This window comes from Castor canadensis, chromosome 3, assembly GCF_047511655.1.
Source record: "Castor canadensis chromosome 3, mCasCan1.hap1v2, whole genome shotgun sequence".
In the NCBI taxonomy this organism is placed as follows: domain Eukaryota; kingdom Metazoa; phylum Chordata; class Mammalia; order Rodentia; family Castoridae; genus Castor; species Castor canadensis.
The window spans coordinates 156,293,447-156,437,625 of NC_133388.1; the positions used below are offsets into that span (position 1 = coordinate 156,293,447).

Below are 144,179 nucleotides of genomic sequence, written 5' to 3' on the forward strand. Positions count from 1 at the left end.
TTCACCTGGGCTGCCCTCAAAATAGGATCCTCCCGATCTCCAGTTCCCTAGTAGCTAGGATTGCAGGTGCGAGCTACCACACCCAGCCTCTGGTTAATGTTTTGAGGAGTTGCCCGATTGTTTTTCAATGCGAATATACTATTTTATAATTCTTCCAGAGATGTGTAAGGGTTCCAATTTCTGCACATCCTTGTACTACTTACCTTGTTTGATTACAGCCATCTCAGTGGGTATGAAGTAGTCTCTCTCTCTCTCTTTTTTGGTTTGGTGTCACTTAGGGTTTTTTTTCAGATAGAATCTCGCTGTGTAGCCCAGACTGGCCTGGAACTCTTCAATCCCCCTGCCTCAGCTTCTAGAGTTCTGGCATGAATCACCATGCCTAGCCTCATTGTGATTTTAATTTGCATTTCTGTCATAGCTACTGTTGAGCATCTTTCCATGTGCTTATTGGTCACCCGTATATCTTTTGTGCGTGTGCGTGTGCGTGTGTGTGCCAGAGCCTGGCACGTGGTAGGCAAGCACTGTACCACCGTGCTACAACCCCACTGCCCATTTGTAAAATTCTTTGCCTTTAAGACGGGGTCTTGTGATGTGGCCCACGTGGATTACATAGCAGGTGTAGCTTGCCTGATGCTCCTGCCCCAGCCTCCTAAGTACTGGGATCAGGTGTGTGTGCCACCATGCCTAGTTCTTTGCTCATTTTTGGGAGGTGGGTTGGGGATGGATGGTCTCTCAGACTGTTTGCCCAGGCTGGCCTTGAACTGCAGTCCTCTTGATTTCTGCCTCCCAGGTAGCTAGGATTACATGAGTGAGCCACTGGTGCCCAGCTTATTTGCCCATTTTTTAAAAATTGGGTTCTGTTTTTATTGTTCAGTTATAACAGTTCTTTCTATATTCAGGATATAAGACCTTTATTAGATTATGTGGAAGTATTTCCTGTCATTCAGTGGGTTTTCATTTCTTTGTTAGGGTCCTTTGAAGCACAAATGCTTTTTTTAAAATTAGTGTACATTAATTGTACAAGGGGGTTCATGGTGATGTTTCCGTAGACACATACAATGTATTTTGAAGGAGTTCAGTCCCTCTATTATACTTTAGCCTCCCCCTTTTCAAACAGTATTTAGTGGGTTTCATTATGCAATCTTCATAAATATGTAACCTTCGATTCTGTTCACCCCAAGTACCCTCCCCTTTCCCTCCTCTCCTCCCACTGATTCCCTCCCCAGCCAGTACCCCGTTTACACTCACGTCCCATTATTATTATTATTATCATCAGCATTGTAGGTCTAGATTCCGCATATGAGCAAAAGCACACAATATTTGAATTTTTAAGCTTGGCTTATCTCATTCAACATGATGATCTCCAGTTCCATTCATTTTCCTGCAAGCAGCACAATTTCATTTTTCTTTATGGTTCAATAATGTTCTATTATTTATCTATACACCACATTTTCTTTGTTCACTCATTCATCAGTTGTTGGGCACCTAGGCTGATTCCTTGGTTATTGTCAGTAGTGCTGTGATAAACATGGGTATGCAGGTGTCTCTCTTGTATGCTGATTTATACTCCTTCAAATACATGCCCATGAGTATGCCTTATGCAGGGTCATAAGGTAGGTCTATTTTTTTTTTATGTTTGTGATACTGGGGTTTGAATTCAGGGCCCACACTTGCTTAGCAGGCGCTCTATCACTCTGCCAGCCCTGTTTTGCATTGGGTTTTTGGTTTTTTTTTTTTTTTTTGAGATAAGGCTTCATGAACTGTTTGCCCGGGCTGGCCTCGAACCTCAATCCTCCTGATCTCTACCTCCTGACATGATGTAGTTTTCATTTGCGTTTCCCTTATAGCTAAGAACGTTGAACATAGTTTCATGTATTTATTAGTCATTTATACTTCTGAGAGCTGTCTGTTCAATTCATTTGCCCATTTATTGATTAGATTATTTGTTCTTTGGTGTTTAATTTCTTTTAGCTCTTTGTATATTCTGGATAATTAGTCCTTTATCTGATGAATAACTGTCAAAGATTTTCTCCCTTCTGTGGGTTGTCTCTTCATTCTGGTAATTGTTTCCTTTGTTGTGTAGAAGCTTTTTAATTTTATACAATCAATTTGTCAGTTCTCACTCTGATCTCTTGGGCAATTAGAGTCCTATTCAGAAAATAATTGCCTATGCCTATATCTCCCAGTGTTTTCCTGTAGTAGTTTTGGGTCTTATGTTAAGATCTTTGACCCATTTTGAATTTTTTGTACAGGTTGAGAGAAAGGTGTGTATTCTCAGTATTCTAAATTTGAATATCCAGTTTTCCCAACACCATTTGTTGAGGGGGAGAGGGGGAGATTGTTTGTTTGGCAATACTGGGGTTTGAACTCAGGGCCTCTTGCTTGCTAGGCAGGTGCTTCTACCACTTTAGCCACATCCCCAGCCCTTTCAGCACCATTTGTTGAAGAGGCTGTCTTTTCTCCAATGTATGGTTTTGGCTCCTTTGTCAAAAATCTAATGGCTATAGCTCTGTGGGTTTCTTTGTCTTCTGTTCTATTGGTCTTCATGTCTGTTTCTGTGCCAACACTGGTTTTCTTCCTATGGTTCTGTTAAGATACTTTGAGGTCCAGTGTCATGATAGCTTCAGTATGATTACTTTTGCTATTTGGGGGTCTTTTATGATTCCATATGAATTTTAGAATTGATTTTTCTAATTCTGTGAAGAATGATGTTAGGAGTTGACGGGAATTGCATTGAATTTACAGTTTGCTTTTGGTAGTATAACCACTTTCACAATATTCTACCAATCCATGAACAGGGGAGTCTTTTGGTCTTTTAGTGAAGTACTAATTCTGTTAATTTTGATTGTAGCATTTAATCCATTTGTATTTAATGTTATTGATATAGTTGGATTTACAATTGCTATTTTAGTTTTCCAAAATTCTCATTCTTTTTTGTTTTTCTGTGCCTCCTATAATGCTTTCTTTTGCATTGAGCTTAAAAAGGTTTTACTGAGCCATTACCAATGCTAGCCAGATAAAGAAAAGGCTAGGAGGTCCTGGACCAAGTTCCCAAATGGCTGGCAACTGTAGCAGGGCTAGGTAGCAGTCGGAAGTGGTCTGCTGTAACACAATTTAAGATTTCAATATATATTAAAAATATATATGACAGCTGGGCGCCGGTGGCTGACACCTGTAATCCTAGCTGATCAGGAGGATTACGGTTTGAAGCCAGCCCGGGCAAATAGTTCTCAAGACCCTAACTCAAAAATAACCATACAAAAAGGGCTGGCAGAGTGGCTCAAGGTGAAGGCCCTGAGTTCAAGACAATCTTTTGTTCTTTTCAGATTGTAGCTTTTTACTAATTGCTCTCCCATCTGTCCCCCAACCCTTTGTAAATAAATTTAGGGCATCTTGGAGTTTGTCTTTATCAGCATGCTCAGTTCAGGTCTCTCCTGCATACTTGCCTGGCTGCTCTCTGCTTTTTTTGTGATCTGCCCCTACTGGAGAGTCTATGATCAACCAGCTATGCTTACAGAGCCTGGGATTCTAAGGACAAACACTGAGAAGCAGGTACCAGCACAGATCCACTCAGCATCTCTCCTGTGTGCTAAAGGCTGCTTATTTGATCCTGTTACTCTCTGGTTACAGCCCTCTTCTTTTTTTTTTTTTTCCAGCCTACTATTATATTTTATTTAAATAAAACAGAAGGGAAAATGTGCATTACATATGTGCATATATGAAGTAATTTCCATAAATTGGAAAAGATGCAGACAAAGTTCCATGGGTTAAAAAAAAGGACAGGAATAAATGAGTGTTTTCTGCGGTGTTTTATAAAACCAATATCAAAAACACAGAAAAATTCTGTATGATCACGTCAATTGTATACACATTCTCACCAACAAGGGCAGCTTTATGAAGTTTGCTACACCAAGTTACATAAATGGGATAAAACCCTCATTAAACTAGAAAGAGATTCCAAATGTGGTAAACACAGATGACAAATCACAGTTCAAAAGCAATCTTTAGTTTAGTATCCAAAGCCAGGTATTCTCAATATGCAAAGGAGAGATGACGTACCTTAGACAATGGCTTTCCCTGATTACAGCCCTCTTCTGATGGCAGAAGCACACTGGCCCACACAGGCCAGGCCAGAAATGCCAGAGGGTACATGCCCATGACAACAGCTCTCAATGACACATAAACACTCCATATCTTCTCGCCCCTTCACAGGGTAACAGGTAAATTGTATGCAGTCTCCTGAAGGTTCCCAATAGAATTGAGTCTATGTCCCACAATAGTAACTGGCTTGATAATGTACTTTTTTATTGGCTGCCTTCCTCTTTGTCTCCTTCCTCCACACCCTACCAGTATCTCTGGATTCAAATTGCAAATACAGTAACTGTGCCAATTCTCAGAGCTGACTTTGATGGGAATGCGAACCAAGACAGAACAGAAGTCCAGTGCAGTAGGCTTCTAAGCTACATTCTTCCATTCAGTCAGTTTCAGTAGTAGGCCAGTATTTCCATCTCCATTGACCAAGGCCTGTGTCTATTGCTCAGTTGGCCTTGGATCCAGCAGGGAAAGAGGTGTGCTGCTTATTATCCTCTCCCCACCCAAGCCTCAAGAAGACTCAAAAAGATTTGGGGAATGCTAGAGTGGAAAGGATAATGGGCCTTCCCCTCACCCAGCAGGAGGCAAGGAATGGTTGTTTGGGAGTGTTGACAAGGGAGAAGAGGTCATCTTAACCCTGGTGAACAGATGTAGCATCTTGCCCATCCTGGGCCCTTCCTTGACAGACCAAGTGAAGCTGGGGGATGGACAACCAGAGTGTCTGCCAAAGAAGTTCTCCCAGAGCTGCCTCAGGTACTAAAGGCAGAAATCAAAGTACAGTATACAGTCTTTATTGGGAATCCTGATATCCAGGGAAGCTAGGCCAACCACCAGGGCCCTCAGGAGGCCACTCTGCAGAAGATGGGGGCATCAAGGGCCAGTCACTCTTGTCCAGTTTTCCTAAAGTCAAAGGCATCCTCAGGAGGCAGGAAGCAGCTGTGCCTCTGCAAGTTATGAGTGAACATGGCAGCTGTACCTGCTCAGTGCACTTCAGGAGGCGGGGCTCAGGTTCAGTACAGTTGCCAACAGCTGTTTCATTCTGCTGAAGGCACTCCTCACAGGCCTCAGAAGGCTCGGCTCAGGCCAGGCAGATCTGGCAGATGACTGGGTGGGAGGATGTGCACCCGGCAATGCTCATCTTAACATGGTGACAGTCCTTTCATGACTCAGGCTTGGCTGCCACACATGGGGCCATACTGATTCAGTCTCGGCCACAGTACCAAGAAGCGACCTTCAGGACTACCTGCGTCTTCAGGCCAGCATGGGTGTGGGATCAATCAAGGTGAACCAACCTTTTTCCTTTTTATTTTCTTTTTTCTTTTTAGCAGTGCTGGGATTGAACTCATGACTTCATATATGCTAGGCAAGCACTCTACTATTCAGCTACACCTCCAGGTCCACTTTATGTTTTACAAGGTTTTTTTAAGTAGTTACTTTACATCTTACTAATCAGAATCTACTTCAGATTCATACTAAATCCTAGTAAGATACAGAAACATTAGTCCTAAACAGCTCTATCCCCTCTTTCTCCTTTGGTACTATTATTTTACAAATTGCATCTATATATGTTATAAGGCCAATGATACACTATTATAATTATTTTATATAATTTTATTTACTTTTTTAAGTGGGACTAGGGTTTGAACTCAGGGCTTCATGCTAGCAAAGCAGGTGCTCTACTGTGTGAGCCACACCTCCAGTCCATTTTAGTTTGGTTATTTGGAGATGGGGTGTCAAGAACTATTTGCCTGAACTGGCCTTGAACCAAGATCCTCCTGATCTCAGCTTCCCAAGTAGCTAGGATTATAGGCATGAGCTACTGATGCCTGGCAAGAACCAATTTTGTGTTTGTGGTTTCCAGTGGCAGACTGATAGGTAGGTGTCCTGGTATTTAGGTTGGTTCCCAGCTCACACTGCATGTGCAACCTACCACTCAAGTTCCCCAGCACCCTAACTCTTCTACACCTGCTCAACTAGATGTGACCACTGATCATTTGTTTGGATGTCAGACTGCTGTAAAATTTTGTGAACTTGTACTTTCAATACCAGTATTTGATGCAGACCAGTCATGAACCAGCCCTCGGTTTTTTATTTTGTGTTTTGAGACAGAATCTCAGTATGTAGCCCAGGTTGGCTTCAAACTCATGATCCTCCAGCTCAGACTCCTAAATTCTGGGATTACAGGCATGCACCACCAAGCCTGGCTTTAAAAGTTATTTTTTGGCTGGCAGAGTGGCTGAAGTGGTACAGTAATTGCCTAGCAAGCATGAGGCCCTGAGTCAAGCCCCAGTGCTGCCAAAAAAAAAATATTAAGGATATTTAAAGAAATTGCATTATTTGCTAGAACCTTCTCTGTTCTAATTCTGAAATTGTTGAAATTTTTTTTTTTTAAAAATTGGAAAGTCTTATCAACTTTGGAAACTCAACTGTGGCATGGCTTTTGAAGAGCAGTATATCTGCCTTACACAATTGTGATTTTTTTTTAAAGTAGCATAGGCAAATAGGCAAGTAAGTAGGATTTGTGGTATTTAGGTGCTATATTAATATGACAATATTTTTCTAATGGTTGAGAATATCAGGAATATTTTGAGATCCAATTCTAAAAGCACACCTTAAATTTTTGTCTATTTGTATGAAGAGATGTCTTTCTGCTTTAAAGCCTGGAATGTAAAAGTGTAGTACTTGGAAGTAAAACAAAAGGAGAGGCAAATGAAAGTTCCTGTGACTCTTTTGTCCTCAGATGCCCCGCTGGCAGAATGGAAGTGACAGACTCCCAGCCATGTAAAGGACTGGCTCTTCCCCTGTGAACCCTGGTCAGTTCTCTACCAGGGCTGTGTGCCACAGAAGAGGTTTTACAGGAAAGGCTGGAGGTTGCAAAATAAAGACAGAGAACTTAAGAGACTCAGTTCTGGTTCCGTCATACAATCAGCACATGCCTGCTCCATTTCTTCAGGCAACTCAGGTCTGCATTCAGTTATCCATTCAGCTGGACACTACCCGAGTCTTTGTATGCAAAGACACAAATTTGAGACATGGTCACTGCTTTATAAGAGCTTCAAGTTCATTGCTGTTCATAAAACCAAGAACATAGCTGTTCTAGGTATCATAAGTACCTCAGGAACCGTTTAATAATGCTTTAGATTAGATAAGGGAAAGTTTAAAGCCTGTAGATCTGATTTATAGGGGAGCATCTGCATGCATGTGAAATACAGGTGCTTTATGTTCAACAAAACGATTTACCAAATACTTACTGGGTACTTGCTATGTACTAGGTATACAATACGAGGTAAACCATGCAACCACTGTCCTGCTCACTACTCCCCACAACCTCCACACCATCAGTTTAGACTTTATCATGGAAGTTAGACAGTTGAATAGGTAATTACAAGGAGGTGAGATTGGGGCCATAACAGGATTGCAGAATGCTATGAATGAAACATGTAACAGTGCTGTCTGGTCAAGAAAGCAGAAAAAAGCTGCAGAGAAAGTTAAGCACAAAAAAGTAATGTTTGCTAGCCACAGGATTCAAGTGCTTGCCTTGCAAACCCTTATACTGCTCCCCTCACCCCCCCCCACCCAAAAAAAGTGATAGGTGGCTCATGCCTGTAATCCCAGCTACTCAGGAGGCAGAGGTCAGGAGGATCATGTTTTGAAGCTATCCCGGGCAAATAGTTCACGAGACCCTATCTTGAAAAAAAAAAAAACCCTTCACAAAAAAGGGCTGGTGGAGTGGCTCAAGGTGAGAGCCCTAAGTTCAAACCTCAGTATCACCAAAAAAAAAAAAAGTGCTAGCTATAGATTCACTACCACTTGAAATATCTATTTTTGGAAGTCCCTAAGAAGATGTAACTTTGTTAGATACTACAAAATAGCTTCCACAAGAAATACATTACTTCAAACCAAAAGCTTCATGTCCTATGCTTTCATCCATATTGTGAAGTAGCAAAAAGTGATCCTATGTAGTCTCTATTACTGGTAGATTTGGACACTACTGCAAAAGGCCACAAGATGGCAGTGTAATCCATCAGCATAGAGTCTCCCACCTCCAAAATATTTGTTGAATAAGGTTTCAAATTCTCTGTTCACAATTAAATTATATTTGTCTTTAAAAATATCTCAAAGAAATGGACTGAATGCAAATTTGTTTTTTATATGATGCTCAGGGGTTCTTTATGAAAACACTCATCTCGGCTGGGCGCTGGTGGCTCACACCGTATTCCTAGCTACTCAGGAGGCAGAGATCAGGAGGATTAGGTTTGAAGCCAGCCCAGGTAAATAGTTTCTGAAACCCTATTGCAAAACCCAGTATCACATACACACACAAAAAAAAAAGAAAAAGAAAGAAAGAAAGAAAACAATCATCTTGAGTAATATGTGACAATAAAACTTGTATTTTTTTCAATTATTTTCCTATACTGTGTAGGGTCAGTGAGGTAGGTCAATATTTCAGAGGGGAACAATTTATTACTTATAGAAAGAACAAGAAAGCTGGGAAGATGTAAGAGAAAACATATTATCATCATTATTATTTTTCTTTTGGTAGGACTGGAGTTTGCACTCAGGGCTTCACACTTGCAAAGCAGGAGCTCTACCACTTGAGCCACACCTCCAGTCCATTTTGCTCTGGTTATTTTGGAGATGGGGCTCTCAGACTTTTTGCCCAGGATGGCTTTGAACTGATCCTCCCAATCTCAGCCCCTCAAGTAGCTAGGATTATAGGCGTGAGTTACTGGCACCCAGCTTAACCACAAGCATTTTAAACTCTCATGGACAAGGAGGGGAATATGATTAGGTACTGCTGTTTACTATCAACATAGAAACAGAAACAACTTGAATAAGTGGTAAGCATGTATAGCAGAGGAACCTTGCCAGATGCTCTGGAAATACATAATCATCACTGCAAAAATGTTTCCTAGAATTTCAATTATTCCTAAATTTGGTACCATCTAACTTGTGAAATTTTCCTTGATCTAAAATTAGGCACTTGCTGGGTGTAGTGGTACATACTTGTACTGCCGACTACTTGAGAGGGTGAGGTAGGAGGATCACTTGAGTCCATGAGTTAGAGACTGGCCTGGCAACATAACAAGACCTCATCTCAAACACAAAACAAAACACAACAAAAATTAAAGTTAAGCATGCTAGTCCCTTTCAGGACTCATGTCATCTTTCAGGCTATGGAACTACAAGCTCCCCTTCCTATCTTCTTTTCCCTTCTCATCTTCTCTATGCGGAGATGCTGGCTCCCAGCACCCAAGTGACTTGGGGGCACAGTGAGTGGGTGTTATGTGCCAACAGCTTGCTTGCCCAGAACTGAGAGGGGGATAAGTAAGATTTTCAGTTTTAAGATTAGGGCAGTCTTGGCCATTAGTATGTTTTTTTTTTGTTCCCTTCAAAACTCATGTGTTAGAGCCAGCACCAGTGGCTCATGCCTGCAATCCCAGCTACTCAGGAGGCAGACAGCAGGAGGATCATGTTTTGAGACCAGCCTGGGCAAATAGTTTGGGAAACCCTATCTCAAAAAACCCATCACAAAAAAAGGCTGGTGGAGTGGCCAAGGAATAGGCCCTAAGTTCAAGCTCCAGGACTGCAAAACAAAAACAAAACAAAAAACTTTTTTTCCACAGTTCACATGCAGGAGGCTTGGTCCCCATTTGTTGATATGGGTGGGTGGTAGGAGGAAGGTAATAAAGATGTTAGATAGCTGGGGCATTGACCTCAGAAGGGATTAATGTGGGTCTTAGCTTTCACTATAATAAACCAGCTGATTGGAGTCCTTCTGCTCTACCCAGATAGAAATTATGAGTAGGCGAGAAGCTTCTCCTTTTATTCCAGGCCCTTGGCAGGTATTTGCAGGCAGTGGCAGTGGATGACAGTGGATAGCGGCAGTCAGCCCAGGGCTTTTAGCAGTTAAGGTGACAGCTGCATCTTGGGGTCAGTCCTCTTGACAGCTAGGGCCAGTGCATGTGGTTCCAGGCCTTGGGGTTTGGGCCTAAGGCCCTTGACAGCTGTCCGGGTAGCACAGTGTTCTGAGCCTCAGGGTTAGTGTTATAGCTCTTTTGTGTCCCAGGAAGGGGCCTGAAATCAGAGGGTTCTCTCCATCTGCAGATGTGACCTACCACTGTCAGTTTCACATTGAATACCCCTAACAATATCAGCTTCACTTTCCCTGTCTGCTGCCCCCCTAGGCTGTTCCTGTCAGTTTTGCCCCTGGGGATAAGCTGCAATTGGGGGGAGGAGTCTAGAGGGTGTCTCCCACCTGTTCACAAAGTGAGTTGAGCAGCCTGCTTGTATAGGCAGAAGTTGGGTGGTGGTGGTGGGGTGACAGGGTATCTGCACCAATCACCGTGGTGCCCTCATGTTAATGAAAGATTGTATTGATACCGATCACAGATTTTCTGTTGGGCCACCAGAGGAAGTGCTCCCTCACTGGCCTGGGTGGAAAAGGATGCAGGGTCAGCCAGCGTTCACTGAGATTTATAAAGGTAAAAAGTCCTGTGCAGCTGGGCACCCGTGGCTCTCACTGTCTTGAAAATACCCAACATAAAAAAAAAAAAAAAAGGCTGGTGGAGTGGCTCAAGCAGTAGAGTGCCTGCCTAGCAAGTGTGAAGCTCTGAGTTTGTTTAAACCGCAATACTGCCAAAAAAAAAAGAAAAAAAAAGAAAGTCCTGTGCAAGTTGTTTGCCTTGAGAGTGTCTTTGAGAGCCAGCATTGTACTTCAATGTGTGGCTTCCTCAAGGTGTCCACGGGGTTTTAAAGCAGTTGGTACTGGCAAGAGGGTAGTCTTGGCTGCTTGTCTGATGGTCCCTCACCCAAGGCTGCAAGGACCCTTCGAAGGGTCAATTAAGAACTGTCGATTGAAAAGGACTCAAACTGACCCAGCCCCAGCACACTTAAAGGCAAAATAAACTTCCAGAAGGGTGCCTACAATAAAGATTGTAACTGACATTCACAGTGCTTCATTAGTCTTTTACAGTGCTCTAACAATCCCTAACTCCTGCCCTGGTGTCCCAGGGAGAGAAGGGTCCCTACCATATGTTTCATCACCAGAGCAAGTTGCTATAAAAAGACCAAGCTTTACTGGCCACAGTAAATAAAATCCCAGCTACTGGGGTAGATGGCGATCAGGAGGCTTGGAGGCCAACAGGTCAACCAGGGGAAAAAGTTCATAAGACCCCCATCTCAACCAATAAAAGCTGGGCGTGGTGGTGTGAGCCTGTCATCCAATCTATGCGAGAAGTGTAAATAGGAAGGTTACAGTCTAGGCTGGCTTGGGCATAAACTTGAGATGAGACCCTATCTCAAAAATAACCAAAGTAAATAAAAGGGCTGGAGGCGTGACTCAAGGGGTAGAGTGCCTGCTTGGCAAATGGTAGGTCCTGAGTTCAAATCCTAGTTGTTCTCACTGTATGCAGTCCTTGTCCAGGTAGGGAGGCCTGGACACTGGTGTGCATAACCGCAGGACACATCTGCGGAGAGTAGGGAGGAAATTTCAGAAATGAAAGCACCAAAGACAAACTCCCTGGGTAACAACGAGATCCTGTCGCGTTCACCGTTGTACGAAAACAGTAAGGTTGCGTCATTTTCTTGCTGAGGAATTGCCAGAACCCGCAAAACCCACCTGCAACTTAGCCGTCTCCCACGGCAACCTGAGGAAGGCGTGGTCCAAAGGTTGACCCCGCCCCTTTCTTTCCAATCCGAACACCGATTGGTCCGAAGGCGCGGTGGAGGCGCAGGGTGGGGGAGGGGTGGGAGGCAAATCCGGGCTCTCAGCTGCCGTGGCCTGCGCCGCCATCTTGGGCCGTGTGCGTTTCCGGGACGTTCCTATTGTGGTCATTTCTTTGGCCGGTTCCACAGAACACAGGCCCGGAGGCCCCGCTTCCGAGTGTCAGGTTGGAGGCGGGAAGCGGCCCTGGCGGTAGCGGCGGCGGGGGCAGGATGAGCGCGGAGGCGGCGGACCGGGAGGCGGCCACCTCCAGCCGGCCCTGCACCCCGCCGCAGACCTGCTGGTTTGAGTTCCTGCTGGAGGAGTCGCTGCTGGAGAAGCATCTGCGCAAGCCTTGCCCGGGTGAGCAGAGCGTGCGCCGCGCGCTGCCCGCCCCGCAGCCCCGCAGCCCCGCAGCCCCGGGGCCGTCGCCACCGCCGAGGGTCTTGAGCACCTGCGGGGTCGCGTCGCTGGGGTCGCCTGGGCTGGTGCAGTCCTTCCTGGGCCGTGTGAGTGAAGGGAGGTGGGGAGGAGTCAGCTGTCCTGACGCCGGCCACCGTCGTAGGGTCTCACCACTGTCTCGGTCCTCACCGAGCGACTTGCACATTCCAAACTCGGGCTGCGTGTTAAAGCCTTTGAGAGCAAGAGAGCTGTGCGATTGCGGAGTGGTTGCTGTGCAGCGATGAGGATGCTTAGGCTTGTCCCCCTCACCCCCACCCCCGCTAATCGCCGTGCCGGAGAAGGAGGGAAAAACAAACCCCCACATTTCAGGCATTTGTGGAAAGAGGTAATGACACGGAAAGGCAAGTTCCTGACTTCGCATGTTGCTGAGTTCAAGTTTGAATACGGCTTCTGTCTGTAGCCTACTAGGCTGGCCTTGACTGTAGAGACTGCAGTGTGAGAAGCTAGCTTCCTTAGGTGGGCAGTCGTATCATGTGTGTAAGTCCTTGGAGCTCATTCCGTTTCACACGTTTGTTGAGTGATTTTAGGATGCCAGCCACTGTGATTAATTTTTCACATCTGCTACCTGGAGTAATTACGACTTCATAATGTGAGAGGTAGGTGGTAATCTCTATTTTCTTTGGAGGCAACAGGTGCAATAGGTCTCCCACTAATTCTGAAGGCAGTAGTTCTACAGCCTGCATCTCCCCCTCTAATTGGCGTTGGTTGTTTTCTGAACTGGGAATCTGTATTTGTTTTCCCTACAAGGAGCTCCCTTCGGCACTATTTTTTTACCCCTTCACCCCCAAGAACAGTTTTTCCGATATGACATTCTGTTGTCATTATAACTACACATCTTTTTGTGGCCAGAAAACAATACAGTGCATTCTTCTTGCATGTTCATAGTTAAAACTTACATTTAAAATTTTATTTCCTTTTAAATCCTAGATCCTGCTCCAGTTCAACTTATAGTTCAGTTCTTGGAGCAGGCTTCCAAACCTTCAGTTAATGAACAAAACCAAGTTCAACCTCCACCTGATAACAAGAGAAATCGTATCTTAAAACTTCTTGCTCTTAAGGTTGCTGCACATTTGAAGTGGGACTTAGACATACTAGAAAAGAGGTATAAAGATTTAAATGACGTATCATTTGGAGTACTATTTAGATATCTTTATTTCTATATATGTTTTTATGATATTGGTCCTTAGAATTATTTTTCTGTATGTTCTAAGCAAAATTTGCAAGTATTTTTCAAAATATGTAAGAAAACATTTAAAACTAGCCATGCCTGTAGTCCCAACACTTGGGAGACTGAGGCAGGAGGATCACTTAAGCCCACAAGAGTTAAGAGACCAGCCTGAGTAACAAAGGGAAACCACCTCCCCCACCCTTTCTAACTTTCATTTGAAAGTTAGATGAATTTAAATCACCCTTTAAGGTATAATGTTCATGTTATCCATAACATAATGCATAGAGAAAGGCCACACCTAAACTACTTCAGATGTTTCGATTGACTTAAGTATCTGAAGAAAGTGATTAAAAGTTAATGACAAATGTGTAATACTATGAATGATTTGCTGTTGAATAATTCATTTAATTTTACTAGTCATGAATCAGTCACTGTCTCCCAAACTAATATAAAATAGCTGATTCAAATCAGTGCTTATTTTCTTAAACAGGTACTTTCTGGACTATTGTTAGAAAATGATTTGCTTTAATCCCCTTTGTCTCACAATTTAAAAAAGAAATACTTTGTGGGAAGTGTGGACAAATGCAGAAAATGGGAAGTAATTTGAGAGAGAAGTGCTTTTTTGGTGTTACTGGGGTTTGAACTCTTGTGCTTGGTAGGCAGGCACTCCACTACTTGAGTCACACCCATAGCACTTTTTGCCTTAGTTATTTTTCAAATTCATTTATGCTCAAGCTGCCCTAGACTGTGATCCTTCTAATTCTGTTCCCCCTATAGCTGGATTACAGGGGTGTACCACCATGCCCAGCTTTTTATTGGTTGAATTGGAGATCAGTTGACACAAGCTAGACTGAGAAAGACAAATACCATATGTTCTCTCTCATAAGCAGAACCTAGACCTGAATTTTTTTTTTTTTAAATGTAAAATGGGGGTCATGGTGGCAGTGGTGGTGGAGGGGACCAGTGAAAGAGGGGGAGGGTAAAAGGAGAGGGTGAGTGCTGGCATTGTAGGAATACATCACCATGCCAGGCTCAGTATAGTATATTGTCTACTTTTGTATGTATTTGAATTTTTTTCATGATAAAAAATTAAAAAAGTTTGATAGGTAAACATGAAGATTTGATCCTTTAACAGTAGTTATTTTCAGAGAAGTCTTGGAATTGTTTTTTTTTTTTTGCTGCTTATGCAGCTAACATGCAAACATGTACCTTTTGCAGTCTGTCTGTTCCAGTATTGAATATGCTACTAAATGAGCTGCTTTGCATCAGTAAAGTTCCTCCTGGCACAAAGCATGTAGACATGGATCTGGCCTCTCTACCTCCAACCACTGCTATGGCTGTACTTCTCTACAATCGATGGTAAATTTTGTCATAAGCCCAGAATCTGCTGGGCAACCTCTGTTAATTGCACTGTACTCTGGCTTTAAGGGTTTCCTTTTACTCTAGGGGTGTCTCAGAGGATCTTGGGTACTGTGAATCTGACAGTGGAAAAAAATCATGGATGTGAAAGCTTCAGATAGTTTATAATACAGATCTTCTAAGTAGTATTTGAAAAAAATAATTGAAATGACATTTATTATATATTAATTTTTTTCCTGTCTTTTTCTTTAGGGCAATTAGGACAATTGTTCAAAGTAGTTTTCCTGTCAAACAGGCAAAACCTGGACCCCCTCAGTTAAGTGTGTAAGTTGGCCAATAAGACCCTTATCCTATCATCAGAATTTTAAAAGATTTGCAAGTTTTTAACAACCTGTATTACAGAAGAAGTACAGCAAAAATAGAAAAGAGGTTTGTTTGGAGGACTTAGAGGGGTCGGAGTATCAGGTAAATCTAGAGTAGAAAGCTCTGAAAAGGAAGGGGGAGCACTTTGGGAATTGTGCCATTCATATGAAAGTGTTAAGTTTTTTTTCATTTAAATAAGTTGTTTTGAAAAAGTTGTATTAATCTTGTAAGTGGGGAAGTTTTTTTTAATATTTACAAGTATTAAGAGTACAGAGTTCATTATAAAGTTTGGTCATGTATGGAGTTTTAAACTTAATTCTTAAATTCTTAATTTGGAGTTAGCATAGTTTCTAATTTTCTAACTTGATATAAGTGAGCTTTTATTGTTGGTAAGTTCTTTTTTGTTTGTTTTTGCAAGTTGTGGGGTGTGAACTCAGGGCCTTATACTTGCTAGGCAGGTGCTCTACCACTTGAGTCTCTCTTCCAACCCAGGTGTTACTCTTAAATAGACAGTTTTTAATGCAAAGCAAATGAGAAATTACTGGTAAATTAATGAGCATCATAACAGGCTTTTGTGTGTTTGTATTACTAGGATTTGAACTCAGTGCTTTGCTCTTGCTAGGAAGGTACTGTATTGCTTGAGCCATACCTCCAGTCTTTTTTTTTAAAGCAAGAAAAGAAGCAGCATTAAAAATATTTGTATTTAAGTAAACCTCATTTTCAAGAATGATGCTCTTTAATTTAGAATTTTTTAGTCTTGAGTAACATTTCAGAGACCTTCAATCATTTCTCTTTTAGTATGAATCAAATGCAACAGGAAAAAGAACTAACAGAAAACATTTTGAAAGTGGTATGTATTGGCATCAGTTACACTAACACTTCTGGGACACATTTTCAGCATGTATAGTTGTATCTTCTAATCTGAGATATGTGAGAGTTGTCAAGGTCTAGGTGCATTGACAAAGATTTTAGTATGGAATATAGACAATTCTGTATTCTAAATTGCGTAAGTTCTCAATTCTAACAGTGGAATGCTTTATCACCACTCTTACTGTGGAATGAATCTTCAGGTGATTCATTTGCATCATATTCTTTTTTTTTTTGTGCTACTGGGGACCTTCACCTTGAGTCATTCCACCAGCCTCCAGATCCTCCTAATCTGTCTTCTGAGTAGCTAGGGTTATAGGCATGAGCCATAAATACTACAGTAAACATTTTAAAATTATATTTAAATTTTTTCTAACCAAAAAATTATAGCAGGTTTGTTTCTTCTTCTTCTTTTTTTTTTTTTTTTTTTTTGGTGGTACTGGAGTTAAAACCTGGGGCTTTGATCATGCTAGGCAGGTGCTATACCACTGAGCCACACCCTCAGCCCCGAAACAGTTTTGTACTTAAGCTACTTATATAAAAGTAGAAGTTGGGGATTTCCTGTCATTTAAATATGAACTCTGGGGCTGGAGATGTGTCTCAGGCAGTATAGTGCCTGCCTAGCAAGCACGAAGCCAAGTTCAAACCTTAGTATTGCCAATGCCAAATAAATAAATAAATATCTCTGTACTTATTGAACACTTGCAGTATTCCAGGAATACCATATGAGGTACGGGGACTGGGGGGAAGAGAGAAGATAAGAAACAATTCATATTTATATAAAACAAATCTGTAGTATTTTGAATGTATAAGCAAAAAGCTTATGCCATTTTGTTATCTAGTGCTTATTAAAATGACTTGCACAAAGATTTCTTGAATAACTCTTAAGTAGAACAGTGCAGATCTTTAAACCCTTTCTTATTCTTTCTTTCCCTTCTCTCTCTGTGACAGGGTCTTTCTAGTTAGGTTTGGCTGGCTGTGTTTTTGGGATCCTCCTGCTTCAGCGTAGTGAGTGCTAGGTGTGCACTGCTACACCTGGCTTCTTAAATCATTTTTCTTTATTCTCTATGGAAAAAAGATACCAATCTTTCTTACATTTTGTTTTTTAATTTCACAATAGGAACTTAGTGTATCTTAAAATTTTAAGATAACTTTATTTCAACAAATTTAATTGTATTTTTGCTGTTGAAATTAATTTTTACTAGCTCAGTTTATTAAGGTAGTAAATATACTGTAAATATTTTTTGATTAGTAAAATCAGATGCTATTTTTGTGTTTTAATTTGTTTATTGAATTTTTACAGCTAAAAGAACAAGCTGCTGATTCTATTTTGGTATTAGAGGCAGCCCTGAAATTAAACAAGGATCTTTATGTTCACACGATGAGAACTCTAGATTTATTGGCCATGGAACCAGGCATGGTAAATGGAGAAACTGAGAGTTCTACTGCTGGACTGAAGATCAAAACTGAGGAAATGCAGTGTCAGGTATTTATTTCTATTTAAATGTATAGCAGAAAATTTAAAAATTCTTACATAAGATCATTCTATTAAATTATTTCTGTCTTTGTCTCTTTAATTTAGACTTAAGATACCATTAAAATTTTGTAATTTTAGTTTATAAATTTTAGAATGCTTCACTTCAGATTTTTCTAAAGGAAATAGGAAAATTTTGTGTGATCTATTGTCTTTGAAATAGTTTCCCAATTATAATTAGGAGACAGCAGTTAAATACTAAGTATGCAGTGAGTATATAACTGATTTGCAGTTCACTCATATTATAGAAATCTAATTAGGCCAAAACCAACCTTCTCCTCAAATAAACTAATAATGTGCTAGACTGAAAAATCTAGACCCCTAGATAAAACTATAGAAGGTAAATTTTTTTAAATGACTAGTCAGTTAAGGTAGTTGAATTTGAAAATAATTTTTGGCTACTTTGTACATACATATATATTACTTTGTATATATGTATATATTAGAATCAAGGAACTCTCTAGAATGAAAATCAGCTTTTCAAGAATCTTAAGTTTGTCATCTGCTTTCTCTTAACTTTGGGCTGGAGTTCCTTTGTCATCTTTCAGTTGATGTTTGTCATCAGATATTATAGTATGCGTTCTTGCCTTCTGTTTCCTTACTAGATTGTAAACTCTTTGAAGTCTGTTTTTTAAATATTCTGTACTTAATTTCTAAGCACAGAACCTTGGGATAAAAGAAAATCTTAAATGTTCATTAATTACCTAAAGAGGCCAATAGATTATAATATTAAGCTATTCTTTTACCTTATTTGTTAAGAACTGGCATGGCTTCTTTCATCACTATTTCTCATTCTGGAAAGGGGCAAGAAATAGTTAGGGCAGTATTGGGAGGTTGCCTTTTCAGATTAGCTGATTTCCAGAGTTGAAGGTAATCAGTTTTCAAAATCTGATGAGTTTTCTGTAGGAATAATGAGGTATTGATACTTCGTAACTTTTTAAAATCATTGATGAAACTTGCATATGGGAAGGTTTCTGATACTGTAGTATTTAAAAGTCTTTCAGAGTCTGTTTAAAAGCTATTATCTATAACATTTCTAATTTTCACAATATGGTGGTTGATAAAAATTGTAAAAACACCTAGATGTACTAGGTTACCTTTATCAATATTCTTTTAATTACATTTTAATTACATAATTAATTATATAGGAGTTACAATTCTTGTATTTTGAATGACAAATCAGTGCTAATGCTCATTTCCTGGCCTAATGATGTTTAAGGTATATTCTTTTTTTTTTTTTTTTTTTTTTTTTTTTTTTTTTTTGTGGTACTAGGGCTTGAACTTAGGCCTTTGCCTTAAACCCACTCCACCAGCCCCTTTTTTTTTGTTGTTATTTTATTATTCATATGTGCATACAAGGCTTGGGTCATTTCTCCCCCCTGCCCCCACCCCCTCCCTTACCACCCACTCCGCCCCCTCCCTCTCCCCCCCCCACCGGCAGAAACTATTTTGCCCTTATCTCTAATTTTGTTGAAGAGAGAGTATAAGCAATAATAGGAAGGAACAAGTGTTTTTGCTGGTTGAGATAAGGTTAGCTATACAGGGAGTTGATTCATAATTTCCTGTGCGTGTGTGTTACCTTCTAGATTAATTCTTTTTGATCTAACCTTTTCTCTAGTTCCTGATCCCCTTTTCCTATTGGCCTCAGTTGCTTTTAAGGTATCTGCTTTAGTTTCTCTGCGTTAAGGGCAACAAATGCTAGCTAATTTTTTAGGTGTCTTATCTATCCTCACCCCTCCCTTGTGTGCTCTCGCTTTTATCATATGCTCAAAGTCCAATTCCCTTGTTGTGTTTGCCCTTGATCTAATTTCCCCAGCCCTTTTTTGTGAAGGGTTTTTTTGAGATAGGGTCTTGTGAACTATTTGCCTGGGCTGATTTTGAACCATGATCCTCCTGATTTCTGCCTACTGAGTAGCTAGGGTTACAGGCATGAACCACCAGCTCCTGGCAAGGTATATTCTTCACATTACTAAAATTTACCTAAGAATCAAAAAAATGTTTTAAAGTTTTTTCCATGAATCAAGTATTCGGCAGCTAGCTTCAGTGTCATGTTTTTGTTTTTCTTTTTCTTTTTTTGGTGGTACTGGGGTTTGAACTCAAGGCCTCACACTTGCTAGGCAGACACTACTGCTTGAGCCACTTCACCAGCCCTTTTTTGTGTTGAGTATTTTCAAGATAGGGTGTCAGGCTGGCTTCGAACTGTGATCCTCCTGAGTAGCTACGATTACAGGTGTGAGCCTCCCGACTTCTGCCTTGTTTTTTTTTTTTTTTTTCCAATTTATTGACCACCTCTTAATTGTACAGGGTATTCTTTTTTAATGGCTAGTCAGTTACCATAGTAATACTTGAAAATAAATTTTGGGTATTTTGTACTCTGTCTTTGCCTGGAAAGAGGTATGTATGTGTCTATCATCTGTCTATTATTCCTTTAGCACTTCTTCACTCCAAACGCAAGGAGCTCTCTAGAATGAAAATTCGGCAAACATTTAGTGTGGACTAAATAGTGCAAAGCATTGTTATAGAGGCTGATGAGAATTAATTGTGATTTGTTGAACAGGACAGATTTATATCTATAAAGCACATCAGTGTATGTATCTACACAGCATATCCTTGTATATACAGATGAGGAGTTTAGAAGAATAAGTATCTGTTGGCTAAGGTTGGTTTGATATAAATGGAAATAATGTGTATGGAATAAAACTCTAGTTTTATCTAGATATCTAGTATATCATGTAAATGGTAAATTGAGAAGACTGGTGTGATTAAAATAGGGGGACAGTGGAGAGATTTTTGGAGAGAAATCAGACCAGATTTGAAGATCCCTAAAGATCAAGCTAAGGAGTTTCTGTTTCCTCCTGTTTTGTGGGAATAATTGGAAACTTTTAAGGTAAGTCAGATAAAAACAGACTGACCTGGGGACTTAAAGTGTAGCTCATGTGATTAGCATGTGTGAGCCCTAGATTCTATACGAAACACAAGAAAACCAAAAACAACAACAAACAAAAAAACCCACCAAAACCCACAGCTGGTCTGTCAGCCATGTGTAGCACAAACTTCAGGCAGACTATTACCTTTGGCATCTGGGTTTAAGTCTGGGCTCTGCCACTACTTGGTTCTGTGCTTTTTGTGTTACTCTTTAGAACTTAGTATTCTTAAAATGGTCAGCTTGACTAATCTGAGTCTTCTTTGAGGTCTGCATTCAGTGAATCTAGGCATTAATCAAAGAAAAAGTTCTTAGAAAGATACTCAAATTTTCCAATTAGATAAACAACTGGAAAAATATTGCATTGTATAGTTACTAATTTAAATGTCTCAGTTTACTCTAGCTAGTCTATTATGATAAACATTTGTTCCCCTCCCCCCCTTTTTTTTTTCCCTTAATATATTCTATTTTTTTTTCCTTTTTCTTTTATTATTCATATGTGCATACAAGGCTTGGTTCATTTCTCCCCCCTGCCCCCACCCCCTCCCTTACCACCCACTCCGCCCCCTCCCTCTGCCCCCCCAATACCCAGCAGAAACTATTTTGCCTTTATTTCTAATTTTGTTGTAGAGAGAGTATAAGCAATAATATCCCCTCCCCCTTTTTTTGGGTGGGGATTCCCTAGAATCTTCTATGATAGAACAATTCTTTACCTGTTGAAACTTTTTGGGAGGCAGAGCCTCTTTTCTCAATAGAAACTGAAAGCTCTAAATACTGGCTTTTTATAGCCTTAACCAGGTTGAAGGGGAGATAGACTGAATGAGTAGTTCGTAAGTCAAAGAAGTGGAAGCGATACACAGTCTCTTGTGATGGGTTGCAGCAGCAGTGACACTTAAATCTAGTTTCCAGGTGCACACTTGCAGAATGTAGCTGCTGCTTTCGGTGTCTAGTGCTGGTGGCTGCAAGTAGCATAAGCTCTGAAATCTAGTGTTGAGATTGGCTGCAGTGGTACCTTCACCAGACCAGTTTTGACTCTTGTCCTTGTCTCTTTTGTGTTCTTCACCTGATTCTTTGGCCTTCCCAATGTTTCTGTGTATTACCTGAAATCTGTTCCCTTAATCAGAGTTTTTTGTCATATTGCTCAGTGAAATATATCTTTTAAACCCCTTTTTTCCCCTTTGTTTACTTAACATGATAATAGATAATTTAGAGTTCTGTCAGCTTTTAAGTATATGAAAAGTTATTAAACAAATTTATTCATTCCCATTTCAGGTGTGTTATGACTTGGGTGCTGCATACTTCCAACAAGGCTCCACAAATGCGGCTGTCTATGAAAATGCCAGAGAAAAATTTTTTAGAACCAAAGAACTAATTGCAGAGGTAAATACAGTCATAATAGGTACCTAATAGTTTTTTTGGCTTTAAGTTTTTTTGGAGGGGGGCGTGCACTGTGGTTTGAACTCAGGGCCTTGTGCTTGTTAGGAGTCACTCTTACCACTTGAGCCATTCCACCAGCTAAAGAAATTAAAAATTTCTTTAATTTTTCTGAAGATAAAAAAACAATGTGTTGGGGGCTAGGGATGAAGTTCAGTGGTAGTGTGTACTTAGCATGCACAGGGCACTGGGTTTAATCCCCAGCACTCAAAACAAAAGTGAAGAAAAAGACCAAACAAAAATGTGTTCCTTTCAGTAAAATTAGGAAATTCAAAAAAGTACTAAAACCTGACTTTAAAAAAAATGTATAATATTTATTACCTGGACATAACCTATTTTACCATTTTAGTAGATTTTCTTGCAGTTTATTTTTTGTGTTTATACAGTTAAGTTCTTATCATATATACTATTTTGTATCTTATTTGTATCTTTGAATAGGCATTTTAAACTTATCACATACTTTTTTTTTAATGGTAACATGGGTTAAACTCAGCACATTGCACTTGCTCATTCTATCACTTGAGCCACTCTTCCACTCCTTTTTGAGTTGGTTCTTTTTGAGATAGGGTCTTGGTTTATGGTCAGGTCCAGCCTAGACCACAGTCCTCCTGTTTGTGCTTCTTCCTGTAGCTGGGGATTACAGGGGATGATGAACACACCATGAAGCCTAGCCATTGGTTGAGATGGGGCTTATGAACTTTTTGCCCAGCCTGCCCTTGAGCCTTGATCCTCCTGACCTCTGCCTTCCAGGTAGCTAGGATTACAGACAGACTTGAACCATCATGCCCAGCTTGTGTTACACTCTTTTTATGTGGATGTTCTCTATTTTCTTTGTATTTGGGCATTTAGGTCATTCATTCTTTATTATAAAGTTGCAATATTTATGACTACAGGAATAAATTTCTGTTCAGGTTTTGCGTACTTTCAAGTTAAATTCCTGTAAGTAGAATTATCATGTCAATGGTTACTAATTTTTTTTTTTACTCATTTATTCACATGTGCATACATTGTTTGGGTCATTTCTCCCTGTCCCCGTGCCCCCACCCTCTCCCTGGTTACTAATTTTTTAAAGGCTAATTTATAAAATTAAATTGTTTTCCAGTTACATTTTTCTCAGGGTACTCTGTCCTTATGGTGTTTTTTTGTTTGTTTTTGTTTTTTGATTGTACTGGGTGGGATTTGAGCTCAGGGCTTTTGCATACAGGCACCCTACTGGTTGAGCCACATCTCCAGTCCTGTCAGGGTACTTTGAGGGAATGTTTTAGGACAGATTTTTTTTTTTTTTTGCACTAATACAGAGGTGAAATTAGTGTCTTTTATCTTTCTGTAATTCCTACTAAGAACAAACTATCAAAAAAATGTGTTTATCATTTGTATTTTTATGCTTCAGATGACTAAATTTTTAAGTATTTAACTAAGTTTTTGTATGCCAGTAGCCTGGAAAAATCCCTGCTTTAATCTTTCCTTTTCTTAATAGAGAAAATAGTTAAATGCTCTATAGGTTTAATTTAGTCTATTTTTTTTTTGCAGTGCTGGGGATTGAACCCAGGACCTTGTGCATGCTAGGCAATGCACCTAGTGCACCTAGTGCATACTAGTGGTATACCTAGTTGTAGGTATACCACTGAGCTGTACCTACAACCCTAAGTGTATTCTAGGTTCATTAGGAATCTTAGTTTTACTTTGCCCAAGAACTCATCAGATTTCTAATGGCAGTGCATTTTAAGTATAATAATTTAGCAGGTGCTGGTGGGTCATGCCTGTAACCCTATCTACTCATGGTTTGAAGCCAGTCCAGGCAAATAATTTTATCCTGAAAACCTAACACACCAAAAAACGGCCAGTGGAGTGACTCAAGTGGTAGAGCTCCTGCCTAGCAAGAATGTGGCTCTGAGTTCAAACCCTAGTACTGCCAAAAAAAAAAAAAAAAAAAAATTTGAAACTCTAATTTCAAATTTGTCTCTTTTTCTTTTTTACATTTTACTTGTTTTTTTTTTGTCTTTTCCCTTTTTACATTTTTTAATGTGTTGTGATTTTTTTCTCATTCCAAACAAACCTTCACTTTTGCATCTAATTTTGGTTTTGTGATTGTGTACTTTTTTCTTTTTTTTTCATTTTAATTAATGTATTCATTGTACAGGGGGAATTCATTGTGCTAATTCTGAATAATCTTACATTGTACATTGGTTAGATTGTTCCCATATCACCCCACTCCCCCCCCAACCCTTGCCCGCCCCACTTAAAGCAGTTGAAGGAGGTTTCATCATTCTATTTTATCTATGTATATGTAGCCCATCAACCATATTCCCTCATCTTTACCTCCTTGATTCATCTTTCTCTGACCCATAAGTACCCCCCCCCACTACTTATTTTACAGTTGTGTTTTAATTCCAAGTCAATGTTCAAAGGGGTTTCTCAAAGTATCCCAGCTGTGAATATGCTTACTTTGGTCAGTTTATGAAATTTGTCTTTTTTTTTTTTTTTTTTTTGTGGTAGTGGAGCTTGAACTCAGGGCCTACACCTTGAGCCACTCTACCAGCCCTTTTTTGAGACAGGTTTTTTTCAAGATAGGGTCTCTCAAATTATATGCCCAGGTTGGCTTTGAACCGCGATCTTCCTGATCTCTGCCTCCTGAGTAGTTAGGATTACAGTCAAGAGCCACCAGTGTCTGGCTAAAGTGTAGCCCAGGCTGGCCTCAAATTCGTGATCCTCCTGCTTCATCCTCTTCGTGTCATTGATTACCATTGTGCTCTATTCTTTCTAATTGAGTGAGGATTATGAGTTTTTTTAACCTTTAAATCTCTTCCTAATATATGTAGTTTAAAATGCAAGCTTTGGGCTGGTGGAGTGGCTCAAGTGGTAGTCCACCTGCCCAGTAAGTGTGATGCCTTGAGTTCAACCCCCTATACTGCCATAAAAAAGTAAATAAACAAATAAATAAATATTTAAAAAAATTGGGTAAAATGTGTAAGCTTGTTTTTAATAGTGTACACTCTTCATTAATACCTTATTTTGCCATTCTTTGTTAATGTCTTGTTTGTCATACCTACTTGAAGTAATAATGTCCACTTTTTGTATGTTGGGCTGAAAACTTTAAGGGTTGACAAACGTTTTTTGGAAAGTGCAAGACAATAAATATTTTAGGTTTTCTGTCTCTGTTGGATATTTTTTCATTGTTTTACCACCCTAAAAGTTAGTCTTAGCTCAAGGGACCAAAAAAAAAAAAAAAAAAAAAAAAAACCAGACCATAGACTGCATTTGGCCTATGAGCAATAATTTGCTGTAAGTATTTAACCTTTGTATTTTTTGTGGTTTCTCCAGTTTTGGATTTTTCATTATTATTTTCTTGTACTGTTAAAATACACTAAGGGGGTACTAGACTACTGTTTATATTTCATTAATGGATAATGATATATAACTCTTACTTTACAGATAGGTTCATTATCTCTTCATTGTACCATAGATGAGAAGCGGTTAGCTGGCTATTGTCAAGCATGTGATGTTCTTGTACCTTCTTCTGATAGTACCTCTCTACAGTTGACTCCATATAGTCAAGTCCACATTTGTTTGAGATCTGGCAACTATCAGGTAAGATGTGTGATGGGAAGCCAGAAAAATAGAGTTCAAATCCTGGTACGACCGTTTACCAATTGTGTGTTTAGGGCAAGTCACTTAAACTGTCGGACCTAAAAAATAATGGTAATAATGATCCCATTTCATAAGATCCTTATGAGAATCAAAGATCTGATCAAGGAATTTATAATTAAGCAATACAGATTTTCATTATTGTTGACATTATCCTTTTTCTGTGAAATAGAGTTTGCTCATCTTAGTTGATTGTATAAGAAACTATAAACAGAACTTTTTATAACTTTTTTTTCTTTCTCGAGACTGTCTTACTCTGAAACCCAGGTTGGCCTCAAAATTGCAATCCTTCTGCATCAGCTTTTTAAGTGCTAGGATTACAGGTGTGAGCTACCATATCCAGCTTGAAATTTATCACTTTAGTTGAGCTAAGTTAGTCTTAGCTCAAGGGAGCATTTCAGAAGTTAGGCTTAATCTTTTATTTGCATAGGGTTTTCCTTATGTGAACTACACAGTTTTTGTTTTTTGCTGATCACCCAATAAACAGCTATACTAGATGGGAAGTGTCTGACTTTCCTGAGGAACCCGACACTGTTTATCTTTGCTGGGGGTGAGATGGTGGTAGTTCTATAGTTTTGAAAACACTGTTGTTTCTACTTTTGTAGTAGTGGCTGTTCAGCTTTAACTTTCAGAAATCATTTTCCACATCTCCCTATGCTGTCACCCCATAGTTTTCTCTTCCCTTGCTTGAGAAAGCTGAGAAAAAGTCTAAGTCACAATGTTGTGGGTATTTTCTGTAATTCATCAAATAATTTATTTAATATTTTGTACCACTTAAATTTATTAGAAGTGTCTTTTAGCTTTTTTTTTTCCAGCTGATTTGTTTTCAGTTGTCTTAGGGTTTTTTTGTTGCTGTTTTGTTTTTTTGTCATTGTTGGTACTTGATTTGAACTCAGGGCCTTGTGCTTGACAGGCAGGTGCTCTACCACTTGAGTGAGCCATACCCCAGCCATATCTTAGTATTTTTAAAAATTTGTTTTGTGACCAAACTTCTCTAGTTTTTAAATTTTTTTTTGGTGGGACTGGGGTTTGAACTCAAAGCTTCACACTTATAAAACAGGTGCTCTACTGCTTGAGCCACATCTCCAGTGCATTTTGCTTTTTCTGTTTTGAAGATGGGGGTCTCTTGAACGACTTTCCCAAGCTGGCCTCGAACTAAGATCCTCCCAAGTAGCTAGGATTTCAGTCCTGAGCCCATTGGCATTCAGCTTCAAGTTTGTTTTAAGGATTTTTTAATTTTAATTTTTAAAATAGTATGTAGTCTAGGCTGCCCTGGAACTCATTTCTCCTGCCTCAGTCTCCTTTGAGCATTGAGATTACAGATATGTGCCACCATGCCCAACTAAAATTGCCTCATTGATTACTTCTTGCCTCTAATCCTTGTTTTATAATTTTCCTTTTTTAGAAATGAAGGGTTTCTTATGTTCTTAATCTGATTGTAGAATTTTAGAGAATGTTTGTCCAATGATATTTTTTTTTTGTTTTTGATTTTTTGGCACTGAGGTTTGAACTCGGGACCTATGGCTTGCTAAGACAGCTGCTCTATCACCTGTATGGTGCCCCCGTCCTTCTTTGCTTTAGTTATTTTTCAGGTAGGTTCTCATGTTTTTTGCCCAAGGCTAGCCTCAGTCCATGTACCTCATAGGTGGGATGACAGGCATGCATTACCATACCCAACTCTTTTGGTTGAGATGGGGTCTTGCTAACTTTTTTGCCCAGGCTGGCCTCGAACTGAAAACCTCCTGTTTTCCACTTCCTGAGTTACTGGGATTATAGATGTGAACCATTGTGCCTGGTTTCCCAATTTTTAGCTTGTTTTTTCCATTATAGACTTTTTAAAGTAAAGGAACTGCCGTGGTATTTGAAATGATGCAGTTTTTTAAAAATGTGTGTTGTAGGAGGTAATACAGATATTCACTGAGGATAACTTAACCTTCAGTCTACCTATCCAGTTCCGGCAATCAGTACTAAGAGAGCTCTTTCAGAAAGCTCAACAGGGGTAAGTTGAAAAGTTACTTTTCCATTTTTGAATGAAAGAGGAAGTGCTTTTAGATAATCAGAAATACACATTGGAATCACTTACAAATTTTTGAAATATGGAAAAACTAACAGCCAGTGAGACATTCTAAAGTTGATTCTTCTAGTTTGTTTTCAGAGTACTTGGGGCAAAAGTTGTACACTATTGTCTAAACTGTCCTTCGATAAATTAAAAACCTGTTCTGTGTGATATTTGCTAGTATGCTTGACTGTTCTAAAATCTTAAGAATAAATGACCCAGTCTTATGTTACCATATATATATATATACCTTTCATTCATAATAAAAATGATGTTAATGGATCTATTACTTTTGTGTTTTATAGAAATGAAGCTCTAGATGAAATCTGTTTTAAAGTCTGTGCCTGCAACACAGTTCGTGATATATTGGAAGGTAGAACAATTAGTGTTCAGTTTAATCAACTATTTCTTAGACCCAACAAAGAAAAAATAGACTTTCTTCTTGAGGTAAGACACTTTCTCCCCTTTTGATTTATAATCTTGCTTTAAATCCAAATCCATTGCTGTCTTTTTTCTCCCTTCATCTGACTTATCTTTCTCTGGCTGTGGTTGGTAGACTATGCTGTTCTGCCTCATCTGTCTTTCTTTTTTGGTGGGAGTTGAGGAACAGGGTCTTGCTAATGTGATCCAGACTGGCCTCAAACTCTTGATCCTTCTTCCTCAGCCTCCCAAGTGCTGGGACTATAGGTATACACCATTCAGCTTTGCCTTGTCTTTACTACAGCTCTTTTTAGTTTTTCTCCTCCATGTTTTTTTGTCTAGTTTTTGTGGCACTGAGGTTTGAACTCAAGGCCTCATGTTCACTAGGCAGGTGTTTTTAGCACTTGAGCCACTCTACCAGTCTCTTCCTCCATGTTTCTTCTGTACTCTTCATTGGATTTTCCTTGGTTCTTTCTCCTTGGTCCTTCATTGACCTTTTTTGTTTTGCTCTTCTTAGTGTTTTTTGCTTATGGAACTTTTGTTGGTTCACTCATCTTCTCATGCAATTTTTTATTCTCATCCAAAGCTTCAGTTATCTGTTCAATCACTGTTCACTAGAAACTCCCAAAACATATCTCAAACCTCCTCTTACGTGACATGCAGATTCTGAGTTTCTACTTGATCTTTCTATCTTTTTATTAACAGTCTTGATGTAATTGAGAGATGCACAGATAATACCACTTAGTTCCAAAAATACAGCATTGCTAGCACTCTCAAATCTCCGCTAATGCTCTTTAACAAAACTCTGTCCTCCCCTTTGAGGTCACCACTGCCCTTTTAAGGGTTAATCATTTCCTTGCTTGCCTTTGTAAGCCCTGAGAGCACATTCTTTGTATGTTATCATACACCGTGTGTTTTTCATCTTCTTACACTGAACATTGTGTTTGGGAGATTTATTCAATTTGAGTTTAAGTTTATGTTGGCCTTTTTTTTCCCTCAGTGCCATAAGATGTTAGAACATTTTATGGACCATGTCATTCTTGTGTTGCTTATAGTTTACGGCTGCTAAGCTGTTTGGAGCATACTTGCACATATATGCAGGTACACACTTGTACCAGTTTATCTGTGTTATATATCTAAGGAACATTTGTTTGCACCATTATATATCAAAGTGGTTTGTACCAGCAGCATACATAAATGTTCTCATTGGTCACTGTCTTGTTAACACTTGATACTGTCTGATTTGCCTGTGAGGTGCTTTTCATTTTTTTTTAAATCTTTGGTGGTACTGGGGCTTGTACTCAGAACCTCAAGGCCTCAGACTTTCTGGGCAGGTGCTCTACCACTTTAGCCATGACCCCTAACCCCTTTCTTTGGTTATTTTTGAGAGTCTCCTCTTTATGCCTGGGCTGGTCTGAACTAAGCTCCTCCTATCTGTGCTTTTTGTGTGCCTGTATGACAGGAGTGTACCATCACACCCAGCTATTGATTGAGATGGGGGTCTTGGTAACTTTTTTATTTTTGGTGGCACTTGGGTTTGAACTCAGGGCTTCGTGCAGGCAGGTGCTCTTACCACTTGAGCCACTGGGGCAGCCTCTCGCTAACTTTTTGCCCAGGCTGGCCCCAACTGTGATCTTTCCAATCTTTGCCCCCCTCCCACTCTCAATTAACTAGAAATACAGATGTGAGCCATATCCCCACTGCTCCCCCACAATAGCTAGGATTACAGGCTTGAGATACCACACCGGCTAGGTGTGGTGGTTTAATGATATCTCATTGAAGTTTTAATTTCCATTTCCCTTATTGCCAATATTACTGCTTTTGATTTATTTTGTAGATTTTTTCTTTTGAGGTAGCTGCTCCAAGTGTTAGGGCTCATTTTTCTATCAGGTTGTGTTCACATCCTCTGCTCCCCCAAAGGAGTTTATTTTGGAGAGGCTTTTTTAAAAAATATATTCTCTCTTACCAATTTTAAATATTGCAGGTATCTTCTGAGTTTGACTTCTCTTAATCACACTTAATCTTTTCCTTTCATGGTACTAATTTCTGTGTTTAAGAAAGCTTTTCCGATCTTGAGATAATGTAGATAGTTTCTATTTTGTCTTCTAAAAGTTTCATATCACAGTCTTCCTTTCACATTTGGGTTTTTTAATCCAAAAATCTTTGATGTTTGTGTATCAAGTGACATCAGAGGTCTGATGTCATTTTTCTTTTCTGTATGACTATCCATTTGTCCCAGACCAATTTATTGAGTCGTTTATTTTGCACCAGTTTCTAGGGACACCTCTTATCCTATGTCAAGTGTGGACCTGATTCTGGGCTCTCTGTCTCCCTACCCCATCATGCTGTGTATTGAGCCTCAAGGTTCTGTGTGTGCTAACCATGCGCTCTGCCACCCAACTGCAGCCCCATACACCTGAACTCTCTTGTGTACTTTTCTTTTTGTTGTCCATATCTCAGTATCCTTATGTCTTTCTTATTAACATTAAGAACAAGTTCTCTTACCTTGTTTTTGAATGTTCTGTTGGTTATTCCTTTTTGCACCTCGTGTTTGCTAGGCAGCATTTGAACCATGTTCCTAGCCCTTTTTTCTTTAGTTATTTTTTGGATTAGGTCTGGCATTTACATTTGTACTGTGCTTCTCCCCATTTCTGCCATCTGAGTAGCTGTTACTACAGTCATGCACTACCCCACTCAGCTTATTGGTAATTTTTTTGGTGTGTGTGTGGTACTGGCATTTGAACTCAAGGCTTTGTACTTGCTAGGCAGTCACTCTACCACTTGAACCATGCCCCCAACCCTCTGTTGGTTATTCTTGTCTTTCTCATTTTAATGCAAACATTAGGCTCAGATTGTTAAATTCTATAAATCGGTTGGATTTTTGTTAAGAGTATTACATTAAGTTTAAAAAACCAATTTAGGTTGAATTTATGTCTGCAGTATTGAGTGTTCTAATCCATGAACTGATACAGTTCTTGATTTATTTAGCCATTGTCTAATGTGCTTCAGAATTCTATAATTTTATGAGTTTTAATGTATATTTAAAGGGCTTTTAAAACAATTTTTGAGACAGGGTCTTGCTTAAGAGCCAGGCTGACCTCACGTTCACTATGTAGCCAGGCTGGCCTCACGTTCACTATGTAGCCAGGCTGGCCTCAACATAATGATCGTGTGCTTCAGTACCCTAGGGCTAGGATTATAGGCTGCTGTGCCTTGCTAAGAGTTTTTTATATGGGCTTGAAAATAGTTTATGCATTCATATAAAGGTAAAATTGAACTTTCTAGATTTTGAATACAACAACTTTGCTAATTTCTGAAAGACTTATTAGTAAGTTCCTTTTAACCTTTAAAATTGTATTTTACTTGCTCTTAATGTACTGTGATCTCCAGTGCAGTTCGTGAATGGAATGGGCAGTAGTGAGCCTCCCGATCACATTTCTAGTCCCAGAAGAAAAGCTTGTACTAGTTTACCATGATAGTTACTGTTTTTCTTAAGCTATTCCTTATCTGATTAGGAAAGTTCCTTTGTAGCCTTAATTCACTAAGGGTTCTTTTTTCTAAATTATGAATTATTTTTAAGTTTAATTAAGTGCATTTCCTCTGATGATCACAAAAGGTTTCTCTTTAATTTGTTAATGTAGGGGCACCCTCTTTTGGGAACCCCCCTCCCCAACTCTGGGGGCTCTGCTCTCCCACTTTATACTTTTCTATCTCAGTGAACTGTCGCTATACAAAAAAATTTTTAATGTGGTAAAATATATTAATTGATTTTCTTTTTTCATGGTACTGGGTCTTGAACTCAGGGCCTCACTCTTGGTAGGCTTGTTAGGTAGGTGTTCTACCACTTGAGCCACTCCATCAGCCCTTGATTTTCAAGTTTCAAAGTATCTTTGCATTGCGTGTTTAGAATAAATCTAATTATGTCATGACATTTTTTTTTTTTTGGCGGTACTGGGATATGAACTTGGCCTCACGCTTGCTAGACGGGTGCTGTATCACTTGAGCCATGCCTCCAGCCCTTTTTGTTTAACTTATTTTTCAGATGGGGTCTTGTGCTTTTTGCCTGGTGCTGGCCTTGGACCATGATCCTTCTGTTATGGGATTATAGCCTAGCACCACCAAGCCCAGTTTGTTCCTTGAGATAGGATTTTGCTAGCTTTTTGCCCAGGCTGGCCTTCAACCATGATCTTCCCAGTTTCTACCTTGAGAGTATCTGGGATTACAGCTGGGAGCTACTGTACCTGGCCTAGGAAGGTATTTCTAAGAATTTGTTTACTTCATCTAAATGTCTGCTAGTTTGGGTTTTTAATTAAATAACTTTAAATTGAGATGAAATGCATGCATTTGCTTATCATAAATTGCATATTTCCTGCTGGGTGTTAGTGGCTTGTACCTGTAATCCTAGCTACACTGGAGGAGGATTGCTGTTCAAAGCCAGCAGGGGCAAATAGCTCCCGAGACCCTATCTTGGCAAAAGCCATCACACAAAAAAGGGTTGGTGGAGTGGCTCAAGGTGTAGGTTCTGAGTTCAAACCCCAGTACTGCAAAAAAAAAAAAAATAAAATAAAAGAATTTCCTAAATTGTTCCATGGTACATGCACAATGCATCTCTGTATATGAATAGTCTATTTTGAAAAGCTAAATAAGTATTAAAAGATATCTTATATATGGCTACCAATTTAGTGGATATTTATATATATAATGGACCAGAATTATTAGGCTATAAGTGCATTGTACCTACTTGAAGCTGCTCAGATGTGTCTGGGGACATGGCTCAAGTAATAGAGCAACTGACTGGCAAGTGTAAGGTCCTGAGTTCAAAACGTAGTGCCACCAGAAAAAAGATGCTCAGATGTAATGCATACTAACTCATTAGTCAAAAAGTGGTACTTTTGCATAGTACTTATCAATACTATTCGTTTGTTTATACATTCCCTTCCTGTCTCTTACCAATTGTCTGTTACTTCTCATTTTCCCTAAATCCCTCCAACCTCAGGGAACTATCTATCTATCATCTGTCTATCTATCTTATCTATCATCTATCTGTCTGTCTATCTTTCTATTGATTTGCTGCTTCTGGACACTTCATATAAATTTAATCATACAATAAGTGGTCTTTTGTATCTGACTTCATGTCATGTTATAGCATGTATCAGTACTTTGTTCTTTTTTATGGCTGAATAATATTTCTTTGAATAGACCTACCACAATTTGTGCCCATTTATCAATTTGATGGAATTCTGGCTGTTTCCACTTTTTGGCTATTATGAGTAAATGCTGTTATTGACATTGTCTGTATATATATTTTTTTGTCAGTGCAGAGACTGTTTGACCAAACTTTTTGAGGTTGTGAACTTTTATACTAATGATATTTTACTTTGATTTGCAATAGATGAGAAATCTTAATAAATTTATAATAATATGAAAATATCATTTATAAATAACATGCTCATAACTAATTTCTGTTGTTCTATGTTTGCATTGTCGTCTTTTTAAACCTTGGCTATGTTCTAAGTAATTGGTTCTGTATTCATTAGCTGTTGCTGATCATTTTCAATTCTTTTCTGATGGGCTGCTGATTCCTAGTTTATTACTTCATAAAATTTGAGAGTATGTAAATTCTGAAATAACACAATAGTGTGCTAAACAGATTATTCTTCACTACATATAAATGAATACCTGAAGTTGTTTAAAAATGGTCAGATTCTACTCCTTTTCTTTAATGGATTCTTATTCCTTGTCTCTTGTCTTAAATTACCTTGCTAAATCTGTGATTACATGGTTGAAATGTAAAAGTTCCATTATTTTAAAATCTAAACTTTTCAAGCTGTGATCTACATTTTTTAAATACCTACATTGAAATGGAAATTATTCATATTCCTAGATATGTTCAAGATCAGTAAATTTAGAAAAAGCTTCAGATTCTTTGAAAGGAAACATGGCTGCTTTTCTAAAGTAAGTGCCTTTTGTTTTAAACTTTGAACTTAGTATCTTTTTTTTGTGTATGTGTATATTACTGGGGATCAAACCAAGGGCCTCATGTATGCTAGGCAAACACTAAACTGCTATATCCCAAGCCCCAAAATCTTTTTTTGAGACAGACTTTTATTATGTAGCCCAGGATTTCTCTATGTAGCCCAGGCTGGCTTCGAACTCATGAGCCTCCTGCTTCAGCCTTCTGTGTTCTTAGATTGCAGGTGTATACGACCATGCATGGCTGAAAAGTATCTTTTATTATCTGTCTTTTTGTATTTGTCCTACATATCTTATAATCAGGTAGTAACTTGTATTTAAAAACCAGTTAGGGTTAAATTCAAATTTGTATGGCCATGAAACTTTAGGACTGTGTAGTTACTTTTTGGTATATTCTAGTATTTACATAATAATTTTAAGTCATAACCAAAAGCAGATTTTTAAGTCTACTCCAAATATTGTTATACAATTTTTGAAATGGTAGCTTTTAAAAAATGACTTATTAATAAAAAATGGTTAATAAGATTGTTTTTCCCAAACTAAATTGTATACTTCTTTGTTTTATAATATTTCTTACTGATCTAGGAATGTGTGTCTGGGGTTGGAAGATCTCCAGTATGTTTTCATGATTTCTTCACATGAGCTTTTCATTACATTATTGAAAGATGAAGAACGAAAGCTCCTTGTTGACCAGCTGAGGAAGAGATCACCTAGAGTCAATTTGTGCATTAAGCCTGTGACTTCATTTTATGATATCCCAGGTTAGCTCTCTAGTTTGTCAGCTTTAGTGTTGGCACAATTTGCCCCTCTAAAGTTTACATTGAAATAGGATTCCCTCTGATTTGTTTTAGTTTATACTTATGTCGGTAATTAATGGAAATTTGTCTGCTCGTACTCACAACTAGGGACTGTGGTTAATGAAGGTTTAGGCATAGACACGTAAAAGATTTTAGCTCGGGAAATTGACCAAGATGACACTACTGCTAATGTTCTTGGCTGTTAAAGACAGGAAAGGAGAGGGGAATGGTAACAGATTCTGGAACCAAAAAAAGGAAAGACTTTCACACTTTTCAGCCTATATCACTCTGCTATTACCTAGTGGGTAGCCATTCAGCTTTGGCAACATTCCTGTTTTTATCTTACTTGATGATTTTAGCCCTTATTCATCAATACAAGTACAAAATATGTTCTCTAAGCCTTAAGAATTCAGTTGGGCGGGTGAAAAAAAGGAGATGAAGGTGAGGGAATATGGTTGATGGACTTCATGTACCTATATGAAATAGAACAGTGAGACCTCTTGCAGTTGCTTTAAGAGGGGCCAGAAGGGACTCGAGGGGGAGAGATGGGAGCGATCTAACCAATGTACAATGTAAGCCTATTCAGATTTTACAATGAATTTCCCCTATACAATGAATATATCCTAATAAAAATTTTAAAAAAAGAATTCAGGTGGAGACTGAAGATGTGGCTCAAGTGGTCGTGGTTTGCAAGTGCGAAGCCCTGAGTTTGAAACACACACACACACACACACACACACACACACACACACGTTATTGTAACTGGTCACTAATGGTTTATGCCTATAATCCTAGCTACTTGGCACACACACACGTTATTGTAACTGGTCACTAATGGTTTATGCCTATAATCCTAGCTACTTGGCAGGCAGGAGGATCATGGTTTGAGGCCAGCCCAGGCAAACAGTTTGCAAGATCCCATCTCCAAAATAGCCAGAGCAAAATGGTCTAGAGGTGAGGTTCAATAGTAGAGCACCTTCTTTGAAAGTGCAGAGCCCTAAGTTCAATCCCCAGTCCCACCAGAAAAAAAAAGAATTGTTTTAACAAAGGCAAAATTTATCTGGTTTGACTTTCACTTGTTTTAAACTGGTTGGGTGTCCAGTTATAAAGCAAGAGTAACAAATATAAACTGCCAGAAGTGCACTCTTGTAGACTGAGAACTGAGCTGAAGTTAGTGATTTTTAACAGTCATTTGTGGCATTCTGGGAAGGAGATGATGCCTTTCTCTCCCTCTCCTTTCAGAACAAACATCTTTAATGTTTATTATACAAAATTTACATTTTATGCCTACTTCATTAATACTTCATGTGCAAAAGTAGGAATTTATTTATAGGAGTTAATTCTTCCCATATAGCTACATATTTTCATGAACTGTTAATTCACTTTAACTTTTTGTGTATTTGTATTATCTATTTTTTAAGAGTATTTGCTTACTAAATACAGATACACTACAAGTCATAGTAGGGATTTTTTTTTTTTTTAAGTGGTACTTGGGTTTGAACTCAGGGTCTCACATTTGCTGGGCAGGTGCACTACCACTTGAGCCACTCCACCAGCACCATGGTAGGTTTTCTATATGAGGATAAAGTTAATACATGATTTAATATTATGTTGAATGTAGTTCTCAAAATAACAGCTTAAATCTGACAACTTACAATACATACAAACGTATACAGTCCTCTCAGTTATTCTCATGTTTGCAGTTTTACCTGTATCTTTGAATTCAGTCAGTATTGAAATAGAACTTTCTTTTTTAGCCTCAGCCAGTGTCAACATTGGCCAGTTGGAACATCAACTTATATTGTCAGTGGATCCCCGGAGGATTCGTCAGATTTTAATTGAATTACATGGTATGACTTCTGAGCGCCAGTTTTGGACAGTGTCTAATAAGGTAAGAAGCCCTCTGTTAAGAACAGGTACAAATTACCTTTGTTTTCTAATGTAACTTAATAAAAGAGCTGTTTTCTGGCCCATTTGAGAAGTACCTCTTTTACTAAAATTTTAAGACTTTTTGCAGGACAGTATATTTTTAACATACATTGAGAGGGAAGAGGAAAAGAAAATGTTCAGAAAAAAGGACACTATTAAATTAGTAACACCGAAAAATGAATTTATATTCTATTTTTTATCAAAGCTTCTGCATGCGTTTTAAATATAGCTATAGACGTATTTATAATTATATTATCTATACAATCTTTAGCTAATACTTCCTATGTACTGCATAATTTTTTTAGATGGTGCTGTAGATAGAACCCAGGCCTGCATAGTTCTTTCCTGCTGAAGGTGTAGTAAAAAAGGAGCCAGAAATTCTTTAATTTTCTTTGAGGCCTAGCATATAAGTACAACGAAATGGAAGATTATTCTAACGTTAGTTAGGATCTGTTACTGTTGATGCTGTTTTTTAATGTTAAATTTTAAGAGGAAAAGGTAATAGCATAATAGTTAAAGAAAGGCAATTCTGGGACGGACACCTTCCTGTGAATCTCATCTCCATACTTAGTAGTTGCACAATCTTATACAAGTTACTCTGTGTGCCTCAGTTTTCTTGTTTGTAAAATGGGAATAATGGTTCCTACTTCATGGTACTATTGTGAGGATCATATGAGTTATATAAAGCTCCCTTCCCAGTTCTGTGCTGGGAACCGAACCCACAGTCCTAGGCATACTAGGTGAATGTTCTCCCACAGAGCAACATCTCCAGTGTCTATTTTTTCCTATATGTCATCCTTGAGAAAATCCCAGTCCATTTGTTTATTACTGCTCATTATAGTGGAAATGTTCATTTTGATTAGCATTTTGTCTGTCATTCATTCACCTTTATCTTTAAAAAATAATTATGAATTTTTTTAAAAATATGATTGAAAATTGAGAGATTCGCATTTAGATTTGACTTGCTCTGTGTGTGTGCTTATGTATTTTTATTTCTCCTAGTGGGAAGTACCTTCTGTGTACAGTGGTGTTATCCTGGGAATTAAGGACAATTTAACAAGAGATTTGGTTTATATTCTCATGGCCAAAGGTTTACACTGCAGTACTGTTAAGGTGAGTGAAGATGTGCATAAAATAGCTGAGAACATGCTTTGAGGGATCTGGTAGAGTGATTCAAGTGGTAAGAGCGCCTGCCTAGCAAGTGTGAGGCCCTGAGTTCAAGCTCCAGTGCTACCAAAAAACAAAGACAAAAACAAAAAACTTTGGGGATGTATGTGGCTCAAGCAGTGGAGTACCTGCTTAGAAAGTATGAAGCCCAGGATTCAAATGCCAGTACCACAAAAACAAAAAAAAATTCAAAACCAAAATATGTTTTAATAATTTTAGCAGGATTAGGAGTCAAAACATATTAGCTTTTTCTGATCTTAAAATCATAGTCGTAAACCTAAAATGCCATTTTGGAAAGGTATTTTAATTGTTTTTTTTCCTTTAATAATGATACCAAAATGGTCTTGGATATGTGGTTACTGCTCTGTGTCTAGAAGATGGAGCACCAATAGTCCCAGCTACTTAGGAGACAGGAGTTCAGGACCAGCCTGGACAGCATAGTGAGAATCTTTCTCTTTAAACAAAAATAAATCTGTAAAGAATGAGAAGATATTATTTGTATTCTTTAGGATTCAGTTAGTAAATATGGTGTAGAAAAATTCAAAAGTCCCCCAGGGTTTCTTTTTTTTTGGTGTGTGTGTATGTACATGTATGTATGTATTTTGCAGCTCTGGGATTTTGAACTTAGAGCCTTGCACTCTAGGCAGGTGCTCTACCACTTGAGCTATGCCCTCAGCCCTTTTTGCCTTAGTTATTTTTCATATAGGGTATCATGCTTTTGCTCAGTTCAGCCTGGACCTTAGTTCTTCTATTGATATATCCTGAGTATTTGGGGTTACAGGCTTGAACCACCATCCCCAGAAGTCCCTTAAAATTCCTTTTGTAGTGTATTTTATATAAGGAGAGTTTGTAGTCTGGGAAGTTGAGACATAAGTAAACTTTTAAATCATGTAAGATAATGTAATTTCACAACTGAGAGTACTGTTTTCCTATTCTATGGAAAGATTAAAGGCAGCATTTGTATGGTAGAACTCCTGAGCTAAAACTGAGGCTTAAATCATCTAGGTATACAAGATGATGAAAGCCATTGAAGGCAGAGGATGATACTATGACAAAAAGTTCAAAGATAAGAAAGCTTGAATATAAGAGAACTGGAATCAGTTAGCTATGATTCAAGTGTTGTTTGTTATATGAGGTGAGGCAGGTGATAAGGTAGATGGGGAATCAAGACTCAAATTGTAAAGTCTCCCATGAGCTTTGTTAGAGAGATTGATGTTTCTAGACTAGCATTCTCCTAGCTGAGTCACATAGGTATAAACAGTCCTAAGATATAGACATTGTAGTTTTAAGAGAAGCAGTCCATAACTTCTCAACATCTCTTTGTACTCTTCCTAAAATTGATCTGCCTGGATCCACACCTACAGTACTCATACCATGTTTGTGGTTCTCGTTTCACCCCTGTTTTTGCAATTGTCCTTACCCTGTTACTAAAGAAAATAGAGCTGAAAGGAGGTACACTGTAACTGTATAGTAAAGTTTTGAAACCAAAGGATATACAAAATTTTGTTGTGTTGGAAAATTGTTTGTGATATATAGGTATTTTGCTTTTCCATATAAATTTTAGAATTTGCTTTTCAATGGATATAAGAGAGCCTGGTCTGATTTTGATCCAGATTGCATTAAGTTGGTTTAGGGAGAATTGTTATATTAATTTTTTTGTTGTTGTCGTACTAGGGATCGAACCCAGGGCTTTTGTGCTTGCTATGTATGTGTTCTACCACTTGAGCCACACTACCAGCCCATTTTGCATTTAGCCACATTTTTAAAAGGTATAAATAAGGCAGTGTTGATTTTACTCACATTTTATGTAACTAATTATATTGATTATTCTGTTGAATGTGTTTACTTATTAACTGTCATTTCTATATATAATCAATATAGAAAATTGAGATATTTTGCATTCCTTTTTTTGGTGGGACTGTGATTTGAGTTCAGGACTTCAGACTTGCAAAGCATGCACTCTACCACTTGAGCCCTGCTTCCTGTCCATTTTCCTCTGGTTATTTTAAAAATGGGGTCTCTCAAACTATTTGCCTGGGCTGGCCTCAAACTGTGATCCTCCCGATGTACGCCTTCCAGGTACCTAGGATTACTGGCATGAGCCATGAGCACCTGGCTGCATTCTTCATCTTGTGTGTATGCTGAATCTTCAAAAATCCACTGAGTATTTTATATCCCTCAATTTGTATTGGTCATATTTCACATGCTCAGTGATGGACAGTGCATCACTACATAATTGTAAGCCATTAAAAAGTTTTAATAGGGGCAGGTAGTTGGCAGCTTTTCTCTTTACACAGCTCAGTAGCATACATTGGGCACAGAAACTATTCAATTTTTCATATACATTCTTTCATTTATTCACAAAAAAATTATGTGGAAGGTGATATTTCAGTTTTATATGTGAGAAATCAGAAACTCAAAGGTAATAAATTGCCCAAGACCACACCATTAGTAAATGGCACAGTGTTAGAAGGTATTAAGAGAAGAACATATTATAGAAATATTTAGGAAGTAAAACTTGTCTTCCTAAAGATTGGTAACTGATTTAATCTGGGAGGCAGATGAGAGAAAAAAAAAATCCAGAATGATATTCAGGTTTGTGATTTGGAAAAATCAGAGAACAGATGGTACCCCTAGAATTGAATGTTCAGAAGAACATTTTTGAAGGGCAGATTATGTGCTCATTTTTACAGTGTATAATTTGAGGCTCCAACTGGAAATGTGAGCCTGAAGGTGGGGGAATGGTCTCGACTGGGAGTTAACAATTGTAGTCATCAGAAATCACCCAAGAGCATGGAACCCTATGGAATGCAGCAGTATGTGATTTGATAGATACCAGACCACACAATATGGAAAAGGAAAACAGAATGTCAAGAGAAAGGGCAAACCAGATTCCTGTTGGGAGGCTGAGATCGGGAGAATCATGGTTTGAGGCCAGCCTGGGCAAATAGTTTGCAAGACCCCCATCTCAAGCACAAAGCCTAAACCTCAGACCCACCTAAAAAAGAGAAAAAGAGAAAGGCAGTGCACAGCACTGTGGTATAACCTCTAACTCCAGTAAGATAATTGGAAAGTATGTAATTGTTTGGACAATTAGAAGGTCTTTGGTTTGGTTTGTGAGAGTTACTTCTTTGTCATGATAACAGTAGAAGCCAGGTTGTTGGAATGTATAAGGCTTGTGGAGAGAGAATGAGTGAATAACTAATCTTTGGAAACTTAGAGTGAGATGGGTAGATAAGGACTTAGATCATAGCTGATTTGATTTATTAGCCAATTATGTAGACTACTCAAGTGGTGTGCAAAGATCTTGGAATATTGTCAGGACTGGTGATGCAGCCTGTAATCCCAAGCAGGGAGGCGGAGGCAGGATTGCAAGTTTGAGGCCAGCCTGGGTGAAACCCCATCTCAAAAAAAACAAAAAACCCTAGCAACAACAGAAAAAAGATTGTGGGAGTGAATCTTGTTTATGGATCTGAAGTCTAATTTTAATATCTTAAGTGGAGAAGGGTGCTTATTGTAGAATTTTACACCTGTATAATATAGAAGTGTTCATTATTTTATTAATGTATGTAAAACTTGTTTAGTATTATCACAGGTATTTTTTATTGATTATGGTTTTTTCGCTACAAAAGAATTAAGTATTTATTGGAATAAGTCAACAATATAAAGATAATATAGCTTTACTCTCTGAGATAAGCAGTGTTAGCATTTAACTTAATCACTCTCTGCTCTGTACTCATGAAGGCACACGTTTTTTGATTCTAGGCTGTTCTCTTATTTTCTTTACAGGACTTTCCCCATGCTAAACAGCTGTTTGCTGCTTGTTTGGAGTTGGTAACAGAGTTTTCTCCAAAACTTCGTCAGGTTATGCTGAATGAGATGTTGCTTTTGGATATTCATACACATGAAGCTGGAATGGGGCAATCAGGAGAGAGACCTCCTTCTGACCTGATTAGTAGGGTGCGAGGGTATCTTGAAATGAGGCTTCCTGGTAAGACAAAGCCAAATTCAGTACTCAAGTGATTGTGGTGAAAAAAAATCTTTAAAAAAATTTATTTGACTTTTTTACCATCTATAAAAAAGTTACTTCTGTTACTTCTCTCCTGACATAAAATTTGGATTTGGAGTTGACTTGAGAATACTGGGAAAATGGAGGAGACTGTTTATTTCCTCCGATTTCCATAACAAAGTGCTACAAACTGGGTGGCTTTAAAACCATTGAAATTTGTTTCACAGTTCTGGAGGCTGATTGTCTGAAATAGGGGGTATCAGGGTGCTCCCTCTGAAGAGTCCAGGGAACAATTTTTCCTTGTCTCCTCCTAGCTTCTGGTGGCTCCTGTCAATCTTAGGTATTATTAACTTGTAGCTTCATCACTCCTTTGTCTTTATCAGGCATTCTCTCTTGTTTAGTTCTTTTCTTCTTCTAAGGACACCAGTGATTGGATTTATTCTCTGTCCTAAACCATTATGACCTCATTTCAATTAATAACATTTGCAGAGACCCTGTTTCCAAATAAGGCCACATTTTGACATTCCAGGTGGCCATGAATTGTGAATCTGTTCAACTCACTATAGAAACTATATATTTTTCTTTTTCTTTCTTTCTCCTGTCTCTTTTGTGCTTTTTTTGTTGTTGTTGAGACTGGAGTTTGAACTCAGTGAGTCCCACTTGGAAAGCAAGCACTCCAAAAAAGTACATCTCCAGTCCATTTTGTTCTCATTATGTTGGGAACAGGTTCCCACGAACTGTTTGCCCAGACTGGCCTTGAACCAAGATCCTCCTGATCTTAGCCTCCTAGGTAGCTTGGATTACAGCTGTGAGCCACCAGAACCCAGCTCTTGCTCTTTTTTTTTTTTTTTTTTTTCTCCCCCTAAATACAGTCTTGCTATGTTGCCCAGCCTAGCCTCATCTCTTGGGCTCAAGTGATAGCCCTACCTTAGTCTCCTGATGGGACTTACAGGCATTTACCTCCACGCCTGGCTTATATTGCAATTTAAATGTATTCTGTTAAGACATTCAGAATGTCCTTAGGTGTACAGTTTGAAGGTTTATTTTTTTCACTGTTACCATAAAATGTCCTCAAAGTGATTGCTGCGGGGAGGGGAGTGGGTAGAAATTTACTTGTGTCTATTGTAGGAGCAGAGTCCAGTGGTAAATGTGTTACTATGAAATGGCTGCAGCTGGGCTCTGGTGGCTCACACTTGTAATCCTGGCTACTTGGGAGGTTGAGATTGGGAGAATTTTGGTTTGAGGCCAGCCTGGGCAAAAAGTTTGTGAGACTCCATCTCCAAAATAACCAGAGCAAATGATCTAGAGGTGTGACTCAAGCAGTAGAGTTCAAACCCCATTCCCACCAAAAAAAAAGAAGAAAGAAAATAGGTGCATAGCTGTGTGCTATAGCTCACACATGTAATCTCACCTATTTGGGAAGTAGAGATCGGGCGGATCATACTTTGAAACTAGCCCAGGAAAAAAAGTAAAAAAAGCCAGGTGTGGTGTCGCATAATTTGTAGTGCCAGCTACTCAGGAGGTATAGGTAAGAGGAGCATGATCAGGCCTGTCTAGCAGCCTGAGTTCAAGGCCCTGAGTTCAAACCCCAGTGCTGAAAAACAAATCAAAACCAAAAAAACCGTGAGTATATCATGTAAACTGTCATCTGAATCATATATGTTGTTAAAGCAGTTTATTCATGTATTTGAAATGTATTGATAGGAATTAAGGTATACCATACACATGTAGTACAATAAACAATAAAATTAATTTTTAAAGAAAGATGTTAACAGTATGCCCAATATTAACTACTGCTGGCCTTCTGGGGTCTTAAAAATAATTATTACATTCTAATTTCCAACAGGGATGTGTAATCATAAATCTTTTTTTAGCCCTGTAGGTAGATACCTCTGGACTGTAATGCATCATGCTCTTTGATACCATAATGTCTTTATTAGAATTGATATAATAACACATTGGCACTAAATGCTGATGAGCACATGCTGCTGTGTACATACATACTTTTTAAAGGTGAAGGGCTGGTTTTGCATAGATGATTTTTTAAAATTCCAGCAAATGAGCCAGACTTGATTGTGCATGCGTGTAATCCCAGCACTCTGGAGACTGAGGCAGAGTTCCTCAGGAGGATCAGAAGTCCAAGGCCAAAAGCGAAAAGAATGTTAAAAACTTAACATTTGTTAGTGCTAACTACATGTCAGATACTATTCTAAGAGCTTTATGTATGCAGCTTATTTAGTCTTCATGACAGCTATGACATAGATGCTATTTCATTATCTGCATTTTGTAAATCAACTATCTCAGGTGTAGAGAGGTTAAAGAATTGTCCAAAGTCACAAAGACACAGAAGTGTGATTTCAGTCTGTCACTCCAACTTCTAAGCCTGTGCTTTTACTCTTTGAAATGGGTGGGAATGCCTTTAAATGATTATAGTTTGCACTACTTCTTTTTTTTTTTCCCCCTGGTTTTAGGGATCAAACCCAGGGCATTTCACATGCTAGAAAGTGCTGTACCATTTGAGCTACTGCTCCAGCCCCTGTACTGCATTTTTGACCTAACATCAGAGGTCACATCACTTTTTAATTTTTTTCTTTTCTGTAAGGTGCTCATAACTCTGTAAATAACTTATGTAAACTCTTAGCTTATTGATTGTTCAGCATCTTGTCCCTATAGCTTGTACTATTAATAATGTTTAAACTGGGTGTGGTGGCACAAACCTACAGAGATTACAATCCCAGCACTCGGGAGCTTGAAGCAGGAGGATCGAGAGTTGGAGGCCAGCCTGAGCTACATAGTGAGCTCAAAAACAAAATAAAACAAACAACAAAATAAATGAGTAAATAGAAGAAAAGATTGTATTGTCTCAAATGTTTTTTGGAGGCAGAATAAGAAAATGATTTTTTCTCACAGGTATAGTTCCTATCTTTAACTTTGAGTAAACCTCAGTGATGGACAAAGTTACTTAGTGTTCTGGCTCTGATCCTGTAATAGCTGTGTCAGTGCCAGTCTAAGAGTTGGTGTTGGTAGGCATGGGTAAAGATTGGGGGGGGAGGGCATGTCATTTGCTACCTTCTCTTTTCTCCTTTTTTTATGGAAGATGGTCTTTTAGTGTAAAGTTAATTTTCCACAAGTTAGATGGGTGCTGTCTATGAAACACAGAAAGAGAAGGATTCTTTTATAGGGGTTGAACTGGCTTTATTATCAGGCACAGGAAGAGAGATCCTAACAGTCTTTTGGTTACAGTAGAAACAGTAGCAAGAAACTATCCTAAGACTAGTTATGTCTTCTAGCAGAGAGCCACAACTTTTAATTTTTTTGTAGTTGAGTAGCTTTCTATTCAGACACGTTCCCTTGTTATGCTTATCAGCTTCAGATAAATTGAATATTAGGCATACTTTACCTGTTAATGCATATAACTTTGCACTTTTTGAGCTCAGGGCCTTGTGCTTGCTAGACAGGCCCTCTACCACTTGAGCCATGCCATCAGCCCCAGTGCACTACTTTTAATTGATAACTATTGCCAATGTTTCAAGGGAAATTTAACCTCCAGATTACTCCTTTTAGGTTAAATCAGAGCCCCACTCCCTAACTTCTAATTCTCCTTTAGGTATCTTTTCCTGTAATGAGCCAGTATTACTAGTGGAAAGGGGCCGGCTAGTGAGTAACAGAAGCCTTGGTGCCACGGTCTCTCTTGGGCAAAATAATATGCATGCATTTGGGGTATAAATTTCACTTTCATCTTCATTCTGTCTTTAAGAGATGATGCAAATGACATTTTTATTTTGTTTTGCTGGGTTTCTTTGCATCTTTTTGTCACCTTAAATGGTTTTTTTGGAATAAAGAGAGGTACAAATAGCCAAAGGTACTGTGCAGTCTAAGTATGCTAGAAAAGTTGCTTAAAGGCATCAGTCTCTGTGTAAGGTCTTTGCATTGCTACTTAGGATGCGTTGCGGCTTCTGTTTCCTGAAGGACAATAAAAAACCTGAACCTAATTTATTCCAAAAGAAATAATATTTAAAACAGGCTTAAGTGGTTTTTTCTTACTATTTTTTTATTTAATACATTTTCTGATACAGTAAATATTTTGAATGAGTAAATCACTGATGAGTATTACATTTGAATCAGAAAAAATTAAAAGAATAACTATATTAACAAATTTTAATATAATTTTATCTAGTTTACCTATTTCTTTGTTATAAATAGGCTAATAGTTTATACCATACCATTTTGTACTTGCTTTATTTGTATAGTATTAGCTCATTTGAATTATAAGTTTCTGGAGGACATTTATCAACTCTTAGTCTTCCACAGTAGAGTATTTATCCCTCTGGGATAAGTAGTTTTCCTGATTAACAATGGGAGCTGTGGCCATTTATTGTTGAGAAATGTTAAACTTCCTACGGAAAAACACAAAATACTCATTTTTCTATTTTCCATATGTAGCTATTTTTTTGGTTGAATTGAAATCTGAACAGATGTATTGTTCTCAATTTTCATGTTATGATGTTAAACTCCAACTGTTTCCTTTGCTTTTTAGATATTCCTCTTCGCCAGGTTGTAGCTGAGGAGTGTGTTGCTTTTATGTTAAACTGGAGAGAGAATGAATATCTTACACTGCAAGTTCCTGCATTTCTGCTTCAGAGTAATCCATATGTAAAGGTAATCAATGTTTAATCTAAATAAAGTGATTATTAGAATGGTATTGTTTCACTGCTGTTACAGTACTTTGGGAACTTATCTAATTTGTGTGATACAGTGTTAAGATATGAGAAATGCTTGTTTGCATAGTTTGGGCTTGGGATGTAGCATAGTGGTAGAGCACTTACTTAGCTTATATGAGAAACCCTGGGTTCAATTCCCAATACAAAAAAAAAAAAAAAAAAACCATAGTTTTTGATAATGTAGGGACTTGACTTCATCCCTTCTAATATTTCTTTCTAATACCATATAACTCAAGTTTATGCAAACACAAGTTAGGTGGTTAACGGGTAACATCTGTTACAGTCATAAGGTAGCGAGAGGTTAATTAACTTTTTTTGTTTTGTATGCTAAGATCAAACTTTAGAGCTGGTGGAAACCAGGGAGCACTTTTATTCATTTTTCATTTGAACACTTTAACTTCTGTTAGAACCTATTTACTTCTTTATGTTTGGCATGCTGGACTCTATAATACGTTTGTTAATAAACTAATAACAAGTTTTCTATTATGAATTACACCAGTATTAAATAATACATTCACAGGCTGGTGGAGTGGCTCAAGTGTTAAAATGCCTGCCTAGCAAACGTGAGGCCCTGAGTTCAAACCCCTGAACCACCTAAATAAATACATACATAAATAATACACTCAGTAAATTGGTAGTAAGTTTAGTCTTCTTGATAACATCTATCTCTGCAACTTAGAATAATTTTCTAAGTGTAGAAAACATCAAAACTAAAGACTCATTGGAGGTTTTTAAAATCTTTTATCTGTTAGTATTATATATATTCTCTGAATTAGTAGGCTAATTCTAAGGCTTTTCTCCCTTTCTGGTCTTGTAGTTGAAAAATGAAACGCACACACCTTTTTTGTGCATTTTGTCTTTGAATTTCCTGGTTCTTTTTTTGTCGCTCCTGTTATTTTTTGTTATTCACCTTTATCTGTTCCCAGCTTGTCTTTAAATATGTCGCCCTTTAAATCTGTACTCATTTGGGAGGTCTTGTAAGTTAAAGACTGTACTGCTTTTTTATATTTGTCTTTGGTTATCTGTTTCTTCCCTCATATTTGGTGGGTGCCCTTTTAAAAATGGAGTTCATTTGACTTTAACCGTTTGAAGATTTGATTTCTCTAGTTGTTTTTCTCCTTTTCCTCTTTACAGTGCATAAAATTTGTTATACCTGAATTATCCTTTTCTTTGCAATTTCTGACATTCATATTTATCTCTTTAGCGAACTTTCTGGCATATGAGTTCCCAGTACCTAGGGTATTTACCTGATTATGCTCAACAGACTCTTCTTAGGCCTTAATAGTTTCTAGATGAGAATGCCTTTTTGTTCCGAGGTTGTCATTTCCACTTAGAACTGTAGCTTGCTGCTCAGTGTTGGGACAGTGCAGTAGCTCCTCTGTTTGCTTCTCCGAGCAGTGAATTCTGTGGAACTCTAAACCAGGAGAGATAGCGCACACATTTGAGGGCCTGTGATGTGTAAGGACACAGGAAGTTGTGTGTAGGTTGCTTAATTTTTTATCTCACTACTTCCTGCAGTTTCCTGATCTGGCCCAAAGATGTAAGGATGTGTAGTGATTTTATTTAAGAGTAGTTACTGAGACATCTCATCCAGTCACCTGGTGGTTTGGGTTTTGTGTGCCTCCTTCCATAATTGCCCCTTATTCTCTTGATAATGTCAGAGAAAAAGGAATCAGAAGTCTAGAGTGAGACATTGGGCTGGTGGAGTGGCTCAAGTGGTACAGCACCTGCGTAGCAAGTGTGAGGCCCTTAGTTCAAACCCCAGTACCACTCCCACTTCCAGAAGAAAAAAAGAAGATAGAGTAAGAGATTATACTTTGAAAATAATACAATTTATAGGTTGGGTGCATAGCTCAAGTTACAGAGTGCTTGTTGCAAGACCCTTGGTTCTGTCCCTAGTACCACAACTTACAAAGAAAGAAAGAAGGAAGGAAGGAAGGAGAAGGTGGGAGGGAGAAGAGAAAGAAAAAGAAATACAGTTAGGAGCAGTTTCTAATATATTATGAAATCTACCTATCCATGTATTTTGGGAAAATCTGGGAAGATACTGACCAGTAGAGTAATAGATGATTTGCAATATCATTTTTTCTTCTCTTCTTCTATTCTTCTTTTATTTCCTTTCTTTTCCTTTCTCTTTGTGTTTTTTTTTTTTTTTTTTTTTTTTTGGTTTTGAGGCAGGGTTTCAAAATGTAGCTCAAGTTAGCTTCACACTTATGATGCTACCTCAGCCTCCTAAGTGTTGGGATTGTAGGCATGCACTCCCATGCCTGGCCTTCTGATCTGTTACATAAATATTTTCTTACTTAATGAAATGTATGTTATATCGTCACCAAAAGGAAAGGGAAAGCCTTAAGCTTGTGACTAAAATACAAATTTTTTTTTTTTTTTTTTGGTGGTCGTGGGGTTTGTATTCAAGTTCTCAGGCTTGCTATGCAGGCTTTATCACTTAAGCCACATCTCCAGCCCAAAATAATAATCTTGAAATAACACAGAACTTTTTAGTCTGCCTCTTGGATCAGAATGGGAGGCCTTGGCTGGTACAGTGGCTCAAATGGTAGAGTGCAAGCATGAAACCCCGAGTTCAAACCTAAGTACCACCAAAAACAAACAAAAAAAAGAATGGGAGGCCTTGTAGTAAAATGGAAAGTGCACAGGATTTATAGAAACTTGGGTTATGAAAGTCTAGTGAGGAGGAAGAGGAGTTGTTAGTGTGATAGTAGTGATAGTGTACGATAACCCAAGTTTTTAATATGACCTACAAGGCCTTTTAAGGTTTGAGTGCTACTCCTACAGGTGCATCAGTCCCCTCCCCCAACACCTGTCATGCCATCTCTCTGCTGGCAGCACCACGGTGTTCACTGTAGTTTTCTCATGCTGCTGTGCTTGCACATGCTATCTGTTCTTTTGGCTGGTATGTCTTTTCCCAATTTTGCCTGTTTCCTAAATGAGAAAATCATTTTTTCCTTTTGCTACATTTGTGCTTTTCTACTGGTCCTCATATTGTCATAGTGATGACAGTTGTTGCTGTTGTGTTTATACCATATAATAAATTATTTGTTCACCTGTCTTCCCTATGAAGTGGTGGACTCTTGAAGGCAGTTAATTTTTATATTCTTGTGCTCTGTATGTTGCCTAGTACACGTGTTTAAAGGTTTATGGAATTCAGTTGACTTTTTGAGTCTAAGACTAGTGAAAGTTCTTGTTTTTTTTTTCTTCTTCTTCTTCTTTTGAGACAGGGCCTTGCTTTGTACCCCAGGCTGGCCTTGAACTTGCAGTCTTCCTCCTTACCCTTCCAAGTGTTAGGATTACAGGTTTCTTCTACCACATCTGGCTAGTTCTTACATTTAATTAAATGTACTTAGTAAATGTATTGACCTTCAACTACAAATACAATCCCTGAAAACAATGAGGAACAATGTTGAAGAATACGTTCAGTGGGTATTCAGAATGAAAAGTCATTCTGGACTGTAGGTGCTGGACAGTCATTCACGTAGGCAAGGTGGGGTTTTGGCAATTTTTTACTAGTTTTAGAAAGTATGATATTCTTGCTAATTTTCTTAGGTGTGATTATGGAATTATGTGTGTAGGAAAATGTCCTTATCCTTAGTAGGTATTTTCTGAAGTATTTACTGTGTCTGTAGCTTAATGGTTTAATAAAACAACATACAAAGATGGATACAGAAAGCAATATGGCAGCACCTGCCTAGCAAGTGTGAGGCCCTGAGTTCAAACCCCAGTACCACCAAAAAGAAAAAAAAAAAGAAAGGACTGGAGGAGTGGCTCTAGTGGTAGAGCACTTGCCTAGAAAGCAATATGGCAGAGTACTCACAGTGTGTCAGGTATTTATTGAACTAATTTGATTTTTCTATTGAAAATTTTCATAATAAAAAAGTGTAGGAAAACAGCAATTTTCATCTTTGTCGTAATCATGCCTGTTTCTTAAAAAAGCCACCTTAAGCCAGGCACTGGTGGCTCACACCTGTAATCCTAGCTACTCAGGAAGCAGAAATCAGGAGGATCACATTCAAAGCTAGCCCTGGTAGTTTAAAAGACCCTATCTTGAAAACCCTATCACAAAAAAGGGCTGGTGGAGTGGGTCAAGGTATAGGCCCTGAATTCAAGCCCTAGTACCACCCCCCCACCCAAAAAAATTAAAAAGCCACCTTAAGCAGTGGGAACCCCCTTAGAATACTTTCTAGGTCCAGTTTGGTGGGAAGTGGGGTTTCCTGATAAATTTGAAATTACTGTACCCTCTAAACAAGCCTTGATAAAATTTAATAAGAGCAAGGATAGAGAGGCCCTCTCTTGCTTTGAAATTTCAGAGAAAGAAATTCTAAATTTGATTTAGGTCTGGATTTTTTTTTTTCCCTCTATAATTTGGGCCTACCTTTCCCTGCCTTTTGCTTTCAGCCCTTCTACTCCTTGTCCAGGGGTTCTTCCTGCATCTTGTATTTTTAAGATTGCCTTTAATCATATCAATCATTTTCTATAGACTATCCTTTCTTAATTCTGCCTCATGTTAACAATAGCTTCATCCTCGCTTGCTTCCATGTTTCTTAAAGGTAAGGTTGCTCTGAGGGCTGAGGGTTGTATAGTGTAGTTTAATAGTTGAGGCCCTGGGTTTGCTCCCCAGCACCAGAAAAAAAGAAATGTTGCTCTAAATTTCATTCTTTTGCCCTGCCAACTTTTAATTTTTTACTGTCTTGTTTACTGTAAAAGTGATTATAGACAGCCAGTGCCAGAGACTCACGCCTGTAATCCTAGCTACTCTGGAGGCTAAGATCCAGAGGATTGTGGTTCCAGGCCACCCCAGGCAAAAAGAAAGTTGAGACCCCATTTCAACAGGGAAAACAAAGCTGGGTGTGGTGATGCACATCTGTCATCTGAGTGACAGTGGAAAGTGTAAATAGGAGGGTCATATCTAGGTCAGCCTAGGCAAAAAGGGAGACTGTCTCCAAATAACCAGAGCGAAAAGAGCTGGAGGCATGGTTGAAGCAGCAGAGCACCTGTCTAGCAAGTACAAAACCGTGAGTTCAAATCCTAGTTGCAAAAAAAAAAAGTTTGAAGGCAGTGCATATATGTGCAGTCTGAGGACTGTTTTAATGTTACCTCTAGGTTTTCACAACAATTAACATCACAAACATTTTTTAGTGAGATTATACAATTTATATTGAGCATTTTTTTCCTTAATCATACACCTATTTGCATTCTTTTTTTTTTTTTTTTTTTTTTGAGGCAGTGTCTCAATATGTAGCTCTGGCTGGTTTTGAACTTGGTATCCTGCCTCTGCCTCCCAAGTACTGGAATTGCAGGCATGCATCACCTCACCTGGCTGCATTCTCACTTTTTTTATCTCGTTAGACCCGTTTTTGTTTTCATTAGATTATCATTGTTCAGGAACAATGATGTTTATGTGGTAGAACCAGAGAATTTTCTTTCTCAAACAGATTTCAGATCTGTGACTAGACAATGAGCCCTAAATTCCTCAGAGCTGTATTGAATGCACCATGTAAAATAAATACTTGATATGTATGGGCAGTTATTTGTCTTTCTTCCAGTATGCCCTAATAATAGGACTATGATACATAATTTAACAGATTCTCTCTCATGTATTCTCTGTTTGTTTTTCATGTAATAGCTTGGACAGCTTTTAGCAGCCACATGCAAAGAACTTCCGGGCCCTAAAGAAAGTAGACGAACTGCTAAAGACCTTTGGGAAGTTGTTGTTCAGATCTGTAGTGTGTCCAGTCAGCACAAGCGAGGAAATGATGGCAGAGTTAGTTTAATAAAGCAGAGGGAATCTACATTAGGCATAATGTATCGGTATGTATTGGTACGTTTCTATCAGTGATAGTTTTTGAGCTTTCATTTGTTATTGTTACTACCTGTACTATTTCAACAACATTTACCTTTATTCTGTATATCTGTCAAACCTGTCTGCATGGCCACCTGAGGAAGTAACTGCTGTTTAAGAAGACTGTCAGGGCTGGCAGAGTGGCTCACATGTAAGAGTACCTGCCTAACAAGTGTGAGGCCCTGAGTTCAAGCCCCAGTACCACCAAAAAAAAAAAAAAAAAAAAAAAAAAGGACTGTGTCAACAGTTTAATCAGCATGAATTAAAAAAAATTTAGTAGTGAGGAATTCACATATGATTGAAATGGAAGAAATGACTAGGTTATTATGACAATAGAATATTATACTCCTTTTCATACATGCAGAATTAGAAAGACATCTTTACATATAATTTGCGTTCTTTGTCTATTTTTTAATATCTGACAGTAAATGTATATATTAAAAAATTTTTTTTGTAGGAGTGAACTGCTTTCTTTTATCAAAAAATTACGGGTAAGTTTTATTGATCTAATTACTATTATTGATTTTTGTAGAATGACTAAAAATACTGAGTTTCAAATGCTGATTAGATTATTAAAGTGATCTGCTAATGTGCCTATCTATACTGATCTTTAATGAGGGATGGGATCATCTGAATGGAGAAATTTATTTTGTATTTACCATATTGTAGTAAATATAACAGGTATTTTTAAAATTATAAAGATGTCTCCTTAATACAGCTAGATGTGTAAAGCCAGGCTTTAATTTTTGCTTGACAGGATTAATACCATATTTACATAATGGTTATAGCTTAGGTTTTATCCTTTAAATGTTATTTTAAGGAATAAAAAGTCAACTCTTTGGAGGTGGCTAGAAGTTCTGGTTAGAAAGAGGTCAAGTCCTATGAGGAAGGCAAAGGATGTAGCTCAGCAGTAAAGTATTTGCCTACCATGCTTAATGCCCTAGGTTTGATCCCCAGAATTGCCTAAAAGAAAGTCATATAAGGAGTTGAGCCTGGAGATAGCTCCAGTCATAAGCCAGACATCTGAATTTGGTAATTTCTTTTAGTTTTTATTTTTATTTTTTGGCAGTACTGAGGCTTGAACTCAGGGTCTTGCACTTGCTAGGCAGCACTCTACTAGTTGAGCCACGCCCCTAATCCCAAATATGGTAATTTTTATGTAAATTTTGTGCCATGGGTTTTATATTTTCATGAGATTAAAAATAAAGTTGATTTTTAGTGTGCTGCAAACTAAAACAGATGCTAAATTCCAAAAAGGTAAAGGTATTTTAAAAGAAAATAATTGGTATTTCTGAGATTGACAGGAAAAATATTTAAAATGTATATATATGTATATGTGTATATACACACACTATTTAGAGTCTACTTTCTTTCTCATAGGAACCATTGGTTTTGACTATTATTTTATCACTCTTTGTGAAACTTCACAATGTTCGGGTCAGTATTTTGTAATTTCGTTTAAAAATATTTGAAAGAATTTTCTTTTAAAATCACACTGATTAAAAATAAATAGCCCTGTTTTTCTTTCCTATTTTTTTAAAGGAGGATATTGTAAATGATATCACAGCTGAACACATTTCTATTTGGCCATCTTCCATTCCGAAGTAAGTAGTAGTATAACCTTTATTAAATTAGCTGCTTGGAAATCATCCTGATTGGTGTAGATACCCTTCGATAATTTAAAGAACAAAAATCTTTTAGAATTCTACAAACAACTTGGTGTTTATTATAGTAATTATCTTACTAAAAATGAGTAAGGGCAGGCATGGTAGTACATGCCTGTAATCCTAGCACTTGGGAAGCTGAGGCAGGAGGATTGTGATTTTTGAAGGTATATAGTGAGTTTGAGAGCAACCTGAGCTACATAATGAGACTCAGTCTCAAATTAAAAAAATATATATATATATGGATAAGCCACAGCTCTTAAGTAGGATCTAAGGCATATCACCCCAGATAGAACAGAAGGTCAAGTGGGTCAGATTGTTACTGTGTACAATTGGAAAATCAACTGTACATTTGACAATGGTTTGTTTCATAATTCCTTGTAGGCCTCTTCTAGCACTATGTTTATCATAGTCTCCCAACCCCTTTTACTTGCTGTAAGAAATTTTTTAATTACTTCCCTCTTACTTTTTATCACTTGAGAATCCCAATAAGATGAAGAGGCAATTTTTTTAGGGGAGAGGGAAAAATTTACAAACTATTAACATATTTGTCTTTCTGTGCATACCAACTGGTCATAGAGACAAGTTCATTTGTTTCCTGCCAGAAGTTTCTTTTCCTCCCTGTCCTCCCTTCGAGTCTTCTTTGTGCTGGAATGGCAGGTCCCAGCCTCATTTTATTGCTGTTAGTGGCATCTTTGAGAAAGAAAGTCTATGTAGCCAAACAGACTGTACAGTGAGAGTAAATTATTTACTTGCATCTCAGTTAGAGATTAGAGAGCCAGGTGGATAAGTGACTCTGCCCTCATCTTACTAAGGCTTGTTTCCCAAAGCTGTACCATTTTTTATGGTTCAAGTATGCATGTTCCATAGCATTCTGACTGTAGATTCCAGCATATTGTGCTTCCAGTTTTTATATAAAATTTGATATATTTGCTAGCAGTCCAAGGATTGAACCCAGGGCTTTGCATGCTCTACCACTGAGCTATGCTCCCAACCTCCAGGTTTGCCTTCTTGGTGACATCAGTGATTATATTTGTTGCTTCTTTGTCAACTCTGTAGCTTAAGTTTAGACTATTGCTTGGTTTCTAGTTTGTATTTATAAATGAAACAAAAGAATGATTTATTGTCAAGTCTCTGAACCATACCATACGACCCCTCTTACTAAATGTATAACCTTGGGAAACTTGGCTTTGTATCAGGTTCCTTATCTCTAAAATGAACGTAAGAATAGCATTTACCTCAGAATTGTGAGCATTAAATAAGTTGTTCTCTAAGCTAAATGTTTAGAAGAATGCCTATATATGTAGTACATCGTATTAGGATTAACTATTATCTTTGTGAAGACAATGCTATAATATAAATTGAGCTAGCAAAAAGAAAATGTGATAAAAAGTTTGACCAGAAAGTGTTTTGAGGGTCTTTGTTGATTCTAAGGATAGCATTCCAAGAATAAGTGAGAGGTCTGGTAGAGCACCTGCATAGCAAGTGTGAAGCCTCTAGTTCAAACCCCAGTACCGTCCCTCCATACCCTCAAAAAAAGACTAGGCAGGCATTCTAACACTTGAGCCATGCCCCCAGTCCCTTTTGCTTTAGTTATTTTTCAAATAGTGTATCCCATTTATGCCTTAGTCAGCCTGCACTGAGATCCTCCTATTTATGCTGCCCATGTATCAGGGACGACAGGCTTGTGTCACTACATCCAGTTTTTTTATTGGTTGAGATGGGGTCTTCCTCACTTTTTGCCAGGGCTGGCCTCAAACTGCCATCCTTTGGATCTCCCCTCTAAGTAACTAGGATTACAGGCACAAGCCACCACACCAAGCTGCATGTACAGAATTTGAAGTTAACTTTTAAAATAGAGATTAATGTTAATGATCTTTCCTTTAGTCTCCAATCTGTGGACTTTGAAGCTGTGGCGATCACAGTGAAGGAGTTAGTTCGGTATACACTCAGTATAAATCCAAATAACCATTCCTGGTTAATTATTCAAGCAGACATTTATTTTGGTAAGTGAGATGTTGTTTGCCTTGTGTTATGTTTGTATAGCACTGGTAGAAATGCATATGTTACACTTTTTATTATGGTAATTTGTTAAACTTTGTAAATTTAATTTTTGATAATTACTAATCTTGGTAAATTAAGAGAGTAAACTGAATGTTCATTTTTGCATTTTTTGGTGTAAAACCTTTAGTTTAGATGCTTTTAATTTTCACTACCTTTTTTAAAGTAGTGGATATTTTTCATCTAAGATTTTCGTTAAACATTCTTAATGAGAATGAGATTTCATTTGTAAAATTGCTTAAGAATTCTAAAATTTTTCTAGATACTCTTAGTGATTATTACTCTTTGAAATGGAGTCCTAATCCCCCACATCCACCCATACATCAGTTTTATGTGACAAAATTTTCCAAACTGATAGAAAATTTCTGTGTAGTATCATTTCAGAATCATTGTTTTAGGATTTGATTTTTTTTTTTTAAGGGAAGGTTTAAAACTTAAAGGTAGAAAGAGTAGTATAATGAACTCCCGTGTATCTACCATTCAGGTTAAATGATAATTAGCTCATGATCACTTCTTTTTCCTCTGTATCCTTACCTTCATCATTCCTGTGTCCTTCAGATTATTTTGAAACAAATTGCTGGTTTTCAGTTTTCCTTTTTACCCTAGCCACTAAAAGAATTTATCACCAAAACCTTAATATCTGATTGTAGAATGGCAGAGTAGATATACAAATTCTGAACTACCTCAAAAATTTCCTAGTTTGGTATATTTCTAGTTTGGAAATTTAGGAAATAAATACCTACGTACAGTAAATTTTGTACTACTAAATTTTTTATCTTTTGGTGGTACCGAGGTTTGAACTCAGGTCTTATGCTTTACTACTAAATTTAATGAATCCATTATATCACTTTTGAAATATGACTTTAAAAAATAAAGGCAGTTTTTCTCAGTGTTGTCCTGAGTAAATACATTTTTATCCTTTATCCATGGTTTGAATCTGCTTTTCTTAGCTCATAAAGTAACACCTTCTCTTACAAAAGAGGCCCTGTTTCTTCCAACTCTTATTAATGACAAGTAATTCTAACCTCTGTTTTCTACTTCAGCAACAAATCAGTATTCCGCAGCTCTGCACTATTACCTCCAGGCAGGAGCTGTGTGCTCTGATTTCTTTAATAAGGCTGTGCCCCCGGATGTTTACACAGACCAGGTAAATTGTCTTGTGGACGTGCTTTCTTTCTTCTTGCCTATCTTTTACATTTTCCTAAATGTAAAAGCTCCTTTGGTGGCTCAACTTAGCCATTACCATGTATGTGATGATAAATCCCAAGTTAATGGCTATAGACCAGGTTGCTCTCCATATTTTCAATGCCTATTGCTACTTTGATTTCCTTCAAACATATCAAACTCAACTATGTATAAGTGATTTCAGCATCTGTCTTACTTTATTGATCTTACCATCAGTACCACTCAGCTTTCAAATCATACTGATTATTTCCTAAATTCCCACTGTTTTCCTTAGTTGGGGAGGGTGTGTGGGTGTGTGTGGGGGTGTGTGGGTGTGTGTGGGTGTGTGTGGGTGTATTTAAGGCATGCAATATGTTTTGATACTCATACAAATGATTACTAGTCAATTGCATTACCTTCCATAGTTATTCTTTTTTTGGTGATAAGAATGCCTAAAATCTTCTCTATTAGCAGATTTTTAAAGTATATTATACAGTGTTTTTTATTTTGTGGTGCTAGGGATCAAATCCAGGGCCTCCTGCATGGTAGGCAGACACCTACCATGAGCTATATCCTCAAGGCTATAATACAGTGTTAATAACTATATTCATTATTGCTGAATATTAGGTCTCTAGACTTATTCATTTTCCAAATTACAAATTTGGAATATCAAATTTTGTTTATCTTGTTTTAATACATGTTATTTCCTCTTACGTAGGCCAGTAATTTAACTGAACAAATAAAAATTTTCCGTACTTACAGTAAACAGTTTTTGAAATAAGATTTAAATTTTTACTAGTATTTTTTATTATTTTTGATTCCTGTAACACTTATAGCAAAGTTGGGTTCAAAGTACAGAGTTCTCATATGCCCACTGTTCTCCCTCGTCCCAACAAGTTTTCCTCTGTTAACATCCTTTAACCAGAGTGGTAGATTTATTACAATTGGTATTAACTTGTGTTTGAAATAGTTGTAATTTTGCTTTTGTAGGTGATAAAACGAATGATAAAGTGTTGTTCTTTACTGAATTGCCACACACAGGTTAGTGTACAATAACAATGACTTATTTTCATGTATGTTAGGGTTTATAGCTTTTGTTTCTTATATAAAAATTACTTAAATTTATGGTGTTTAAGAGTTTGCCATATTCTGTAAATTTTTTAGTAGTTTATATAATTTTAACTAAAATGAAAGTATGAATTAGAAAACATTGATCTTTGAAACTCCTAAATGGAAAAGACGCATTCTCAAGTATGTTTTCTTATATTTATGATTAGATATATGCATTAGTCATTAGGGAGATGCAAATCACAACACAATGAGATGCCACTTCATACCCACTATTATGACTGTAAAGGCATCTAGCAATACCTATTGGTGAGGATGTGGAGAAATTGGAAACCCTTGTTGATTTGAATATAAAATGGTACAGCTCTGGAACAGTTTGGCACCTTCTCAAAAAAAGTAAGCAGAAATTACCATATGACCCAGAAGTTCCACTTCTAAGTAAATACTCCAAAGAATTGAAAAGATTTGGTCACAATAAAATTTGGACTTTAATGTTCATAGCAGCAGCATTCACAATAGCCAGAAAAAGAAGAAAAATGCATTTCAATCAAATGACAAATGGTTAAATAAAATGTCATGTATCTATACAGTAAAATAGGATTCAATCATAAAAAGGAATTGAATTATGGATAAACCTTTAAGGAAAGGCAGACAGACACAACAGGCTACAATATTATATGATTCCACTGTTACGAAGTATCAAAGACAAGTAAATCTGTAGAGAAAGTAGATTAATGGTTATCAGGGATTAAGGGGAAAGAGGGAATGGAGAGTTACCACTAATGGGTATGGGGTTACTTCTAGGGTGTAATGAAAATAGTTTTAGGGGTAATGGTTGTACAGTTTTGTGAATATATTAATTTAAGAGGATAAATTTTATAGCATGTGAATTTTATCAATAAAAATATTTCCAAGTTTTTTTTTTTTTTTTTGCAAGTTCTTGGGATCAACCTAGGTCCTCATGAATGCTAGGCAAACTTGTACAGTTATAATTGAGCCATATGCCCAATCCCCTCCTTTTTTTTTTTTTTTAAGAGATGAACATTATAAACAACCTATTGATTGTAGTAGATTCTGTTTAGCAAACTGGTAGCCTCAGTTTTTCCCAAATGAACTTTTATACTTGTCAGCTCTAAAAGTTCTAATTGCATGTTCGCTATATGTTTGGATGTCATGACAGTTTGGCTTGGTGATTTTTCCCTTTAGTTCTGTTACCTGAATTAGCTTTTTTTTCTAGCTTCTTGTTCAAATGAACAGAGCTCTGAAAATTTGTGTTTTTTGTCATTGATGAAGGAAACCTTTACTTGAGTAAAGGTTTTTTAAATTAAAGGAACTCAAATATGAGCTGACCCTTTCAGTGTGATTTGTAAGGCTTCTTAAAGAATCTACTCTGCATTTAAGAATAAGTGATTGCTGTCCAAAAATAGGAGTTATTGTTACACGAAACCATTTTCAAATCTTTTTTTGTAGGTGGCAATTTTATGTCAGTTCCTCAGAGAAATTGACTACAAAACAGCCTTTAAGTCACTGCAGGAACAAAACAGGTATGAGTGATTTTTTTTTTTTTTTTAAATAAAATGAGGTTGAGATTTTTCTGCTTAAGAAAAAAGTAACTGAATTCTATTTTTCAGTCATGATGCTATGGACTCCTACTATGACTACATTTGGGATGTTACCATCTTGGAATACTTGACGTGTATCCTTCCATCCATACATGTGATGTTAGAACAATTCATTTCTACAAATTAAAGAAATATTTCATATTCTATATTTTCTAAATCGAAAATGAAAATGAGCCGGTAGGTGCCAGTGGCTCACGCAGGTAATCCTAGCTACTCAGGGGGCAGAGATCAGGATGATTGTGGTTTGAAGCCAGCTTGGGCAAATAGTGCAAGAGACCCTATCTCAAAAAAAATCCATCACAAAGAAGGACTGGTGGAGTGGCTCAAGGTGTAGGCTTTTGAGTTCAAACCCCAGTACTTTTTTTTTTTTTTTTTAATTTTTATTTTTTTATTATTCATATGTACATACAATGCTTGGGTCATTTCTCCCCCCTGCCCCCACCCCCTCCATACCACCCACTCCGCCCCCTCTCTCTCCGCACCACCCCCTCAATACCCGGCAGAAACTATTTTGCCCTTATTTCTAATTTTGTTGTAGAGAGTATAAGCAATAATAGGAAGGAACAAGGGTTTTTGCTGGTTGAGATAAGGATAGCTATACAGGGAGTTGACTCACATTAATTTCCTGTGCGTGTGTGTTACCTTCTAAGTTAATTCTTTTTGATCTAACTTTTTCTCTAGTTCCTGGTCCCCTTTTCCTATTGGCCTCAGTTGCTTTTAAGGTATCTGTTTTAGTTTCTCTGCGTTAAGGGCAACAAATGCTAGCTAGTTTTTTAGGTGTCTTACCTATCCTCACCCCTCCCTTGTGTGCTCTCGCTTTTATCATGTGCTCAAAGTCCAACCCCCTTGTTGTGTTTGCCCTTGATCTAATGTCCACATATGAGAAAGAACATACGATTTTTGGTCTTTTGGGCCAGGCTAACCTCACTCAGAATGATGTTCTCCAATTCCATCCATTTACCAGCGAATGATAACATTTCGTTCTTCTTCATGGCTGCATAAAATTCCATTGTGTATAGATACCACATTTTCTTGATCCATTCGTCAGTAGTGGGGCATCTTGGCTGTTTGCATAACTTGGCTATTGTGAATAGTGCTGCAGTAAACATGGGTGTGCAGGTGCCTCTGGAGTAACCTGTGTCACAGTCTTAAACCCCAGTACTTTAAAAAAAAAAAAAAAACTACTGAGAAATAGTTGGGATTCTATCATGTTTAATGCTCTCAGATTTAGTTTTCTTAACTGATTCACTTAGATCTTCATCATAAAAGAGGAGAAACGGATAAAAGACAAATTGCGGTAAGTTTCCTATGTCCTTTTTCTTTTCTTTATTCATTTATGCTTATGTGCATACATTGTTTGGGCCATTTCTCTCCCCTGCCCCCCTGCCCCCCTGCCCCCTCGCTCTCTCCATCCTATGTTTTTTTTCAATGATGTACTTAGTTTTCTGAATACTAAACAATTGTTATGATTTGTACCAATGAAAAATGATTTTGTGTGCTCAGTTACTCCCAGAATTTGATTATCAATATACTTTTTTAAGTTCTTTTTTTTTTTTTAATGTTATGAGCTATTCCATTTCAGTTTGATTTTAAAATGGTAGCTTGTTATTTCTCTGCTCCAAATTTTCAAAGGGTTTCTCATCTTATACAAAGTCAAAGTCCTTATAATGGCCATAAGACTACATGTGACTTGATCTCTGATGTAACTATCTGTCTGTACCCTTGCTAACTTCTACATCAGTATCACTGTTATACTTTGAACGTGTTCAGAACATTCACCCTTTAAGCACCTTTGAAACTTTTTTTTTCCGAGTCAACTTCTTGCAGTTTTCTTTTCACTTGTCACCCTCTACCTTTCCTGGCCATTTTGTAATATGATGTATCTTCCCCATTTTCCCAATTACTCTTACTCTTATTCCGCCCTTTTAACTTTTCCTGTGTAACACTTAACAGCATTTGACGTGATATTTTTTACTTACTATGTCCTCGTGAGGGTAAGGATTTGGTTTGCTGGAATGGTGCCTGCCATATAACAGGTGTCCAGTGGTCATTGAGCAGATGGATGATGATGATTATTTTGATGGGACTGGGATTTGAAAGCACATGCTCTGCTGACTGAATCACACCCCCAGTCCATTTTGCTCTGGTTATTTTGGAGATGGGGATCTCTTGAATTATTTGCCAGGCTGGCCTTAAACTGCAGTCTTCTAGATTTCAGCCTTCCAAGTAGCTAGGTATGGGCCACTGGTGCCTGGCTAGATTATTAATTTTAATTTGACTTATATGCCAAAACATTTTAAATTTTATGGTCACTATTTCTTGCCTAACAGCTGCTAAACCAGTATCACTTCAGATGTTTTCTTTGCTTTCATTCATACTAATAAAAGTATATGCTCTTTAAAGTATCATTTAAAGCTTTGCACTTGAACTAAACAGACCAGTAACAACTTTAAAAATAGAAAAATGGTGAAGATCATGAAGTTAGCCCTCTTGATCGGAGGAGGCCAGTCTCTCATTTCCAGTTTACTAGAGCTGGAAGGTAATATTGGGATTTCCTTAGCTTTCCCTTGGTGTTTCCAGGCCAATTCTAATTGTATCATGTTTTAAGCTCCTTATCCTTTGGCGCTCATACCTGCACTTCCTTACTACCTCATCTAATTTCTGGACTAATGCCCTACATGTACCAAAAGCTATATGATGAGCTTACCTATCACCCCTGGGTTGATAGCTCTTGCCAGCTGCAGTTTTATTGTCACTTTTACTCAGTACCAGCCACCTATACCCATAACTATGTGTTTATCAGCCAAAATTGTTCTGCATGTGTTCTTATCTTTGACTTTCTGGCTTCTGTACTCCTCATGATCTGTGAGATCTTCAGGTTTGTGACCCATTTTATTCCCAGTCTGTCAGCTCCTTCCGTCTTCCCTTCCTTTTCCTACTATTCCCAAGTACAGCAAATAGCAGTCTATGTACTCTCAGCAGTACTGATTCAGTCAGTCTTAGATGAGGCTCTGTAATTCAGATTTTAAGCTTCAAGGTAGTTTAATGATAAACCAGGTTTGGAAACCCCAGCTAACCATGGTTGATTGTCACAACTTTTTTGTGGGGAGGGAGGGGTGCAGAGAATGGGCTCATGAACTCAGGGCTTTGCACTTGCAAAGCAAGCACTGTACCACACCTCCAGCCCATTTTGCTCTGGTTGACCTCAAACCTTGGTTCTCCCAACCTCAGCCTTCAAGTAGCTAGGATGACATTTGTGAGCCACTGGCGCCTGGTGTTCTGTGCTTGACCTCGTGGAACTTAGTCTTGGAAATTGTTGCCCTGTGAGTGCCAGTTTCACATTCCCATTTCAGTCTATGCTTTCCACCTTTATATTCATCTTTAAGCCTACTCTTCAGGTCATTAAGAGGTTATACTACTTTTTGGTAAAAGCAAATTTTTATGCTTTTGCTTCTGTCCCCTGAGGGACTTAATTAGTCATCTCTGTTTTTGCAATGTCAACCTCTTCCTTCCAGTCTGTAAACTATTTTATCCTTAATAAAAACTGTCTTGACTGCTTCTACCTTCAGCCACTTCCAGTTTGTCTTTGCCTAGTTTTTTTGAAGGTCTTTAACCCTGTACAGTTTGGCTTTTGTCATTACCACTTACAACTGTCTTTAAAGGTTTACCAGATGCAAAGCCAGTGGATACTTTTCAATTCTTCTATTGTTTACATTTTTTTTTCTTTCTTGAAATTCTTGGGTTTTTTTGTTGGTACTGCAGTTTAAATTAAGGACCTCACACTTGCTATACAGGCGCTTTACCACTTGAGCCACTCTCCCAGCTTCTTCCTGAAATTCTTTATTCCTTTCATTTCCCTGACATCATTTTTGTTTTGTTTTTTTCCCCTGACTTTTCTTCCTTTTCTTTTTTGCTCTTCCTTAAACTTAGTTTTCTAAAGAAGTTAGTCTTTGGGCTATTTTCTGATCACCCTCCATTTTTCCTAGTTTTATTTTCCTTTGCAGTGCTGGAGATCAAACCCAGGGCCTTGCATATGCTGGGCAAGCACTGTACCACTGACCTATACTCTCAGCCCTGTTCTTCCTAGGTAATCTATCTATTCATGGTTTTGACACCACATGAGATATATTAATTATTTCCCCAGATATCTGGCTTTCATTCAAATAAATTGAGATACCTCGTTTGCTTGAAACAGCTTTTTATACCCCAATATCAGTTTTTACCACAAGGATTCTTTCATATTGATAGGCCTTATCCTGCAGTTCCTCCTATTCTAGTCACAACTCCCTTCAAGACATCTTTCAGAATAGTCTAATTTTAAAAGTTCTAATTTTTTTTTTAAATCTAAAAGGTAGATTCTATGTTCTCAGTGAATACTCCATAGCAAAAAATTCCTATGGGTATCTACTAGTTGGAGGTACTTCTTTGTAATCACAAAAAGTTGATCTAGGATATGCTTTTATAGTGCTGAGCAACTATTTTGCACATTAAAAGTGAAGTTTTGCAACATGAATTACGATTTTTTTAACTATTTTGTAGGAGCCTGTTAACTATAGAACATGTCAAATTAGAAGCAAATTACTAATATTACATAAACATTCATGAATTTAAAATCCAAATGGCAATAATTCCATGTGGTTCAACATCAGTCTTTTCCTTAAAAGTGGCTCAAACCAATGTTAAATTTTTTATCAGACCTCTAATAATATCACTTTTCTGTTTTGAGAAGATCAAAGCCATCGGTCAGACAGAATTGAATGCAAGCAATCCAGAAGAAGTGTTACAGCTAGCAGCACAGAGAAGGAAAAAGAAGTTTCTCCAAGCAATGGCAAAACTTTACTTTTAAGTTTTATTTTTTAGACAATGGACTAAAAATAAACAGTATTAAAAGATTAAGTTTATATAATACATATATACACATTTAGTGGCATTTTCTTTTCAGACAAAATACTGAAATATTAGTTTAAAAACAAAAACTATACAGAAAACTTCATACCATAACAATGGCTTAAATTTACAATTTCTTCAAAGGGAGAAGTGATTCACACGTCTGGTAACAAACTAGCAATCTAATATACTACTTCTAATTAAATTTACTTTGAAATTTAAAAAGGCTAATCTAAATATTTATGTAGAAATAGCTAGTCTATATATACAACAAGTTTAAATAAATAGATTTCTAAGAGTCAGTATACATTTAATATTTTTCTGCCTTAAGAAAATAGAAGTTTAGGTCAGGTGTGAAACATTATAACTGACACTGTCCTCACCTCATAATGTAGGAATTTAAAATGGACCTTAACATAACAATTTTGCAAACATAAATAAAGCCTTTAGTCTCACAAAATTTCAAAAGGAAAAAAAACCTTAGGGATATCTTAAAGTAATAAAGTGACTTTCTCATATAAATAGTTCGAAAAGATACTTAAGTTTTTCACCCAAATTGTGATACACAAAAAAGGTTATTATATTACAAAGCAACCTCTATGTCAAAGCCCCAAGTAGGACCAAAGCATCTATCTTGTTTATAATTTCTTTGGTTCTCCCACTGTTTAGATCAGAGTTTACACATCAGGTTCATTGAAGCTTTAATGATTAAAAAAAGTTATGGCAAGGCAAATAAACTAGTTAAAAATAGACTAAATTTCACCATTTGAAAAATTCAAGTTTTTTCATAGCTTGTTACAACAGCTTTAGATAAATTAGTCACCTTATTACAAAATAAATCTTTGTAAACAAGTTTAAATTTATTTTCAAGAACCAAATTGCACTAGTCAAGAATGTAGGAATTTTGAGAATCTAAAAGCTAGATTCAAAGTACTGTATCACTTAATGCACCTTTTAAGGTAGCACTTGTGTAGTCCAAAACTTCAATGATAAAATTCCCAGTTTATCAAGATAAACCTAGTAATACTGGATCCAAACAAATAATAATTACCATGGCAAAAATTGTGGCTGGCTTCTATCTAGTAACCTTGGAAATGAAGTCATCTTTGTAAACAAGTCCTGGTTTTTTTTTTTTTTTAAACAGCTAATATGAGATAAATTTCTTTTTTAGTGCTAATTTTAAGTGGTTTTAAAACCAAAGAATGGCAGTGTCACTTCTAATTGGCAAGGACAATCACAGCACTATTTACCTATAAAACCTTAGTTGTTTAGCTGTATGACAATCTACCCAATACTTGCTCAATTCCAACTTGTTTACTTCATTAACAACTTCAGTGTTTTCCTGGTGGTTTTTCAGTGCTCTTTGGTGGTGTCATAATGCCTCCATTGCATACTGGTGACAACTGTCCTCCTTTTCTGAAGGTGTTCACATAATTTGCTTCCTCCTGTACGTGTGAAGAAATTAGACATCCATTAATAGTTTAAAAAAGGATTAATGTAGTAAAATAATGTCACACTAGACTTCTAGGACCTATTTGGGACTATTCAGACCCAATGTAGGGTTTTTTAAATATCTTTGGAACAGTCAGTAGTCATATTTTAAAGGTTCAAGAATTTAACTGTCTTGTTAATACACTGTATTTTAAACTCTTACCTAGATTGTTGGTACTGATCTTGAGTTTCTTCTCAAACCACAATTTAATTTCAAAGTAATTTTATTCTTTACATTTTGAAATCACTGTGCCCATGACTTCCCCCTATCTTATATAACTGCCTGAAATATAGTATTCCATAGTATCTTCACGATCTCTTTCAGGACTTCATAGATAGCAAGGCAAAACAAAAAAACATACCAGTAGAGCCAAATAATTTGTATGTGTTTGGATATTATGTCTGTCTTCCATAGGTATCTTCTTAAAAGTCTTCAGCTTCACTGGAGTAGTACTTTTTACTACACTGACAAAAGGTACCATCCAGTCTACACATTCTGAGATGTTATCCCATTCCAGACCTAGATTTAAAAAGTTGGAAAAACGTGAAAATTGTATATTAGAAACTCTCCTACATACGCTCGAGACAGTTACTTTAAAGAAAGAAACCAAAACCGGACTGGCAAAGTGGCTCAAGTGGTAATGCATCTCCCTAGCAAGTGTGAGACTCGAGCTCAACTTCCAGTTACCCATCTCCCCCATAAAAATAAATCAAAACCAAGTTTAGTAGGTCATAGCAGGTTACTTTAAAACTTTATAATGATTACCTTAAAGAGTAAAAGGACTTCAGAACTTATTAACCAGTACCTTCAATATATGAAAATTGAAAATGTTAAATCCCCAAAAATTCTTTAAGCAGAACTATAATTATGTTGATTCACTTAAAATGGATTTAAATTCCTGTTGGGCTTATTTTTTGTTTGTGGAGAGACAGTGAGGATTGTAAAGTACTTTTTAACAGAAAGGAAGATAATCATTAAACTAAAATGTTAAATTCATAATTCGCAGGTTATAGTTCATAGACTATAGTCTCATTAGAAGTTGTGAACAGGTAAGAAATCAACAAAACAGAGCCTTACCTGAGGCTTTCTTAACCACTTCAATGGAGGTAAAATGGCATAAGGCAGCAGCAGCCAGTATTCTGTACTGGAACTCTAATGAGCCAATGGCTAGAATACACAGATCTAACAGCTAAAAGGGAAAAGCAAAAGTACACATTATTTAAAAGGATGAGAACTACATGTCCCTACTAAAATCAGTCAAACAACATTTTAGAAGACTTAATGTGGACCATATGCCAAGAATTGATAAAATGCTTAAGGAATCAAAGACGAGCCACCACCCTGAAGGAAGTGAAATCTTGGAAGTATAAGGTAGGTCACAGAATACCAGACAAGGAAAGAATTGCTGCAATGTAGTGTGATATGTCCTAGTGGAGCGCACCTACTAAAGGCTTCTGATGCCCTAAGTGAGCCAGGAAGATTGGGAGGTGGAGAATGTTCTAGGTAGAACATTACTTGGAGCTCAAGTAGTTCAGGACACCAAAGGTGAAAAATAGGAAATAAGGAGTACCTCTCCTTTCAGTTCTTATCCAAAAAAGGTGGTTAGCCAGAGAGAGAGAGAGGTCTACTTTAGGTCATAAAGGGCTTTTAGGGATTATTTTATATGCAGATTGCTAAAAGTACTGAAAGATTTTCAATTCAAAAAGCTACATTTCAAGAAAGATTTTAGAAGGGAAGGGGGATAGAGTAGAAAGACGGAGGAGGTGAATTCAACTATGATAAGATACTGTAAGAACTTTTGTAAATGTCACAATGTATCCCCAGTACAACAATAGTAGTAAAAAAAGGCGAACACTGAAAAAAAAAAAAAAGAACTTTACACTATAGTGGAGCAGACAGCCTAAAATGGAACATTCATAAGCAATGAGATTAGTTAAAAAGTGGTATAATTTAAATACTGTAAGTAACTTAGTGCCAGAGTGATGTAAAAGGGCTAGATTTGAGGTGATACCTGTCCAGTAGTATAAAAATGAAACTGGAGAAGAGTTGCAAGTGAAATTTTACCATAGGTTGAGTGTTCCTTGAGTATCAGAAATGCTTGTGACCAAAAGTGTTTTGTAATACTTGCATATAAATGATGAAACCGCTTAGGCAATAGGACCCAAGTCAAAACACGAAGTTCATTTATATTTCATGTACACCTTCTACATACTCTGAATTTTATGTAGTGTTTAGTGTGTCTGCATTTTGACTGCAACCTATCAGATGAGTCTGAAAATTCTGGTGTGGAATTTCCCCTTGTGGTGTCATGGCTGAAGAAAGTTTAATGTGACTTTCAGTTTTTAAAATCCTCTAACTGGGCATGGTGGTACATGCTTGCAATCCCAGCACACACAAGGTTGAGGCAGAGTTGAGTTTAAGGTCAGCTTGTTCTGTATAGTAAGACTGCCAAAAAAAAAAAAAGAAAAAGAGTCCTATACCAAAATAAGGGATATAAATTCTAATGAAATGTAACTGAAATAGCTACCCTGTGTATGCAGGTATAAAAAGAATAAAAGAATCATACAACATAAAACCTAAAAGCGTGAAAATACTTTTGTCTCATTTTATGTCAAAAAGAGGTATTCAGCTCTACTAAAGACTTCTAAAGAATGAAAATTTAAGAACTTTGTTTTCTGGAGTTATTAGACAACGTAAATACTGGACATAGAATTTTATGTGTCAGAAGTTTTGTTGTAGTCAGTTAAGAATTTGATGTGCTAAGACTACATATATATATGAAACCAGCAATGACATTAATGACATTAGCATATATTCAATAACAGTGTAAATACCTGAGCTATTTGAATGAATGTTTCCTGAGAATACTGAGGTAGAAGAACTTTAGGAGCATCTTTAACAGCATCAACTTGGAGAAAGAGATTTAGCCAGGAGATGATTGTTACAGGGCAAAGTTCCCATTTTAAAGCCTGTTATGAAATTTAAAAATCCCAGTTAATAAACATAAGCACATACACCACATTATACAATCTAAAGTAAATTTCCCTCCCACTTATAACCAATGTTATTTTTTTCTTTTTCACTTTTTTTTTTCCACTACTAGAGTTTGAACTCAGGACCTTGTACTTGCTAGTAGGTGCTCTACCACTTGATCCATACCCCCCACGCACCCCCTCCTTTTGTGGTACTGAGGTTTGAACTCAGGGCCTACACCTTGAGCCCCACTCCACCAACCCTTTTTTTGATGGGTTTTTTGAGATAGGGTCTCTCGAACTATTTGCCCTGGCTGGCAAATAGTTGATCCTGGCTGGCCAGGATCAGCTATGATTACAGACATGAGCCGCTGGCACCAGGCAAAATAGGTTAGTGATAATAACACTTTTTTTTTTTTTTCTTTTGGTGGAACTGGGGTTTGCACTCAGACCTTCATATTTGCAAAGCAGGTGCTTTCTACTGCTTGAGCCATACCTCCAGTCCTCCCACCCCCAGCTCTTTTATGCTTCTAGTTATTTTCAGATGGGGTCTTGTGTTTTTGTCCAGGCCAGCCTTCTACTTAAAGTCTCCTGTGTAGCTGAGATTTCAGGCTTGTACCACCATGCCTGGCTTCTTGGTTGAGATGGAGTCTTGCTAACTTTTTGCCTAGGCTGGCCTTGAACCGTGAACCTCCTGATTGCTGCCTCTCAAGTAGCTGAGAGATTACAGGTGTGAGCTACTGGACCAGGCCAGTGTTACCATTTTGATGCATTAACTTTTTAGAACTGGATGCTAATACTAAAAGCTCAGTTTTTACTATTGTGGTATGTAAGGTTCAGTCATATCTACTAACTGCAACTAGAAATAAGCACATAATTATTATTACCTTTAATATAATGAGTTCCATCCTTAATATATCCTCTTCACTGCAAGCACCATCAGTGACATAAGCAAACTCTTGGAGTTTTGGAGCATAGATTTCCTTTAAATTTGAAGTTTTTATTAAGTATAGTTGAGATTAAAATAATTAAGAGTTGTAATCCCTCTCTCACCTTCAGAAACATTACCAACTGCAAAAAATATTGATGGCATCCATAATGTGTTGTTTACGAAAAGTAGATGATGACTATGTGGAAGAAAAAAATCTTAGGACAGTTGCCTTGTATCATGACACCACCATTAGAAAAACATTAGGCTGGACAGGCCATTATTCTAACCCAGTATCACATTTCTTTCATTTGGTTGGTGGTTCAATTTATAAAAAACCATACTTATGAACCCAAGTGCTATAATAACATATACCTAGACAACACTGGTATATTTTGGCAGTCATGGAACGTTTCACCTACATACAAATCCTAGAGTCTAAAACAGATTTATGCTAGGCTCAGATACTACAGAGGAACTGGTAAGTTTTTTCTTCCATCTGCATGCACCATAATGTTTGAAAATGTACTGAGGAACAAAACCATTCACCTTTCCTAAGGAGGAGATATCATCAGAAATGTAAGTATCCTCTGGGATTAATTTCTCGATTTTAAAAAAAACAAGTTTGGGATAAATACACCTATGGACAAAATTTAAGAACTTACCTCAAGTTTCGAAGCAATGAATAACGAGGTAATTCCAATGAGCTGAAGCATATTTTTATTTATATCCTTTTGTGTCAACATAAATCTATCAAAAAAGTCTTGTGCAAGATAAAATGTTTCCCTGTGAAGTGTGTATACCTCACATACCTAAAAAAAGAATCCAACATTTAAATATTAGCTTCAGAATTTCTCCAAATTAGAAAATCTCTTTGCATACCAGACTTTAGAATACTTTTAAGCCAAATTGCTTTCTTAGAATACCAAAACTGAGAGGGAAAATTAACATGTATTAATAGGGTAAACAAATCTATTGCCATCCTCACTGTTGGCTAATTTTGCAATTTTTCACTTTTTTACCTGTTCAAATTTTACTGCATTGGCGATAAACAAAATCTATCTTATCCATTCTTTCTTTTGAGGGAATTGCTTTAGTATATCACTATTGTTAATAATAATAGTATCTGTCATTTCCTCACTTAAAGGGAAAGCTCTTAATCCTCAGAGTAACACCATAAAATTGGTGCCACTATCCACTTTTTGGAGATGAGGCAATACAGACAGAAATAAACACTGAGGTATGTTAAGGAAATCTCAACTTGGGATTTTTCTCATTTAAACTATTAAGGTAAACCAACAGATTTTCAAATGTTGAATCTTTGCATTTCTAATTAAAATACATTAATATATTAAGACAAGGTATGATGTTAACACTGTTGGATTTATTTATTACATTTTGTAAACATTGGATAGGACAGCCACTGGGGTAGAACATGGACCGGATGTTCAATCCCCAAAAATGGAAATAGGCAAAACAACTATGTTCATGTATCCACACTACTGAAATACCATATTTCTAGTCAGAATAAGGAAGATGACCTTATACAAAGGACAACATGTTGTAGTCTTAAAAACTTTTTGAGGGCTGGATGGAGTGGCTTAAGTGGTAGTGGTAGCATACCTCCCTAGCAAGTCTAGCAATCGTGAAGCCCCAAACTCAAGACCCAGTACTGTAAAAAAAAAAAAAAAGAAAATAACCTTGGAAGGTTAAAATAGTGAAAGGGTAAGAAATTTATAACTTCTGAGATCTAGTCTGTCATGTGCTGCTCCAAAAAGCCTACAATCTTACTCCCTTAAAATTCATTGTCTCTCATCTTGTGTATGTGTGTGTGTGATGCTGGGGATTGAATCCAGGACCTCACATATAGTAGGAAAGCACTCTAAGCTACACCCCAAGCTCCTTATTTTGAGAGAGGGCCTCAGTAAATTGCCCAGGCTGGTCTGGAACTCTCCATCCTCCTCCCTCCAGCCATCATCTTCATCTTAAAGACAGACCTCAGAGAAAATATCCAAGGATTAGAGGAAAGTTAGTTTGTCATCAAACAAGTTTGTTCAACAATTGTTTCTTACCAATAATTTTTTTTGTCTCACTAATAATTTTAGAGACTCTTAGAATTATTATTCAAAGAAAGGGAATGAGCAAAAGTGAGAAAATGCTGGCAGGTATCTATAGAGATTTCAGGATTACCATTATTATTCCTTTAAATTGATGGTATATTCTACTTCCAAAAGAAATAGGAGTACATTATAAAGGGAATCAACACAGGACTTAGAGGGCTTAGGGCTTCCGGGTATCCAGATCCTCATAGTTTAGAGCATAGAAATCAAGATTAGTAATTTGACTTGGTAATACCAAAAAGCACATAAGTGCATGACATCTGAGCATAGCAGTATTCAAAGCCTCGTCAACTGTTAATTCCATTCTTTTTGGGTACCCTTAGCACCTGTAATAGTGTCTAGTACATAGCAATATCCATGTATACACGGGCTTCTGAATTGTGTTTGAGTTGTATCCAGAGGTTCTGTCCTTAGGATTTTATTCTGTTTTGTTTTGGTGCTGGGGTCTGAACAGAGGGCCTCATGCCTGCTAAGCTCTACCATTGAGCTACTGAGCTACACCCTCACTCCTGATTTTACTCTTACAGTCTATCATATTCCATTTTAAGTATCACCAAGTACAGTAAGTACTCCACAAAAGTTAGAAGACACATGGAAAGCATTTACATCTAAATGTTTTTCCATCATGGAAAGATATAAAGGAAATTTATATTGCTGGACCATACCTCTAAAAGCCAGTCTAAAAGTATTGACCTCATCTGTGGCTCCAAGTCAGAATGCAGAACTTCAAAATGTTTGTCATGCACATATCTGCTCTCTTTTTTTAACATGTTTAGCCAGACTTCCTTTGAACATCCCCAGCTATGGAAAGAGGGAAAAACAATTTAAATTGTATGAGCTAGACAATATACAAGCTCTGTTTACATAGCATAAATCCAACTTTCAGTTAGGATTTGAAAGAAACATCTTTTGCCATCAATTAGAAAAAGATTTCTACCTTAATTTTTAGAAACCATCTCTTTTGCATGAGAAAGTAGAAGCCTAAAATAATACATTAACTTAGACGATCATCTAACTTGGTAGAGTTCAAGAATGCTTTCTCATCTCATTTATAATTTATAAATGTTTTGTCAAGAGCAACACTAAAATATTTAAATCATCTACAATGGGGGTAAATGGGATAAGAGTTTAGGGAAGGGGGGGCTGATGAGCTTAAGTATCTGATTCCATTAATTTGCTTATTAAAGTTAAAGATACATTATGACCTAGAAAGCTTGGTAAGGAATAAATAGGGTTGATAAAGCATTTGAAAATGCTGCCATGCTAAAATGCTCTCATCTTAATTTAGATAAACTCCATTTAAAAAGTGATTCAGTTCTGCTAAGTGCAATAGTACTCAGCAAGCAAATGAAATATTGTACAATCAAGGTTTTATATAGCCGTACTATTTGCAAATAGGAGTATGATAAAATGATATATGCTTAATTACTGGTAAAGGGAGTAATTTTTTTTTACAAGTTTTTAATTTTATAATGAAGGCAAAAGATAGTACATAGCACAATTTTGAGTTAAGTCTACAATTTTAATCTTTGATACAAGGTTACTGAAATTTTTCTTACCTCAACTCTGGCAAAGGCGAAGTATTAATAAAAAGATTTTTAAATCTGTAGTTTGTAAACCTGGAGAAGTCACTTGTTTCTATTTCTTTGTGGGGTGTTTCAATGATAATGCAAGGACTGATTCCTCCAGATAATACAGGTGGCCAACAATTCTGTCATTAAAAAAAAGAAAAAAAAAAACAACTATTTGTGCAATTAAAAACCCTTAGCTTTTCTCTGGATCTTTCATAAATGAAAGTATTTCTAAACAATCTCTTAGTTTTAGCTAGCAGCTGACAATCTAGCTAATTTGATATTCATATTCCATTTAAAAAGCCAAACAGTTCATACTGATCTTCATAAATGTTTAAGCTAACAAAATACAATTCTGGTAATACAAGATATTAGGTATTGAAGGAGTGACAAAATCCATCTGTAATATAAAACACCAGTCATTTTAAAGGAAAAAGAAACTGCAGTTCTCTGTTTCTGGACATACTAGCAGGGACACCTTTTGAAATAAAGCTTTTTAAGTTAAGCCTTGAGAATACTTGAAGGCAAAATCTTAAAAATGGAAGTAGAAATAAATAATCCTTATGGGACCCTTTCTCCAACATTGGATTCAAAGGAAACACAGACTCTAAGCGTTTTTTGAACAACACATAGGAAGAAGAGGTAGCAAAGGGCTGGGTGCCAGGCTGTCAGTGATCTCACATCCTATTTATGCCAAAGCAGCTATTAGGACCCTCTACTACAGTCTGAGAGGGAACAAAGAGCAGTATATCGGGCAGATTAGGCGGGCCCTGGTGCACCAGGCAGCAACAAGAGGGAGGGATTTACAAAAAGGAACCAGCTGCTTCAAGGCAAACTTAACACTGCAGCTGTAGTAGGATTCAGACACAGATAAATTTCCTTCCTGCTGACCCTGGGGAATTCAGAGTGTCGGAGGAATCTCTACTGCAAGGCAATGGCACACAATTCTACTCTATTCGCCCTTCCTACATTCGTTTTCCCCAAACCCACCCAGCCCATTTGTGTAATGCATACTTACCCTAATCTCATACTGATGTTTCTTAGTGACCACCTCTTTTCTTTTTTTGACATCCTGTTAAGTAGAAAAGACCATTTTGTAAGCTAAGGTCTCAGCAAGGACCTTCCTTCCTCCCTCTTTATTTTTCCTTAAATCACCTGTGCAGTTTTTCTCTTCTTGGCTTGGATTATCTGGGCTTCTTGAGGGGAGTCAGGCTGTCTGGGCTGGGCATTCTGCTTAGCTTGTAAACGGCTACTGTGAATTTTTAAAAAGGAAGTTTAATTAGTAAATTATGCGTTTCAAAGGCAGCAGCTAATTTTGAAACGCGTCTCCAAGACAACGTTACCTGCGTCTTGACATTCTCTTCTTTTAGGTGTATGAAACCTCTGAATGGGGGAGAAAAAAAAACCCAGAGTCAAGTACATTGTCATCCAAATTCTCCAAGTGCCAATTAGAGCTGATTCAGAGGTTACCGCCAAAGTCCCTCAGAAGGTGGCCTGAGCCATTTTCCCGTGCTATCTTCTTCACTGTAGTATCTCACGGTACTTAATTTTGCAGCTATGCCTGCGGTTCCTCAACAAAGTATACCTGGGAAAGATCTTCAAAAATCTACAAAGTACCCCGGCGCCGCGAACGCGCAAGGAGAGAGGTCGCCCCCAAACGAGTTTTTCTGGTCCTCCACCCTCTCGCCGGTGCACCGGATTGGGACCCGGGCAGCGCCTCCACATCCCCCTCCGCCCCGGACGAGCCGAGGAGAGGGGGTGGCGGCCAAGCGCTGTGGAGAAGCCGGTTCCGCGCCAATTTGGAGAGCGGCAGTGGCGGGGAAGAGGGGGCGGAGGGAACTGAGACTGGTGTCACGTCCTCCAGCCTCCTTTCCCTCTTTTCCAGCGCTGCCGGGCGCTGGCCGCCGCCTGGAGGGGCACTGGGACCCCCACTCCAGATGGGGGTCACAAGGAAGGAAAGGGAGTTAAAGAAAGGAGGTAACTGGGCAAGTCGGGCAATTTTCTTCCCGGTGAGTGGGACCCAGATCCCATCTTCTCTCCCGCGGGAGAGCCCCCAAATAGGAGCGGGACCGAGAAGTTCCTAGAATGAGGAGCCTTTCCCCTGGCCTCTCACCTAGGGGGTGCCCTCCACCTCCCGCCGCTTCCCGGTCTCCTGACAAGGACGGGCACTCGGGGACCCATTCTCCCCTAGTCGCCTAGTCCCCCGCCCTCCCATTTTTCCTCTCTCAAGGCTCCCGCCCGTAGGATGGATCGGCCCAGAAGGGCTTCCTTCCCTCCCGCATACCCTCCATACCAGCAGCTCCTCACCGCCAGACCCGCTACAGCTCGGCTCAGCTGGCGCCGGCGCCAACCCAATATATAGGCCGGGCCAGGACCGCCCCGCACGCATGCGCCACAGGCTGACACCTCCGACAGCACGCTCCCCTCCCCCGCCCGCGCTCCCGCCCTGCCGGCCCGCGCGCCGCGCCCTGCCCTCAGTACGCGCCAGTGCGCACCGGCGCGCCCGCGGGGCCGCAGGGGCCGCTCGCCCAGGCTGGCGTCGCGCCACCCTGACGCTCCACTTCACCTGCCCGGGCGCCGGGAGTCTCTCAGAGGCTCCCGCTCGCTGTCGGCTGCTCATAGCTCAGCTCCCGCATCATCTTCCGCCAGTTCGCTCCTATCTCCTCCCGCTTGTAACTCTGATGTCGGGAGTGTCAGGCTCCGGGTTCATTCCGGCCAGGGGGAGGCGACTCGGGCGAGCATGGAATGGCCAGGAATTGGCCATCCGGTAGTGCACCCTGGCTGTCCCGCCAAGGCCTCGAGACACCTGAGTCTTTCCAGAGAGACGCGGGGACCGGGAGGGCCCGCCCCTCTGGGAGGAGCCAGGCTTTGGCTGACGAACTGGCCAATGGTAGGCGAGGGTGGCAGCACAACGTGGAGCGGCTGCTGAATGTAAACACAGCCTGAGAGCGCGGCGAACCACATGCGTTCCCGCGCGCTGCCCGTCAGGACCCGAAGCCACTCGAGACTCGCCGAGCGGGCTCTGTCATCGGAGCGGTCACATTCGGAAAGGCAGCATTATCCCTCCGGCCGAGGTACGTACCCACCCTGGCTTCCCGCCTTCCCGCTCCTGCCCCGCCACTTCCACCTCGCAGTCCCCGCGCGGGAAACACTCGCGCCCCGCTGCACCCTCCCTTTCTCTCTTCCCAGCCTTCAGTTCCGGGAACCTGAGGGTGAAACACCTCTCCGGAGCGAGCCCAGAGCACTCCCCATCCCCACGAATGCGGTAGCCTTTAGAGAGCCGGGCGGGGAGAACGGTCGCCACCACGTGCAGGCTGGGCGCTGGCGCTCCGCCCCGCCGTCTGCGCGCCCTGCGGAGCCCGCGCGGGCCGCTTGCGCGGGAGTGAGGGCCAGTCCGCGCGCTTCCTTTCCTTGATCCGGCCTTTAAGCTTAGGGATCCCGTAGCTAGCTCTCTGAACCGGCCCGTCCCAGCGCGCCCTTGCACATCTCCAAAGGGGACATGCAGGTGACCCTCTGTAGACTGGGCTTGCGGCGGGAGACGCTGCCAGAACAAAGACCCCGGGGCAGTGGAGCCGTGCGGAGGTCCCCAGCTGCGGGCGGGCGGGCGGACGGACGATTCTCGGCTGGCGGGAGTGAGCGGGTACTAGAGGGCCTGGAACACGGGGCGGGCTGGGCAGGCCCTTCCCAGGATGCACCTGGAGGCGGCCAGAGGGACCGACTCCAGCTCTCCTCCAAATGTGCAGCGCCGCTCCTGTGGGCCAAGAGCCTGGAAAGAACCACCAAGTTCTGACCCACCAGATCCTTTCCCACACTGTCTCTTTCGATTGTTATGACAGTCGGTGAAAGAATTAGTTTTCTTCCAGATTTAAGGATAGGAGTCTTCCCAGGGTAACAAAGAATCAGAAGCGCTCCATATCTTGTCAGTTCCAAGAAACGTGGGACAATTTATAATACTTAACGATGGCTCTTGGTAGGGCCCGAGTTGCCTCCCTTTTGCAGTCACTGAAAACAGTGTCACAGTGTAAAGCTAAGAGATCTAACCTATGATGACAAGAAAGGGGTAGGAGGTTTCCACAACTGTGAGAGGAGCATAAGCAAGACTAGTGGTCTACGTGAGTGAACTTGATCATCAAAACATAGCTAAAACTGGGGGTATCATTAACATTATGGGAATGATCTTTGGGTATTGTAGGCCCAACACCATAAAGTAATTGTAAACAAGGTACTGTTGTTAGAAGTGTATTTTGGTCATACCCTTGACTGTTTTTTTTGATACTGGGATTTGAACTCAGGGCCTACACCGTGAGCCACTCCACCAGCCCCTTTTTGTGATAGGGTTTTTTTCAGACAGGGGCTGAAGAACTATTTGCTCTGCTGGCTTGGAACTGAGATCCTCCTGATCTCTGTCTCCTGAGTAGTAGGATTATGGGTGTCAGCCACTGGAGCCCAGCTACCTTTGACTATTAACGTGAACAGAGTCCGACTGTATTAAAGGAGAGATTAGAGCAATCCCAAGATAGTTTTGTGTGGAAAGGAACAGGGTGAATGGTGCAGTATTACAAGGACCTGGTCAGTGGACAAATGGGTTTGTAAAAAGCATGGGCTTTCCTCTCAGACTAACTAGGTTCCAATCCTGAACTGCTGCAAGTTTCCTGATCTCTTTGAGCATGAGTTTTCTCTAGAAGAGATAGAAGACATTTAAGAGTTGTTTTAAAGATGAAATTTGATAAATACCTAGAGACCTTCTCTCCCCTGTGTATCTGTCACAGGGTAGATAGTAAGTACTAGCTCTTATATACCTCTTTCTTACCAGTAGAAATTAAGAACTAGTTTTGAAGATCCTGAATGAAACAGAAGACTGAATTATAGTTTTTTCCCCAAAAGTTTGTTCATGTAATCATCTCGAAGCGTTCTCTTTCAATATGTCATTTTTGTTTCTTATTTTTACTGTTCATTTTTACCTTCCTCTTTTCCCAGGCACTTGCAGCTTATTTTTGCTTTGTGTTTTAGTGTACTGGGGTTTGAACTCAGGGCCTTGTACTTGCTAGACAAGTGCTTTGCCAATTCCGGTTTTAAATTTGACCTACCCACACATACACATAATAAAAACAAACAAAAAAATAGAATTTTTTTTAAAAGGATGAAATCCCTTTATACTTGTGATGACTTTAGAAATCTTGGGTTTTCTAAAGTATGTTTTCCCTGTTATACATTCCCTTAAACACCATGGCAAATAAACTCTTGACCTCTACCATATTTCATTTATGTAATTATTTTTATTATTTCCACATTCCTTTTCAGGGAAAAAGAAAAAACTAGGCAGATTCTTGGAGGCACAGGTTAAAAAAAAAAGTCAAGCTAGGTTCAGTGATGTGTACCCCAGCTACAAGGAGGCTGAGGTAGGAGGATTGCCAAAAGCCATACTCAGATACCCTGACTGAGAGAGGGAAAGTGGGAGAGGAAAAGGAGGGAGAGAGAAAGAGAAAGAGAGAGAGAGAAGCTGGAGAGGTCTCTCAGTGGTTTGAGTGCCTAGTTGCAAAACAAAATATTTCTTACCCTTTTGCCTTTTCTTTGCTGTGCCTCCTCTGTGTAGACCTCCCATATTCCTCTCTCTGTGCTCTACAGTTACAGTTAAATGTATTTTTATTAAGTCTTGGACCTTGTTTTTAAGCTAATACCCAGCAGTTTGGAGGCATGGGTAGTAGGATCTTGGTAAATGCTAATTTGGTAGATGATGGGTGGGAAGATCGTTCCCAATAAATACCAGAGGTTTTTTTTTTTATATTTGTAAATGTTTTTAGAGCAGTTTTAGACTTAACAGAAAAACTGAACAGATAGAAGAGAGCTTTCATATATTCTCTCAACTCATGCTCAGGTCCCCATATTTCTGACATCTTCTGGTGTCACAAATTTATTACTATAACATTTGTTATTAATGAATCAATTTGTTATTAATTGAAGTCCACACTTTATCAGATTTCCTTAGTTTTTACCCAATGTCTTTTTATCCCTCCACAAGCTCATCCAGGACACAGCACATTGAAATGTCATTTCTCCTTAGGTTCCTCTTGGCTGTGGCAGTGTTCAGACTTTCCTTGTTTTTGACACTCTTGACAGTTTTGAGGAGTGCTGGTAAAGAATTTGATCTTTGTCATTGTTGGACTGGGGCTCTGGGATTGTAGACATAAAATAACCATTTTCATCACCCTGTATTAAGGGTACATATTATCGTGATCTATCACTGTTGATGTTGACTTTGATCATTTGTCTGACGTGATGTTTGTCCAGTTTTGCCATTCATTGTAAAGTTAGTCTTTTTCCTCCCATTCCGTACTCTGCTTTTGGAAGGAGTCAGTATATGTAGCCTATACATATGTGTGTATATGTGTCTGCCTGTGTGTATTAGGGTGGGAAATAGTGCTCCTCTTCCTTTGCTGCAAAGTAACCACATTATCTGCATTTCTTCTGCATTGGAGATTTGTCTCTTCTCTTGTGTTTAACTTACTCAATCATTTACTTTTATCTGTATGCACTTGTGGATATTTACTTTATTCCTAGAATTATAATCTAATACTTTATCTTATTCCTCAAATTGTTCAAAGCTTTGGTCATGGTATTTGGGGGAGGGTGTGAGCTTAGAGTTTGAACTCAAAATTTCACACTTGCAAAGCAGGTGCTCTACTGCTTGAGCCACACTACAGTCCATTTTGCTATGATTTTTTTGACTATGGGGGTCTCACGAACTATTTGCACAGCCTGGCTTTAAACCTTGATCCTCCTAATCTCAGCTCCCTAAGTAGCTAGGATTACAGGCATGAGCCACCGGCATCCAGGTGGCCATGCTATTTTTGATACATTTTTATTGACATGAAGCTGATTTGAACCAAGCAAAACAAATCATGCTTAATGATAATCGGTATTCTTCACATAATAAGAAAGGAATAAAACAGGACTATGGGTATAGCTTATAGTAGAGTGCTTGCCTAAAATGCATGAGGCCCAGGGTTTGATCCCCAGAATCACCAAAAAAGTAAAGTGAGAGAAGAACACTTTCCCATTTAATATAACTTGCTTATCCAAGATGCATCTAAAATAAAAATCTATCCACATTTTAGCAATGGACTATCAATTAAACTGTCCCTTTTATTGCCTTACCAAGGACATTTTTCAGCAAAACTGGCTTTTTCAACTGGAGTGAATGGCAGTGAAGAAAATAATTTTGGAACAGTGTGCCTTAATTTATGCTAAGGCACTAGTGGTTTTAACCACCATTGCTTTTGCATCATCACAGTAAATGCTACAGGTGTCTTAATTTTATTATTAAATAAAATAAATTTTACGAAATAGCTTTGACTTCACAGTGCATCTGAAAGTATCTTTGGGACCCCCCCCAGAGGTCCACAGAACACACTTTGAGAACTGTGGATCTAGCCCAAACTTCCAAGAGTCAGCTTAGTCATTCCTTTCTTCTTTTTTCTGAGCTTTCCCTGATAGGAGTTAACATCTGAGCAAGGTGGTGTGCTAAGCTGTACCCAAGCTTTACACAGTATTACCTGTAATCCTCCCCAGTGCTGTGAGACAGGCGCTATTACTGCCATCGTGTTTTACAGAGGAGAGGAGGCTAAGGCACAAGTGTAGTTTGTCCAAGATTCAAAGTACCCTGAGCTGTATTTCCTCCATTTGTCACCCAGTCCTCTTCTGTTTCTAGGTCATTTCCAAATTAAGCCTGTATTTCCTCTGCCTTTGCTCAAGACTCTGTTCTCTCAGAGCCGTGACCTCTTAACTGGCTCTCCAGGTCTGCCTTTCCCTTCCTTTGCTTTCCATTGCCAGTACTCACTCACTAAAGCACAGATCTGTGAATGCTGCTACCCTGATTTCACCTTCCTTGGGTGACCTCAAGTTAAAGGCCAGACTTAACACATAAGTCTTCTGGCACCTGAGGAAGCAGTTGAGCCACATCTGTCTTCCACACCCCTGCACTTCTCATCTTCTGACCTTTGCACCTGCACCTTCTGTTCTCCCCACCTCCACTGCCTTCCCCAGCTAATTCCCATTTATCCTTCTAAACTCAAGCACACCCCGCTGTAGGATATGTCCCGCCCATGCTGAGCAGCCCAGTCTCCCCAGTGCGTGCTTGCCCCCAAGCTGCCCTTACCAGGCTGCAGGGCTGCCTCTTTCCTTGCTGGCCCCAGCAGACCCCAGATCTCCTTTGTTAGGTAGTAAGGGGGACAGCACAGGTGTGTGCACTGGGGTTGTCTTGCAGGGGACATTCCCTTGCAGGAGCTTTGCAACTGGCCAACTCAACAGAGTCTCGCCTTCTAGAGGCTGAGCTGCTCCCTGGCCTCTTGGGGGAATAGAAATGCCCCTGGCCCTGCAGGCCTAACCTTGGCATAACCTCAGAGGATGGGCCCTTAAGAAGGAAGGCCTGGCTGGGCAACAGCTATAGCACACTTTAGGAACATGGGACTTGACCTCCTCCAACGTCAAGATGCTCCATGTTGAAGAGAGTCAGTGAGCAGGGAGCGTGGGGCAGTGTTGGGATTCCGGAGCTCTGGGTGGAGGCTGACAGTGGCAGTAGGGTGCAGGGTGCTCTAGACTGGGCACTGCTCTTGTTCACCACGGGGGACATGGCAGTTAGCCAGAAACAGTCTCTATCCACAGAGCTTATGTTCCATGGTGTGTGTGTGGGGGGTGTGTGTGGAATAAATGGGTAACATATATATTAAGCACTAAGGAAAAGATAAAGTAAGTGTGGTAGAGGATTGAAGAGGAGGGGCGTGATCCAGGAAGGACTCACAGAGGAGGTGACATTTAATTCATTCCTTACTTCAGTGAACACTAGGACAAAGTAGTAAATTGAACAAAAATTTCTGACCTGTTGGAGCTTAATTCTGGCAGTAGGGAGGTATTTCCATAGAAAATGACAATCACATGTCAGATAGTAACAAGAACCAGAAAGGAAAATAACCACGGGGTGAGGGATGTGACAGGAGGGGCTATCCAATGACTGTTCAGGGAAGGCCTCTCTGTTTGTGACATTTGTGCAGAGAACTGTGGAGTGACAATAAGCCATGCAAATAAGGAGGAAAGCCACCTCTGACCTGCTCCCAGTTCAGCAGCCTTGAGAGAACCTCCAAGCCTTCCTTTTATTTCCTGAATCCAAGGCTGTCATCTGGGCTAAGCTCTCTCACCAGTCCCATTTCCAAACCATACTTGAAATTGAGCCATTTTAAAAAATATTTGTTCTGTTTCATTATTTTGTTTTGTTTTTTTCTTCAGGGTCTCTAACAGTACACTCGTGTGATTTCAGTAGCTTATCTTCTATGACTTGTAAGGATTTTTTAAAAATTTATCTTCTTCACTTTTCTTATTTCTACTCTTCATTATGTCTTTCATAGCAGCTTTCACAGGGTTTTTTGTAATCTGATTCTCATTTCTGAAATTTTTTCCCATTTCTTTTCTAAATTTCCAATTTCCTGGTTATGTCCTGCTGTCTGTCACTTTCTGTTGAGTGACTATCCCTTCCTTCCACTTCTTTGTTTCTGCTTTGTCATTTTCCTGCATAGCTGCCACTGCCTCATTGCATTTTTTTATTCATAATAGAATACCGGTTTAACATTGTCATCTGTGATGGCATTTACGATGCCTTTGATTGGATGTAAAGTTACAACTTTTACCATTTATTTTTTGATGAGTTGGATTTTTCCCAGCCAACAATTAGCAAGAGACTCCTGAGATGGGAGGAGGATGGAGAGGGGATGTTGCTGGCCTCCATCCTCTGCCCCAGGGCCCTCTGCTGTTGTTAGTAGGTGGTGGACACTCCCTTCACATGGCTCCTCTGTAGCCAGGCCTCCTCGGACTTTAGGCTCCTGACCTGACTCTGGTAGGTTCCACAGCTAGCCCAGGGCTTCTCTGCTTCCTTCCCCAGCCACTGATTCCCAGCATCTTTTCCCATCCTGTCACCATTTGATGTGGCACTTCCCTCACCTGCCCTATGTGCTGGTTTCTTTTTCTCTCTGTGTTGCTGTTCCTTCTTGTCCTGCTCACAGCAGTGCCTGCCCAGGCTGAGAACTCTCCTCTTGGGTGGAATGTTCACTGGGGACTGCTGGGATCTGCCACCATGGTTTACAGCTGGTCGGGCGTGACGCTGCACACATGAAATATGTGGACTTTCTCACTTCCTTTTTTCACTCAAGATGGTAGGCATCCCAGAACCTTTGTTCGTGTCTGCCTGTATGCTTTTCAGGAGCAGTGGGAAGATCTGAAAAAAGCCATCATGTGCTCCTTTCAGCTGGTCTAGGGCAACATGCACATCCCATCATTCCTCCTGCTTTCCCTGGCTATAGCATCTACTTCAGGACCTCTTCATGACAGCCCTCATGTTTGGTGACCCAGCACGTATTTCTTCCCTCTTTCTTTTTCTGGGATCAGGATCTAACACCACTGCCCACCCCCTCCGCCAATGAGAGTCAAATGTGGGCTAGAACTGTAATCTCAGTTACTTGGGAAGTGGAGATCAGGAGAAGAATCATGCTTTCAGCCACCCCAGGCAAAAAGTTAACAAGACCCCATCTCAACTAGCAAGTGGGTGTGGTGGTTGATATTTAATTTATAATCTCAGCTATGCAGAAGGCATAAGTAGAAGGATCAGGATACAAGGTAGCCTAGGTAAAAATAACTAAAGCATAAAAGGGATGGGAGCTAAAAAAAACCTCATTACTGACACACACACACACACACACACACACACACACACACACACACACACACACACACAGGTTCACAAACCCAGCTCGTGATGCCCTTTCAGAGGAAGATAATGTCCAAGCAGTTGGCATCCTTCCCGGAGTCTTCCCTCCACTAGAGTTAGCAGATAAGCCTGCCCTGGGGTCACTGTGTCGTCTGGAGGAACACCCCATGTGCAGAGTTAAAGGACATGGCTGGCAGAACGGGAAAGTATCCTTATGTTCTGGGTCCTCTTTGCAGTAGTTCGGACATCACCAGTCGTATACTGGCTGAAGATGCTGACCATACACCAGGCTTTTGCCTACTCTAGTCCACTTACTGTGGCCACTGTGATTGTGTGCCTGGTGCCTAGCACTGTGCCCCACCAGCATTGGGCAGTAAATAAAGATTTGGTTGAAATAACATTCCTCCCTTTCCAGATTCTTCCCAATACTCAAGTCTTGCAACTCCCAAACCCTTCCTGTCTGGAGAGTCCATCACTGCGCCCAGCACACACAACCTCTCACAAAAGCTGTGTCATTCTCGGTCCTAGTCACTACAGCCAGAAGTGATGTGTCCCTCCTTGGAGCCCCCAGATCTCATTTAATCAAATGGCATCTCTCATACTGTCTTGCATGAGAGTTTTCAGTGAGAGTGGAAATGCCAGGGAGAGCGTGGATGGGCATACCACAGGCCCCTTTGTAAAGACGTGCAGTTGTTGAATGCAGCTAATACGGACTTGACCACTACTCAAGTGGAAGCTGGTAGATTGTTGGCTGGAGAAGTCCTTGTGCCTTATGAGACTCAGGACCTGAGAAAAGGGGAGCACTGAATTGCACCTCTGCAGAATATATGTCTGATATTTGGAAATGGAATTAAGCCATAACTGAGCACATCTGAAAAATAGCCATGATTATCCCATATGCCCAGACTCCTCACTACTTGGTAAAAGCTGCTGATTTGTTCAAGGTGAATATTTGGAATAAGAAAAGAGACAAGCTGGGCACCAGAGGCTCACGCCTGTAATCTCAGCTACTTAAGAGGCAAAGATCAGGAAGATCATGGTTCCAACCCAGCTCCAGGCAAATAGTTCTTGAGACCCTATCTGGAAAAAACTCATCACAAAAAGGGCTGGTGGCAGCAGCTCAGCAACTAAGAGATAGCATAGATAAATGGGACTTCATAAAACTAAAAAGCTTCTGCTCAACAAAAGAAATGGTCTCTAAACTGAAGAGACCACCCACAGAGTGGGAGAAAATATTTGCCAGCTACACATCAAAGGACTGATAACCAGCATACATAGGGAACTCAAAAAACTAAATTCTCCCAAAATTAATGAACCAATAAAGAAATGGGCAAGTGAACTAAACAGAACTTTCTCAAAAGAAGAAATTCAAATGGCCAAAAAACACATGAAAAAATGCTCACCATCTCTAGCAGTAAAGGGAATGCAAATTAAAACCACGCTAAGATTCCACCTCACCCCTGTTAGAATAGCCATCATCAGCAACACCACCAACAACAGGTGTTGGTGAGGATGCGGGGAAAAAGGAACCCTCTTACACTGCTGGTGGGAATGTAAACTAGTACAACCACTCTGGAAAAAAATTTGGAGGCTACTTAAAAATCTAAACATTGATCTACCATATGATCCAGCAATACCACTCTTGGGGATATACCCAAAAGAATGTGACACAGGTTACTCCAGAGGCATCTGCACACCCATGTTTATTGCAGCACTGTTCACAATAGCCAAGTTATGGAAACAGCCAAGATGCCCCACTACTGAAGAATGGATTAAGAAAATGTGGTATCTACACACAATGGAATTTTATGCAGCCATGAAGAAGAACGAAATGTTATCATTCGCTGGTAAATGGATGGAATTGGAGAACATCATTCTGAGTGAGGTTAGCCTGGCCCAAAAGACCAAAAATCATATGTTCTCCCTCATATGTGGACATTAGATCAAGGGCAAACACAACAAGGGGATTGGACTTTGATTACATGATAAAGCAGGAGGACACAAGGGAGGTATGAGGATAGGTAAGACACCCAAAAAACTAGCTAGCATTTGTTGCCTTCAACGCAGAGAAACTAAAGCAGATACTTTAAAGCAACTGAGGCCAATAGGAGAAGGGGACCAGGAACTAGAGAAAAGGTTAGTTCATGAAGAATTAACCTAGAAGGTAACACACATGTAGAGGAAATCAATGCATGTCAACTCCCTGTATAGCTATTCTCATCTCAACTAGCGAAAACCCTTGGTCCTTCCTATTGCTTATACTCTCTCTTCAACAAAATTAGAGATAAGGGCAGAATAGTTTCTGCCTGGTAGCGAGGAGTACAGGGGGTGGGGAGCGGGGTAAAGGGGGGGGGCGGAGAAATGACCCAAACATTGTATGCACATATGAATAAAATAAAAATTTTAAAAAAAAAGGGCTGGTGGCATGGCTCAAGGGGTAAGTAAGAGCACCTGCTTAGCCAGTGTGAGACCGTGAGTTCAGATCCCAGTACTGCCAAAAAAGAAAAGAGACAAGTAAGTCAGAGTTCATACTGCCTTCAGTTTTGGTGGAGAAACCAGTATAACCAAGAGAAGAGGCTAGAACTGTTTCAGCTCTCACACTGGCAGCATGCTTTTCTTTGGCTGTGTCTTCCATATATAATTGGTAATCGCTTGGCTGGTCCAACCTTTCTGAGAAGAGTGTAAGTTCCAGAAGGCCAGGAACATGGTCTGTGTTATTCACTGCTGAATCTCCAATACTGAAAACAGTGTCAGTCTCTCCGTGTGGACCATGGTAAGACTCCATACACACTTACTGGATTCTGTGTCTCTGCTATATTGGGCACAGTTTATTTATCTTTCATGTACCTCATGGAAAATATGAGATACTCTGTAAATATATATGGAGTGAATTCTTTAAGTATTTGGTTACCGAAGTTTAAGTTGAGTCAAAAAATGGAAATTAGTGGCTCCAATTGAGTACAAATACTATGCTATATTTATTTTAACACCATTCAAGTTTACAAGCCTTCACAAATATCTCCTTTGGAAGGGCAGTGGCTCAAGTGGTAGAGTACCTGCCTAGTAAGCATGAGGTCCTGAGTTCAAACCCCAGTACTGCAAAATCAAAACAAAACAAAAATCTTATTAGAGCCTTGCAACAACCCTATGAGGTTTATTTTGTCAGTTTCCCAGATGAGGAAAAAGGCTGAGTTTTCAAGAGGCTTGTTTAGGAACTTTTAGGACTTGACTCTGAATGTTGTTATCTTTCTACTTTTTCATGGATACTAATTTATACAACACTCATAGTAAATTATCAACATTTTGTAATTGAAATTATAGAATCCTAGAATTGGCAGTGACCTCACACATCTCACGTTCTCAACTCCTTCCTTGTTTTTCAAAAGAGGAAATAAGGTTTGGAGAGTGGACATGTACCCAAAGGTTAACACTGCAGCCGGCATCTTCTGCCTCTGCCTAGGCTTCACCCCAGGTTTCACTCTCAGCTTGACAGAATGGAGTGAGCTCTACTTCAGTAGAGCCAGCTGCCTCTACTTCATCTGTATCAAAAGCCCCACACCAGCCCCTTTTCTTACAGGAGCTTGGCTGTCATTAAAGGAAACTTGACTTCTGTCTGTCTGTCATTTCTTTTTTCTTCTTGTTACCTTGTAGGTGGGGGACGGAAGCTGTGGAGGAGGCACCAGCCAGGGTTCCCTTCTCCCTTTACCCCTGTAGGAACTGGTCTTAGTAAAGGTCTCTGAGTCTGCTGGTTAATAAAATAATAACCACCTAAGTCTCCATTTCTTTACTGTTTTTAGATTCATTCCTGCCCTTGAACTCTTCCCAACTTGGAGCCCAGTTGTTTTTCTTTTCTTCTCTGATGCTTCCTGGTGTAGACCTCACCCCACCAGCTGAGAATTCAAATCCTGACTTCTGTCATTTAGCAATGACTTTACGAGGTCTGTAGAGAAGAGTGATTCTGCTTTGTGGACTTGCATGCTGCTCTCTGGGTCCAAACCTGACAGGAGGAGCGCAGACCTAAGTTACCAGTAGAAATGTAATAAACCAGTCTTTAATCATCGATTAGGAAAAAAAAAAAAAAAACACCTGTGGAGGTGGAGATTTTGTGCTAGGGAGAGGGTGAGGAAGTGAGCACTCATACACTGCTCTCAGGAAGGAACTGCTGAACCTTCCTGGAATGCAGCCTGCTCTGGAAATTAAAGCACCACAATTACATTCAGTTATATGGCTTTCCTTCTTTTATCCTATGGAAATTGAAGTTCCAGTTTGTAAGGATTCATATTCAAGACATTTACAATAGCTTATTTGTAATAGCAAAAACTTAAAGACAACTGAAATTTTATCAGGAAGTGTTGAATAAAAATGGTTCATCTCATACAATTTTAAGAATGAGTTAGGATTACGTTATAGATTTGAAAAGCTGTCTGTTATAGTCATAAATGATAAAGTTGCTGAGTAATATTAGTGAAATGGTCTGTGGGGGGAAAGGAGGAAATCTTTTCTTATTACCATATTATTGTTGTACTGGGGGTACATTGTGACATTTACAAAAGTCCTTACAATATATCGTAGTTAAATTCATCCCCTCCATCATTCTCCTTTATCCTCTCTCCCCTCATTCCTAGAATAGTTTCAACAGGTCTCATTATTATTTGCACCATATTCACCCTCCCACACCCTTTCTTTGTAACCTCTTCTCTCCCCGAGGAAATCTTTATGTATACATGATTATTTGAGTCTAGAGAAGGAAGTGGCAGGATGCTATCTCTGCTGTTAAAATTTTTTACCTTGGCTGGTGCCAGTGGCTCATGCCTGTAATCCTAGCTGCTCAGAAGGCAAAGATCTGGAGGATCTCTCGTTTTGAAGCCAGCCCTGGCAAATAGTTCTCGAGACCCTATCTCAAAGAAGCGATCACAAAAAAAGGGCGAGTGGAGTGGCTCAAGAGGTAGGCCCTATGTTCAGACCCCAGTACCAGAAAAAAAAAAAAAATTGTTACCTTGAGGGTTGAGTTGGGATGGGGTGGAAACACTTAGCACATACCTATTGTCTGACTCAGTACAAAAGCATATATTGTATTTACTATGTTTTTGTTATTGGTGGTGGTCTTTAAAAATTTTTTCTTTTTTTTTTTTCTGTACTGGGGATTAAACTCGGCATTGAGCTTGGCAAGCACTCTGCCACTTGAGCAGTCCTTTTTGCTTTTAGTTTTCAGATGGGTCTCAGATCTTCCTACCTCCTACAGCATGCCTCACCACACCTGGCTTATTTTTGGTAGAGGGTCTTGCTAACTTTTGCCCAGGCTGACCTCAAACTTCAATCCTCCAATCTTTTCCCCCTAGTAGCTGGGGTTACAGATGTTTAGCACCATGTCTGGCCCTGATGTATATATATATATTGCCAGTACTGGAGTTTGAACTTGGGCCTTGTTCTTGCCAAGCAGACTCTCTACCACTTGAGCCATGTTCCGAGCTCTTTTTGCTTTAAGTGTTTTTGAGTAGAGTTTCACTTTTATGCTCGGACTGGCCTGGATCATGACCCTCCCATTTATGCTTCCAGAATAGCTGAGATGGCAGGCACTTGCCATCACTCCCAGTTTTTATTGATTGAGACAGGGTCTCGTAAACTTTTTGCCCAGGCTGGCCTGGAACTGTGATCCTCCTCATTTCTGCCTCCTGAGTAGCTAGGATTATAGGTGTGTGTCACTGTGCCCAGATGACTTTTGGGGGGGCGGTATTGGGGTTTGAACTCAGGGCTTCATGCTTGCTAGGCAGGTCCTTTATCACTTGTGCCACTCCACCAGCCCTTCTTCTTCTTTTTTTTTTAATAAATTGAAACTTTTTGAGAGAATGACTTTGACATAAACAGATGGTTATAATCAAGTTTCTATCAGTTAATAGCTGTGAGAGGCTTGGCAAATTGCTTACTCTCAGTCCTCATCTGTAAGACAGGAATGATACCTACCTCACAGTGCTGAATTAAAGGGAGGAAAGCATGTAGCACATTCTAACCCTTCTGTGAATATTAAAATATTAACACACAATGTCTTGGCTCTGCTTCTTGTGTGTGCTCTGATGTTCCCATCTTGGCCTTTGCCTACCCAAGGGATGGATTAGTGTCTCTCTGGAAAAAAAATATTAGAAGATGATCCCTTCTCCCCCTCCTCCCCTAGTCCTTTTAGAGACAAAGTAAGAATAACATACAATGGTGCCTTGGCCCTCTGTGGGTTATTTTCCTAGTACCTTCGTTATTAGTAACCCAGCTGAGAAGGAAGAAGGAAGAATGAGGGTATCTGAATAGCCAAAGCAGATGTCTTCATGTTTAGGCTCTCACTGGCAGCATTTCCAGACCTAGCTTGGTAGCAAGGATGCTGCAGCAGGCACTCAGTAGCCAGAATTGACAGCTTAGACTGGGCCCAGGGGTGCAAAGAAGACTAAAACACAAACACAAGAACCCAGGGAACCAGGGCTCACAGTGAGTAACTGCTCTTCAAAGTGATGACTCTGACTTACTAGAGAGAAGTGAATTTATTCTTCATGAAATCTTATAAAAGCCCCTGATAACAGTGTGACATGGTTCAGAAGAAGTATAACCTCCAGGGAGGACAGTCTTTCAGTTTTGCTGCTTAAAAAGTTAAGTTTTGTTAACAGAGTCCCTCAAATGGCAAAGCATCTGCCCAGCAAGCATGAAGTCCTGAGTTCAAACCCCAGTACCGCCAAAAAAAAAAAAGTTTTTTTTTTAAATTAGTGCCAGAATAGAATAGTGATCTTTATGACAAAAGAGAAAGATACAATACCTGCCTGCAGTTAGAAATCTGCTTTAGCCAAGCATGACAGGTATTAGAAATTGTTCCAAAAGGATATTAACCTGGAACATTGGAGTGATTTCCTACAAGTGCATTATTTGCTCTGTGAGTAAAGACCTACAATCTATGATCCAAAATCTTTGAGGCAAGATGAGTTTTAGAATTCAGAGCTTTTCAGATGTTTTGAAAGACGGCACATCTGCATACATACTATATGTTACACAATAGCCCTGGCAGGGTCTAAGGTGACACCATAATCAAAGTTACTAATATTTCTTCATGTAAATATGTGAAACCCTAATTAAAGCAATTAGCATGTAGTTTTTAAAAAAATAATCTGGTAAATGAAATCATGGAATAAATGTAGTTGTAAATACTATCTAGTAGTCTTATTTCTAAGGAAACCATTTTGTATCTTTAAATATTTACAGATTCAAATTTAGATAAATATGCCTGTGCATCCACAAGCCACAAGCCGTGATCACCTCTGGTTGCAAGCATTCTAGAGAGAAGCATCAGCACCTGTCCCCAGCAGAGGCCAGTGTGGACACTTGATGCCAAAGGAGCAGGATTAAGGGCAGTGCCCTAACAGGTGCTCTTGTTAAGCACTTTCCCAATGTCATACAGTTCATTAATTTGGGTTTCCATCTAAGCATTCCTTCTAATTATAGAAGCTGTCATGAACACATGTTCTGTGATAAATGTGTGTAAGGCCAACCATTGACTGATCACACATTTTCTCCCTCTGCTCTGGTGATTTTTTTTCCACTTGTGTTTATAGTTTCCTCTTCACCCTCACTACTAGCCTTGTGATTGTCTGTATTTAAAAACCTTCTGCAGTTTCCTCAGCTAAGATATGCTCAACTGGAGCATTGCTGTCGATGTGGAACATTGCTTTTTCTAGTTTTATTTTTAATTGACTCGTATGGAACTTTTCTTTGCTGTCAGCTTTATTTATACTTTTAGCTGATAAACTTTTGGCACAAGACAGTCTTCTCATTTGTAAATCCTTCAAAAAATCCTTCAAAGTCTTTATCTGTAAATTTGGTTTCAAACATCATGGTAAGCCAAAGACTATGTCATGCATTTTTAGATTTTTTTTTCCCCTTTTAGTGGTATTGGGGTTTGAACTTGGCCTCAAAATTGCTAGGCAGGCACTCTACCACTTGTGCCACTCTGCCAGCTGCCATGCATTTTTTAACAATAAACTTTCAATTTTGAAATAATTGTGTGGGCTTCCAAATAGTTGCAGGGGTAGAAGAGAGTTCCCATGTACCTCACACCCATCTTCCACTAATGTTAAATAACCACATTTGTTAAAACTAACAAATTTCTATTGACTAAGAAGTCTAGACTTTGTTCACATTTTCCAGTTATCCCACTGGTGGTCTTTTTCTGTCTAGTTTACGTCTCCTCATTTTTTCTCCTCTGTTTCCTGGTGTGTGGCAGTTTCTCAGTCTTTCCTTTTTTGTGGAACATCCCTCACTTTGATGCTCTCTTGTGATGCTCAGGGTTTGTCGTTGTTTGCATGTGGTGGTGGGTGTCTGACCCAGGTCCTTGCACATGCCTATCAAGTGCTCCACACTCAGCTACACCCCAGCCCCGTGCCAAGCATTTTAACACCGGTTTATCAACACGTCAAGCCTTAGCAACTGTGCGAATGGCATCCTGAAGACTGAACTTTTCCAGAAAGCCTCTTTCCAAAACCCTTGGAACTGCAGTAAGCAAGCGCCTTAGGCAGTTTTGTTTCATTTTGTTCTTCTTGGAGGGTAAGATCCCACAGTAGCATCACAAGAAGTTCAGGACAGACTGCCCTTCCTGACCACTTGTTGCCCAGGCTGCTATTGATGTCAAGAGTCACTCATCCAGCTACCCGTTTCTCAACTTGAGTAAGTTACATACACCTGCCAAATATCTTGGATGTTTTCTTTCCAGTCTGTCAATTGGAACAGTCCCCTGCTCCTCAGAGCCTGTGGTGTTCACCTGTTAGCATTGCTGAGTTTTTCCAGAATGCAGCTCCAGGAAAAAAACTGTTCTATCAGCATTGTCAGTATGCTCAAGGCTGAGGCTTTTTATCATGTAGGGATTTACCAAATTAATGAACATAGATTTTTGATTCATCTTGCTCAGTAGGAACTTTTCCCAGTTTATTTTCACACGGGGACACTTGTTACACTCTTATAGTCAACTTCTACGAATGTCCACACACCCGTTTAAGGTTCAGTTCTTCACATTCTATTTTATGTTCACGTTTTTGTTAAGTCCACTCAACCAACACCTGCTGAATGTCTTCAATTCTTGTCTTCTGCATTGTTTTCTTTATTTATTAATTCTCGTTTATCATCACTAGAACACTGGACTTCTATTTCTTTATGCCATATGAGATGATGGTTCTGCAACATGATATTTAGTGAAATGCCCCAGACACGCCGGGATCAAGTTCTGTGGACATCTCTCTGTACCACTGTAAATGAGAGGCACTGCCTTTCTTCTTTATCCATAAGGGTAACACAGAATCTTCCCTTCTGTTTGATGTTTTCATGGTTACAAAAACAACAATGAAACAAATAAATGCTATGAATCATATGTTAATGTTTTACCAATCCAATTTTTTATCGAGGTATACAAGAGACACTTTGCTTTGAGAATCTAAAATATGTTAACTTTTTGTCATGTTTACTTCTAAAGTGCAAAAGAATATTAGTGGAAGGCTCTTTATGCTAACAGTCTTCAGGTATTTCTGCAGATCTTGGGGGCAGCAAATGAGTGTTCTTCAGCATGTGGTGTAAAATGCTTTTGGATCAGAAAAATTTCCTTTTGGAAGTTGTTTCTCAGTTTCAAGCCTTTCAAATTTTCTCTGGGTGGATGTTTGTAATTTTTAGAATGAGATATTTCTTGCAGTTGCCTTCCTATTTTAAAGCCATTTTGGGGGGTTGCCATTGCCTATACACATTAGTAGTCAACCACCTGCTAATTACACAAAAATAACTCTTTGTGGTAATTCCTTTGTGTATTTTTACGGTCAACTTTAATTTTTCTTTTTTTATTTAATTTTTTTCTCACACCTTGTCACACCACTGATTGAAGCAAAACAGCACAACATGCTGCATTTCACCCAAAGTGTGTTTTTCACTCTGCCCTTTCTTGATGGCTCAATAGGTCATTAGTCATTTTTATTTTCCAATTGTTGTATTAGAGATAAATAAACTAGGGTAAGAAATGTATATCTGGTGGTATTCCGTAGTGAGGCCCATGTTATTGCCTGGCTTAAAATTCAGGAACTTCTGGACTAGGGCATGGCTGGAATGGTAAAGCATAAGTACAAGGCTCTGAGTTCAAACCTGGTACCACAGCCAACCAAAACCAAACACAAATGGATACAGTCCAGGCTCTCCAGCCACATGAAGCCAGCCTCCAATGATAACACTGATCTGACCACCCAGATGTTCTTTGTGTCCTGTGAGGCCCAAGCTTGGTTTGGATCAGAGATCCCTGGCCTGTGTCCCCTAGTGTTTCCAGGGTTGCAGGTGCAGGGTGGGCCTTGGGATGCCAGGAATGCCACCAGACCAGGATCTGTTGTGATTTCAGAAGCTTCCTGGTTTGTCACAGACTGAGCCTGGTCAGCCCATTAATTACTAATCACTTTTCACCTGTAAAAACTTCTCCACAGGCTGTTTTTAGAATGTGAGATGGCTGTATATCATTTTTGTTGTTAGGACATAATTCTTAGAATACTTGTTAAATGTTGCCTTGATGGGAATAGTTTTATTCCTGTAATTCAGCACAAAAGAGCACCCAGCTAGAGGTGCCCTTTACACACACCAGAACGTTCTGTTTGTATCCCCAGGTTTGCTTAAACTGAGACTCCCCCATCTTTTGCTTCCCCTCCTCCTCCTGCCCTTCTCATCTCTACCCCAACCACACACATCATTTTGTCCTCACAGTGTTTCCAGTCTCCTTCTGCCTCCAACCCATGCCCTATGTTGTATCCTTGGGGAGTGGTTAGTAAATGTTGACAGTGTTCAGTTCTTCACTGCTCTGACAGACACCCAAGAGACACAGTTTAAAGGAGAAAAGGTTTATTCTGGCTCATGGTTTCAGCCAATAGTCAGCTGCCTCCATTGCTTTTAGGCCAGTGGCAAGGCAAAAATGTCATGGCAGAAAGGCCTGAGCAGAGCAGAGCTGCTCACCTTGTGGCAGCCAAGAAGCAGAGAAAGAGAGGGGCCTCAGATAAAATATAGCCCCATAGCCCACAAACCAGACACTGCTGGCTTACACCTGCAGTCCTAGCTACTCAGGAGGCAGAGGAGGAACACAGTTCAAAGCCAGACTGGGCAAATACTTCCCGAGACCCTATCACAGAAATACCCAACACAAAAAAGGGCTTGAGGAGTGGCTCAAGTGGTAGAGCACCTGCCTAGCAAGTGTGAGGCCCTGAATTCAAATCCAAACCGCTTAAAAAAAAAGAGCCAACAAGGACACACCCTTAGTGACTATACCCCACTATCAAATTATCAGTGGATTAGCCCATTGATTAGGCCAGAGCCTTCCTGATCCAATCACCCTTCAGTGATTTTATCCACCAGCTGGGCACCAAACCTTCAACAGATGATGTTTTTTGGGGGGGCCTCTTCATATCCAAACCATAACACTAACCAACTGATAAAATGTATTTCTCTTTTTTAGTCCTTTTAATTTGGACATACAAGTAATTTTAATTTAGTTTAATGCTAAATCTTATTTAGAACATTTAGAACATGGTTTTTTAAAGCCATTTGGGGGCACATTCTCTCTGGGAAGATCATTCAAAAAAAAACCCAAAAGCTGAAATCTTATTCATGTTATAGACTAAGTAAATTCCCTTCTTTTTAAAGGCCTACCCCTTCCAATTCATGTTATGTCTAGCTTATATTGAAAAATAAAATGTTACCCCACTAGACACATCAACATAATTATTTAAATAAAAGACTTTTTTTTTTCTTTTTTGTGATACTGGGGCTTGAACTCTGGGCCCTTGCACTTGCCAGGCAAGTGCTGTACCACTTGAGCCACACTTCCAGCAAAAGCAGATTTAAATAGCTTCTTATTCACTCCTTATTGAATGGTCTCTGCAGTTACTGGTTGTTTATTCTCAAGTGTTAGACACTTTGGAATGTCCTATGATTTGCTCCATCATTTGCAGAGAAACCACACCTTGTTTGAATCCTCTTTTATAAAGGCATTTATCCATTCATGAAAGCAAAACTCTCAGGTGGGTAGACTAAAGAGACTTGAGTCCATACTTGTTCATCCTGGGACAAAGTCCCTGTAAGCCCTTCAGAGGGTGATATCTGCCCCTACCAGGCCACACTGGGCCCCCTGGTGGCACTGAGTGGTACTGTCTTGTCTCCCCTAGGCCAGCGTTCTGCTTCTGCAGAGTCTCGAGGAACATGGGAGTGCTGCCAGTGTCCATCTGGAAGTTAGGGATTCTAGGTGCTTTGTATTAGCTGAATTCATTATGTACAGTGAGCACTGTAAACCTACCAAGATAGGAACAAAGTCTAAAACATTGCAATGAAAGTTAAGAAGTTTACACTCGGACCAAAATAATCTGGACTAAAAGTTTCTGAATTAAAATAGAGCTGATTCAGAAGGATCTGTGAGCATGTCATCTTTTTAAACATATGATTTCCTATAGTATACTCACTTTAGCAAGTCACATCTTATGATAAAATACTGTTCTTAGAAGTTGTGGTCTCCAAATGAAAACTTTAGAAAGGGCTGGTGTGGGTTATAGTTTGCTATCTAGTGATAACACTATATATAGTGATAACTCTGTGTGTGTGCATGCATAGTGAAAACACTATATAAGAAAAGCTATTGGCCAATTGTGGTGGGTCAAGCCTGTAATCCTAGCTACTTCAGAGAAAGAGAGAGAGAGGGAGAGAGAGATCTAGAGGATTGTGGTTCGAAGCCAGCCTGGACAAAAAGTTCACGAGACCCCCCTATCTCAATCAATGGCTGGGTGTGGTGGTGAGTGCCTGTCATCCCAGCAACAAGGGGAAGCATAAATAGAAGGATTGAGGTCCAGGCTGGCCTGAGCATAAAGCTATACCCTATCTCAACCCAACGTAAGTGGGGCGCCAGTGGCTCACACCTGTAATCCTAGTTACTCAGGAGGCAGAGATCAGGAGGATTTTGGTTCAAAGCCAGCTAGGGCAAATAGTTTGTGAAACCCTATCTTGAAAAAACCCATCATAAAAAAACGAAACAAAACAAAAGGACTGTTGGAGTGGCTCAAGGTGTAGGCCCTGAGTTCAAACTCCAGTACTGCAAAACAAAACAACAAAAAACCAACAACCATCACAGAAGAAGGGTGGCTGGTGAAGAGGCTCAAGTGATAGGGTGCCTGCCTAGCAAGCACAAGGTCCTGAATTCAACTCCCAGTAGAGAGAGAGAGAGAGAGAGAGGCCATCTGGATAGAAAGAACTCTGGAAAGGGTCTTGGAACACAGATTGTAAGATCCGAACCAGGTGCCTCACTCTGATCATGTTGCTATACCAAAATATGTTAGGTAATTTATAAATGATAGAAATTTCTCACAGTTCTGGAAGATGTGACATTCAAGCTCAAGGTGCCTAGAGATGTGGTGTCTGATAAAGTCTCTGCTTTCAAGATGGCACCTCTTGCTCTGTCCTCACAAAGTGCAAAAGGATCCAGGCAGCTCTCTGAAGCCTTTTTTATTTATTTTTAGTCTTTTCTTTCTTTTCTTTTTTTGCAGTACTGGGCTTGAACTCAGGGCCTACACCTTGAGCTACTCCATCAGCTCTTTTTGTGATGGGTATTTTCAAGATAGGGTCTCACAAACTATTTGTCCGGACTGGCTTCAAACCAAGATCCTCCTGATCTCTGCCTCCTGAGTAGCTAGGATTACAGGCATGAGCCACTGGCACCCAGCTTATATTTAGACTTTTTGAAATAGGGTCTCATTATGTAGTCCAGATTGGGCTTGAATTTATGATCCTCTAGCCTCAGCCTCCCCAGTGCTGGGATTACAAGCATGTACCACCATGCCTGGTTGAAACCTCTTTTATAAAGGCATTAATCCATTCATGAGGACAAAACCCTCATGACCTAATTATTGTAGCAATTATTGGAGTCCCTGTGTGTTCCTCTCTCAGGATCATAGAAGAATCCCAGAATGTGGTGTAAGGAAACAAGGGAGGACTGGCATTTTAGTCCAGTGTGGCTGCCATTGCTGCTACTGCAACCCAGTGCTGCTGCTGAACACCTGCCCTCAGGCTAGGGTGCTCTAGGATGCCACTCCAGAGCCCAATACACTTGCCACCCTCACCCCCACCTCCCAACCCTGTTTGCCCCTGGAGAGATGCCCACTAGCTACAAAGCCATGTTTTATGCTGACCAGCCCCTGCAAGCATTCCACAGCAGTCCCTCCCCAACCCCTGCATTGAGGTACTAGAGTGAGCCCAAATGAAAGCCTTAGCTGGGCATGGTGTTTCATGCCTATAATCCTACTAGTTGAGAGGCAGAGATCAGAAGGATAATGGTTCAAGGCCAGCCAGGGCAAAAATTTCTCAAGACCTCATCTCAACCAATAAAACCTCGGCAAGGTGGCACACACCTATCATCCCTGCTACATAGGAAGCATTAAGTAGGAGGTTTGCAGTCCACACTGGCCTAGGCATAAATGCAAGGCTCTATTTCAAAAATAACCAAAGCAGAAAGGGCCAGGGTGTGGCTCAAGTGGTAAAGTGTCTGTCTAGCAAGCACGAGGCCGTGAGTTCAAACTCCAGTATGGCTTTCAAACAAAAGCCTTAATTTCCTGGCCCTGCTCAGTCTCAGCTACTCATTGGTCTAATCGCCACACTTTTTTTTGGTGGGGGGGCATGGGTACTGCGGCTTGAACTCAGGGCCTCCACCTTAAGCCACTCCACTAGCCCATTTTTGTGTTGGGTATGTTTGAAATAGGGTCTCATGAACTATTTGCCCAGGCTGGCTTCGAACCACGATCCTCCTGATCTTTGCCTCCTGAGTAGGTAGGATTACAGGTGTGAGCCACTGTGTCCAGCCTAATCTCCACATCTAAAAGCACTCACTTTCTTGCTCTCAACTCCTAGACCACCCAGCTTAATTTTCAATGAGGCTAGAAGGAAAAGCTCCTTCTGTGCTCTACGGGAAGCCAAGGAGCCATGTGAACAGCCATGTCATAGGTTACAGAATCTTCAACCCAAACTAGCTTAAGCAAGAAAGAGAAAATTTAGCTCACATGATAGCCCTGGCTAGGGCTTGATCAAGGTATTGAATTATGTCACTAGAGCAAGTCTTCTCTCTTTCCCTCCTTTACTTCTTGGACATTGGCTCTATCTCTGACAACCTTTCTGCTTGTGGAGCAGATAGTTGCTGCTTTTCTGGGTTCACGTGGTTCTTACTGACATCAAATGTAAATGAGTCTCAGCCTGTCTCCCAGCAGTCCCAGAAGAGCCTCAGTGCATCTCATTAACTTTGACTGGAACACAATCCTATCCTCAACCGGCCTTGTGGCCAGGGGTAACACATAATCTGATTGGCCATGCTCACACGGAGGTGGGCGTTCTTCATACCACCTGAAACTAATGTGGATCAGAAGGGGAGAAGCAAATCCCTAGAAGAAAACTGGGATGCTATTATCAGAAGGGAAATGGTGCAGAAAGGCCACAACACAGTATGTCCCTGCTTCAATCAATGTTTTCTTGTTGGTTTTATTTTTTGGCAGTACTGGGGTTTGAAATTAAGTCCTTACACATAGCTAGGCAGGTACACTACCAGTTAAGTCCCACCACTAGCTTGATGTTTTTCTTAATTCTAAATGTACTCTTACATCCTTTGGTGACATGATGATTGCTGCAGTAAGGGAAGAGTGGCTGGGCTCCAGTGGCTCATGCCTGTAATCTTAGTTACTTGGGAGGCTGAAATCATGAGGATTGTGGTTTGAGGCCATTCGGGGCAAATAGAGACTACAGATCTAAAATAACCAGAGCAAACTGGACTGGAGGTGTGGTTCAAGTGGTAGAGTGCCTGCTTTGTAAGTGCAAACCCCAATCCCACCAAAATAAACAAAAAAAGAGCAGTGCCAGAGGTGCCCACGTAGGGCTTCCTGCATCCTGTGAGCCTCAATTGCCTGTGTGAAATGGAAAGCAGAGGTGAGGCCAGCCTGAGTTAAGGGTGATGAACTCAGAGTAGGTTCCCTTAACCAGTAGTGGCAGCATCACCTGGGAACTTGTTAGAAATACACATTCCCAGGCCCCATCCCAGACTTACTGAACTGGAACCTTGGGAATGGAGCAAGCCTCCAGGTAACTGTGATACACACTGAAGTCTGAGAACCCCCAGGTCAGGACTCTGCTGCTCAAAGCCTGCTCCGTGAACTGCAGCATGGGCCTCGCCTGGAAGTTTGTTAGGACTGCAGAAAGCTCCAGACCTGGGTTAGAATCAGCATGTTCAACAAGACCCCTGCAATCCATATGCTTATTAAAGTTTGATAAGTGCCAGGTTTGGGGTCTTGAAGAGAACAGACCAGGAGAATTGTTTCCATTTGACAACCTGCGCACAAGGACTGCCAAACAGTGGCACTTGGGCTTGTGGCCCCCATGTCTAATGGCCCGATCCCAAGTGTGTGGTCTTTCTCCAGCAGCCCTTAGGCAGCTCAAGCATAGAAGCAAGTCCCACCTTCAGGTCAACTTGAGCTTGGAGGTGAGCAGAGCAGACAGGTCAGAAAGGCTCCTCCTTACATCTGCCCACTCTTCTTAGCTAAGAGATTCAGAGAGAATAAAAATCTGTCCTGTAGCTGGGCACCCATGGTTCACGCCTGTAATCCTAGCTACTTGGGAGGCTGAGATTGGGAGGTTCATGATTTGAGGCTAGCCCAAATAGTTTGCAAGACCCCATCTCCAAAATAACCAGAGCAAAATGTGGTGGAGATGTGGCTCAAGTGCTAGAGTACCTGCTTTGTAAGCTCAAAGCCCTGAGTTCAAACCCCAGTCGCACCAAAAGAAAAAAAAAAATCTGTCTTGTGATAGGTCATAGTCATTCATGTGGGAGTTACTCTTTGGCTTCCTGTTCAAGTGCTCTGAAAGTTTACTTCCCAGTAGCAAGCATTAGTGTCACTGGGGAAGGCCATATTGTCCTAAGTTTTCTGTAAGATTGTGTCTCCATCTTTCCTGGCAGAAGATTGAGAATTTGCCAAGCTAGCTAGCATCAAAAAGGCTAAGAAACACTGCACTGAATTCTGTATTTGTTTAAAATAGATTGGTTGGAGGAAAACTACTGGTTAGGGGAATCATCCTCAAGTTCCTGTTCACTTAAATAGTTAATAATTTTATTATTGTTGTACTGGGGGTTCTTACAAGATACCATAGTTGAATTCTCCCCTTCATCATTCTCCTTTATCCTCCCTCACCCCATGATTACTAATTTTAGATGAAAAAAACCCCAAACCTTAATATATGAATTTTACACAAACTTTTTTTTTTTTTTTTCAGACAAGGTCTCTCTATATAGTACAGGCTGATCTTGAACTGGTGATCCTCCTGCCTCAGAGACTCCTGAGTGCTGGGATTATAGGTGTGCACCACCACACTTTTTAAAAGGAAAGTACAAATTGAACACATCTTTTGTACAAGCAAAACTGTGTAAGCAAAATGAAACAGCAAGCATTGTAAGTTAAATTGTACTTAACTTTCAATACTAATGACCAGAAACATAAAAATAAAAGAATCTGACACTTGAAGTTAAAGGACATTTTATTTACTGACAGATAAAAAACCAGAACTCTAGGCAGTGCAAAATGCACCACTGACCCTAAATTACAAAGAACTGGTGTTAATGTACAATGTTTAAGCAATGCTACACTTATTTTTGGCAAAGTGCTGTATTGTTCACTCTGTATAAAACTGACCATCTATGAACCAATCAGTATAAAAAATTTCTATAAAAACAAAAAATATTAAGAAAGTGGCTCAAGAAAACAAGCTGCCATTTATGCATAGATTGATGTACAGTATATAACCGAACCAAATGTCCCTTTTGAGTTTTCAAGTTGATGAAAATATGTGTCTAGAAACACATTAAGAAGGCACATAGTACAATCGACAATACTCTTCAGTCTCTAGAACCGATGCCCTGCCCTTGAAAGCAAATGTGTTCACAATTTTACTTGAGGAAAAAATAAAGCCACTTCTTAAAATATAACACACACAATTATTGATTAAAATTCAAACCTGTGGAGGAAAACACAACCAAAAAGGAAACAAAACCACTCACACACTTGAAGCCTGAAAATACACACATCTAACCTCTCCAAACACTGGTTTGGTTTTTACACAAGTCCACCTAGAAAACAAACAATACTAAAACTTCAGGCAAACATAGAGCCAAACTGGGCACTTAACAATTATAAATGTCACAAGGAATATTCTCAATGATACACAAAACATTATTCACTTGAGCTGCTTTCCTCTGAGTAGTAACTTCTCCTCCCACATAAAGGACACTGTTGCACATAAGAAAAGATAAACTTATCTGTGTGCCTTCTTCCACCTACACCTTTAATTGGTGTCAAATTTCAAGTGAAATTGGTACGTGGTAAGGCCAAACCCACTGTATCATGTAGGTTTTCTAAATAAAGCGTTTTATATAAAAATTTAAGCACTACAATGAGTAGATAGAGATGCCATTTATAATATATCAGCATGCTGATGGCAGTGAAACCATCTATTATAGGAGCCCAATTTTAAAGAGTTTAACCATTATTTATGGGCCTTGTAAAATAAAAAGCTAATTTCAAGGTAACATTACAAAGATATACTAGTATCTCCCAGTATAAGGAGCAGTCTCGTAACTGATGCTAAAACAAAAACTAATGCTTAGAAACTTTTCCACTAATGTATTTAGGTGTAAATGTCTATCTTCTAGTTGGAGTCCTTCATTTTTCTTTCTTTTTTTTTTTGTTTTTTTGTTTATGTTCAACTCAAAGAAAATGAGGATAATGAAGATACTTTTTCCTGCTCTTTTTTCTTACAGTATATAATGACAATATGTTTACTTGAGGAGGAAGAGAAATAGCAAAGAAATTCCAATTTCAACAAAAACAAAGATTATAAACCAGTGTACTATACAGATTTGAGAAGCAAAAATAATAGGAATTGCTGAATGGCCCTCTCAAATTTTAAGTAAACTATCTTCTGGCTAAAATTAAAGAACTGATAAAACAGAGAAGGTATGTAAACACGAACAATTTGCATGAGAGTTGGAAACATATACAGGAAATTAATATTGAAACAAACAAACAGCTCCCTGCAATGGGAAGTCAGAAGTCCAATCGTGTGCATCTCTGCAAATCCCACCCACCCATTCCGATCCATTGCCAGGAAAGATAAATAATGGATGGCCAGTTTTCAACTCACAGTGCAGAACTAACCCAATCAGCCAAGGAAGAAAAAGTAATAAACATATTTACTCATAATACATTCTGAAATGTTTTATTAGCAAATCAAACTTTGAAGAATGTGGTGTACGGTAAAAGCTCAGAAGCTCACTAGTGAAGCACTGCCAACACACACCACATAGTCTAGACTTGTTCCAAGTCACATTCTATGTTATCAGTTCAGAAATGGTCAGTGCTACTAAATTCAGAGGGGTCTTATTTCTTACTGCTTGAATTTTTAAGTAATATGCACTAAAGAACATTGTAAGACACTAACAGTTACAATAATAAAAACAGCAAGTCAACTCATAAAATGCATTTTGGCCATGTTTCAAAAAATACTTAACAGGTCAACATTGTTCTGCTTTATTATTGGCCTTGTGTCTTATACACAATAGATGCCTAAGAAACATCTAATGACCAAAAAATTTCAACTGAACTATGTATCCATTTTCTTCAACTCTTACATGTGCCGATTTTAGACAGAAACCTTAGATACTGACACAGAAACCACAGTGAGCTATCACAGATGGCATGGTAATCCTAACCCTGAAAAAAAATGTCCCCATGACAACACTTTTTTGTTTTCCAGGAACAAAGCATAAAAAACTAGGCCCAGATAAGCCAAACAAAAAGTCAGTAACTGATAGAGATATAAATGTATTTAAGGTATCAAGAAATCTGAAAAAAAGTAGTAATGAAAAAAAAAAAAGACCTTTGCAGTTTTATATACAAATCTGTTCACACTGCCAAACAAATTCCCATGGCTGAACTTCTAGCTGGTGAGGTACTAGTAACCTGCATGCGGTGTAAGACAAGAGGCCCCATGTTTTCAGAGGCTCACATCCAGAAGACATTTAGCTGGTCTATTTTCAAGTTACAAATGTATGGCCCTAGAACAGACATGGTGTAAAACATACACACCTTCATGAAAACTACCTCATCTCCCAACTCTCGTAAACACAAGTAGTAACAAATAACTTCTCAGTTTGACAAAACTTTACAAACTTGGCCCCTAATTAGAAAACAAATAAATAAAAGGGAGAGTTAATAGGGAAGGGGGATAAGGGAAGAAAAGGGACCTAGATTCTTGTTCTAAGGAGACATCCTGGCACTTTATCACAGCCAGTGAAGATAAACCTAAACCACCATCTAACTCCATTTGACCTCTTTCAACTCTGCCTGCCCTGGCCTAGTCAGGAAGGAGCACAGCTCGTTCCTGAAAGTCTGTCAGGTCTCCCCACATCAAGCTGCTGCAGGGTCACTGAGTAATGTAATCTACTTCACAAAACTACCTGCTGCTTTTCTTTTTGAAAGCATTTTACACACGTGTGCTCATTGAATTAGGGTTGCCGAGGAGACGGAAAAATAAACTGATTATGCAGGCAATGCTACTGTTCTGTCAGTACAATGTGCTTTGAACTAGAAATGTATTCAGTTAATTTCTGAGGAAGTTGGTGAGAGTGTGGATGGCTCAGCAAAACCCCTCACAACTGCTAAAAAAGTAAAGTGACTGACTAGAGGTAAGAAAATAGACTTTCCTCTGTGTAGAGTTAACTGGCCTATGTGAGTCGAACCCTGCGCCCTGGCCTCATTAGCACCAACACTGTGAAGAACAATTGTGGCCGAAAAACTGCCACAGCCTCACCACCACTAGGTTCAGTAGAAAGGCCCTTGGTCGTTCATGCAAGGTTCATTTCTGGATAGCCCCACTTCCAATCAGTATATAGTCCTTCCAACTGTGAGGGAGGTAAATATTACCCCCTGTTGTAGAGGAAATAGAGGCCAAAGTGGTTAAAGATTTTGCCTGAAGTTAAAATGAAAACTGAGGGAAACCAACCTGTCACTTCACTTTGGTGCTATGAAAAGACATCACCAGAAACTTCCTCTCCCTTGCATGTCCCTTGGGAAGACGGGCTCCATGTCAGAGGATTATCTACTGTTATCCCTTTTCTCATGGACAGATAGAAATATTAAGTCACTCAGGTGCCTGGACAAGTACTTTTGAATTTACAGATGATGTGAGGGGGAGTAGGCAGAGATGGCAGGAAAGAATGCAAACAATTTAAAAACTGGACTAATGAGTTACTTATACACATGAAGATTCCAAATGAATTTCACAGGTCTAATTTCTTCCCTCTGCACACAAGACAAGTTCTTTTGTCCATGACACCTGTAATATCTGTACCACATCATGGAGTCATAAAATTACTGAATGTACTATTCACTGAAGCTTAATGTACCTGAATTCCACAATGAACTCATGACTAATCTGGAGAAAACCATACATACAGAAATATATCAAGTTTTCTTTCAAAAGAAAGTCCAGCCATAATTCCATTGTATCCATGGCAACTATCACCTGTTAATGCTCATGTTAGTGTGTAAAATGTACTCGTTATATACAGAAAAGATTATCAAGTACTGGTCAATAAAGTGTATGGCTGACCCTGAGAATAAATTTTTGCTTACTCAAAAGATTGATTAAGTAATACAAAATAAAATGAAACTGAAAGATGCCTATTCTTGTACTTGGGGGGAGAAACATCTTTAAGATGCTGATTAACTCATGTACACCTTAACCAGATTTAAAGACATCCCCAAACACCAAACACTGTAATTGTATTGATATGTTTCCAAAAATATTCTGAAAAAGTCTAGAAAAAAAAAAGAGTAAGTGTTAGGAGAAAGGCATTACATGAAGCACAGCATAGAAATCTGGCTTTAAGACAGTGTCTAAACACTCTCGCCAGTGTGACCAGTCAGCAGTTGGCTGTGAAGGGACAGCATTATCATCGTGCAAACATGCATCTCCACGTACACATGCACGAACCAACAGACACCAACCAGCAAACCTTGAAATTCTTAGTAATTGTACTGCCGTGGGCAGGGCTGGTGAACCACCCAGCCATTGTGCTTCACTTGCCGGGAGTGGCAATCCTTGGTAAGATTTTGGCGACGAAGGCTATTTCTGTTCAGAGACTGTCTTTCGCTGTGTTCTTTTATCCACTGGGAAGGGCGGAAGCTCTTGGGCTGTTGCAGAAAAGTTGCATGAGCAGCAAGGGCTGCAACGTAGCAGTGAAGGTGCTGCCCCACTTCACCTTCAGCTTCCACTCTGAAACAGAGAAGAGTGGGAGGTATTAGACAACTGAAAAAGTTACTCAGCAATTGAGTTTGCCACATTCGTTTGTTCATGGTTGGATAACAGCTTAGTGTCTGATGACAGTCAAATTTATATTCTGTGACCACACTGACTGATAGTGGTGGAAGGGAGAAACAAACGTTTTTCTTTTTTTTTTGAGACAGGGTCATGCTAAATTGCTCAAGCTAGCCTCAAATTGGTGATCCTCTTCCTCCAGCCTCTCATGCTGGGATTACAGGCATGCAGCACCACATTTGGCCAACAAGTCAACTTTTAATAGAAACATGCCATGTAGTCCAGAAACAGTTAAGTAGACTATTTGAGTGAACTTAAGTAAACTTTTCTGGGAGGGGAACTAGTATCTATTGAATATCAGCATATGCCAACTCTTGTGCAAATATTATCTATTTTTATTCTCATCATCATCTTAAAAAGAAAACATTTTAATTCCCAAATTACACTGATCAGAAAATATTATACCAATAGCATCTTCACAGGTACTTTATGTCTACAAGTAAAATGTGCTAGGAAACATTTAAAATCTCTGTATTTCACAGAAATACATATAAGGAAATTCCACTGATTTAACATTTTCTAGGTAAGAAACCACTGCTTATAGAAAGCAATTCATAAGGTTCTTTTGTTGTTGTTCTTTTGTTTGTTTTGTGAGACTGGAGTTTGAACTTAAGGCTTTGTGCTTGCAAAGCAGATGCTCTACACTTAAGCCATACCTCCAGTCCATTTTTGCTCTGGTTACTTTGGAGATGTGATCTCATGAACTATTTGCCTGGGCTGGCCTCTAACCATGATTCTCCCTATCTCAGCCTTCCAAGTAGCTAAGATTACAGGCGTGAGCCACTGGCATCCAGGCTGGCTTCGTAAGTTTTTATTTGTATCACAACAAGCACGTTTTCGAATGGCATTTACACAGTAATGTTTAAAGACCCTCCAGGAACACGTGATCTTAAGATATGGCTACACACAGTATGGTTATTGCATGTTTTCTACATTAAAACTAGTGGAGTAGGATGATCTAAACTATATTAACATAAAACATACAGAGAGTTTTTTTGGCAGGGCTAGAGAGCAGACCCAGTCCTTGTGCGTGATGGGCAAGTGCTCGCCCACTGAGTTACATTCCCAGCCCAAATTTTAAGATTTTAAAGTTATTTTATTTAAGGGCAGTTACATAGTCTACCTGAAATCACTTGAGGAAAACACTATTATCTTTTAAAACACACCCGCATACACACACATACACACTTAAAGTAGAATTAAAACATGTTCTGTTAAGAAACTAATGGAGAACTGGGAGTGTAGGTCAGTGGTAGAAAGCTTGCCTGGCATGCACGAGAGCCCCTGGGTTCAATCCACTAGCGTAAGGAAAGAAAGGAAGGAGGGAGGGAGGAGAGAAGGGAAGGAAGCAAGGGAGGAAAGAAATTTTTTAAAAAGGAAGGAAGGAGGCTAGGAGAAGTTAGCATAAAAAAGTGGTTCTTTAAAGGCGGGCATTTGCGTCCCTAGCCTGCTGCGCAGACTGATAGATAACACAGATCATACAGTCTCAAATTGAATGTACTTACTCTGTGCCCGTGAGTCTTATAAGCAGCTTTTCCTGGCCCTACAAATGTTAAATGGTGAACTATTAAATCACTAGCAAGATTTAAAATGCTGTTTTAGTTTTACTGTTAGGACGTGGGTCAACTTTTCTTTATTAAAACTGATTTACTATGTGTCATTAATGATACACATATCACTTAAGATTGTTAACAGCTCATAACCTTCACAAACAGTACTTATAAATGCTAAAATGCAATAAAACTTAGCACTCTGAAACCCATTGCAATTGTGAAGCATCTTACTTTTTACTTGTGGTAAAAAGTATCCCGAGGAGACAGAATGGAAGCAATGTAACTTTTGAAATACATGTTTTATTGCCTGCTCAGAAAACAGATGTTTACTACGTAGTTATCCTCCTAATTTTGGTAATGCTTGATTCTATGTCTCTCTCTCTCACTCACTCTCTCTCTCTCTCTCTCTGCATATGTGTGTGTGTGTGTGTGTGTGTGTGTGTGTGTGTGTGTTTTACTGGAGATTGAACCCAGGGTCTCATGCAGGCTAGGCAGATGTTCTACGACTGAACTACACTCCCAGTACTCAGCTTCTCCAATCCTGGGATTACAGATGTGCTCTACCACACTCATCCCTATGGGCCTTTCCATTTTCTTTGGTGGTACTGGGGTTTGAACTCAGGGCCTCATGCTTGCTAAGTAGGCACTCTACCACTTGAGCCACTCTGCCAGCCCCCTAAGTGGGCCTTTCTTACAAGACTTTCAAATCCAAAAATAAAGATGTTTAAACAAAACAAATTTAGTTACTATTATAAAACTATAATTACTAGCAAGACTTTCTTATGCACAGAAAGAATTAGTATAAAGTTCAGTGTATTCTTTTGGCAGTTTATTTATGGGAAAGTACCTATTTGTTTAACTCTCCCATAAGTTACATTTATAGTCTATGAATGCAAAAATAAAATATGAGACAACTTTCTCACTGCCTCAAACTGAAAACATGTAACAGCAAGTGCATGCATGGTCCTGGATTGGATGCGTTTGGATAAGCTTGGTTCTCTAAGAAAATCTGAATATGAAGTTGATAAAGTTAAAAAGTCACTGACGTGAAATGGTGGAACAAGTAGGCTATAAAATAGTGCATACTGTGTGATCCCACTGGGTTAAAAGTGTGTATGTGTGGGCACATACAGAGGCAATCTGGAAGGCTATATCCTGAGTGTTAATAGGATTTGTCTTTGGGTCATTTCAGGTTTGAAAATTTTTACGTATTTGCATTTTCTGCAATACATATGTACTGCTCTTGTAACAGTACGTTATTTTACAAAGCTGCCAATGGCACACACATACGCACTTTAAACACTGAGAAGTAAATATAGAAGTACCAGTAAGTTTAAACTATTCTAAATTCTTGAGTGGATTCCTCTGAGGTAAGATCAGAATTAAGAGGGAAGAATTTTTAAGAACTTAAGAATTTAAAGCAAGTATAAAACAAATCAATACCACCTCCAAAATGTACTTCATTTAACATTTTAAATTTTTCTTGGAATGCCTGAAGTGTTGACTCTTGACAAAATTATGGGGCTGAATAAAGTGCCATTTCCCACCAAAGATCTTACCTGGTCTATGCCTGTTTTGGTATAGGCAAAATGAAGTATGTTTAGCCTTGTAAAACGTCATCTATAATACTGAGACTTGAGAGTGCAGCCAACTCTGGTAAAGCTAAATTGAAGAGCTTCCTTGTTTATAGTTGGCAAGCAGGAAACAAGTGCCCTTAGGACAGTGCTAATCATAAGAATATTCTGCAGTGCTCCAAAAAATCCAAATTCACCTGGTATCTTGACCTAAGAGAATAAGTCAGTGCTGATGTTCCCAAAGTGCCTTTTTTGTGGGAGGAAGGATACTGGGGTTTGAACTCAGGGCTTCACACTTGCTAGGCATGCACTCTACCACTTGAGCCACTCCGGCAGCCCTGTTTTTGTATTGGGTTTTTTCGAGATAGGGTCTCATGAACTATTTTCCTGGACTGGCTTCAAACTGTGATCCTCCTGATCTCTGCATCCTGAGTAGCAAGGATTACAGGCGTGAGCCACTGGCACCCAGTCCCAAAGTGCTTTAATATTACAGAAAACATTCCACTGAAGTACATGATGGACTAGCTGGTCTCTGAGCTGATTAAGATGATGGTGGGAGCCGGGCGCCGGTGGCTCATGCCTGTAATCCTAGCTCCCAGGAGGCAGAAATCAGGATCGTGGTTCAAAGTCAGCCTGGGCAAATAGTTCGTGAGACCCTATCTTGAAAAAACCCATCACAAAAAAGACCTGGTGGAATGGCTTGAAGTTTAGGCCCTGAGTGCAAGCCCCAGTACCACAAAAAAAAAAAAAAATGATGTTAGGGCTTTATTTCACTGGTGGGAGCAATCTCAAATATATTCCCTGGATATGTTCTCTTGGTAACAGCCACAGAATGTCTGGAGGTTTAACTTGGAACATCCTAATCTTCACTGACTGAACACTCTCCCTGAACTTGCCAGGTCCTCATCCACCTGCCATTCAAACAGGGCACTTCAACAACCCAGGTTCCTCATACAACAACGAAACATTCTGGTGTGAAACCTTTCCTCTTCAAGGCACAAGACAACTCTTTGAGCAAATGTTTTGATAAAATTGTCCTTTCTGCTTAATATTTCTTAGGTTTTCAAGATTAAGCATGATTTAATGTGAACTATCTAGGGATGTGTGTAAGAAAGTATGAGTTTTAGGTTAAGATATACTATTCTAGTTGAATCTGACACCCTAAATTATTCAGTCTATTACGTGCAAAATTATGTCCTAAGATCTGAGCAGAAATGTCAGTCTTTTATTTCTCTTCAGTAGCAGAATTTTATAAATGAGATAGCTCTCTTACTGTATTACTGGGGTCATACTACAACTAACTTTTCAAAAAAATTTAAAACGAACACTGGGATTTTTTTGTTGTCATATAGATCAGATTGGTCTGGAATTTGCTATGAAGCTCAGGCTTATAATCCTCAAACTTGTAATCCTACTGCGTTAGCCTCCTGAGTGCTGGTACTACAGGCATGTGCCACCCCCCAGCCCTGAACAGTTGTTTTTTTTTTTAATACCATTGATCACTTGTGCACTAATGTACATGCTTTTATAATTTCTAACAAGATTATTTTTCTGTCTTCTAAAGCCTTAGCTGTGAACTATCATAGAAATAAAATACATGCTTAGCAGACTGCTTTGGAGTAAAATACTTGCAACATACCTGGGACTACTTGAATTATGAGCATCATCAGTCCCACTGCTGGCCTCACTAAGACCAGGGCAGGAGTTATGCACAGCATAGACAGACATGCTGGGATGTTCAATGAGAAGGTTTTCCATAGGACTCGTTTCCACCTTGATAGTGGTTAATCCACCTGCTGTAAAACATGGGGGAGGGGTGATAAACCAGCTCTCCTCCATTGGACAGGACTCAAACTGCAGGAAGCAGGAATCACTTGTATCAGCTAAGCACTCCAGAGATGCAGGTAAACAGGAGAAAACTGAAGGGTGCTCTGCAGGTGACTCTTCACTTATGTCGTCTTCTTCCTCTTCATCTTCTTCTGCTGAGAAACCAGTGCAAGTGTCTAGATCGTAGTCCACGTCATAGTTCAGATGCATGTTGAACGTCCCATGGGAGGATAATTTTCACATTGGGCAGCCATAACAGAGCCACCCATCAAATTCACAGCACAGAAAAAGGAGAGATAATACGATTAGCTGATGCTTACATCCCTCTCTTTAGTGCAGAAAAAACCATTTATATTCACTCATGATGACTTTAAAATAATTTCTGTGTGTGTGTGTGTGTTTGTGTGTGTGTAGTGGATTACATTGAGTTTGCAGAAGGGGGTTTGGGACTGTTTCTATTCTGCTGAAAAAACATAATGGACCATATGTTTTAATGCATGTTTAATGTGAGGGTTTCCTATTAAAGTGCCCCTGACTGGATCAGGCTGTATGAGTTGCAAAACTGGAAAGGCTGACGTCAATTTCAGTGACTCGTCATCTGGCACAAAATGATTCCTGAATTTTTTTTTAAGAAAAATTCTTGTGTATTTACTTTTAAGGCTTAAAAGTAAATGTTGTGAAGATTAACTGCTGGGTATACCTTACCTATGAAGTCGACAAGAATCCATTCATCATCTTCCTTCTCACTGAATTCTGGCTCTTGGTTAGAAGTACTGACATCGCCCACAAACATTTTATTCAGCCTCTGGAACATTGTTAAGGCAAGACTGAGACTTTGGCTGGATGTCTTTATAGCTGAGATTTCTAAACCCTGTCTTTAGTTGGCCTGATGGCTCGGACAGGAGATTAAAGTGCACAGGGTGCTTATTCAACTTAGGTGAGAAGCAAGAACAGTCATTATCCCTAAAATAAAACAGAAAAAGAGGGTTATTTCCAATCAGTGTATGTTTTACAAATACACACACACACATGCCCTTATAAAAAAGCCTAAGCCTTAGCCTTCTACAGCTCTTCCCCTCCTGCAGAGTCAAACATGACACATACAACCTTTCTTATTTGCAAAACATCGTAAACTGAGTACTTAAATGCAACCAGTAAATATCTAACAATGTGCCAGGTGTGGTGGCACTCCTTCCAGGAAGCCAAGGCAGGAGGATCAAGAGTTCAAGGCCAGACTGGGCTACACAGCAAGACTGTCTAACAAAACAACAAAAACCTATACTGTGAAATAAAGAGTTAGGTTTTTTTCATGTCTATGGTTTTGTAACATGAATGTGAATGATGTATTTCAAACTGTAATACCCATTTTCTGTAAGTAGAAGAACAAAATTATATATTAACAGTCTTGTTATATGATACTCAGTTGCCCAGTAGTATTGAAATGAACCTGGCAACAGTGTCTGGCTTCCAGAATAATGGTCATCATATGCCAGGCCCTCATCTTCTCTGACTTACTTTCCTTTCTGTTCTATACTTCCTGCATATGACTTTAAGGATACCTAATTACATTAAAAATTTATAAACAGCATATTTTGGTTTTCAAAACAATTCCTTCAGCTGGCATGAAGAAATTTACATTATAGAAAACTGAGCAGGTAGCAACCAGAACTGGAGACACAATTCCTTGTGTAGTGGCTCAGCAGGTGGGTGTTGGATTCACTGTGCCTGCCAGGGCACAAATCCTGGCTCTCCATTTACTTTAAGATTTAGGAAGGTACACAATTTCAACTGGTAAGAGTTCTTACCTTGGGGAGTTCTGGTGAGTTATAAGTGAAGAACTCAGCTTACTTGAGTTCCAGATTAATATACCCATTTTTACCTAATTTTTCTGATAGCATATACAACTGAACACCTATCAAGAACTTTACATTTTTCCCCATGAATGTATTCCTACACATTGCCCTCCATCCCCTTCTCAATAAGTAGCAGCAGCCTGAGCAGTTATTAAGGCAGAAAATCTAGCAATTGCTCTTGACTACTTTTGCTGCCTCCCACTAACCCTCGGCTACCCACTCAGCCCCTCGTCCAAACTACCAGCAAGTCCTGTGGACATGCTGTACATGTAGCTCAAACCCACCTTCTGTCCTCCATCACTCTCATTTCTAGTTTAAGCAACCTGCTGTCTCTTCAGCATTCTGCCAAAACCACCTCCTACAATCAGTCTCCCTTATTAAATGAGATCACACAGGCAACATGGCTTTACTAGGTAACTGGCACAAAATTCTCTGTCCATGGCAAGTGTCATTCTACACATACTCACTAGTACCCATTATGCATCATTTGTAGTGCTGAAAGCTGTAATATTAGGGAGTTCTCAGACCATTCTAGGTACACTCCTGCAGTAAATGGCTGAGAAGATCAGGAATGGGGGGGCGAGGGAAGAAAAGAACACTATGGAAGCACACAGATGTGTGTGAATGTGGTACCTTCCGTTTCAACATCCAGGCAGAATAATCCTAGATATTCAGGAGGCAGAGATCAGCAGGATCTCGGTTCAAAATCAGCCTAGGCAAATAGTTCATGAGACCCTATCCTGAAAATACCAAACACAAAAATGGGGCAGGTGGAGTGGCTCAAGTGGTACAGCACCCACATAGCAAGTGTGAAACTGACTTCAAACCCCATACTGAAAAAAAGAAAAGATCCAGGCAGCCACAAACCAGGTGTGATGATGCATGCCTGTAATTACAGCACATGGGAGGCTGGGGTGTGAGGATTTTGAGTTTGAGGCCAGCCTGGGCTACATAGCAACTTCACGGACATCCCGAGATATGTAGCAAGACAACAGCCACAGCCAGGCACCAGTGGCTCACACCTAAAATCCTAGCTACTCAGGAGGAGTAGCTGATCTCAGGAGGTTTGAGCTGATCTCTGGATCAGGAAGGTTGCTGATGTGGTGAATCTGAGGGAATACGCATGACTGGAGATGTCTAGTAGGCAGTGGAGTATTTGGAATTAAGGAAAGTAGTCTCGGAGGGGTGCAGGCTTGGGAGTTGTCAATACAAAGAGGGTGATAGAAATATCACAAGCATCAATCTCGAATCCCTAGCTTTGGGCTCTTGACATTACACTTTTAAAATAAACAATCTTCAGCCATGAAGATTGAGCTGCATAGCTGTGAGACTCCTGGTTCAATGCCTCACATATAAAATGGGCTGTCACAATTGTTTGGCATACTACTACAAGAGTAAAATATTTCAAATAAATGACAGCAAGACACTTTGTAGTCATAATTCATCATCCTCAGCCATTAATTATTAACAGCAGATAAACAGGAAGTTATCACTTGTATAACCAGTCCTCCTGAACCCTTCTGGAAAGCAGTATGGTCAAATTATGAAGACTGGAGATCTACTAGGAGGACTCAAATTCAGCTGTGTTCCACGAGAGAAATTAAGAAGGAAAGTGGGCTGTGTAGCTTGCCTGATCAATTGTGGTGTGACAGTTGTAGCCCAAAGAATGATCCATCTATCACAAGGTCTGGTGTAAATGAAGGTTTTTGAGGCTATAAACCAGGATGAAAAAATCTTTTTCCCATTTCTCTTAGGTTGTGGAGGCAGATATTGGCCCCCAAATATGATCCTGTGTCTGCTGAGCCAGATGAGAGGAGATCCGCAACTCCCCAGAGCACGAGGCTGGACTCTGGCTCTACATCAGGTAAGCAGGTGGACCCACTAGGAGGGGCACCCCACAGGGGACCCCTTGTTTTTCTTGAATAATGCCTTGTCCCCCACCTGTGATGCTGCCTGAGGGCAAGACACTAGGCCCAGGCTAGGTCAGTGCCAGCTTCTGAGCTCTCCCTCCTGGCTGCAGTTCCCCACCCCACAGTGTGGAGCCTGCAATTGGACAGGCCTCTCCAGAGGAGCACTCTAAGGGAGCATAACTCATGTTCTTCAGAAGTGCCTCCAGGCGCTCTGTGTCCAACCCGGGTGAGCAGCCTGTGCAGAAGCTCTGCCAGGAGATGAGGAACAGCTCATTTTTCACTTCACCTGAGTCACTGATGACATTTACATGACACACCTGTGGGAAGGACACAGAACAGAGTCTGGGGGGGAAGGGTGAAGGATCGCTGGCCTGGGCACAGCAGGAACAGTGCTGGCTCCAGCTCTAACAGGTGGCTGAACTATACAGTTTAGCTCTTCTTGCCTCAGTCTTGCCGTCAGAAAAATGGGCTGATTATGTAGGGCTGCCTCAGGCAGATCCCTACATAATGAAGAGGTGGGGGTGTTTTAACTACGCAAAGGAAAGTTCCTTTAGCCCTGCTTTCTATGTGTCACTAAAACTGTTCAGTGAGGCAGCCACCAGGCAGGCACATTAGGGGAATGAGCATATGAAATGGGACTACTGTCATCAAGACTTTGAAATTTAATTTTAACCCATTTAAATTTAAAAGTTGATAATTGAGTCCAATTTTGGAAAACTTTCAACTGCATCTGTAGCAACTATGGTATGTGAATTTACTTTTTTGACTTCAAACTTTATGGCATCTAAATATAGATCAGAATTTCAGTGAGGCCAAAAATGGTGGAACAGGCCTGTAATCGCAGCTAAATAGGAGGCCTATCTTGGAGGATCACAGGTGAAGGCCAGCATCCGCAAAGTTAGCATGAGACCCAACCTAAAACACAAAGTAAAAGCAAAAGAACTGGAAGGATGGCTCAGTGAGTCAGCGCCTGCTTAGCAACTGTGAGACCAAGTTCAGACTGCAGCACTTCAGGGGACGGCCACATGAAGACGGCTTTACAATGTGTGAGACACGCGTTGGTGTATATGTGAAAGAGCAGACCATCTCGTTAATAATTTTCATATTTATTACATGTTCAAGCCATAAACTTTGGATATATTGAGTTTCTTAAAATATACTAATAAAATTAATTCCTGTTTCTTTTTCCTTTTTTAATGTGGCTACTGGAAAAATTTAACCACACATGTAGCTCACTGTACATATACACACATAACACACACAGAGGTGGGAAGAGACAAAGACAGAGAGAGAAAGAGTGAGCAAGCTATTTTCCCACTGATGAACCAGAGACTATCCCTGCACAGTAACTACTTTTGATGGGGCTGGGTCTACCTGGAGCTAGAAGGCAAAGCCCTTCTCTCCTGCCCCCTCCTCTCCCTTTTTGTGGACCTGGGGTTTGAACTCAAGGTTTGTGCTTGGTAGACAGGCACTCTACCACTTGAGCCACGCCCCCAGCCTGTCACTATTTGACAGTCACAACACTAGGGCAATGGTAAAACTAAAATGAAAGTTCCAGGTGGGCCAGTGGCTCACGTCTATAATCCTAGCTACTCAGGAGGATTGCAATTTTAAGTCAGCCCAGGCAAATAGTCCATGAGGCTCTATCTCAAAAAAACCCATCACAAAAATATGGCTAGTACAGTGGTTCAAGGTGTAGGCCCTGAGTTCAAACTCCAGTACCCCCCCCCACACACACACACACAAAAGTTGCAGAGAAAGCCTCTCAAGTCGAGCAAATTGACAATTGTAGCTCTAGAATTCAACAAAGAAGGAGAGGTTGGCGGGGTCCCGTTGCTGTCCTCTGAGGCAGCCACCAGCTGGAGCTGGAGCTGCCCGCACCTGCCCCTCCAGGTAGGGAGAAGACACACAGTATCTGCAGCCAAGGAAGGGGTGAAGGCAGCTCTCCCAGATACCATTGGCTCACAGCACTTCCACCCTCCATCTTAAAAACAAATTATATATTTTTTCATTATAAAATGAACAAAACCACATCAAAGAAAGGTTAGAAAATAAATAAAGAACAGTTATTATTCATTGCCTTGCTGCAATTATTAGTATATTGGTACATTTTCTACTAGTTCTTTCTTTTACAAATAAAGTTTCTTTTTATCATAGTTGTAGTCTAGTGGATGCCCAATTTTGTATCTTGAGTTGTTACTTAACATCTTCTCATGACTTTTTTTTTTTTTTGCAGTACTGGGGCTTGAACTCAGGACCTTCACCTTGAGTCACTCACTCTACCTGCCCTATTTTTGTGAAGGGTTTTTTGAGATAGGGTCTCACAACTATTTGCCAGAGCTGGCCTCAAACCATGATCCTCCTGATCTCAGCCGCCTGAGTAGCTAGGATTTTAGGCATGAGCTACTGGCGCCCAACTCATGACTGCTTTTCATCTTATAACATGAATAGAAAGGCTTTGTGGGCAGAAAAGTTCACTGAGTTTAATAGTTGTGGGCAAGGGTATTTTAGTTTGAGAAGTTAGAATGCAGTTGCTAGTTAAGATACTATTAGTATAATTTATTTTCTCATTGTTGAGATAGGCAAGAGGGGTGTGGTGTGGTACCTGAAGGCTGGCACTGGAGGTAGCCTGTTCTGCTGGAAGTCTTGGCTTTGCTGCAGCAGTATGTGTAAACTCATATTTAGTAACCTCTTAGAACTCCAGTTTTCTTTAACAAGTTATAATACCTACTTCTCAGTGCAACGTGAGGCATAAAGTGTATGACATCTAGAATAGTGACTGGCTCATAGCAGGCGTTCAGTAAAATTAACAAGCTTATTCCAAGTCAGTTGTGTAACTCTGAGCAGGTCACTTAGCACCTTTAGCTCTGAGCTGCTTTTATCTGTAAAACGTCTACATAATAATTTAGAGCTACAATCTGCTGAATGCTCATCATATGTAACAGGGAGTTGAGGTACTTATTTGTCCTGTGATGAGGAAACAGGCTCAGAAATTAAGCAACTTGCTCAAAAGTGACAGAGCTAACACAGGTGGAGCAAGCATTAGTAAATGTATCCCTGGGATTCCAGTCCCTGGCTTTTCCTGAACAAACTCTCTCAGGCTCCTCCCAGCCTCAACTCTGGTTCTAGGAACTTCAATTGGTTTTGGCTGCCAGTAGGCGGCTCCAAAAAGCAACACTTTAAAAAAAAAAACCCCAAAACAAAAAACACAACTTTGATGAGTGCAGCTGTGGCTCCTTGACCGTTTTGAAAAATCAGGTGACTAAACTACACATGTTCACTGAAAAAGAGACTTAAATTTCTTTCTATCACCCTCAACTAGTTTAGAAAAAGATGGGGACTGAAGTCATTTAAAATCAATTGTGAATGGAAGAAAAACAAAGCCAAGAAAGTTCTTTCTTGTCCCACCTATACAGAGCCTATTCAATCAGCTTACAAGGAAGGTTATTTATTTCCCTATGTCTCACCACTGCCTGAAGACAGTGGACAAAGACAGCAGTAGGTAGTAATTTGTAGCCTGTTAAACCTTGAATTCTGAAAGCAGGGCAATTCTCAAGAGAAATATGAGGGAGGGAAAAGAACAAAAGATAGGATGAGAAAACAAGAGAGACCTTGGGCACAGAAATGAGTAGGTCCTGGTTCCAGCAAAAAAATTATGCTTTTAGAATTATAGTGGCTCAGTTACCAAGCATGTGATTTCAGGATCTTGGGGGCATTTGTTATCACCTTTATTCAGTGACCCTACGGTCATCACTTCCCCCCTTTTTCAAAACTGTTTTGCATTTAGAAAGGCCCAAGACTTTAGGAGTTACAGATGGACAAAGCTCCTTAATCTGGGCTGAACTGGAATTAACGCACTGAGCGGATGTTCTCAGAAAATACAATCAAAACCAAGAAGTGCCTGTAAAATGCACCTGCAACTTTGAAATAGTGAACAAACACCATTTCCTTTTGGTTGGCCGTGTGGCCTTAGATTACTTAATCTCTCTGCACCTACAGTTTCCTTTCTATAAATAGGATGGTTGGGCCTGCTTCCTAGGGCCAGTGGGAGGACCATCGAGGATAATCTACTTAAAGCTTTCATCGTAGCATTTGGCACCTACTACGTGCTCACTAAGTGCCAGTGATCAAATTGGTTAGGACTTAAATTATGACTAGGACGTGAAGCGCTCTTTCCACAGGTGCAAGTCAGTGCTATGTAAGGTCAAGTGGAGTCACAGGACCGGCCGCTAGCAGGCGGACACTAAGGCAGGGGCCGGTCTCAGGGTAACCGAGCGGGTTTCCAGTACCCGCAGGGCTTCCAGGGCTACTGTGCGGGACCCGGTGCTCGGAGCGCACGCAGAGGCGATGAGGAGCGCCGGGCCGGGGGTCCCTGGAGCTATGCGTCCCTCCTGCCGAGCCCCGCGCCCCGACGCGGGTCCCGAGCGGGCAGCCCCATCCATCAGCCATCATCCATCCATCCAACTGTCAAGTGCAGGAGGAGGAGAGGAGAGAAGGGAAGGGAGCGAGGAGGAGGAGGAGAAAGGGCGGGGGGGGGGGTTCCGCTGCGGCCAAGAAAACAGGCCAGGCTCGGGGGAGGAGGCAGAAACCAAACACCCAACCGCCGCCCAGCGCCCGGGCTCGGCCGGGCCGGGGCGCCCGCCTCGGTGCGCACCGCGGCGGCAGGCAGGCAGGCGGGTAGCGAAGCGGCCCCCGCCCCATCCGCACTTACGTGGACCGAGCCGCGGCGGGATGCAAGCCGGGAAGGCGCCGCCGGCGCGGCGGGGACAGGCGGGCGCGGCGCGGGGCTGCTGAGGTAGCTGCGGCGGGCCGGGCTGCGCCTTGCTCGGGGTCCCAGGACGGGGGCGCGGGGCCGGCTCCGGCCCTCCTGTTGCTGCTCCTGGCCGCCGCCGGCCGTCCAGGTCCTTTTGTTGTTGTGCAGCGCTGGGAACAGCTGATCGGCCGCTCCGCCCGCCGTCCGGCCGCCCGCCCCGCCCCGCCCCGCGGCCGCGCCAGGTCCGGCCCCACCAATCCGCGGCGCGGGGGTCCCGGGGCCGCCCTGCGAGAGGATGTCACTAACGCACGTGACCTGGCTCGGGGCCCGGCGACGCTCAGAGTCAGGAACAAGCCCGGGCAACAAAGCTGGGAGCCCGAGCGCGCAGACGGGGCAAGAGGAAGGGAGCGAGAGAAGGGGCGTCGGGCGTAGCGTTGCCCTGTGTGTGGGGGTAAACCAGTAGACACCATGCCAGGGGAAAGCCCACTTCTGGGCCCTCCCGGGCAGGACAATGGATACCAGATACACAGAATGCCTGTGACCCACTCAACCCTCTTTGTAAGACAAGAAACCCCACCTGTGTACCCTGGAATTTGCCCCTGGGATTTGCCTTTTGGCTTGTGCCTATGCTCAGGGCAAAAGCCAGGTAAAAGAAGACATCAGTCTAGGTCTGAAGACAAAAGAGGTCAGGAGCCTCGAGGGCCCTTTGCTCTGGCAGAAAAGAAGAACCCTGTATGAAGAAGAGTTACGAGAGCTCCTGCACCTAAATGCTCATGGGACCCAAGGAGGTTATGAACTCTGTGCTGTTTACATGCCAGGAAATAAAACACTGTGCTTGAAAATGGTTTCCAAATCAAAGCTCAATACACATAGGTGGATTAACTGCCTGGCAAAGGCAAGGGAGTCATGTTGAGGCCTATCCGTTCTCCTGTGGATCCTGTCTGGACTGAGAAAGAATCCTCTGGCCTGGGTGAAATGTATGACAGCTCTCAAGAAGTCTATCACACACATAATAGTACCTGAAAGACTCTCACACTGCCCCTCACAAGGATCCTGCAGTCAGTCCATTTCCAACAATACTAGTTCTAAAGAGTGTAAATTAAAGTTTAGAGACTAGTCTGACACTCAGGATAATGACCAATATATGGTGGGTTTTGACTTTACAAGTTACACGGCTGTAATTTGTGGACTGAATAGTCTCACAGAATTGAAGGGTCCCTTCTGATATTTTCTCTCAAATGTCATCACTGTGTTAGGAGTCCCACCATCTCTTGTTTCTCCTTAACAGTCCTTGCAGAGACCATCTTTTCATTAAGAACCATAGGTTAGTAACAATGATAAGGGTCTACTTTCTGTAAATCAAAAAGACATGCCTTTTTCCAGCTTGATAAGGTTTATTACCATTCAAGGCAGTATGTGAAAGCACACAATACCTTGTTGTGACAGAGAAAACAATGTGAGATATGTTTCCAAAGATGGCCACCACAATATGTTCTTCATCAGGAAGTAGGATCCAATTTTCCTCCCCTTGAATCTGGGATAGCCCTGTGAGTGCTTTGACTAATAGAATGTGGTAGAAATAATGTTGTAGCACTTCCAAGTCTGGACATTAAGAAAACCTGATGGCTTTTGCTTTGACTCTAGGAAAAGCTAGCCACCATGGCAAGAGAGACCATCATGCTGAGAAACCCAAGCTAGCCATGTGGAGAGGCAGAGATGCCTGGTTGACCCCTAGCTATCCACCACATTTCATATAAGACAGCAGATAGGAATGAAAAAACCTTCTAGGAAGTTCCAGCTTTGGCATACACCATGTGAAACAAGTGGAGGCAAGCCATCCCCACAGAGCCCTGCCAAAATGGCAGAATCATGAACCAATGCTTCTTGTTTCAAGGCACAAAATGTTGGAGGATTTTTTTTTTTTTTTTTTTTTGCTTCATGGTGCTATAAACTGAACCCAGGACCTTGTTAAACATTCTACCACTCATCCCAGCCCTTGGAGTAGTTTTTAAATAGCAATTAGGTAACCAAAACACAAAGCTTGAAAAAAAAAAAAAACCAGAAAAGTCCATCACAGATCAGCTATCTCTAAATTTCACAAAGAAGAGTTTTTGTGATTAAAAAATTCATACAAATCTGGCTGTGGGTGTAACTCAGTGGTCGAACATTTGCCTGGCATGCTTGAGACCCTGGGTTCAATCCCCCAGAACCATCTCCACATACATACAAAATTATCTTATCTCAAGAGTCATTTGCTTTCTGTTTAACTCTCTTGCTGATTTATAATGTTAACCACCTGGTACTTGTTTATTCCAGTCATGTACCAAGGGGGTGGGGGAGCTTAAAAGTCTGCCCCTATGAGGAAGGAGTATTTTATTTCTGACATTGTTTGGAACTATTAGGGCATCGTAATAATAAAAAGAAAAGTGACTTTTGGCCAGTTTTATTATTATTATTTAAAATTTTTCTGCAGACAAAAACAAAAGAAAGAAAACCTTCACTATGGCCCACACGTTGGGTAGAGTCCCTTACCCTCCTCTTCTCCCCCCACACCCCCTAGCTCTCTCCTTGGTATATCACTGGTTTATACATATACAGGAAGTGAGAGTTGGGAGTAATGGCATAATGTCATCGCCATAACTGAACCCAAACAACCTTTGAAAGTCACACAACTGCAAACTAGCCTCTGGTCTATTGGCTGACAAAGACCCAGCCAGTTCCCTATCTGGGCAGACCTGGAGAGTCTAACCATCCTTTAATTCACAGGATAATTCTCAGAGTGTTGCTATAGTACCCAGCTCCAGGCTGACCCCCTACTGTGAGGCTGACCTTTTTCCCATCTGTCAGAGTACCCTTGTGTGTTTTCCACAGAGCTCAATAACTCTCTTATCTCCCGAACAAAAGGGATTCAACCTCAAATTTTGTTCGAAGGATCACAGCGCAGGACCATATTTATGCCAACATCCAAATACAATGAAACTGATGCTCTTGCTTATGAAAGCAGACTGTGGCCATCACCCTGCCAGTCGAATCAAGACTGCTAAAGACTGTTGTTCTCTACCTAGTCACAGAGGAGGACTCTATAGGCTGCAACCTCAGAATACAACACAAGTTATCCGGCCTCACTGTGCTGGACACTCCAAAGTAGAGTTCATTGGAGGCAGAATAGACAGCAGGCAATAGAGAAATTAAAAATCATTTAAAAAAAATAACCTCAAAAGGGCCAGAGTCAGGAATTAAGACAGAGCCAGAAAGTAACAGCTGAAAAATCAAAGCATCACACTGTTCTCTGATTACCTTCCCTTCTCCTTTTAGAATTTAAAAGTTGCAAATTTTTTGAGTAGGTAGACAGACAGAAAATAAAAGTGCTTATCTGGCAAACTAGATGCCAATGTTGCACCTATGTCCCTGTGTTTTGTGTGGGCCTAGAATAATGATAAGAACCATTTTAGCCATGTTTCGGGTGACAGACCTACCCTAAACCCATTGTCTCTGCTTGGAAACTTAGCAAAATGATTAGGGGTTGTTAGGTGATGTGACCACATAGCTAGCTAGGAATTCATACATGAAACCTCCCAGACAAGAGCCACCATTTTGAATCTTCTTCACTCCCATCTCCTGTGCGTGAAGATGTTTCTACTTTCCTTTACTATTTCTCTCTACTTTATCCTGTTTTACTAAAATAAATCCTTGCTAAAACTTCCACTTTGAGAAACTCCTTTTTGTGAGACCCATCTACATGCTTCTCATCATGGATTTCAAGTTCCTGTGAACTGCATGGAAATCAGGAAGCTGAAGGACCCCTTGGTCTTTCCCCTTTCCTCCAGTAACAGACAGGTCATTTTCAATTTATTCATCAACAGTAAAGTTGGTTAGGCTTCAACCACATACCCAGAATGTTGCCAAGTGTCTTGGAGAGACAGAAAAATATTCTAGATTACATTTAAGACAATCTTGTGGACTTCCAGTGAAATCCATTCTAAAAGATAGAGGGAAAAATGTCTGTCTGGACCAGAAAGCCTTTTGGACCAGAAGGAAGAAAGAGATTCAGTCAGTAAGGGAGGGGGTGGGGGCAGGGGGGAGAAATGACCCAAGCATTGTATGCACATATGAATAATAAAACAATAAAAAAAAAGTAAAAAAAAGAGATTCAGTGAGCTCCACTTTCTGAAATAAAAGCAGAAAATAAAGCACTAAACTGCCAGTTACCATCTCAGGAATAAGTCAGGAATTATTCCAGGTGCATAAATATAATAGCTTTTCAAGATCCTGCAACCTTTGTGACAGCTGTATCTTGGTTTTTCAGTTTTTGTTTTGTTTTCTGGAGATTGAACCCAGGGCCTCTAACATATGAACCACACTCCCAGCCTCATTAGTTTTGTTTTTGTTTTTGTTTTCTTAAACCCAGTTTCTACTTGGTGAGTAGAATTAAAATATGAATACTTGGCTGGGTGAAGGAGAGAGCAGAAGTATTATAGTTTGAAGCCAGCCCAAGCAAATAGTTCAAAAGACCCTATCTTGAAAATACCCAACACAAAAATGGATTGGTGGTATAGCTCAAATTGTAGAGCCCATGCCTAGCAAGCACGAGAGCCCTGAGTTTGAATCCCAGTACTGCCAGAAAATGTGGTATACTTAGAAGGCTGAGTCAGAATAGTGAGTTCCAGGTCAGCCATGGACCCTGTCAAGGAAGGAAGGAGGGGATGGAGGGAAGAGAAAGGAAGACCTTTAGAAAGATAAAATGGTTCTGTGTGTTTGTCAAGGCACCAGAAGGGAACAGGGAGGTAACCCCACCTTACTCAGAATCCTGTGCTAGGGAGAAAAGCCCTCAAGAGCTGTGGGGTCTGTGATGGATTGTCACTGGTCAATGACAGCCCTCCTAGGCCTATGTTGTAATAAAGGTCTTTTATAACTCCCACTACCAAAACTACCCCTTCACTCTCATTGTTGTTTCTGGGCCTGCAGTTTGTATGGGCTAAAGGCAACTCAAGGTGGGATCTATAACCACAAATTGTTTTGTTAGATGACAGCTTGAGCAGAATGTGCCTTTCTGCCCTTCTCCAAAGGATGACACAGACAATATGATTGTTACTTACATAAGCTCCACACAGCTTCAATAATCTTCCTATTTAAAAAGGAAAACTTTGTTTTTGATTACTCTTTTTTGCTTGGGTTAACTACCTTAAATATCCATTACATTTTGCAAGATTAACTCATGTTCTTAAGTGTCCAAATTGTCCGTGGCTTTGGATTGCCTGTTGTAAACATTTAGATAATCGGAGGGAGTGGTTTTGATTCTTATTCCTTTGTGGCCTCTTCTGCTTCACTCTTCTTTGGTAGGAGTAGTTATTTCTTTCCCTTTGTAGCTCAGATGAATAGTATAGTTCCATAAAGGCTGAATGTCATCTGCTCATTTGTTCAGGCCTCAAAGTGTCTCGCGCGGCATCCATTTGACTTTTACTTAATGAGCACTTACTCTATGCAAGGCACCAGAAATAAAGCAATGAGCAAAAGGCTAAGTCTTGACCCTCAAGAACCTTCCATCTAGCAGAGGTGATATAATAAGCAAGTAAGTATATGATGTGATGAATGCTGTGAAGAAAAACAAAACTGAGTAAGGAGCTAGAGTAGTTGGTGGCCAGGTAGGATGGTCAGACAGACCTCTCTGCATGGCAAGAGCAGAAGGGCATGAGTGAAGAGTAGTCCAGGCAGCAGGAAGAGCAAGTGCAACAACTTGAGGCAAAAGGGTCCTTGATGTGCTTGTGCGTGCACACTGTGCTCTGAGAACTCAGCAGTACCCAGTATCTGATGGACCTGACCAGATCCATTGGTCTACAAACTGAAAAGGACTGACCACAGAACTTAACATTACTTTAGTCTTTTGGGTTTTTGCAACAACTTCTGAAAGGAACACAGATCCCTGAGAAGTAACTCTGTTTTTACCATTATAACATGGAAGGAAATTTTGGAGCCCTGAGAACAGGTCTCACAGAATGGGCTTTAGGTAATCAGTTCTGTTGCATACTGTAAAGGCAGAAACACCTTTTGCTACCTGGTAAGGAAGGAAGGAACAACAGCATGGAGTTTGTGCTTCCCTTCAAAGTGACTCAGGGTCCTCACCAGTTAAAAAAAAAAGTGTGTAGGGGGGGAATAAAGCCACTTCAGAGAGATGATAACAGCAGAAAAGTGCCTGGCACATGTAGGTGTTCAGTAAATGTGCTCCCACCAGTACATAGATCCTTCTTGCTTTAGGGATTTTATTTTTAATCACCATGTGGAAATTAGGTTTTTCTTCTTTAATTTTTAACAATCTTAAGCTTAAAGACTTTAATAGTTTCTGAGAACCTGAATCCAAAAAAAAAAAAAAAATCCGAACAGAGTGAAAACAAAATATCCTCATCTTCTTTCATGAGTCTGTAAGCAGGACTCAAAGAGGTGGTCTAGACCCATGCTCGAATTTGCACCTATCTAACCTGCATTTTGTGTTATCTGAATTTTTAAAACCATAGTTTGGAAAATAAGTCCCTTCTAGCACACAATGAAACACCTGAGTTACTTTATCTGACAAAACACAAGTGCAATGGAAACCAATTATTCCTGGAAAGTGAACTTCTGGGATCCTGGAAAGTGAACTTCTGGGAGCCACGCCATATGTTACTCAGAATATAATTCAAAGTGAGAAGCAGCTAAATGTAATGGGTTAAGAGCACTAGTTTTGGGGCTGTAGACTTGCCTCAAGTGGCAGGGTGTTTGCCTAGCCATCACAAGTCCCTGAGTTCAAACTCCAGTACAGCCAAACAAAACCCAAAACAACAACAACAAAAACAGCACTAGTTCTGTTATCAGGCCTTAGTGCAAGCTGTATGACCTTGAGTTTGACCTCTCTTAGCCTCAGTTTACTGATTTACAAAACAGGGATGATAAAAATGAGTTTTTGGTGGTGATTCTAAGGATTAACAGATTATAAATACAAAGCATTTGATACAGTGCTTGGCACTACAGTAAGAACTTATTAAAGTGTCTAAGTGTAACCAGAGTGTGCTGAGTTCTCTGACCTTCAGGCAAGTGCTAGGTGAGAGGGGGTCAAGAGAGTCCTCTCCAGAAGGTAAGCTTTGAGCCAAGGCCTGAATGACTTTGTAAGGCACTACTGTGGGCTCTGTGAAGCTCTAAGTAGTGACCAGTAGTAGAGGCAAAGGAAACAATGTGTGTAAAGGCCCACCACACCACAGAGGAATGTAGAGGACTGGCAGTAGGGTCAGAGAGCTGTGAGGGAGATGAAATCAGAAAGGTGGATAGGACCTGGGTCAAGAGGGAACTTGAAAACCAGAATGAGAAGTCTGGGTTGCATTTAAAATGTGATGAGAAATGAGAGACTCAATAACTTCCAAAGAATGACCCAGGCGGCTGAGTAGAAGACAGCTTGGAGGGGAGCAGGACTGTAAGCAGGGAAGGAAGATGCAGTGACTCAGGAAAGGGTAGGTGTGGTTCAGAGCAGGAGGAGCAGTAGAGGTGGGGATAAACCACTGAAATGAGGATTTACTTTGAAGGTAGAGACAACAAGGCTGCTTAGTGGACTGATATGAGGTGAGAGAGAGAGAGCCAAGAAGGATGGTTGGGATTCTGCCCTCACTATTGAATGATGATGCTGTTGAAGGGAATGGAGAAGAATAGAGGAGAGGATGGGTGGGGGTTGGGGTTGGAGGTAGTATGTTAAATTTGAAATGCTCTTCAGCTATCCAGGTAGAAATGTCCAGGGCATCTGAATATTTGGGCCTGAAGCACAAGGGAGAAGAGGGAAGGCTGATGTAAATATGCAGCTTACAAACTTTTTTTTTTTTTGGTGGGACTGGGGTTTGAAGCTCAGGTCTTCATACTTCCAAAGCAGGCACTCTACTGTGTGAGCCATGTCTCCAGTCCATTTTTGCTCTGGTTATTTTTGGAGATAGGGTCTCATGAACTATTTGCTAGGGCTGGACTTTGAGCCTCGATCTTCCCAATCTCAACCTCCCAAGTAGCTAGGATTACCATCTTGAGCCACCAGAGCCCAACTATGGCGACTTACAAACTTTTTTAATGGTATGCAGAGCCATAGAACTGGGTGGAATAAATTAGGGGGTAGATTATGGATAGAGAAGAGAGCCACAGGCTGGGCCTAGAGTTCTAACGTATTTATAAGGAAGAAGGATATGGAATATCCAGCTAAGAGCTTGGGAAGGAGTAGCCTGTGGTGGGTGAAAAATGAGAGTAGAACTGGCAGAGTGGTTCAAGTGGTAGAGTGCCTGCCTAGAAAGTGTGAGGCCCTGAGTTCAAACCCCAGTACCACAAAAGAAAGGAAGAAGGCAGGAAGGAGGGAAGGAAGGAAGGAAGGAAGGAGGAAGGAAGGAAGCAAAGAAAGAAGGAAAGAAGATAGATAGATGAGAGAGTATAGTAACCTGGAATCCCTGAAAATGTCTTCATAAGTGTGACCAACTGCAGAGAACCCTAATGTAATGCCAGCCAAGCAGACTCTGGATCCTGTGAGATAATGGTTACTGGTGACCTCAACACAGTGGCTCTGGGGGGCTGGTGGCGTCCTGACTGTAGTGGTCTGAAAACAGAGATTAAAACCACCAGAAACAGTGACTAGGAGGCAGGTGAGGGGAAATGGAAGGTCTGATTGCATTTGTTTGCTGGGGCTGCCATAGCAAAGCGCCATGGGCAGGGTGGCTTAAAGAACAGAAATTATTTTCTCACTGTTTTGGAGGCTGGAAGTCTGAGAGCAAGGCGTTGGTAGAACTGGTTTCACCTGAGGTATCTCCTTGGGTTGTGGATGGCTGCCTTCTCCCTTTGTGCTCACATGCCTAGTCTGTGTTGTCTGTATTCTCAGCTCCTTTTCTTATCTGGACACTAGTCATGTTGGATTAGGACCCACCCTAATGGCCGGATTTTAATTTAATCACCTCTTGATGGCACTGGGGTTTGAACTCAGGTCCTTATGCTTGCTAGGCAGGCACTCTACCACTTGAGCCATCCCACCAGCCCTTTAATCACCTCTTTAAAGGCCCATCTTCAAATACAGTCACATTCTGATGTGCTAAGGGATACACATCCAACATGTGAATTTGAAGGGGGACAGGACACAATTTGCTGTAAAGGATTGACGTGGAACTATAGGGAAGAGGGGAGACTGGGAAATCTTGATCTCATCTTAGATTCCTACTATGGGAGGAATGACACCCTTTGGTATTGCAGCTAAGAATGGTGTGGTAGAGAAGCTGAAACTGAAGCTACAGGAGAGATGGGGGTAATTGCAGTAGCACAGCCTACCTGAGAAGGGATGGGATCAAGAGGTGTTAAATGACATACTTGGGTCACATAACTTGTGAGTGATGAGGCCTGTGCTTGACCCCAGAAATTTTCATCCTGAGACTCTTGAGTTCCACCAAATTACATTTTAATCCTGTTTTGGGAGTGGAGATAACCAAGACAATCCCCCAGGACACAGAGGAGGAAACCAATTCACATATCAACTGACAGCTACCCTTGCTACCTACACACTAGATACTCAAGGCTCCTGGGGGTGAAGTAGGTCAGTAGGTTCATGGAAGGGCAAGAGGAAGATGAAAAAATGGGGCTTTGTTTGCCTGACTGATGAACTAAAACACCCTCAGAAAATCCAGTACCAAAGGAGGTTGAATATTTTGAATCCATGACCTATTTGTTTGAACTGAGTTTGGTCAACTTGGTGGTAAACTTGGCAGGCTGCCACCAGCCATTTCAAAGGGTTACATCATCAGCTTTCCATATGCAGGTTGTATCCTCTGTCATCAGCACCACCAGACATGTGACTTTGCAATTTTGCTTTCACAAAGTCTCTTATCACAGCACTTGTGTGTTGCAGCCCAGATGTTAAACAAATAAATCAATAAACAAGCCTTGGCTTCACATTTTGTACAGACGAATTTAATGGACACAAGACAAACAAAGTCTATTAGCTCTTGCACAGCCCCTGTGTCACCAGGTGACAACTCTGCCAACACTTCCCTGGACACCATGGTTCACCTCAACAGACAGGTCAAATTCCCAACCTCTGCTTTGCTGTCTTCATCATGGCAATTTCCAGACCTCACAGATTATCTGAAAACAAATGTAGGTATGATTGGGTATGTAGGAGCCAGATGATGGCTTGTCTGAGTCCATCTGGTGAAAGTAGCTCCATGTCTGTCATCTGGGCAGTTTCTGTGGAATAAATAGGCAAGGAACTGAGTGAGCAGCTTTTAATTCAGAAAGAGATGGTGACTTACTTGGTGTTCACACAAAGGCATCTTGGTGTTTATAATCCAAATGGCAGAACATTAAATCCTCCGTATTTCTTTCACATCTTCTTACCAATCTTTCTGCTCAATGCTTCATTTCATTGTCCTCCAAGTGTTTGTTTTGAAACCACCTATGTCCTCCTAACTCTCATGGAAACCACCTGTAGCAGTCACCCTTGGAGCTGCTGCAAACATTTGTTTTTGATAACAGTGTAGTTTGAATGTCTGTGGTTTCCATTTCTATTTTTGTTCCTGACTGTCGTAACTGTTTGGTCTCTTCATACCTTTTATGGGTAACTTTGCTTTTCTCAGACATTTGTACTCTACCCAACACGTCAGCTACATAAACTATGACAAGACTATTGCAAAATTGCTCTATCATTATTGCCACCAGAAGATGTCTTGTGAAAGACCAAAACTCTGAGAAGCCAGCTCATGGACATGTTTGGTCTTACATTGATTACCCGTAATCATTCCCCAAACACTAGAAACTGGGTCAAGAGAATATCCCTTTTCTGAAATTTTGACCTATAATACAAAGGAGCACAATGATATAAACTACTCATTCCCTGTTAGACACTTCCTATTTATATTAGTCAGGATTCTCCACTGACACATAAAATTCACCACCATGCTCTCTCAAGTTTTGTTTTATTTCTGAACTCACCCTGTCTCACTCAGAACTACCCCCTTCTTAGCACCAACTTTTCATGCATTCGAAAAGCACTTTTATCATTTCAAAATCAGGAAATTTGTCAAATGATTTTGTTTTCATCCACATGATTTCAAACAACAATTTAGAGAATGAAATTAGAGCAACCATTACTATTTCCATTTTATAGGCCAGAAAACTAAGGTTTTTGGCTAGCAAATAAGAGCACTTGGCTAAAAAATGGTGAGACTGGGGTTTGAACTCAGGGATTCATGCTTGCAAAGCAGGTGTTCTACCACTTGAGCTATACCTGCAGTCCATTTTGCTATGATTACTTTGGAGATGGGGGGTCTCATGAAGTACTTGCCCTGGCTGGCCTTGAACTGTGAACCTCCTGATCTCAGCCTCCCAAGTAGCTAGGATTACAGGCTTGAGCTGCCACACCCAGCTTATTCCTATGTATTTTTTTCCTGCTGTAATAACTAGCCATCATTATGGCTATGATTCATCAACTTCAGCAGTTTAAGAATCCCCTGGAGGGTTTGTTGCAACACAGATTCTGGGATCCACCCCCCCACCCCAGGATTTCTGATTCAGTAGGTCTGGGGTGGGCCTGAGAATGTTCACACTGATATCTAGGCTCTCTGCTTTCTCCCTTGCCTTCCCTTCTCAGATTCCCTTGCAGCTTGACCATTTGTGAAACTTGGATTTTACTCTGTAGCCAACAGAAGTCAGGAAAGGTCAATAACTATGTTGAGAAATGATGCAGTTTTTTTTTGTTTGTTTGTTTGGTTGGTTTTTTTCTTTTTTTTAAGGAGGCAACTCTGGTAGAAGGGTATATTAAGTTGTGAAGATCCTATGACTAGCCATACAAATAAACAAGACCAGGGCTGATAAGGGTTTAAATGACAGAGTAGCAATAGAAATAGAAAAGCACAGTTCTAGGAGAAACTCAACTGAATTTAGTCATTGATAGGCTATGAGAGAACAATGGAAATGACAGAGAGAAAAATTGGAGAAGATTCCAGTATTTTCTATCTTAGAAAGCTGAGCAATTGGTAAAGCCATCTACCCAAGGATGAGAAGACAGAAAACAGAAGATATTGATAGGAAATGGGGACAGGTGGTAGGGAGTAGAGAGCTAAATGTATTTAGCACTGATTATGTTCTTGGAAGTTTTACATCTATTTTTGCCATAAACAACTTATGAAGTAGTATTGTTCTGCCCATTTCACAGATTAAGGGATGGAGACATTACTGCTTACCCATGGTTACTCTGAGAGTAGTGGCATCAGGATTGGAAACCATCAACATGGCTCTACAATCTATGCTCTCTCCCATGTGCTTCTCATTGCCATCTAATTTAGAACATCCAGTTTGGAACTTCTAGGAATCACTTGGGACTCTGAGTCTAGAGCATGAGCAGAAGGTTCAGGCATCAGGGTGGGAGTCCTTGTTATGTACATAGTTCCTGCATCATGGGAGCAAGTGAGATCACCTGGCATTAAAAGAGAAGACCTGAAAGCTTCATGTTTGAGGGTTGTACCAGTTAGGTTTGTGTTAAGCTACACATAACAGAAAAGACAAGGAACAAGCTTAGGACTATTTTTTTTCTCATCATGGAGTTCAGAGGTGAGATCTTCAGTAATGTTGTTGCCTTTATTAGAGGCTCAGATTCCCTCTTTTTCTTTTACCATATTTTAAGTGTGTGTACTCCATCTTCTAATTGGTTCAATTTTGCAAAATGTCCTCTTTAGGACCCACCATCCTGTTTCAGGCAGCAGGAAAGAGGAAGAGGCCAAAGGAAGAAGGTGTCTGCCAACCAAGTTGAATTTGCTTTTAAGGAAGTCTTTCCAGAAACCTACTACATAATTTCTGCTTACATTAGCCAGAACTTAGAATCATCTTCAAGGGAGGCTGGAAATGTGCTTACTTAGCTAGCCCCCTTATTGTTCCAACTAAACAAGATTCTCTTAGTAGTGAATGAAAGAGAATGGAAACTGAGCAGGCCATGTAAACTCTGTCATAAGGGGCAGGCAGAATTGGAGATGGTGGAGGGGAAGAGAGAGAGAGAGAAGAGAGGAAAAAAGAGAGAGAGGCGAGAAAGAGAAGAGAGAGAGAGTGTGTGTGTGCCATGAAAACTGTAAGAGGATACTTATAGTTTGAAGTTATTAAAAATCCAACCCAAATTAGCTTAAACTTTGCTCAGGTATCTCCCAACCCTCCAAAAAAAATATGTAGGTCGGGAAGGTGTTCACTGGGACTCTGGCTTTGCAACATTGTTATTTTTGTGGATCATCTCCTCTATGTTGAGCTTGTATTCATGCTGGCTTCACAAATGGTGGTAACACAGCTGAAGTTGACTTTAAGTGACTTTAACTGTATTTCTATATCTGACTTGTTTTGGTGTTGTTGCTGGTTTCACTGGTTTGTTTTCATCTCTCTTTAGTGGTACTGGGGATTGAACCCTCAAGAAAAGGGTGCTCACTAACAAGAATGCAAGTGTAACTGCATGTCCCAAGACATACACAAGAAATATGAAAAAGCAAGGCAACATAACTCCTCCAAGAGTTTATAACTCTCCAATAGCTGAATCCAAAGATATTGTAATGGTTGAAATGCCAGACAAAGAATTCAAAAGCCTAGTTTTAAAAATGATTAGTAACCTCAATAAGGATTCAGATAAACACAATGATGAAGGAGAGAAGTAAATTCAAGACCTGGTCAAGAAAGTCAACAAGTTGGACAAGAAATTTATCAACTTGGATGACAAATTCAGCAAAGATATATTCTCAGAAAGACAAAAACAAACAAAAAAACACCAAATGAAAATCTTGGAAACAAAAAGCTCAATAAATCAAATAAAAAAACTCAAAGGAAAGCATCACCAATAACTAGACCAGGAAGAAGAAAGAATACCAGTGATTGAAGACAAGGTCAAACAATTGTTACATTCGGGTGGTAATAAAAGATAAATCAATCTTTATCATGACATCCAAGGGCTCTGAGACAGAAACCATGCCTGTGAATCTGTGGTGCAGAAAAGGGAACAGATTCAGGCTGAAGGCATAAAAGACATATTCCATGAAATTAAAGCAGAAAGTGTCCCAAATTTAGGGAAAGAAATGAACATCTAAGCACAGAGGTCATGTAGAATCCAAATTGACATGCCCAGGATGTCATATAGTTAAAATGCTAGGAGTAAAGAACAAAGAAAGAGTACTGAAAGCTGCAAGAGAGAAGCACTTTGTTACTCACAAAGGCAAACCTACCAGAATAACAGCAAAACTCAGAGGAGCATGAGCTAATGTAGTTTTAGGTCTGAAACAAAATAACTGCCAACTAAGATGATTATAGCCAGAAAAGTTATCCTTTAAAATTGAAGGAGAAATAAAGACCTTCCATGATAAGCCTAATGAAATAAATTCATGACAATGAAACTAGCAATGCATACAATATTTAAAGGAATACAATATACTGCAGAGGAGGAAACATATACTCAAGCATGAGAGCTCAGGAAAGAATAAATGTCACTAGAAGAATAAATAAGTTGAGAAGTAGGAAGAATCAAACATTATTAACTCAGTAAACCAGCAAACCTCTAAGACGAAGAAGGGAAAAGTCATACCTTTTAATAATAACCTTAAATGTAAACAGTCTCTCTCTATTTTTTTTTTTTGGTGGTACTGGAGTTTGAACTCAGGGCCTTGTGCTTTCTAGGTGTGTGCTTTACCACTTGAGACATTCCACCAACCTAACCTAAATGTAAACAGTCTTAACTCTCCAATTAAAAGATGCAGGCTGGCTGAATGGGTTTTTTTTTTTTAAATAAGATCCAACTAGTTGCTGTCTGTAAGAAACTCACCTTATTGGCAACTACACAGACTGAAAATGATATTCCAAGTAAATGGAATGCAAAAGCAAGCAGGAGCAGCTATACTCATTCTGACAAAGCAGGCTTAAAGCCAAAATTAGTCAGAAGGGATAAAGAAGGTCACTATGTTTTAATAAAGGGTATAATCCATCAAGAAAATATAACAATTATAAATATATTTTCATCAAATGTTGGTGAATCCAATTTCATTTAAAAAAAAAACCACTACTGGACGTAAAGGGAAAAACAGATAGGTCCACATACAATAACAGTGTATGACTTCAATACCTCATTCTCACCAATAGATAGGTCATCCAGATGCCCCTCAAAAAAAAATCAACAAAGAAACTTCAGAGTTAAACTACACTATAGATCAAATGGACTTACTAGACATCTACAGAATATTCAGCTGTAGAATACACTTTTTTTTTCCTCAGCAATCCACAAAGCTTTCTCCAAAATAGATCACATATTATTTCATAAAGCAAGTGTTATTAAATACAAAAAATGAAATAATTTGTTATATCTTATCAGATCATAATGGAATAAAGTTAGAAATCAAGCCAGGTGCTACTTGGGAGGCAGGGGTCAGGAGGATCATGATTCAAAGCCAGTCCAGGCAAATAATTCACAAGACCCTGTCTTGAAAATACCCAACACAAAAAAAGGCTGGTGGAGTGGCTCAAGTGGTAGAGCACCTGCCTAGCAAGCATGAGGCTCCCCACTACTGCCAAAAAAAAAAGAAAGAAAAGAAAGAAAGAAGAAGAAATCAATAGCAAGAGAAACTATATAAACACATGGAGGTTGAACAAAGTACTTTTTTGTGGTACTGGGGTTTGAATTTAGGGCCTGGTGCATGTTAAATAGGTTAGTTAGGGTTAGGGTTAGAGTAGAGGCTAGGGTTAGAGTTAGGGTTAGACACTTTTCACTTGAGCCATGCCCTGAGCCCTGTTTTTATTTTATTTATTTTTTGGATAGGAGCTTGTAATTCTGCCTGGGGACAGCCTTAGACTGAAATCTTCCTACATACAGACCCCTGTGTAGTTGGGATTACAGATGTGCACCACCATGCCTGGTTTATTTGTTGTGATGGGGAGACAGCAATGTACTTCATTTTCAGTGTCATCCTGATAAAAGCCTCCTGTGATTTTTTTTTTTCTTTTTGGCCTGGGCTGGTCTTGTACAAAAGACCACCTCCCATCTAGCTGAGATTACAGCATACACCACCACACTTAGTCCTGCTCTACTTTAAAAGATTGTGGTATGGGAAATAGATAATATAAAGGCCAAGAGTGAAAGCAGGAAAACCAGTGGGGAGTCTATTGTTGTGGCAGGTGCAAGTTAGTTTAAACTTGCACTGAGTTATATTAGTGGAAGGGATGACAAGTGGTTGGACCCAGATATGTTTGGTAAGACTTTCTGGTGATTGGAGTATGACAGACAGGAGTCAAGGATAACTGTAAGCCTTTTAGAATAAGATCTCCAATGATAAGGATACCATTTGCTGGGATGGGGAGGACAAGTCTGGGAGAGTAAATCCAGAATTTGATTTTGGACATGAATGTAAAAGGGGGACTATTTTAGTAGGGAACCAACAGGACGTGGAAGGGTGAAAAGAGAGGGTTATTGGTGGAGGGAGGGAGATCAAAGTATTTTATATGCATGTATAAACACAGAATAATGAAATCCATTAAAATTGTTTTAAAATGGGGGATAAGAAAGAGTAATATAAGCCAGCACCAGTGGTTCATGCCTGTAATCCTAGCTACTCTGGAGACAGAGATCAAGAGGATTGAGGTTCAAAGCCAGCTGGGGAAAACAGTTTGTGCGACCCTATCTCAAAAACCCATCACAAAAAAGGACTGGTGGCATGACTCAAGGTGTAGGCCCTGAGTTCAAGCCCCAGTACCGCAAAAAGAAAAAAAAGAGTAATAGAGGACCACGGATATGAGCAAAGTACATTATATGCACATACAGAAATATCACGATAAAATCCCTTTGTACAATTAATATGTGCTAATAGAAACTGACTTTGGATTTATAGCCATCTTGTTTGAGATGCCTGTTAGCCAAATAGCAATGCTGCAGAAGATGCTGGAGTCTGGAAGTGAGAGGAGACATCCAGGTTGGCAACAGAAATTGGAGGATCATCAGCATGGAGTTGGGTTTAAAGCCATGAACTAGATGAGATGATCACTTCAGGAATAAGTATTAACGAGACGATCACTGCAGAGATGTCTTTTCTGCAGTCAGTCCTGGAGCATTTGGAACCTCGGGAAATGGCGGATGGAGAGAATCCAGCAAAAGACTGACAAGGAGCTGTGGATGAAAAAGGGTCCACCTTAGAGAGCAGGAGAGGTGCTCCCAACCTGTCAGATGACTCTGCAGGTCAGGTATGGTGACTGGATTTGAAAGGTGTTAGAAGTATATTGGTTACCAGAGAGAGCAGCTTGCAAAGAGTCATAGGTTCAGCAGCTGGGCAATGGTGGGTGTTGGAGGGAATGGACTAAAAAGAAGAGGCCTGCTGGTATTGGGCCTCTTAAGAATTTTGAGGTTAGGGCTAGTAAAGTGACTCAAGTGGTAAAGCACCTGCCTAGCAAGCATGAGGCTCTGAGTTCAAACTCCACTACAGCCCCCCAAAAAAAAAAAAAGAAGAAAGAATTTTGAGCTTAGAAGTATTATAGTAAAAGCATGAGGAAAACATTCATTAAGTTATGAAAAGTTAGAAAATTTCAATACCAACAAATAAACACTAAATATTAAATCCAGACCATAGAAAGCAGGAAATTCTTTTCAGTCACTATGATAAAGTTCAGGATTTTTTTTAAGTTCAGGACTTTTATGATGGAGAAAGCATATGCAAATTGATGAGAAAATTACTAAGACTCTAATATGAAATGAGCAAAGGACATGGACAGATAGTTCACAAAGAAGGAAACACAACTAGTAAACACAGATAAAGAAAAATGTTTGGCATCATTAGCAAGGAAAGAAATAAGATTAAAACCACAGATGATATGTTTCCAACCATCAGATCAGCAAAAAGCTATTCATACCATTTAACGCAGTAATTCCACCTCACGGAATCCTAAGAAAATAAGCCAAAATATAGATGAAAGCACTGTTCATAATTTTATTTTCATTTTTAAAAAATGTTTTTTTGCTCTGGTTATTTTATTTTAATTTTTATTGTTCTATTATTCATATGTGCATACAATGCTTGGGTCATTTCACCTCCCTGCACCCACCTCCTCCCTTACCACCCACTCCGCCCTCTCCCTCTCCCCACCACCCCCTCAATACCCGGCAGAAACTATTTTGCCCTTATCTCTAATTTTGTTGAAGAGAGAGTATAAGCAATAATAGGAAGGAACAAGGGGTTTTGCTGGTTGAGATAAGGATAGCTATACAGGGAGTTGACTCACATTAATTTCCTGTGCATGTGAGTTACCTTCTAGGTTAATTCTTGATCTAACCTTTTCTCTAGTTCCTGGTCCCCTTCTCCTATTGGCCTCAGTTGCTTTTAAGGTATCTGCTTTAGTTTCTCTGTGTTGAGGGCAACAAATGCTAGCTAATTTTTTAGGTGTCTTACCTATCCTCACCCCTCCCTTGTGTGCTCTCGCTTTTATCATGTGCTCAAAGTCCAATCCCCTTGTTGTGTTTGCCCTTGATCTAATGTCCGCAAATGAGGGAGAACATACGATTTTTGGTCTTTTGGGCCAGGCTAACCTCTCTCAGAATGATGTTCTCCAATTCCATCCATTTACCAGCGAATGATAACATTTCGTTCTTCTTCATGGCTGCATAAAATTCCATTGTGTATAGATACCACATTTTCTTGATCCATTCGTCAGTAGTGGGGCATCTTGGCTGTTTGCATAACTTGGCTATTGTGAATAGTGCCACAATAAACATGGGTGTGCAGGTGCCTCTGGAGTAACCTGTGTCACAGTCTTTTGGGTATATCCCCAAGAGTGGTATTGCTGGATCAAATGGTAGATCAATGTCTAGCTTTTTAAGTAGCCTCCAAATTTTTTTCCAGAGTGGTTGTACTAGTTTACATTCCCACCAGCAGTGTAAGAGGGTTCCTTTTTCCCCACATCCTCGCCAACACCTGTTGGTAGTGGTGTTGCTAATGATGGCTTTTCTAACAGGGGTGAGGTGGAATCTTAGTGTGGTTTTAATTTGCATTTCCTTTATTGCTAGAGATGGTGAGCATTTTTTCATGTGTTTTTTGGCCATTTGAATTTCTTCTTTTGAGAAAGTTCTGTTTAGTTCACTTGCCCATTTCTTTATTGGTTCATTAGTTTTAAGAGAATTTAGTTTTTTAAGTTCCCTATATATTCTGGTTATCAGTCCTTTGTCTGATGTGTAGCTGGCAAATACTTTCTCCCACTCTGTGGGTGTTCTCTTCTGTTTAGAGACCATTTCTTTTGATGAGCAGAAGCTTTTTAGTTTTATAAAGTCCCATTTATCTATGCTATCTCTTAGTTGCTGTGCTGCTGGGGTTACATTGAGAAAGTTCTTACCTATACCTACTAACTCCAGAGTATTTCCTACTCTTTCCTGTATCGACTTTAGAGTTTGTGGTCTGATGTTAAGATCCTTGATCCATTTTGAGTTAATATTGATATAGGGTGATATACATGGATCTAGTTTCAGTTTTTTGCAGACTGCTAACCAGTTTTCCCAGCAGTTTTTGTTGAAGAGATTGCTTTTTCTCCATCGTATATTTTTAGCGCCTTTGTCAAAGACAAGTTGGTTATAGTTGTGTGGCTTCATATCTGGGTCCTCTATTCTGTTCCACTGGTCTTCATGTCTGTTTTTGTGCCAGTACCAAGCTGTTTTTATCGTTATTGCTTTGTAATATAGTTTGAAATCAGGTATCGTGATACATCCAGTGTTGTTCTTTTGACTGAGTATTGCCTTGGCTATTCGTGGCCTCTTGTGTTTCCATGTAAATTTAATGGTAGATTTTTCAATTTCTTTAATGAATGTCACTGGAATTTTGATGAGAATTCCATTAAACATGTAGATTACTTTTGGGAGTGTAGACATTTTTACTATGTTGATTCTACCAGTCCATGAGCATGGGAGATCTCTCCACTTTCTATAGTCTTCCTCAATCTCTTTCTTCAGAAGTTTATAGTTTTCTTTGTAGAGGTCATTCACATCTTTTGTTAGGTTTACACCTAAGTATTTGATTTTTTTTGAGGCTATTGTAAATGAATTTGTTTTCATGTATTCTTTTTCAGTTTGTTCATTATTAGTGTATAGAAATGCTAATGATTTTTCTATGTTGATTTTATATCTTGCTACCTTGCTGTAGCTATTGATGATGTCTAGAGGCTTCTGAGTAGAGTTTTTTGGGTCTTTAAGGTATAGGATCATGTCATCTGCAAATAGGGATATTTTGACAGTTTCTTTACCTATTTGTATTCCTTTTATTCCTTCTTCTTGCCTAATTGCTCTGGCTAGGAATTCCAGTACTATGTTGAATAGGAGTGGAGATAGTGGGCATCCTTGTCTAGTTCCTGATTTTAGAGGGAATGGTTTCAGTTTTTCTCCGTTAAGTATAATGCTGGCTGTAGGTTTGTCATATATAGCTTTTATAATGTTGAGGTACTTTCCTTCTATTCCTAGTTTTTTTAGAGCTTTTATCAAAAATGGTGTTGGATTTTATCAAAGGCTTTTTCTGCATCTATTGAGATGATCAAGTGGTTTTTGTCTTTGCTTCTGTTAATGTGGTTTATTACATTTATTGATTTTCATATGTTGAAACACCCCTGCATTCCTGGGATGAAGCCTACTTGGTCGTGGTGAATAATCTTTTTGATGTGTTGTTGAATTTGGTTTGGCATTATTTTGTTGAGGATTTTTGCATTAATGTTCATTAAGGAGATTGGTCTATAGTTCTCCTTTTTGGAGATGTCTTTGCCTGGTTTTGGGATAAGTGTAATACTGGCTTCATAAAATGTGTTAGGCAGTTTTCCTTCCCTTTCTATTTCATGGAACAGTTTAAGGAGGGTTGGTATCAGTTCTTCTTTAAAGGTCTGATAGAACTCAGCACAGAATCCATCAGGTCCTGGACTTTTCTTTTTTGGGAGACTCTTGATTGCTGCTTCAATTTCATTTTGTGTTGTAGATCTATTCGGGTGATTAATTTCCTCTTGGTTCAGTTTTGGATGATCATATCTGTCTAGAAATCTGTCCATTTCTTTAAGATTCTTGAATTTATTTGAATATAGGTTCTCGAAATAGTCTCTGATGATTTCCTGGACTTCCATGGTGTTTGTTGTTATCTCCCCTTTTGCTTTCCTGATTCTACTAATTTGGGTTTTTTCTCTCCTCATTTTAGTCATGTTTGCCAGGGGTCTATCAATCTTGTTTATTTTTTCAAAGAACCAACTTTTTGTTTCATTAATTCTTTGTATGGTTTTTTGGTTTCTATTTCATTGATTTCAGCTCTTATTTTTATTATTTCTCTCCTTCTATTTGTTTTGGGATTTGCTTGTTCTTGTTTTTCTAGGAGTTTGAGATGTATCATTAGATCATTGATTTGGGATCTTTCAGACTTTTTAATATATGCACTCATGACTATAAACTTTCCTCTCAGGATTGCCTTTGCTGTGTCCACTAAGTTCTGGTAGGTTGTGTTTTCATTTTTATTGACTTCTAGGAACTTCTAGGAACTTCTAGGAACTTGTTCATTAAGTAATGAGTTATTTAGTTTCCAGCTGTTTGCAAGATTTTGTCTTTGCTTTTGTTGTTGAGTTCTAGTTTTATTACATTGTGATCAGATAGTATGCACGATATAATTTCTATTTTCTTATATTTGCTGAGGCTTGCTTTGTGCCCTAAGATATGATCTATTTTGGAGAAGGTTCCATGGGCTGCTGAGAAGAATGTATATTGTGTAGAAGTTGGATGAAATATTCTGTAGACATCAAGTAGGCCCATTTAATCTATGTATATTTTAGATCTTGGATTTCTTTATTGATTTTTTGTTTGGATGACCTATCTATTAATGATAATGGGTTGTTAAAGTCTCCCACAACCACTGTGTTCGAGTTAATATATGCTTTTAGGTCTTTCAGGGTATGTTTGATGAAATTGGGTGCGTTGATATTGGGTTCATATAGGTTGATAATTATTATTTCCTTTTGGTCTGTTTCCCCTTTTATTTGTATGGAATGTCCTTCTTTATCTGGTTTGATCAATGTAGGTTTGAAGTCTACTTTGTCTGAGATAAGTATTGCTACTCCTGTCTGTTTTCAGGGGCCATTGGCTTGGTAAATCTTCTTCCAGTCTTTCATCCTAAGCCTATGCTTATTTCTGTCAGTGAGATGGGTCTCCTGTAAGCAACAAATTGTTGGAACTTCCTTTTTAATACATTTTGTCAAGCGGTGCCTTTTGATGGGTGAATTAAGTCCATTAATATTAAGTGTTAGTACTGAGAGGTATGTTGTGATTCCTGTCATTTAGTTGTCTTAGTTGTTTGAAAGTTTGATTGTGTGTACCTAAGTTGAGGTTGCTCTCTACTTTCTTGCTTTTTCTTTTCCTGTAGTTTGGTGCTGCCTGTTGTTTCATGGTTAAGTTGGGTTTCACTTTCTATGTGCAGAATCCCTTGAAGAATCTTTTGTAGTGGTGGCTTTGTGGTCACACATTGTTTTAGTTTCTGCTTATCATGGAAGACTTTTATTGCTCCATCTATTTTGAATGATAGTTTTGCTGGGTAGAGCATCCTGGGGTTGAAGTTATTTTCATTCAGTGCCCGGAAGATCTCACCCCATGCTCTTCTTGCTTTTAATGTTTCTGTTGAGAAGTCTGCTGTGATTTTCATGGGTTTACATTTGTATGTTATTTGTTTTTCCTCTCTTACAGCCTTCAATATTCTTTCCCTAGTTTCTGTACTTTTGTTTTAATGATGATATGTTGTGGCGTAGTTCTATTTTGATCTGGACTGTTTGGTGTCCTGGAGGTCTCTTGCATCTGTATGGGACTATCTTTCTCTAGATTTGGGAAATTTTCTGTTATTTTGTTGAATAGATTACACATTCCCTTCGCTTGCACCTCTTCTACTTCTTCGATGCCCATGATTCTCAAGTTTGGTCTTTTGATGGAGTTGGTGAGTTCTTGCATTTTCTTTTCACAGGTCTTGAGTTGTTTAATTAATAGTTTTTCGGTTTTTCCTTTAATTACCATTTCATCTTCAAGTTGTGAGATTCTGTCTTCTGTTTGTTCTATTCTGCTGGATTGGCCTTCTGTTTTGTTTTGCAATTCTGTTTTGTTCTTTTTTCTGAGGTTTTCCATATCCTGGCTGGTTTCCTCTTTAATGTTGTCTATTTTTGTCCTGAGTCCATTTATCTGTTTATTAATCGTGTTCTCTGTTTCATTTTGGTGTTTATACAGTGCTTCTATGGTTTCCTTTATTTCTCCTTGTGCTTTTTCAAATTCTCTATTTTTGTTGTCTTGGAATTTCTGAGTGTCTCCTGTACATTTTGTTTGACCATATCCAGTATCATCTCTATAAAATTCTCATTGAGTACCTGTAGTATGTTTTTTTTTTAAATTATTCTTGTGGGCTTCTTTTGGTTCTTTGGCATAGTTTATCTTCATTTTGTTGGAGTCT

The 144,179-nt window shown here is 39.8% G+C and overlaps 3 protein-coding genes and 1 pseudogene across 11 annotated transcripts; 1 reads left to right on the forward strand and 3 right to left on the reverse strand.

Moving 5' to 3' along the window:
* Positions 1-3,794: 3,794 nt before the first annotated feature.
* LOC141421691 (coiled-coil-helix-coiled-coil-helix domain-containing protein 5 pseudogene) lies at positions 3,795-7,658 on the reverse strand (annotated as a pseudogene).
* Positions 7,659-11,861: 4,203 nt separating this feature from the next.
* On the forward strand, positions 11,862-64,965 carry Ints8 (integrator complex subunit 8). 2 transcript variants are annotated; one of them, XM_074068860.1, is made up of 27 exons: positions 11,862-12,160; positions 13,187-13,361; positions 14,646-14,786; positions 15,039-15,110; positions 15,948-15,999; positions 17,320-17,502; positions 21,746-21,872; positions 25,371-25,495; positions 27,451-27,551; positions 27,914-28,055; positions 33,913-33,983; positions 34,587-34,762; positions 36,556-36,689; positions 37,730-37,840; positions 41,684-41,885; positions 46,441-46,562; positions 52,263-52,447; positions 52,936-52,969; positions 53,859-53,915; positions 54,021-54,082; positions 56,030-56,148; positions 57,247-57,350; positions 58,358-58,408; positions 59,906-59,979; positions 60,067-60,131; positions 61,311-61,354; positions 64,787-64,965. In XM_074068860.1, the coding sequence occupies exons 1-27, from the start codon at positions 12,031-12,033 to the stop codon at positions 64,901-64,903; spliced, it is 2,976 nt and encodes a 991-aa protein (XP_073924961.1). In that variant the 5' UTR covers positions 11,862-12,030; the 3' UTR covers positions 64,904-64,965. The 2 variants fall into 2 exon arrangements, with proteins under 2 accessions (XP_073924961.1, XP_020033823.1); XM_020178234.2 differs by having other exon boundaries at positions 21,746-21,853; positions 25,340-25,495.
* On the reverse strand, positions 64,888-76,718 carry Ccne2 (cyclin E2). Of its 6 annotated transcripts, none has more exons than XM_074068864.1 (12): positions 76,594-76,718; positions 75,371-75,410; positions 75,183-75,276; positions 75,046-75,099; positions 74,016-74,167; positions 73,122-73,257; positions 71,002-71,148; positions 70,296-70,391; positions 69,271-69,405; positions 67,514-67,625; positions 66,798-66,955; positions 64,888-66,389 (listed from the first exon to the last, which is right to left on the reverse strand). In XM_074068864.1, the coding sequence occupies exons 2-12, from the start codon at positions 75,382-75,384 to the stop codon at positions 66,276-66,278; spliced, it is 1,212 nt and encodes a 403-aa protein (XP_073924965.1). In that variant the 5' UTR covers positions 75,385-75,410; positions 76,594-76,718; the 3' UTR covers positions 64,888-66,275. The 6 variants fall into 6 exon arrangements, with proteins under 6 accessions (XP_073924965.1, XP_073924963.1, XP_073924962.1 ...); XM_074068862.1 differs by having other exon boundaries at positions 75,183-75,279; XM_074068861.1 differs by lacking the exon at positions 76,594-76,718 and adding an exon at positions 76,335-76,390 and having other exon boundaries at positions 75,183-75,279.
* Positions 76,719-102,339: 25,621 nt separating this feature from the next.
* On the reverse strand, positions 102,340-120,911 carry Tp53inp1 (tumor protein p53 inducible nuclear protein 1). 3 transcript variants are annotated; one of them, XM_074068873.1, is made up of 5 exons: positions 120,685-120,911; positions 112,916-113,173; positions 112,023-112,386; positions 108,762-108,799; positions 107,015-107,154 (listed from the first exon to the last, which is right to left on the reverse strand). In XM_074068873.1, exons 2-4 carry the CDS (start codon positions 113,022-113,024, stop codon positions 108,778-108,780), a joined length of 495 nt encoding a protein of 164 aa, XP_073924974.1. In that variant the 5' UTR covers positions 113,025-113,173; positions 120,685-120,911; the 3' UTR covers positions 107,015-107,154; positions 108,762-108,777. The 3 variants fall into 3 exon arrangements, with proteins under 3 accessions (XP_073924973.1, XP_020033817.2, XP_073924974.1); XM_074068872.1 differs by lacking the exon at positions 108,762-108,799 and having other exon boundaries at positions 102,340-107,154; positions 120,685-120,909; XM_020178228.2 differs by lacking the exons at positions 108,762-108,799; positions 120,685-120,911 and having other exon boundaries at positions 102,340-107,154; positions 112,916-113,191.
* Between the last annotated feature and the right edge of the window lie 23,268 nt (positions 120,912-144,179).

Bases quoted from the DNA above. Each gene is read 5' to 3' on its own strand.
- Ccne2 (XM_074068862.1), bottom strand. The intron at 75,100-75,182 runs GTGATTTAAGGA...TCTACTTAACAG, and splicing joins AGAAGAGAAAAACTGCACAG to GATGTCAAAAAAAGAAAAGA. The intron at 70,392-71,001 runs GTAAGTTCTTAA...TCAAATTTAAAG, and splicing joins TCATTGCTTCGAAACTTGAG to GAAATCTATGCTCCAAAACT.
- Ints8 (XM_020178234.2), top strand. From the start codon at position 12,031: ATGAGCGCGGAGGCGGCGGACCGGGAGGCGGCCACCTCCAGCCGGCCC. The intron at 21,854-25,339 runs GTAAATACAGTC...CTTACTTTACAG, and splicing joins CCAAAGAACTAATTGCAGAG to ATAGGTTCATTATCTCTTCA. The intron at 54,083-56,029 runs GTAAGTAGTAGT...TCTTTCCTTTAG, and splicing joins TGGCCATCTTCCATTCCGAA to TCTCCAATCTGTGGACTTTG.
- Tp53inp1 (XM_074068872.1), bottom strand. From the start codon at position 113,024: ATGTTCCAGAGGCTGAATAAAATGTTTGTGGGCGATGTCAGTACTTCT. The intron at 112,387-112,915 runs GTAAGGTATACC...ACTACGATCTAG, and splicing joins GATTCTTGTCGACTTCATAG to ACACTTGCACTGGTTTCTCA. The intron at 107,155-112,022 runs GTATGTTGCAAG...TCTCTGTTTCAG, and splicing joins CATAATTCAAGTAGTCCCAG to AGTGGAAGCTGAAGGTGAAG.